The sequence below is a fragment of the Mesoplodon mirus genome (assembly GCF_964341445.2).
Source record: "Mesoplodon mirus genome assembly, contig: SUPER_14_unloc_5, whole genome shotgun sequence".
Lineage (NCBI taxonomy): Eukaryota > Metazoa > Chordata > Mammalia > Artiodactyla > Ziphiidae > Mesoplodon > Mesoplodon mirus.
In genome coordinates, this window is record NW_028295698.1 from 562319 (window position 1) to 706497 (window position 144179).

The window sequence follows — 144179 nt, forward strand, 5'->3', positions numbered from 1 at the left end:
TGTTCTTACAGGGTGAAGAGGGTGAGGAGGAGACACAGTGTGATGGGGGAGCGGTCTCTCCTTCCTGATCCTGGGCTAGGGGTGGTCTAGGCTGGGCAGTGTCTCGATGAAATCTCCGGATTCCTGAAAAAGGAAATTAAAATCATAATAACATGCATGGGCCATGCCGGAAGCTGAGGGAGCAGGTGTGGTAGACGAGAGAGGGACATTGGCACGACATAGCAATGTCGTGAGCTTGGTGTCCGTTGGCCGTAGGACGGAGTGGTGTATTTGGTGTCATCTGTGGGCTTTTCATGTGCGTGGGGGGGTATACTGGAGCGGTGTCTGTATACAGGGGTGTGGAGTATGGTGGTGAGGGCTGTAGTATGTGAGGGATGCGGCTGGATGCGTGTACGATGAGGAGTGTGAGTTTGGGAATATCGGTGGTGCATTCCTTGTGGAATGGGGCTGTGGTGGAGGAGAGTACTGTGGAGCACGTGCTTGGGGTTGATGTGCACTGAGAAGGGCTGTGCCTGGAGGGCGCGTGTATGTGTGAGCTGTGTGCACCTGAGCTGGATGGTCCTGCTCTCAGGCTGGAGGTGTATGATGCAGAACTCTGTCCTTCTCTGGAAGCAAAGGCAAAGACAAAGCCTACATTTTCCTCTGAAGATGCTTAATCTGGTCCCTCTTCCCTCCACCTCAAGCCCAGACCTTTCCGGCCCCTGCTCCTTGACTTCCCCACCATGGTAGTAGCAGTATTCACACACACACCCCCAGACTCAGCTGGCATCCACGCCCTCGGAACAGCTCAGCCATCCTGCCCAGGCTCCTCCACAGAGCCCTCATCACCTCTGATGACCCTGGATTTCGTCTCAGCCTCCCTGGGATCTGTGTGCCTCCTGCTTCACAGCCAAGCACCCCGTCACCTGAGGAGCCCCACGCCCTTACCAGCGTAGCTGAGCTTGCGCAGAGTAGAAGTACAGAAGAAGTATTTAGAGGCAGAGGAGACCTCCACTGCCCCTGGGCTGCAGCCTTGGGCCACCACAGTGGATCCAAGCCGAGGGGGATCCTCTTGTGACTTCGAGATTCCTGAGGGAGGAATGAAAGGCTCAGGGTGGGTTCATCATTCCTCTGTCCACAAATATTTACTGAGTGTGTGACACGTGTCAGGTGCAGTGAATACACACAGTTGAGAGTGTGGTTCCCAGTGGATCCTCCAGGATTTAATTCCAATCAATACTTATTCTCTCACTGTCTAGTTGGTAATGTAGGCCTCGGTGGTGACTGTGAGTGTGTGGGAAGAGTGAGTGATGTGTATCAGTTAAGTCTGTGGTAAGTGTGGGGTTGGCATGGGAAGCACAGTGCAGACGTGTCTATCTGTGTCTGTGGCCTTTGTGTGCATGGTTTCTGTTCACAAGTCAGGAATTCTGGGACATGTAACGTTTCCTCATTACATGGTGTGGCTTGTATTTATGGTGTGTGTTCATTCATTCATTCACCAAGATTCAGTAAGCAGCTACTCCTGTGTATCCGGCACTCTTCCATTGTTGTAGTCTTTGGTAATGCTGCACATTCTAGTAGGGGAAGACACACACTAAACAAAACTACAATAAATATATAATACATCAGCTGGTGGTAAGTATATAAGGGTTGCCAGACTTAGCGAACAAGAATACAAGGCACCCAGTTAAATTTCAGTTTCAGATAAACCCAGAATAATCTTTTAGTGTAAGTATTCCCATGCAGTATGTGGCCTGACTTAGTTTTAGTGTAAGTATAGCCCATACAATATGTGGGACATACGGATACTGAAAAATTACTTGTTGTTTATCTGGAATTCAAATTGAACTGGATAGCCCATATTTTCTCTGGCAATCCTGACATAGGTTACTGAGACTGTGGTTTACTGTGGTTTGTACAAAGCGGGTCTGGCATTACTCAAGAATGTGTTATAAGTGTGGTGTGTATGACACGTGACTGGTTCTTATAGAGGTATTTAGAGATGGCTGAAGTTATTTGTGTTTGTGCAAGAGTTGAGGAGATACATGTATATACTGTGTGTGTGTGTGTGTGTGTGTGTGTCCTATATATATAGTGTGTGTGTCTATATACATATCTCATCTCCAGCGTTTGGTGTTGGAGGAGAGGTTTGTGATACAGGTGGGTTGTATGAGAACGTAGTATAGGAGGGATGCGTGTATATACCTCCATGTGCTGTGTGTGGTTTACTAAGGAAGTTATATGTGGGGTGTGTGATATTTTTGCTGCATCAGAGTGTACATGGGTGTATGAGTTACTGTCTCATAAAACACCCCTAACAAGAATTCTGTATACACTCTTACGTACACCGAGTGTCAGCCAGGTCCAGGCAGGGTGACAAGAACTTTACCACGCAGACTTTATATCTGGTAAGCTCTCTACCCCCATTCATCTCGCTCTTATCTGCACTACCACACACACACACACACACACACACACACACACACACAGGAACATAGGGCAAAATATTCTGAATGGTCAGGGGCAGTCATTGCCTTCCCCAGCCTGTCCCAGCCACTGCCTGGAAATCTGCCTGCTGTCTAGAGCTCCATTCCCAGGGCCCATCCTACAGTCTCCAGGGCCCTGGGCCTGGTAGGAGCTACTGGGCTCTAATCTGGGGCAGAGGCCTCTAGCTGGAGCTCTGGGGTGACCACCCCTCTCCCAGGGCAAGCTACTCGCCTCCATTTAATGCACGCAGGCACCACGTGGCCCGTGGCTCTCAGAGCTCCCCGCAGGACCCTGAGGCCATTTCTCACCCCCGCTCACGCGGTCTCAGTCTCTGGAAAACCCTTCCCTTCCCTTGATCTCCTTTGGGAAATTCTTCCTGTTGAAAGAATAAAACATCCTTGCTTTCAATATGACACCATCCCTAGACAAACAATCTTCTTTCAAAGTACATTCCACTTGTCAAGATATTTTTCAACAGGGCCTTCAACTCATGGGGCTTCTCTTTCCACTTTGGTAAAAGAGGCCAAGCAACTCATGGGTCTCTCTCAGCATCCTTGCATCCTTCACATCCCCCACCTCATGACCCCTAGGAAAGATCCAAGAGCATAAGAGAGAAATCGGGGACTGAGAAAAGCTGCACCTCTAGGTCTGTGCAAGCAGGATGCAGCCTGCTGTGAGTCCGACAAAGCTCCAGGCCCGGCTGCCCCAGGAGAGAGTCCTCAGACCAGCGGAGCTGACCTCCCATCTCCCAGGGGGCATCTGGCCGTTCTGTGCCGTCTCACACCACAGGGACCCTCCGGATAGATACGGCAGCATCAGTGAGACAAGGTCTCTCGCTCCCTGCTTCACAGGTGACACGTTCTCAGTCCCCCGCTTCCTAGAGAAGCTTCAGTTTGGCAGAAACCCATGTGCCCCAGACAAGTTGCCCCCCACATACCTCCTCCGTTCTCGGCAGTTTCCTGGGACTCTTCATTTTCCAGATGTTTCCTCTTTTGTCGCCGTTCCATCGTACCAACTAGAAGTCTCCCTTAGAAGATGCCTCAAGAGATGTCCAACTCCTCCTCTTCCCTACAGGTTGGCCCTTCTTGGCTCTTGGGCAATCCGTTGAAATGATTCAATACAAACAAAAGTAGTCAAGTCTCCTAAATGGCTGAAAAACTTGTACCACTTGGTGAACCAGCAGTAGTGCCTAGTGCTCACCAGGGCTGTTATGTTTGCAAGGTTGCCAGGCTCACAGTGGAATTCTGTGACCTCAGTGATGACATCAGAGCATTCGGTGGACCTAGGTTGAGCACAGTGTCTGCAATAGCACAGGCCCCATTTTCAAGAACAATTCCTTTTTCCCAGCCGAAGCTTTCCCGTGAAAGGGAAAGGTTCCTACCATATCTATTATAAATTGTATCATACCATGTCTATTATAAAATTCACATTTTGATTGGAGATCTTTTAATGTCTTTTCTAGAGAGATTTAATATGAATGTTTTAAATGGTCTCCAGTTTCCCTGTGGATTATTGACATTTTAAACTCTGCACTTCAATTTTCCCTCAATACGTGTAATTTTGTCACGGCTATTTCTGTACTTAAAGATGAGGAACTATATAATTGATTTCTTCATTTTTTCCCCATCTCTTTCCAAGGTACTGCATTTGATTGTGTCTTGTGACTGAGTGAAAAATGCTAGTCCTTGAGTCAGGACATTGGGCCCTTTAGCAAGTAACTCAACCTATCTGGGCTTCAGCTTCTGTATGTGCGATCAAGAGGCTTGGACTAGCTGACTTTTCAAATGCTGTGTTTCTTTGATTCACTCTCACTTACTGATCTGCTCCTTAAGAAGAGGGTCTGTTCTCATAAAGTAACAACAGTCTTTTCCTAACCTTGGGTTGGGCAGAGTTTAACTGTTCGTACTCAGTTTGTTAGTTATATTGCCTTCTATGTATGCTTAGCTCTAAATAATTTATACGGCTCTTGTGACAATTTTTAGATCTTCTTTTTTTCTTATTTTCTTTTATAGTTTCTAATTTGTTATCGCCAGTGTAGAGGAGCCTGATTGGCTTTTAAAATTTATTGATCTTGTATGTGTGTGCCTTGTTGAACCGTCTTATTAGTTCCTGCTAGTTTATCTGTGGGTTCTTTTGGGTCTCCTAGATAAATGAGCATATTAAATGTAAATAATGTGTTCTTTGGATAAAGTTTATTTTCTTGCATCTCTATATATAGAAGCAATATGTTGAATTGATTTAAATATTTTAACACTTACATACCTGTTATCACAATCTAACATTGTTTATCTTATTTTCTTTCAATCAATATTATGTTTTCAAGATTTATCCACGTGAATCCATATAGATCTAGGTCTTTGATTTTTGACTGTTTGATATTATGTGATCACATGCATATAGCATCATTTATATTCCATTCAAGCATTATTGGACAATTGGATTGTTTCCCTCCCTTCTCTAGAACAAACAACATTTCCTAGAATATCCCTGAAGATGTCTGACAGTCGAGAAGGGCCAGGCTGCCCGAAGGATTGCTACTTGCTTTTAGCCACCTTCCAACAGGCCGTCTCCAGCCAGCAATTTGAAGCACAGCTGAAATGAGAACTGCCCCAAATGTGAAGATCTTAGGAGCTTCCTAGAAGGTGGGAGGTTAATGATAGGCATCCTGCTGGGATCCCAGGGGAGTCTGAGCTGGCCTGAAGCTCATCTTCCTCCTCCACCTCTCAAGAGAAATGTGGAGGAAAGAAGACTTCAAAAACTGTGAGCAGGCAGAGGGAGAGATATTGGGGGCCGAAGCTGTAACTGAGGTCTTGGAGTGGGCTGTGAGCACGCAGAGCCTCTCGAGAGCCAGGCTCTGCCTTCTGAGGACTTCTCCCCTAAGGCTGCTCATAATTCACGTGATACCAGCCATATAGAGCCGACTTGGCCCACACTGTCACAGAAAGCCTTATCAGAATCTCTTCTTCTTCATACACTCTTGTGTCTGTTACTTGGTTATTGCCTTTGGTACTCCACTGATGTGAACCACAGTCGCCAGGGGATGGAGGACACTAGTGACCCATCTTGCTCTGTGGCCTCAGTCCACAGCTGGAGGGTAAGGGAAGAGGCCAAATGAAGGTCAAGAAGGAAAGATGGAGTTTGAAGAGAAGACCTGAGTTAAGGGTGTCTTCTCAAGTCTTGATGACTGAAATGTAGCTCCAGTACCTGAAGTCCTGCTTGTTCTCAAGGCTGACCACGGGGCTGGGTGCACTCAGTGAAGGAACCGTATACACTTAGTATTTCCTTGCTTGCTCACACTTGCCCTCCTCTGATACACCCTCTGCAAGACTGATCTTCCCCTGAAACAACTTTCCACCTGCTACTGTCATCTCAGGAACATTTGCTTCACCTTCCTAGTGTCCCCCTAGAATGCCATTGCAGCCAATTCATAATTTGATAATCATGCTGCTTACCATATTCTCAGCAACTTCTGAGAAATTTTATTCACTTTATTCCATAGTCTTCACCCATCAATAATCTTCCTTAACTTCCTAGCTGCAGGTTAACCCATTCGGAATCATTTCTTTTTCCTTCTCTTCTTTGGCAAATCCTTTCTATCTTTTAAGGTCTTTTTCTTGTCTCTCTACCATCTTGCCTTCCTGAACTTCTTTTTTTTTTCGTTTAAGTAACCTTTCAATCTCCTTCCGCAATTTCCTCATAAACATTGAGAGTTTATTCCTCACACGTTAGACAGCGGTTTATGAATGGCCAGGCATAATGGACTCAGAATGAGTTGGCACCCCCGAGGTACCTGTCTTGCTGGGGAGCCACAGGTGAAGGGCTGTCTGCTGGACACATGTTTGCATGGAGTCAGGCTGAGTGGCCTCAGGGTGTTTGCTCTGCACTTGTGTGTGTTTCTCCCTAGTTGGTTTCCTTGTCCAGCCACCTGTGACCTCCCTCCATCCAGCCCAGGGAATCCTTCTCATCACAGGGGTAGGATGTTTGTCTCATTTTCCATCACATCCTTTCCCCAAAGTTTGGTTGTGAGTTGTTCCCATTCCAAAGACCTTTCCTCTTTGAAGAGAAAAGAGAAAATCTTGTCTCTCCTTTCCTCTCACTTCACTTCTGCTCTATTATCTCCTCCGTCCAGAATGACCCACTGACTCACATGGGTGTAGATCCGAAGATGGCAAGAACTGCCAGCAATTCTGAGATAATAATATGGATGGATCAGGAAAACTTGAAAACCTTTATCCCGCCACATTAAAAAAATTTGCACTTCCAGTGTATTCAGAGTCTCAGTGTAGAAACACAAATGATAGAGAAATTGAATTACACTCAAGTTTTTCTTTCCTCCTTTCCTGATTTATTCTAATCCTCCAAGTTAACATGATGAGCTCTTTGTTGTGTAAAGTTTCAGACATTTTCTACCCATGCACACTTTTCTTTTTTTCACATAAGAGTGTGAACTAGGTCACTTTCAACATGCTGTGATTCTGTGATTCACTGTCTCCCACCGAGTCATCCACTGATAAAGTCATCTGTTTCACGGAGAACTATTTCCAATAGCTAATAGCCAATGTCTGTGGAGTGCTTACTCTGTGTCGGTTTCTTGTAACTACTTTACAGATCATTTGTACAGCGTACCCATGGACCAGGTACAATTATGACCCCCAAGTGACAGATAAGTGCAGATAAGTACAAATAAATACAGAGGCCAAGTGACTTGCCCAAGATGCTGGAGCAAATCAAAATCCATGCCTCTGTAATCATTTTGCTCTATTGCCTCTGTCTGGGAGGCTTGATGATTTGGCAACTAAAACCTTAAATATCATGTTCCATTTTTATATCTGTGACACAAGTGTGGGGCTGTGATACGGGGTAACTAACCTGACTACTTTTGAAAACCCTTATGCACCTGGATGAAAGTAAGCCAGGGACTGCAAGCCATAGATTTAAGGTTTCCTACCAACTTTTAAAAATAGCTTCTTGAATGCAATTTATGTAGTGTCAAGTCTAGGATGTAGCCCAAATAGTAACAGAAAAATGGAGATATGTAGGAAAATACTTAAAGTTGACAAGTATTGGGAGTGTAGTATTTTTGGGGCCAGCGTGTAGACCACAGGAAAACTTGCTGTTTCCATCCCAAAGGGAAGAGCCCTACGTTGCAACTGCCAAGGTCCCTGGGGCAGCAAGTGTGCTCACTGCTTAGTAAAGAAGCATCCTCAGTTTGATAGAATCATATGGGAGCCTTACATTTGGTTAGCAGTTCTACATTCTTGATGTAATAATATTTTCAGGGTGTGGGAGGGAATCAAGCTCTGAAAATACCCTTGGAGAGATCTGCTTATTAAGTTTGGCTATTTCAATCTCCCTACTACTTCTTTAATAAACACCAGGCGGTTTCCTTCACTTTTCAGAACCATGTTGTTTTTCCCTTGTCTAATGAACTTTGAAATACTTTTGGATGAGCTATTAAGTTTGGGGAAAAATAAACATCTCTTTAAAATAAGGAAGATAATAACAATGAGAAGTAGAAAAATCTCTAAAACAGAGAATATCCTCCATTCTAGCCAATGACGGAGTGGAAGGTTCGTGCTCGCTGTCCAGGACGTAGAAATAAAAGCTGAGGAGGCTCTGAGGCGTCTCCTGGATCTCTATGAGCCTCCATCATTTCTGCTGAGTAGGGTGGACAGATAAAATATAGGCTGTTTAGTTAAATATGAATGTTTGAAAAACAACGAGTACATTTTGAAGATAAGTATGCCCCAAATAGTTCATAGGATCTACTTATACTAAAAATAATGACTTATTATTCATGTGAAGTTCAAGGTTAACTGGGTATCCTGTATTTTTATGTCCTAAATCTGACAGCCCTACTGATGATCCACAATGGAGGCAGTTGAGGAACGGTACATGCTGGCTCTCGGACAGTCAGAAATGGCTTCAGCAGATCCAGGTACAGTATGAAATTCTTTTTGGATGTAGCTCAGAAGCCATGGCCAGCCCTTGACTGCAAGTACTGCCTCGGGTTTCCCTGAGGTGGGGTAAACCTTCCTCTTAATGGCCTTTTGGTAAGTCTGGAAGACCATATCCAAGGGGAGCCCCAAAGTCAGTTTCATCCTCACAACCATGTTTCCAATTCCTGGAATTGGCTGCATGTGACTCACAAGAGCTGAGGAGGTTTGTGGAAATTGGGAGTGTCATAGCTTGAACCCTTTGTAGGTAAAGTTTTGCTGTTGTGAGAGTTTTATCAGGAGCAATGTGAAAGACTCCATGTCCCCAGGTAGATAGAAATAATCCTGTTCTACCTGTGTGTATGTGACAAGTCTCTAATAGTTCAGAGAGCAAGTATCTGGTCTTAGAAAGACTGATCCAAGCTTGGATGTTTCTGGTGACAAGGCAAGGTCCTGAGTTTCAAGTTCACCTTTTATGGTTGAGGAGACAATAAGGTGGTCAGAAGGGAAATCATGGAGGAGACCTTGGCTTCATCCATCGTGCAGGCTTGTATATGTGGTTCTATGTAGATCGTGTTTCAAAGGTGGAGCTTGTTTACATCTATGAACATTCTCCGATGTGCTTTTTGGACCTTCATTCCCAGAGCGAGAGCAGTGCCGAGGCTCTAGAAATGCCATGGATATTCTGAGCTGTCAGTGGCATTTCCCCGGTACTGTTCCCTTGGTGCCGCTCCTTGAAATGTCCAAAGGGATTATCATGTGTCTTGTGGCGGGTCCTAGCATTGTGAAAGGAAGCTGCTGCACCTGGCTCAGAGGATTTCGGATGTGGTGGGAGGAGGAGTAGTACTACGACTATAAATTGTATCACAGCATATCGATTCCATCTTGAGAGTGGGGTTGGGGGTTTATGAAGGGGGGCTTTTATTGTACTTTTATACATTGTACCCTTGAAACTAATTCAATTTTTTAAAATTAATTTATTTATTTGGGGCTGCATTGGGTCTTTGTTGCTGCTAGCGGGCGTTCTCTAGTTGCAGTGAGCGGGGGCTCCTCTTGGCTGTGGTGCACGGGCTTCTCATTGCAGTGGCTTCTCTTGTTGCGGAGCATGGGCTCTAGGCACGCAGGCTTCCGTAGTTGTGGCACGTGGGCTCGGTAGATGTGGCACGGGCTCTACAGCGCAGGCTCAGTAGTTGTGGCGCGCGGGCTTAATTACTCCGTGGCACGTGGGATCTTCCCAGACCAGGGCTCGAACCCATGTCCCGTGCATTCGCAGGCATATTCTTAACCACTGCTCCACCAGGGAAGCCCGATAATTCAGTTTTTTATAAAGAGAAGATTCCTAATATTATTCCAAAATTTTAAAAATATGTAGTTGGATAACACTATGAAAAATTAACTGATATATTCTTTTATTATTTCTCTTTGCTCCCTGGATCTTTTTCCCCATCCAGTCAGCTAGGCACTCTGAGTTCACTACATTAGGAAGGTAAAGACTCAGCAGAAATGAGGGAGAAAAAAAGAAAATTCTCAGCTTTGGAATGTTCACAACGGAGGCCACAGTAGAACAGGTGAGAATTCTGTGAACCAAAAATAAATGTCGTCTCAAAGCAAAAAAGTATTCTCTGCACTGGGAGGCAGGAGAGGGAGGGAGGGAAGGACTGAAGGAGAGAGATCAGTGTGGCCAGGGACATGGAGACTGTGCTTGAGGACGATATGCCCAGGAAGAGAATCAGAATCTGGAGAAGATTCAGCCTGCACGTGATCATTGCCTCCAGCCAGCACCCTCATCTCAGACGTTGGGAAATTCAGAGAGAGAGTGGGAGTACGTCAGGAGGGCCACGCGCATAGTCTGTGTGGCAGGGGTTGTGGCCGTTCCCTATTTGTGAGGAGTCCCCAGCAATTTGCAGGCCTCTTCTGGAAAATGCTGGCGGACGTCTCTAGTGCTTATGTGAAAGCTTGTTCACAAACCTTGAAAGATACAGATGTAGATGACAGATAGATGCATAGATAGAAAAATGTCCTTAAATAAAAGCTCCAGGAAAGGTTTGGAAAATGCCCTTTATTGCATAGGACGCTTCTATTGTCATATGATGTTAGACTGAGTGCCGGTCCCTTCATCCTCCTTCAGACCACGGCATTCTGTCTGCTACTCTCCCGAGGGTCCTTTCTTCTCCCTGGAAGGGATAAAACAAATGAGGTAGGACAGGAAGAGACAAGAAGCACTCCAAGCTCTGCTGGTCAGGGTTACCCTCCAGCATTGCCTTAATGCTCAGAGCCACACACACCACAGTGAGCTTGGCTCCAGATCAACTACCACGCAACGAAGGTTCTGGAACATTTCCATATCTCGGGGGACCTCATTTCCACGTGACTCTCTTTCATATTCCCCTTTGTCACAGAAGGCTCGGTCCAGTGGTCCGGGTGAGATCTCGGCTCAGGCCCAAGGCTCTCAGACCTCAAAGTTCTGGTCCTGCAAGGGCCCCTGTCCTCTCTTGAGACCACTCCTGGCTCTCTCTGCCGAGAAGGAGCTGCTGGCAGTACGTCCTCTAAGAGTTGAGGTCCATCGTGCAGACCCTGAGAAAACTCCTAGGAAAAGGCTCCACCTTCTTGTTTACGTCAACAGAGGTCAATGCCTTTCTTAGTGCTGGGTGTGTCCCATTTGATGCAACTGCAGAGCCATTAGGTCAACCAGCACATGTGTGCGGCCCCTTCCCTTAGACTCCTCTGGGCCCTCGTGACATAGGCTCAGAAGACTGCCAGCCTCAAGCCTTACCTCTTCCAAGGGACGGCCACACCGTCTTCCAGGATCTTCTGTCCCATGAATCTCAGTTGCTGTTTGGAACTCAAAGGAGAGAAAAGACCCTGCCTGCGGGGTCTCTTTGGGCTGGGGCCTTCCCCCGTGGGCTGCTCTCCCTCATTCTCCTTTTCTTCTTGCTTCTCTTCCTCCTCCTCCTCCTCCTCCTCGTCCTCTTCCTCAGGGGTGCTCTCGGATTCCACATTGCCCATCCACTGGGCCATGTTGAGATGAAAGACACGGCAGCTGAAGCCCTGCAGGATGCCGCCCTTCACGTGCTGCTGGAGGATCTCCAAGGTGGGGAAGACCCGGCAGCAGGCCATGCACCTGAAGCCGGTCTCCATGGTCACCATCCAGTCCGGTGTCTTGGCCCTGGGTCTCTCCTCGACGGCAGGTGACCCTGATGGGCTGCCTGGCTCTGCCCTTTCCTCATACTCTTTCTCCTCCCCAGTGGGCTCACTGTCAGACAGGAGGCTTTCGGTGCACACATCAGAAGAGGGGTCAGTGGCTACTGCGCACACATCCTCAGGAAGGGTCACTTCTTCTATCCTCAGCTGCTTTTCAGGCAACTCCAAGGGTTTCTTTGTCTTCCAGGAGACAGCGACACCCTTGTTCACTTGTACCTGCATGTAGTATATTTTCATGCCCCTTTCCTCTTTGTCTGGGTGCAGATAGTCCTTACAGGGTGAAGAGAGTGAGGAGGAGACACAGTGTGATGGGGGAGCGGTCTCCCCTTCTTCCTGAACCTGGGCTAGGGGTGCTGTAGGCCAGGCAGTGTCTCGAAATCTCTGCATTGCTGAAAAAGGAAATTAAAACCATAATAACATGCATGGGCCGTGCCGGAAGCTGAGGGAGCAGGTGTGGTAGACGAGAGAGGGACATTTGCATGACGTAGCTATGTCGTGAGCTTGGTGTCTGTTGGCCGTAGGATGGAGCGGTGTATCTGGTGTCATCTGTGGGCTTTTCATGTGTGTGGGGGGGATACTGGAGCGGTGTCTGTATACAGGGGTGTGGAGTATGGTGGTGAGGGCTGTGGTATGTGAGGGATGCGGCTGGATGCGTGTATGACAAGGAGTGTGATTTTGGTAATATCGGTGGTGCATTACATGTGGAATGGGGCTGTGGTGCTTGGGGTTTATGTGTGCTGTGAGAAGGGCTGTGCCTGGAGGGCAGATGTATGTGTGAGCTGTGTGGACCTGAGCTGGATGGTCCTGCTCTCAGTCTGGAGGTGTATGATGCAGAACTCTGTCCTTCTCTGGAAGCAAAGGCAAAGACAAAGCCTACATTTTCCTCTGAAGATGCTTAATCTGGTCCCTCTTCCCTCCACCTCAAGCCCAGACATTTCCGGACCCTGCACCTTGACTTCCCCACCATGGTAGTAGCAGTATTCACACCGCCCCCCCAGACTCAGCTGGCATCCACGCCCTCGGAACAGCTCAGCCATCCTGCCCAGGCTCCTCCACAGAGCCCTCATCACCTCTGATGACCCTGGATTTCCTCTCAGCCTCCCTGGGATCTGTGTGCCTCCTGCCTCACAGCCAAGCACCCCCTCACCTGAGGAGCCCCGCGCCCTTACCAGCGTAGCTGAGCTTGCGTGGAGTAGTAGTACAGAAGAAGTATTTAGGGGCAGAGGAGACCTCCACTGCCCCTGGGCTGCAGCCTTGGGCCACCACAGTGGATCCAAGCCGAGGGGGATCCTCTTGTGACTTCGAGATTCCTGAGGGAGGAATGAAAGGCTCAGGGTGGGTTCATCAGTTCTCTGTCCACAAATATTTACTGAGTGTGTGACACGTGTCAGGTGCAGTGAATACACACAGTTGAGAGTGTGATTCCCAGTGTATACTCCAGGATTTAATTCCAATCAGTACTTACTCTGTCACTGTTTTGTTGGTAATGTAGGCCTCGGTGGTGACTGTGAGTATGTGGGAAGAGTGAGTGATGTGTATCTGTTAAGTCTGTGGTAAGTGTGGGGTTAGCATGGGGAGCACGGTGCAGCTGTGTCTTATCTGTGTCTTTTGCCTTTGTGTGCATGGTTTCTGTTCACAAGTCAGGAATTCTGGGACATGTAACTTTTCCTCATTACATGGTGTGGCTTGTATTTATGGTGTTTGTTCATTCATTCATTCACCAAGATTCAGTAAGCAGCTACTCCTGTGTATCTGGCACTCTTGCATTGTTGTAGTCTCTGGTAATGCTGCACATTCTAGTAGTGGAAGACACAGACTAAACAAAACTACAATAAATATATAATACCTGAGCTGGTGGTAAGTATATAAGGGTTTCCAGACTAAGCGAAGAAAAATACAGGGCACCCAGTTAAATTTCAGTTTCAGATAAAGCCAGAATAATTTTTTAGTGTAAGTATTCCCATGCAGTATTTGGTCTTACTTACTTTTAGTGTAAGTATGGCCCGTACAATATTTGGGACATACGGATACTGAAAAATTACTTGTTGCTAATCTGGAATTCAAAATGAACTGGATAGCCCATATTTTCTCTGGCAACCCTGACATGGGTTACTGAGACTGTGGCTTACTCTGGTTTGTACAAAGCGGGTCTGGCATTACTCAAGAATGTGTTATAAGTGTTGTGTGTATGACACGTGACTGGTTCTTATAGAGGTATTTAGCGATGGCTGAAGTTAGCTGTGTTTGTGCGAGAGTTGATCAGATACATATATATATAGTGTGTGTGTGTGTGTGTCCTATATATATAGTGTGTGTGTCTATATACATATTCATCTCCAGCGTTTGGTGTTGGAGGACAGGATTGTGGTACAGATGGGTTGTATGATAACGTAGTACAGGAGGGATGCGTGTATATACCTCCATGTGCTGTGTGTGGTTTACTAAGGAAGTTATATGTGGGGTGTGTGATATTTTTGCTGTATCAGAGTGCACATGGGTGTATGAGTTACTGTCTCATAAAACACCCCTAACAAGAGTTCTGTATACACTCTTACATACAGCGAGTGTCAGCCAGGTCCAGGCAGGGTGACAGGAACTTTACCACGCAGACTTTATATCTGATAAGCACTCTATCCCCATTCATCCTGCTCATCTCTGCACTACAACACACACACACACACAGACACAGTCACACACACACACACACAGGAACATAGAGAAAAATATTCTGAATGGTCAGGGGCAGTCATTGCCTTCCCCAGCCTGTCCCAGCCACTGCCTGAAAATTTACCTGCTGTCTAGACCTCCATTGCCAGGGCCCACCCTACAGTCTCCAGTGTCCTGGGCCTGGTAGGAGCTACTGGGCTCTAATCTGGGGCAGAGACGTCTAGCTGGAACTCTGGGGTGTCCACCCCCGCCCAGGGCAAGCTACTCGCCTACATTTAATGCACGCAGGCACCCCGTGGCCCGTGGCTCTCAGAGCTCCCTGCAGGACCCTGAGGACATTTCTCACCCCCGCCCACGTGGTCTCAGTCTCTGGAAAACCCTTCCCTTCCCTTGATCTCCTTTGGGCAATTCATCCTGTTGAAGGAATAAAACCTCCTTGCTTTCAATATGACACCATCCCTAGACAAACAATCTTCTTTCGAACTGCATTCCACTTGTCAAGATACTTTTCAACAGGGCCTTCAACTCATGGGGCTTCTCTTTCCACCCTGGTAAAAGAGGCCAAGCAACTCATGGGTCTCTCTCAGCATCCTTGCATCCTTCACATCCCCCACCTCATGACCCCAGGGAAAGATCCAAGAGCATAAGAGAGAAATCGGGGACTGAGAAAAGCTGCACCTCTAGGTCTGTGCAAGCAGGATGCAGCCTGCTGTGAGTCCGACAAAGCTCCAGGCCCGGCAGCCCCAGGAGAGAGTCCCCAGACCAGCGGAGCTGACCTCCCATCTCCCAGGGGGCATCTGGCCGTTCTGTGCCATCTCACACCACAGGGACCCTCCGGATGGATACGGCAGCATCAGTGAGACGAGGTCTCTCGCTCCCTGCTTCACAGGTGACACGTTCTCAGTCCCCCACATCCTAGAGAAGGTTTAGTTTGGCAGAAACCCATGTGCCCCAGCAAGTTGCCCCCGACATACCTCCTCCATTCTCGGCAGTTTCCTGGGACTCTTCATTTTCCAGATGTTTCCTCTTTTGTCGCCGTTTCATGGTACCTACTAGAAGTCTCCCTTAGAAGATGCCTCAAGAGATGTCCAACTCCTCCTCTTCCCTACAGGTTGGCCCTTGTTGCCTCTTGGGCAATCTGTTCAAATGATTCAATACAAACAAAAATAGTCAAGTCTCCTAAATGGCTGAAAAACTTGTACCACTTAGTGAACCAGCAGTACTGCCTAGTGCTCACCAGGGCTGTTAAGTTTACAAGGTTGCCAGGCGCACAGCAGGATTCTGTGACCTCAATGATGACATCGGAGCATTCTGTGGACCTAAGTTCAGCACAGTGTCTGCAATAGCACAGGCCCCATTTTCAAGAACAATTCCTGTTTCCCAGCCGAAGCTTTCCCGTGAAAGGGAAAGGTTCATACCATATCTATTATAAGTTGTATGATACCATATCTATTATAAAATGAACATTTTGATTGGAGATCTTTTAATGCCTTTTCTAGAGAGATTTAATATGAATATTTTAAATGGTCTCCAGTTTCCCTGTGGATTATTGACATTTTAATCTCTGCACTTCAATTTTCCCTCAATACGTGTAATTTTGTCACGGCTATTTCTGTACTTAAAGATGAGTAACTATATAATTGATTTCTTCATTTTTTTCCCATCTCTTTCCAAGGTACTGAATTTGATTGTGTCTTACAAATGAGTGAAAAATGCGAGTCCTTGAGTCAGGACATTGGGCCCTTTACCAAGTAACTCAACCTGTCTGGGCTTCAGCTTCTGTCTGTGCGATCGAGAGGCTTGGCCTAGTTGACTTTTCAAATGCTGTGTTTCTTTGATTCACTCTCACGTACTGATCTGCTACTTAGGAAGAGGGCGTGTTCTCATAAAGTAAGAACAGTCGTTTTCTAATCCTTGGGTTGGGCGCAGTTTAAGTGGTCGTACTCAGTTTGTCAGTTTTATTTACTTTTATGTATGCTTAGTTCTAAGTAATTTATATGGCTCTTGTGACAATTTTTAGATCTTCTTTTTTTCTTATTTTCTTTTACAGTTTCTAATTTGCTATCACCAGTATAGAGGAGCGTGAGTGACTTTTAAAATTTATTGATCTTGTATGTGTGTGCTTTGTTGAACCGTCTTATTAGTTCCTGCTAGTTTATCTGTGGGTTATTTTGAGTTTCCTAGATAAATGAACATATTAAATGTAAATAATGTGTTCATTGGATAAAATTTATTTTCTTGCATCTATATATATAGAAGCAACATGTTGAATTGATTTAAATATTTAAATACTTACATACCTGTTATCATAATCTAAGATACTTTATCTTATTTTCTTTCAAACAATATTATGTTTTCAAGATTTAGTGACATCCGTCCATATAGATCTAGGTCTTTGATTTTTGACTGTTTGGTATTATTTCGTCACATTCGTATAGCATCATTTATTTTCCATTCAAGCATTATTGGACAATTGGATTGTTTCCCTCCCTTCTCTAAAACAAGCAATGTTTCCCAGAATATCCCTGAAGATGTCTGACAGTCGAGAAGGGCCAGGCTGCCCAAAGGTTCCTACTTGCTTTTGGCCACCTTTCAACAGGCCATCTCCAGCCAGCAATTTGAAGCACTGATGAAATGAAAACTCCCCCAAGTGTGGAGACCTTAGGAGCTTCCTAGAATGTGGGAGGTTAATGATAGGCATCCTGCTGGGATCCCAGGGGAGTCTGAGCTGGCCTGAAGCTCATCTTCCTCCTCCACCTCTCAAGAGAAATGTGGAGGAAAGAAGACTTCAAAAACTGTGAGTAGGCAGAAGGAGAGAGATTGGGGGCCGAAGCTGCAACTGAGGTCTTGGAGTGGGCTGTGAGGACGCAGAGCCTCTCGAGAGCCAGGCTCTGCCTTCTGAGCACTTCTCCCCTAAGGTTGCTCATCATTCAGGTGATAGCAGGCATATACAGCCAACTCGGCCCACACTGTCACAGAAAGCCTTATCAGAATCTCTTCTTCTTCATACACTCTTGTGTCTGTTACGTGGTTATTGCCTTTGGTACTCCACTGATGTGAAGCACAGTCACCAGGGGATGGAGGACACTAGTGACCCATCTTGCTCTGTGGCCTCAGTCCACAGCTTGAGGGTAAGGGAAGAGGCCAATTGAAGGTCAAGAAGGAAAGATGGAGTTTGAAGAGAAGACCTGAGTTAAGGGTGTCTTCTCAAGTCTTGATGACTGAAATGTAGCTCCAGTACCTGAAGTCCTGCTTGTTCTCAAGGCTGACCACGGGGCTGGGTGCACTCAGTGAAGGAATCGTATACACTTAGTATTTCCTTGCTTGCTCACACTTGCCCTCCTCTGATACACACTCTGCACGTCTGATCTTCCCCTGAAACAACTTTCCACCTGCCACTGTCATCTCATGAACATTTGCTTCCCCTTCCTAGTGTCCCCCTAGAATGCTACTGCAGACAATTCATAATTTGATAATCATGCGTCTTACCATAGTCTCAGAAACTTCTGAGAAATTTTATTCACTTTATTCCATAGTCTTCACCCATCAATAATCTTCCTTAACTTCCTAGCTGCAGGTTAACCCATTCGGAATCATTTCTTTTGCTTTCTCTTCTTTGGCAAATCCTTTCTATCTTTTAAGGTCTTTTTCTTGTCTCTCTACCATCCTGCCTTCCTGAACTTCTTTTTTTTCGTTTAAGTAACCTTTCAATCTCCTTCCCCAACTTCCTCATAAACATTTAGAATTTATTCCTCACAAGTTAGACAGCGGTTTATGAATGGCCAGGCATAATGGACTCAGAATGAGTTGGCACCCCCGAGGTACCTGTCTTGCTGGGGAGCCACAGGTGAAGGGCTGTCTGCTGGACACATGTTTGTATGGAGTCAGGCTGAGTGGCCTCGGGGTGTTTGCTCTGCACTTGTGTGTGTTTCTCCCTAGTTGGTTTCCTTGTCCATCCACCTGTGACCTCCCTCCATCCAGCCCAGGGAATCCTTCTCATCACAGGGGTAGGATGTTTGTCTCATTTTCCATCACATCCTTTCCCCAAAGTTTGGTTGTGAGTTGTTCCCATTCCAAAGACCTTTCCTCTTTGAAGAGAAAAGAGAAAACCTTGTCTGTCCTTTTCTCTCACTTCACTTCTGCTCTATTATCTCCTCCATCCAGAAGGGCCCACTGACTCAAATGGGTGTAGATCTGAAGATGGCAAGAAATGCCAGCAATTCTGAAATAATAATACGGATGGATCAGGAAAACTTGAAAACGTTTATCCCGCCACATTAAAAAAAATTGCACTTCCAGTGTATTCAGAGTCTCTGTGTAGAAACACAAATGATGTAGAAATTGAATTACACTCAAGTTTTGCTTTCCTCCTTTCCTCATTTATTCTAATCCTCAAAGTTAACATGATGTACTATTTGTTATGTAAAGTTTCAGACATTTTCTACCCATGCACACTTTTCTTTTTTTCACATAAGAGTGTGAACTAGGTCACCTTCAACATGCTGTGATTCTGTGATTCACTGTCTCCCACCGGGTCATCCACTGATAAAGTCATCTGTTTCATGGAGAAATATTTCCAATAGCTAATAGCCAATGTCTGTGGAGTGCTTACTCTGTGTCGGTTTCTTCTAACTACGTTACAGTTAATTTGTACAACATACCCATGGACTAGGTACAATGATAACCCCCAAGTGACAGATAAGTGCAGATAAGTACAAATAAATACAGAGGCCAAGTGACTTTCCCAATACACTGGAGCAAATCAAAATCCATGCCTCTGTACTCATTTTGCTCTATTGCCTCTGTCTGGGAAGCTTGATGATTTGGCAACTAAAACCTTAAATATCATGTTCCATTTTCATATCTGTGACACAAGCGTGGGACTGTGATACGGGGTAACTAACCTGAGTACTTTTGAAAACCCTTATGCACCTGGATGAAAGTAAGCCAGGGACTGCAAGCCATAGATTTAAGATTTCCTACCAACTTTTAAAAATAGCTTCTTGAATGCAATGTATGTAATGTCAAGGCTAGGATGTAGTCCAAATAGTAACAGAAAAATGAAGATATGCAGAAAAATACTTAAAGTTGACAAGAATTGGGAGTGTAGTATTTTTGGGGCCAGTGTGAAGACCACAGGAAAACTTGCTGTTTCCATCCCAAAGGGAAGAGCTCTGTGTTGCAACTGCCAAGGTACCTGGGGCAGCACGTGTGCTCACTGCTTAGTAAAGAAGCATCCTCAGTTTGATAGAATCATATGGGAGCCTTACATTTGGTTAGCAGGTTCTACATTCTTGATGTAATAATATTTTCAGGGTGTGGGAGGGTATCAAGCTCTGAAAATACCCTTGGAGAGATTTGCTTATTAAGTTTGGCTTTTTCAATCTCCCTAATACTTCTTTACTAAGCACCAGGCGGCTTCCTTCGCTTGTCAGAATCATGTTGTTTTTCCCTTGTCGAATGAACTTCCAAATACTTTTGGATGAGCTATTAAGTTTGGAAAAAAACATACATCTCTTTAAAATAAGGAAGATAATTACAATGACAAGTAGAAAAGACTCTAAAATGGAGAATATATGCCATTACAGGCAATTAATGGGAGTGGGAAGCTCGTCCTCACTGTCCAGGACATAGAAATAAAAGCTGAGGATGCTCTGAGGCATCTCTTGGATCTCTATAAGCCTCCATCATTTCTGATGAGTAGGGTTGACAGGTAAAATATAAGCTGTTCAGTTAAATATGAATGTCAGAAAAACAACGAGTACATTTTTAAGATAAGTATGCCCCAAATACTACATAGGATCTACTTATACTAAAAGTGATGACTTACTATTCATGTGAAGTTCAAGTTTAACTGGGTATCCTGTATTTTTATTTAGTAAATCTGACAGCCCTACTGATGATCCACAATGGAGGCAGTTCAGGAACGGTACATGCTGGCTCTCGGACAGTCAGAAATGGCTCCAGCATATCCAGGTACAGTATGAATTTCTTTTTGGATGTAGCTCAGAAGCCATGGCCAGCCCTTGACTGCAAGTACTGCCTCGGGTTTCCCTGAGGTGGGGTAAACCTTCCTCTTAATGGCCTTTTGGTAAGTCTGGAAGACCATATCCAAGGGGAGCCCCAAAGTCAGTTTCATCCTCACAACCATGTTTCCAATTCCTGGAATTGGCTGCATGTGACTCACAAGAGCTGAGGAGGTTTGTGGAAATTGGGAGTGTCATAGCTTGAACCCTTTGTAGGTAAAGTTTTGCTGTTGTGAGAGTTTTAACAGGAGCAATGTGAAAGACTCCAGGTCCTCAGGTAGATAGAAATAATCCTCTTATACTTCTGTGTATGTGACAAGTCTCTAGTAGCTCACAGAACAAATATCTGGTCTTGGAAAGACTGATCCAAGCTTAGATGTTTCTGGTGACAAGGCAAGGTCGTGAGTTTGAAGTTCACCTTTTATGGTTGAGGAGACTATAAGGTTGTCAGAAGGGCAATCATGGAGGAGACGTTGGCTTCATCCATTGTGCAGGCTTGTATATTTGGTTCTATCTAGATTGTGTTTCAAAGGTGGAGCTTGTTTACAATTATGAACATTCTCTGAGATGCTTTTTGGACCTTCATTCCTAGAGCGAGAGCAGTGCCGAGGTTCTAGAAATGCCCTGGATATTCTGAGCTGTCAATGGCCTTTCCCAGGTACTGTTCCCTTGGTGCTGCTCCTTGAAATGTGCAAAGGGATTATCATCTGTTTTGTGGTGGGTCCTAGCATTGTGAAAGGAAGCTGCTGCACCTGGCTCAGAGGATTTGGGATGTGGTTGGAGTAGATGGGCCAAATTTGGTAACTGGTGTTACTATAGATAAGGACAACAAATTATTGGAAGTGGCGTTGTCTGGGATGGGAATGATGTTGCAAGTTCACAAATGTTCCAGGACCAAGGAAGACAACCAGAAGTACTGGGATTGTTTTAGGTTGCAGGTAAGAGACAGAGGCATGGACTAGAGATTGAGCTCATACAGCTGGTTAGTGTGTTGTTCATTCGTTCATTCATTCATTTATTCATCCAACACGTATTTACTGAGTTCCTATCATGTGTCAGTTAGTCTGTTAGGTTTTGTGATACGATAGTGAAGGAAACAACTTCTCGGTCTTTAAGGAGTGTATAGTTCAGTCAGAGAGACTGATAAAGAAATAGGTAATTACAACATCGGAAATAAGTCATTTGATAGAGGAAGTAGGTGTTTGTGGGTGTAAACAGGAGGGTAAATTTAACTAAGTCCAGTTGTGGTGGTCGGGAATGGGAGACCCAGAGGGACTTCTTGAACGAAGTGATAGTGGAGATGAGCAGGGTGAGTAGCAATTTTCCAGGACCTTCCCAGGCAAAGATGGAAGGAAGGAAGGAAGTTTCAGGCAGAGGGACCACTCTGTACAAAATCCTTAAGATAAAGAGAATATTGTATGTTCTTCAGCATGGCTGGGGCATGAACTCTGAGAAAGGGGGTTGATAGGAGATATGGCTGGAACGAGAGCCATGGCTCTGTCATTTAGACTTTGTTCTGTAAGCAATGGGGATTCATTGAAGGTGAAGGCAGAGGAGTGCCTCCATCAGACTGTGTCCTAGAAAAGCCACTTAGGTGACTGTGTATAGGGTGGGTTTAACTGAGCACCAGCGTGGACAGTAAGCTCAAATTTTTCTGTGTGGGACCAGTGTCACACATGGGACTATGTAGGGCACCAGATTCAATGGGGCAATGAATGTTTTTTGGTTTTTTCCTCCTTTTTTATATGAGGCTAGGCAGATGATGCCATGCCTTCGTTCCATTAAGAGCAATGTGAAATCAGTGAAATCTCCTAAGATTCTGCAAGGCAGATTTTTCTTTGTATGATTTTAAATTCCCTCAAGACCTGAAAGGGCCATTGCTGTAGAAAAGGGGTCTGGTACATGTAACACCTGGATGGAAATAACAGCTTATGGGAAAACATGGAATTTGAGGAATTCTGGGGCAGGATGCTGGAAGTAGATGACTGCAAAAGGCCTTTCCAAGTCACAGCCTTATAGCTCCTGGTCCTCTTTACCTTCTCCTCTTCCTGACCCCAACCTCATGAGGATGAAAGTGTACTCTAGAGACCTTTGATCAAATCCTGCCCACAACAGTCTGTGGTTTGAAAGTTACAAAATTCCCTGAGAATTGGTAAGCTCTCTATCTTCCTCATTAGTCATTTAGTACCATTTATAATTTCCAAACAGCTACTGTTTATAGAGCCCTTGCTTTCCATGTCTGAGTGTGTTTTATCATTATTCTTTTTGATCTTGGAAATGTAATCTTTAACAAACCACCAATTAACCATGAAATGTCACTGCAGCAAAACATCAGTATTCTCCATGGGGTTTGTTGTACTTGGATTTGACCTTCATTGTTCATTCTTGGACTGTCTTCCTAGTTTGTGGCTTATTTGGATTCGCATTTCTTCTTTTTGTTGATTACTTGAAAGCTTTTGTGTAGAAATTAAGCTGGTAAAATAACATAGAAGGCTTTTCCCCTATGATAGTCCCTTTCTTTTGATACCAGTAATTAAAAGTGTGCTGTGATAGCATTAGAGGACTTAAAGTTTGAAGGTTTTAAGAATGACTTGGAGACTCAGGAGTGAAAAGGGACTAATACAAGTGAGCATGAATTATTATTTTGCTCAAAATACTATTTAAAAGAGATTAGAATTTAGGTTTATTGAAGAAAATGGTTATATTTGAGCTATTTGAAGTTCTAACAGTCAGATATTCTTTGAAAATCTATTTTAAAGTTCTAACTGGTGATCGTAGAATAAAATTGCCACTTGATGGAATGTGGAATGTGAAGAGGTGAAAGAAAAGTCAGACTGGAATGATGCTACAAAAAAAGAAACTTCCCATCATGACCAGGCAGAGCAAATGGAAATCAGGTGGGAAAGGACATAGAAGCAGAGATGGTTTTGTGATTCCTGGAGCCTGCAGCTCTTTGAAAGTGCTAACCACCATGGGGCAGGTGCAGAGCACCAAATGAGAGCCTCTCGTAAAAGTCCACGCGGCAGAGATGACAGGGGCACCAGGTGGGAAGTCTCTCCATGTTTGGTACACAGGCTGGAATTTCCAAGATATGAAGACACAGGTCTTTCTCTGAAAGGGGCGGACTGTGACGTTTTTTAGATAGAATTTCCAGAGCTAATGACATACTCAAGCTAAAGAAAATATATCTGTCCATCTAGGGACGCTGAAAACAGTGGGAGGCAGAAAGAGAAAATATTTTGGCAACTGAGAGACCTGGGCTGGTGTCTGTTACTTCAGTAAATTACTTAATGCCTCTGAGTCCAGCTTCCTCCTCTATAAACTGGTGATGTACTAATAAGATTGTTGTGGGCATTAAATGAGATCATGGACGTTGGGCCATTGGTACAGTACCTGGCACATAAGAACTGTTTAATAAATGGAAACCAGCACTCATTATTCAAATGATAAGAATAGTGCATCTCAGGCTCCTGTTGAGAGAGGTTTCTTATTATCTATTCTAATTGCTAAGATGACTTGTGAAGCCCTCTGAATTTGCATTTGCCGGTTGCCTGCTATTGGCAATTTGTTCAATGTCCCTCCTATATTTCTTAGACCCTACCATTTTGTGCATGTGGCAAACTTTCAATTGCCATTATTTGGCATTTTCCAGCCCAGGAACTTCTGAAGCTGTTGAAGTCTGCTCTGTCTGTGTAGATGGCAGGAAGGAAGTGAGGGGAATTAATAGCTTCCCAGCAGCAGTCCTCAACCAAGGACTGATGGGAGTGGGTATCTAAATGCCCCAGCTCCCTGGCCCTTCAAGTTGGAAGCTTGTGTTTCCCAGAGTTTCTCTGTGGATTACCTCCACTTTTCCACACTCTTACCTGGCTATAACACAGTATTTAATGCTTGCCTTCTCTTCCCTATCTCACTTTCCTATTGGCGTTTCTTCCATTTCTCATATTAACTATTTGAACTGGAATGTTTATGACTGGGTTTGATTCTGGGAGAACCCCTAGGAAGTCATTTTCTTGAGAGAAAACAGTTGTCAAGTTGCCTTCTATGAAAAGATATAAAATAATAGAAAAACTTAAGCTTTCTTTATGGTCGATTGATTTTTCCCTATGCACATTAATTGGCTACAGTATTGTTTAAATAATGATATAATATAGAAGTGATACAAAAAGCAAAAGGACACTGCTGATTTTAGAATATTTGTTTTCATGTTAAGCATCTAAGACACATCAGTTATGTGAAATGAAAACATGATGACCCAAAACCTATGGGATGCAGCAACTGCAGTTCTAAGAGGGAAGTTTATAGCAATACAATCCTACCTCAAGAAACAGGAAAAATCTCAAATAAACAACCTAACCTCACACCTAAAGCAATTAGAGAAAGAAAAACAAAAAAGACCCAAAGTTAGCAAAAGGAAAGAAATCATTAAGATCACATCAGAAATAAACAAAAAAGAAATGAAGGAAACAGTAGCAAAGATCAATAAAACTAAAAGCCGGTTCTTTGAGAAGAGAAGCCAAATTGATAAACCATTAGTCAGACTCATCAGGAAAAAAAGGGAGAAGATGCAAATCAACAGTTAGAAATGAAGAAGAAGTAACAACTGACACTGCAGAAATACAAAGGATCGTGAGAGATGACTACAAGCAACTCTATGCCAATAAAATGGACAACCTGGAAGAAATGGACAAATTATTAGAAAAGCATAACCTTCCGAGACTGAACCAGGAAGGAATAGAAAATATAAACAGACCAATCACAAGTGCTGAAATTGAGACTGTGATTAAAAATCTTCCAAGAAACAAAAGCCCAGGACCAGATGGCTTCACAGGCAAATTCTATCAAACATTTAGAGAAGAGCTAACACGTCTCCTTGTCAAGCTCTCCCAAAATGTAGCAGATGGAGCAACACTTCCAAACTCATTCTACAAGGCCACCATCACCCTGATACCAAAACCAGACAAATATGTCACATTGATAGAAAACTACAGGCCAATATCATTGATGAACAGAGATGAAAAAATCCTCAACAAAATACTAGCAAACAGAATCCAGCAGCACATTAAAAGGATCATACACCACGATCAAGTGGGGTTTATCCCAGGATGCAAGGATTCTTTAATATACGCAAATCAATCATTGTGATAAACCATATTAACAAATTGAAGGAGTAAAACAATATGATCATCTCAAGAGATGCAGAAAAAGCTTTTGACAAAATTCAACACCCATTTATGATAAAAAGCATCCAGAAACTAGGCATAGAGGGAACTTACCTCAGTATAATAAAGGCCATGTATGACAAACCCATAGCTAACATCGTTCTCAATGGTGAGAAACTGAAACCCTTTCCTCTAAGATCAGGAACAAGACAAGGTTGTCCACTCTCACCACTATTATTCAACATAGTTTTGGAAGTTTTAGCCGCAGCAATCAGAGGAGAAAAAGAAATAAAAGGAATCCAAATTGGAAAAGAAGTAAAGCTGTCACTGTTTGCAGATGACATGCTACTTTACATAGAGAATCCTAAAGATGCTACCAGAAAACTACTAGAGCTAATCAATGAATTTGGTAAAGTAGCAGGATACAAAATGGGCAGAAACCTCTTGCATTCCTGTACACTAATGATGAAAAATCTGAAAGAGAAATGAAGGAAACACTCCCATTTACCATGGCAACAAAAAGAATAAAATACCTAGGAATAAACCTACCTAAGGAGACAAAAGACCTGTATGCAGAAAAGTGTAAGACACTGATGAAAGAAATGAAAGATGATTCAAATAGATGGAGAGGAATACCATGTTCTTGGATTGGAAGAATCAACATTGTGAAAATGACTATACGACCCAAAGCAATCTACAGATTCAGTGCAATTCCCATCAAACTAACAATGGCATTTTTCACAGAACTAGAACAAAAATTTTCACAATTTGCATGGAAACACAAAAGACCCTGAATAGCCAAAGCAATGTTGAGAAAGAAAAACGAGCTGGAGGAATCAGGCTCCCAGACTTCATACTATACTACAAAGCTACAGTAATCAAGACAGTATGGTACTGGCACAAAAACAGAAATATAGATCAGTGGAACAGGACAGAAAGCCCGGAGATAAAGCCACGCACATTTGGTCACCTTATTTTTGAGAAAGGAGGCAAGAATACACAATGGAAAGAAGAGAGCCTCTTCTATAAGTGGTGCTGAGAAAACTGGACAGCTACATGTTAAAGAATGAAATTAGAACACTCCCTACACCATACGAAAAAGAAAGTCAAAATGGATTAATGACCTAAATATACAGCCAGACACTATAAAACTCTTCAAGGAAAACATAGGCAGAACAGTCTATGACATAAATCACAGCAAGATCCTTTTTGACCCACCTCCTAGAGAAATGGAAATAAAAATAAACAAATGGGACCTAATGAAACGTAAAAGCTTTTGCACATCAAAAGAAACCCTAAACAAGATGAAAAGACCACCCTCAGAATGGGAGGAAATATTTTCAAACGAAGCAACTGACAAAGGATCAATCTCCAAAATTCACAAACATCTCATGCAACTCAATATCAAAAAAACAAAGAACCCAATCCAAAAATGGGCAGAAGGCCTAAATAGACATTTCTCCAAAGAAGATATAGAGATTGCCCACAAACACATGAAAGAATGCTCAACATCACTAATCATTAGAGAAATGCAAATCAAAGCTACAATGAGGTATCACCTCACACCAGTCAGAATGGCCATCATCAAAAAATCTACAAACCGTAAATGCTGCAGAGGCTGTGGAGAAAAGGGAAGCCTCTTGCACTGTTGTTGGGAATGTAACTTGATACAGCCACTATGGAGGTCAGTATGGAGGTTCCTTAAAAAACTAAAAATAGAGCTACCATACGACTCAGCAATCCCACTACTGGGCATATACCCTGAGAAAACCATAATTCAAAAAGAGTCATGTGCCACAATGTTCATTGCAGCTCTATTTACAACAGCCAGGGTATGGAAGCAACCTATGTGTCCATCGATAGATGAATGGATAAAGAAGATGTGGCACATATATACAATGGAATACTACTCAGCCATAAAAAGAAACAAAATTGAGTTATTTGTAGTGAGGTGAATGGAGCTAGAGACTGCTATACAGAGTGAAGTAAGTCTGAAAGAGAAAAATAAATACCCTATGCTAACACGTATATATGGTATCTAAAAAAAAACAAAGGTTCTGAAGAACCTAGGGGCAGGATAGGAATAAAGACACAGGTGTCGAGAATGGACTTGAGGACACGGGGAGTGGGAAGGGTAAGCTGGGATGAAGTGAGAGAGTGGCATGGACATATATACACTACCAAATGTGAAATAGATAGCTAGTGGGAAGCGGCCGCATAGCACAGGGAGATCAGCTCGGTGCTTTGTTACCACCTAGAGGGGTGGGATAGGGAGAGTGGGAGGGAGACACAAGAGGGAGGAGATATGGTGATATATGTATATATATATAGCTGATTCACTTCTTAATAAAGCATGAACTAACACACCATTTTAAAGTAAGTATAACCCAATAAAGATGTTAAAAAAGAAAAGAAAAGAAAAGATTGAATCGGACCAGAACCCATGTGTAATCACAGCTCGGCATTTAACAACTGGTTTAATTCCTTATCATAAATATACAACCAGGCCAGAGGCATCCAATATTTATAATAAATATCAGTGACATGATAGTATCATCATGAGACCTCTGTGTATTCTTTCTGATTCAGATGAAACCCAAATTTTCTGTCTCCCCACAAAACTTACTTTTTCTATTTTCATGCATTGACTGCATAATTGATTTTGGAGAGCTGTTCCATCTGTGTTTTGAGTTGGGCTGAAGTAAGCAGTCTCCCTCTCAGGGGGTATGCCTACTCATAACTCAGACAAAATACAGCATGGAATACACGTTGGATGTTTTGGTTTTATCTATCAGGTTGATTTACAAATGACGCCAGCGGTTGTGTCGTCAAAATATCAGCTTTCAAACTTTTTTCCCCCCAGTGATTGATTCCTTTTACAAATATAATTTTCTCTAGAACTCCAAAGTATAAACTATATTATGAAAATACTGATTTGACAGGCAGGTAGCTGAAAATGGTAATGGACTGCTGTGTGCTCTCAGGACACTCTGCAGTTATTATTTACCCAGAAACCCATGGGAGGTATAGTAAGAAATCCCATTTCAAAATTGCATCACCAACAATGCCTAACTACTGCTTGTATTTTTTTTTTTTTAATTTTTATATTTTGCGGTACACGGGCCTCTCACTGCTGTGGCCTCTCCCTTTGCGGAGCACAGGCTCTGGACGCGCAGGCTCAGCGGCCATGGCTCACGGGCCTAGCCGCTCTGCGGCATGTGGGATCTTCCCAGACCGGGGCACAAATGCGCATCCCCTGCATCGGCAGGTGGACTCTCAACCACTGCGCCACCAGGGAAGCCCTCGTATTTCTTATCATAAGCATCAAAGTCAGGGAAGAAGCACACAAAACTTCTAATAAGTACTAAAAGATTTATAACTAAGTAATATTAAAACATTATCTGTTAGAAATTAGTTATTGAGTAATTGACTATTATGTGATAAGACTGGGTTCCAGGTAGATGAGTCTGAATTTTACATGGTATAGAAATTGGAGGGGCATGTTATTGTAGAAGTGGGTTACTGATAGGGGAAAACGGAATTCTCTTATTATATAAATCTTAGAGAAGGGACAGTTTACCGTGATAAACTTAGATGATATGTACTTAGCCAATTGTACCAATAGGCCAGTCTGTGCGATGTTCAAGGAACATGGATTTTCCATTCTCTGAGGTCCTATCCAGTTGCATGAAACCCAGAATGGTGTCTCATCTAACCCTTTGGGATCCTGAAAACTGTTTGTCACCCTGAAAATCCAGCATGATTCCCCAACATGATTGCAAAATCTGCCATTAATCAAGCAGCCCTTGTAACCTGGCTCTAGCAGTTTCTCACTATACCACTAGCACCATCTTGCCTCATTGCCCAAAGGTTGCATGCTAAGACTAGGTACTGCACATGCCCAATATGGACTGGTTTAGCATGTAGGCTTTGACAAAGGCTTTCACAGACATGAGGACTTGATTACACATGTTTAGAAATGAGAGCAAAGCAGGTACTGCTGTTTTAAAAAAATGACCAGGGCCAATCTACACACTTACTAATAACTAACATATTTAAAGTAAGGTCATTTATATACACAAATTTGGTAGGAGTCTTACACTGAGATTTGCAGACAAGAATGAGTTAACCAGACATGCCTTGCAAGGGGGTTCACCAAAATGTGTTAAAACCTAATATATATCACTTGTGAGTCAGTGACTCCTAGAATATTCCCACAGTGTTAAAATATACATTAAAAATAAAAAATTTGGACTAAATTATTTGTATGTAACACCTGAAACAACTATGCAGAATTTTAGGGCTTCTAGAAACATAGCTTAAAAATAAATCCTAAAATGAGGTCCCTGGCTTGGAGAATTTGGATTATTGCCATTTTACCAATGGAGAAAAAGCAAACAAATCAAAAAATGACTTAGGCATGATTACATAGTAACTCAATGGCAGGCCTGAAGAGTGGAACTCAGGGTTTCTGTGCTGAAATCCAGGAATCCAATGAGCTAAACTTCCAGGAAGTAGAGTATAGCACTGAAGTTCCAGACGACAGCTATATCATTGAGTTTGGTGTAAAATAAAATTCATTTCATTCAAGTGAGAACTGTTAGTTGCTCAAAAATAATATTGGGATATAACCTCCTATTACTTTGACTTTGCTCCTAATCCATGTCTGATGGCTTGGTAATGATAAAAAATCAAAGTGTAAAGTTATGTGCAGGAATACTCATTAGACTTGGAGGACAGAACCAGTAATGGGAAGGAATTGTAGGCTACTGTCTTAGGCTGTGAAGTCATTCATAATAAGCTTCTTATTAGCTTTTGGGCCACCATGTTGTACTGAATATCAAGCGTTAATCACCTCAGCTTGTAGACTGTAAAGTGTCTATAGGAAACAGAGTGTCATTTGATTTTCCCTAAAGTGATGCTGAAGCACATTGGCAATAGATTAACATTTTAAAGGACCATCATTTAAAGAAATGCTTTTCCTCAAAGAGTGAAATTCAGAACAACCTATTGTAGCCTTAAAGTTCGGATGGCTCTTTGTTTGCATCCAACTTGATTCTGATGGGAAATTTTGGACAGTCCCCTTCCCTCATTGTGGAGAGTCAGGGGGAGCTCAGATAAGGTGCTTGCCTTGAAAATGCATGATGAAGTTTGTGTAGTGAAGGAAGATGTAGGGGTGAGTATTCACTAAAGGCATTTAGTTTTCTCATTCAGAAGATAAGTTCAGATTTTCCCAAAAGGTAGGAAAAGATCTAGAAATGGAAGACAAAGCTGAGAGTAGAAGTAGGACAATGTGAGATCAGGTGGGCATGGAGCATGGAAGGATCTCTTTTTCTCTTTGTTGATTTTCAACTGGTTTATTGGCTTTATTGGTGTATTAGTTTTGGAGAGAAGGTGTGAACGTAGGCTTTGTGTATGTACAATCTTCTCGTTTCCTTTTACTGAGAATCTCTGGTACAGGGTGGGATTAGGATCAGTGATAGCGGGTATGAGTCAGCAGAGGAACAGATCTCAAGAAATAGTTCAATTGAAGAATTTTAATAACGAACTAATAATTTCATAAGAAGATAGGGCATGTTTCAGCCCACAAAGGGAATATTTTATTGAAAAATACACTCTCTCCATAGTATGTGCTTGTACCCACTGGGGTAATTCTGGGAGTTAGATAATGCTTTGAAGTTAGTTGGGTGGTTTGAAGGTTTCTACCACTCTGTTCCTGAAAAGGTGTTTTTCATCTTTCTTTTTGATAATAATGCTTACAGGCTTTGTAGAGTAGATACAATGATGCAGAATAAACTCAATAGATAGAACAAATAGGTAGCTAAAATACCTCTCAATGGAAGGGGACCAAATGCATTGTGAATAACCAAGTGTTCATTTTATTCCAAGGAGGGGGGTGGGTAAATGACCCTGGTTCTGTGCCAGATGTTGTTTCAAAACTGGAGCTAGTGGCGATGGAGTCTTGCTGTGTCACTTCAGAAAGGACGTGTTGACTACCATTGTCAGTCTATCTGGTGGCAGTCTTTGTCGTCATTCGCCACAGCCGAGAAGGCAGGCGTCTCACACAAAGTTGTTGAGTTGACAGATGTTTCTTGCGTGGAAGCTCCGAGTTAGCTACCTTTGTAGAGTTTCCTATCCAGCTCAAGCTGGGACTAGAGGAACCATTCAGCAAATGAACACTGACTCTACCAGCTGTTCCATCTACAGCACACGGAGGCTTTTCAGCTTGTCTGAAGCCTGGTACAATTTGTCTGCACAGGTGCTGCAGGTGGAAAGGTATATTAGACTCTCATTAACGCTGGCATTTCACTAGAGGCATTCAAGCCTCCCAGAGCTGGAAAGGGTTGCACTCTTAAATGTTAGGATTCAAAGGACATTCAGATCTTAAGGACAGAAGCAGGGACATGTAGGCAATGGCCCTCTTTGTTTATAATGTCTCCTTGGTTTCTGAACTCATTCAGTGTTTTGTCCTCCCCTGCCGCTCTGGATGCTGCCGTGCCAGATTCATTAACTGATTAACCCCCCTTTTCATTTTCATGTGAAATGATTCTAACGTTTAAGTAATGAACCCTGGTCTCACTGGTGTGCTGCTGACCTTGGGCTTGTTTTGAATTTGCTAGCTGGCTGCAGTTTACTCTTCAAGCCTTGCCTAAAGTTATCATTCTGTGATGAGATATGAAGAAAATCGGTTAGAAATGGTCCAAAAGACTGAACCAATACAGGAATGGATGATTTTTTTCACCCAAACAGAGACGGAAGAGAGGGAAGTAGGATAACTGCATCTTGGTGGGACATGGCATGTCTGAAGTGAGTGGGAAAGGGAGACGAATATGGAAATTCTTTAGCCCTTGCAGTAGAGACTGGGGGTAGAGGGATAGCTTTAAGTTCCCTTTAGTTTATTTAAGAAATGATTTTATCCTCACATCTGAATGGTCTGAGTACAAATCCAAGTTAATTACAGTGGAACCCGTTGGACTCCTGATGTTATGGTGGGAGTCCTATACCTGCTTTATGAGTTGGCTGCATAAGATGGGTCTTCGATTCTATTCTGTGTTTCTGTTAGAAAGGATGTTAGGATAGTGACGTATCTTAGGGGTATCAGTGCATTGTGCTGTGATACTCCTTCTTTTCTTTCCTTCTCTCCCCACCTTCTTCCTTCTCCTCAGCACATATAGAAGCCAGAAATGTCCTAACCTCTTTTTACCTTCAATTTTTAAAACATTGACCATGCCCCTGGCTCTGTGCCAGGTAATGTTGATTCATTACCCCATTTAATATCCTCAGCAAGCAGCAGAAGTAAGCATTATCAGCACCATGTTACAGACAGAAAATTGAGGCTCAGAGAGGTAACGACACGAATGTCAGGTCATGTAACTAATAAGTGATAAGGCTGAGATTCAGATCCATATCTCACTACAAAAGCCGCCTTTCCCCCACATGACTGATGTGCATTGACTTTCAATCCGTGTTTTCTTTAAAAAACTTTGGAGAGAGACCAAGTCCTTGACTTGGGTTAGAAAGGAGTTTCATAGACCTGAATCTCAAAATGCTTAAATTACTGAAATAACAAACAGTAAGAAGTCCAGACCTTCTCCACATTTGGAATCGTTGTTCTTCCCATAGTCTTGTGTCTGTTTCATCAAATATGAGTTGATTATGTTTCAATAAAAAAGGCCACTGAAACATAAAGCTGGGTGATTTAAAGTCATCTTTCGAGGCTTGACAGTCAGTGAATGTTTTATTCTCCTCTGTTGCTATGTCACAAGGACAAACGTAGATCTGATTATAAAATGCAATTGTGTTCCTCTCCGTATTCTACACAGAAAGTGTTATTAAGCCGTGGTGACCTTTACTCACAAGAAACGTGGTTGGCGAGTCACAGAAAGTGTGAGCAATTGCTCCCCCATGAAGCCCTGCTCCTGTGAATGGAGAGACGTCTTTTGGTAAAATGTAGCCATCTGGGAGGATTTAGGAAGGTTGAATACTGAGAAGTAAAGTGATGTGGGTCTTATGGATGGTTGTTGTGAAGTAGATCATTTGTCTAAATCCCAAACCCTGAAATGGCTATCTCTATGAAATGGAACATAGCTTTTATGATATGAATATTCAGTGACCTGACATCAATAAAAAGAGGAATAAAAAGAAGAAAAGCACATAGGTCAATTACATTTTTCCCACCTGGAGAGGTCTTTGCCGCTGAAGCTTGGCATGTCTCTGGACGCAGAGCATCCTTCTGGTGTGTGCTTCAGGCATTGTGCGCAGGTGTCTGGTTCCCATTGTGCTGCCAGTGGGCTGGGGGGCCACTTGCTGATGGAGCTCATTGGCAGCTCTTTGTGTATCTTCCTGCTCCCACGAAGCATCATGTCTTTATCTTCTTCCTTCACTGCCTACCTCAGGCACAGCAGGGGGATTGGATCCTCTAACACCACCATGAACTTGAGAGCTTTGCCTCTGCTCTTAAATCTTGCCCAAAGCTTAATTGACACGTTTTCTTGAAAATTCTTTTTTACGTTATAACTCAATCTTTTGGAGCTTTTTCCAGGTTCCTTTGTTGGAGTTTTCTCTTACTTGCTGTGAATTTGCTCTTAGTTCTCAATTCGTGGAAGTATCAAATTTGGTCTGTCTTTTATTCATGGTTAATTTTACGTTATTCATTATCCGTTGATATTGTAACTCCTTGAAGCATATTTAATGGTGGTACACGTCATGCCAAACACGTCTGAGTTTCTCAGATCCATCTGAAGCAGAGAGGATGAAAAAAAAAATCAGCATCTTCACTTTTCCAGAGGAAGGGGGGCCAGACCTTCTAATATTGTAAAATGTGTGAAATCATTGCTGTCTCCAACCGCAAGATTGTTTCAGCATCCATGAGGCAAGTTTATGTGTTTTTGGAATGAGATCCTTTAGTTTCTCTCTGTATTACATTTAGTGTCTGATAAACAATCCCTACTGTCTACACTTTTGTCCTGTTAGTAGTCTAAAGACTTCATTCTCACAAACTGTACCAGTTGACTTTTATCTCCCCTGTTATAATAAGTAGTTTGATGTCTGTTATAAGTAGCCTTGCCAGTAATGTTCGAGAATCATCAGGTTCACTAAAATCCCTTTGGGCTGAAATGTTTTCAGTATTCCTGCTCACCTCATTGTGTTCAACCAGCCCTTCTAAGCTTTCTTTAATGTTTCCATTGATTTCCTTCCTAAGTCACAGTCCCTATGACCACTCCTGCCATTGCAGGTGCACTCAGAGTTCACCCTGATGGATCACAGCTTCTCATGTCTATCAAGTGAAGTGGGATGATATTGTAAAGAAGAAATACGTTAAGTCCGTGTGGCTGGCATCTCATGAAACTCACTTGGCATGTGGGCTAACATGCTTTCATGATTTTATAGTCTTTGTTTTTAAAAAATGTTTGAAAACATTGTGGTAAAATATACATAACATGTAATTTACCATTTTAACCATTTTATAAAAAGGTATACACTTCAGTGGCATTCACACTGTTGTGCAACCATCACTACTGTCCACTTCGAGGACTTTTTTCATCTCGTAAGATGGGAACCCGGTACTCATTAAACAATAACTCCTCTTTCCTCCCTTCCCCCAGCCCCTGGCAACTATCATTCTACTTTCTGTCTCTATGAATTTGACTATTCTAGGTATCGTATATAGGTGAGGTAATATACAGTATTTGTCCTTTTGTGACTGGCTTATTTCACTTCACATACTATCTTCAAGGTTCATCCACGTTGTAGCATGTGTCAGAATTTCTTTCCTTTTTAAGGTTGCATAATACTTCACGCTAGGTGTACACCACATTTTCTTTATCCATGCGTGCGTTGATGCACAATTGGGTTGTTTCCTCCTTTGGGCTATTGTGAATACTACTGCTATGAATGTGGGTGGGCAAATATCTTTTCACATCCTTGCTTTCAATTCTTTTGGGTATATATCCAAAAGTGGAATTGTTGGATCAGATAGTAATCCTATTTTTAATTTTTTGAGGAACTGCCATACTACTTTCCACAGTGTTGCACTGTTTTATATTCCCACCAGCAGTGCACAAGAGTTCCGATTTCTCCGCATCTTCACCAATAGTTATTTTCTGTTTTTTGGATAATAACCATTCTGACGAATGGGAAGTGGTGTCTCACTGTGGTTTTGATTTGTATTTCCCTAATATTAGAGATGTAAAGCCATCTCTTCATGCGCTTATTAGATATTTGTATATTTTCTTTGAAGAAATTCCTATTCAAGTCCTTTGCCCATTTTTAAATTGAGTTGTTTGTTTGTTTTGTTGTTGAGTTGTAGGAGTTCTGTTTATATTCTTGATATTAACCCTTTGTCAGACATATAATTTGCAAATATTTTGTTTCATTCCAAGAGCTGCCTTTTCACTTTGTTGATAGTACAAAAGTTGGATGCATAAAAGTTTTAAATTTTGATATAGTCCAATTTACCTATTTTTTTCTTTGGCTGCTTCTGCAGCCTTTGTCTTTTTAGATTCAATCTTTTACAGTGTTTTTATCTTGAAAGAATAATCTTGGTTATTTTACTCTTTCCTCAAGATTCATGTTATAGACCTTTACTTAACCTCACTGCTAAGCATGCTTTTCACTCTCACAGACACTAAAATCTAGCCTGGAGTGTTGCTCCACGCGGAAGGTGAGTGGGCAGGCTGCAAGGGACCTTACATCCCCATGCTTTTACTTAGGCTTTCTCTAGGTTGAAGTTGTGTTATAAACAATAACGTATGATTTGGTTTGTTGGATAGCCTCAGAATTCCACTTTCTTTTCCATCCATGTATTCACTGTTCATTGGTGCTTGTATTTTCTATTTGTGCAGTTACTTTTCTATTAGTGTTATCTGAAAAATTAATGAGTATTCTAGATAGCCTCATCTAGGTCAGGGTTTTTTTAACTTCTTTCTTTAAAGCACTTGAACCCCTTTTCTAACAAAAGCTTAAGTAGAAGCTCAGTACAGTGGGTAAGAGCAGTGGTTACTCAGGAGCAGGGAATGAAGATGTTCAGCTCACTGCTTTCCCTCCTCCAGCCCTTGAACCTTTCCCTTTGAACCTGGATGGAGGCTCTGTGGAGCCGAGTTTGCTCAGGACTGAAAAGCCTGTTGGGCCTCCCTGGTGGCGCAGTGGTTGAGAGTCCGCCTGCCGATGCAGGGGATACGGGTTCGTGCCCCGGTCTGGGAGGATCCCATATGCCGCGGAGCGGCTGGGCCCGTGAGCCATGGCCGCTGGGCCTGCGCGTCCGGAGCCTGTGCTCCGCAACGGGAGAGGCCACAACAGTGAGAGGCCCGCGTACCGCAAAAAGAAAAAAAAAAGAAAAGCCTGTTTATAAGGCAGGAGATGAATTACAGTCATTCACTTCCCACTTCTCCAGTCCTACTTACATGAAAGCAATTCAACTTTTGTATGGTAAGTGTATTTAGGAATCCATGTACTATTCAGCTTAAACTACAGAGTTCTCTCAAACTGGAAATCAAATAAACAAACATCCCCCACCCCCTCAAAAGAACCAGGTTTCTCTGCCTGAAATTGTTGTTCAGAAACCTCCAATCGACTTTACTGACCAAAACGATAACCCACACATGCCAAGGACTTTTAACCATGATACATGATACACTTCTTGGGACACCCCATTATGCATAGTGACCCATTTTATTGATGAGTATTTCACATAGGAAGATTCAAAAGCCAGAGGAGAGTCCCCTGGTAAGGAGGCCACCTACTGAGACACAGGAAACTTAATTTTGATCCACAGACATTGTAAGCTAGAAAGGAACTTGGAGATCGGTAGCCCAAGAGGCAGCAAGAGTGGTGTGTTTGGTTTGCACAGAATTTAAAAAATTAGTTGCCAGCATTAAAAAAAAAAAAAAAAACAGCAGTGTTTATATAAACATTACAAATAAAGATAAAAATCTTGATTTTAGCCTGTCTTGGAAAAATCATAACATGTGACACTAGGCCCATGGTCCTGTATGGCACTGATGAATTACAGGAGGCCTTTAAAAACTCCCAGTGTCGGGCTTCCTTGGTGGCGCAGTGGTTGAGAGTCCGCCTGCCGATGCAGGGGACACGGGTTCGTGCCCCGGTCCGGGAAGATCCCACATGCCATGGAGCGGCTGGGCCCGTGAGCCATGGCCGCTGAGCCTGTGCCTCTGGAGCCTGTGCTCCGCAACGGGAGAGGCCACAACAGCGAGAGGCCCGCGTACCGCAAAAAAAAATTAAAAAAAATAAAATAAAATCCCAGTGTCCAGTCTGCATCCCAGACAAATTAAATGATATTCTCTGTGGTTAGCACTCAGACGTCAGTATATATTTAAAAAATTGTACTAAAAACACATGACAGTGATTATCATCTAAGTCATTTTAAGCATACAGTTTAGTGTTTTAAGTGTATTCACATTGTTGTGCAACAGACTTCTAGAACTTTTTCATCTTGCAGAACTGAAACTCGATACCCATTAAACACTAATTCCCCCACCCTCCTTCTTCCAGCCCTTCCTTGGCAACCACTTTTCTACTTTCTGTTTCTATGATTTTGAGTACTCTACATACTTCATATGAGAGGAATCATACAGTATTTGTCCTTTTGTGACTGGCTTATTTTGCTTAGCATCATGTCCTCAGGATTCATCCATGTTGTAGCATTTGACAGGATTCCCTTCTTTTTTTTAAGGCTGTATAATATTTCATTGTTTGTATGTCCATTCATCTGTGAAGGAATATTTTGTTTGCTTCCACCTCCTGACTATTGTGAATAATGTTGCAGAGTGTGCAGATTTATTTCTGAGATCCTGCTTTGAATTATTTTGCATATAAACCCAGAAGTGGGATTGCTGGATCATATGGTAATTTTATTTTTAATTTTTTGAGGAACTTCTGTACTATTTTCTCTAGTGGCTGCACCATTTCTCATTCCCAGCAAGAGGGCACAGGGTTCTTACCTCTCCGTGTCCTCTCCAACACTTGTTATTTCTGTTCTTTTGACAGTGGCCATCCCAATGGGTGTGAGATAATGTCTCATTGTGGCCTTGATTTGCATTTCTCTTAAGTTTAGTGATGTTGAGCATCTTTTCATGTGCTTGTTGGCCATTTGTATATCTTCACTGGAGACTTGTCTGTTCAAGTTCTTTGCACTTAAAAAATCAGTTATTTGTGGGTTTTTTTGTTGAGTTGTGGAAGTTCCTCAGATATTTTGGATATTAATCCCACATTAGACATAAGATTTTCAAATATTTTTCCCATTCCAATAGGTTGCCTTGTCATTCTGTTGATTGTTTCCTTACCTGCATGGAAGTTTTAAAATTTGATGTAGTCCTATTTGTCTACTTTTGCATTGTTGTATGTGCTTTTAGTATCGTATCCCAGAAATTATTGCCAAATGTAATGTCCTAAAATTTTTACCCTATGCTTGCTTCTAGGAGTTTTATAGTTTTGGTCCTGTACTTCTTTCTTTCTTTTTTTTTTTTTTTTTTTTTTTTGCGGTACGCGGGCCTCTCATTGTTGTGGCCTGTCCTGTTGTGGAGCACAGGCTCCGCACGCGCAGGCTCAGCGGCCATGGCTCACGGGCCTAGCCGCTCCATGGCATGTGGGATCGTCCCGGACCAGGGGAACGAACCCATGTCCCCTGCATCGGCAGGTGGACTCTCAACCACTGCACCACAGGGAACCCCTGTACTTCGTTCTTTAATTTATTCTTTTGCAAGTAGATATCTAGTTTTCCAATATCATTTGTTTAAGAGATTGTGTTTTCCCCATTGTGTATTTTTGGCACCTTTGTCAAATATCGTTTGGCCATATAAGCAAGGGTTAATTTCTAGGCTCTCTACTCTGTTAAACTGGTCTAAATGTTTTTCTACAAGTACCATACCACTTTGATTGCTGTTGCTTTGTACTGTGTTGTGAAATCAGGAAGTGTGAGGCTTCTAACTTTGTTCTTTTACAAGATTGTTATGGCTACTTGAGGCTCCATAAGAATCATAAGATATTTTTCTGCTACTGGGATTTTGATCGGAATTGCATTCAATTTGTAGATTTCTTTGGGTAGCGTGGCCATTTTAACGATATTCCAATCCTTGAGCATGGGATGTCTTTCCATTTATATACAAATACAATCTTCCTTGATATCTTTAAGCAGTGTGTTGTAGTTTTCAATGTACAAGTTCTTCACCTTCTTGGCTAATTTTATACCTAAGCATTTTCTCCTTCTTGATGCTGCTGTAAGTGAGATTATTTTCTTAATTCTCTTTCAGATTGATCATTGTTAATGTATAAAAATGAAACTGCATTGTGTTTGTTAATTTTGTATTCTGCAACTTTGCTAAAATTATTTCTTGGGTTCAGCAGGTTTGTTTGTGTGTGTGTGTGTGTGTGTGTGTGTAATCTTTAGGAATTTTTGTGCCTAATATGTCATCTGTAAACAGAGATCATTTTACTTCTTCCTTTCAAATTTGGATGCCTTTTATTTTATTTTTATGTGTGTCTGATTTCTCTGGCTAGGACATTTAGTACTATGTTGAATAGTAGTGATGAGAGTGGATAGTGTCATAGCTTGAACCCTTTGTAGGTAAAGTTTTGCTGTTGTGAGAGTTTTAACAGGAGCAATGTGAAAGACTCCAAGTCCCCAGGTAGATAGAAATAATCCTGTTCTACCTGTGTGTATGTGACAAGTCTCTAATAGTTCAGAGAGCAAGTATCTGGTCTTAGAAAGACTGATCCAAGCTTGGATGTTTCTGGTGACAAGGCAAGGTCCTGAGTTTCAAGTTCACCTTTTATGGTTGAGGAGACAATAAGGTGGTCAGAAGGGAAATCATGGAGGAGACCTTGGCTTCATCCATCGTGCAGGCTTGTATATGTGGTTCTATGTAGATTGTGTTTCAAAGGTGGAGCTTGTTTACAACTATGAACATTCTCCGATGTGCTTTTTGGACCTTCATTCCCAGAGCGAGAGCAGTGCCGAGGCTCTAGAAATGCCATGGATATTCTGAGCTGTCAGTGGCATTTCCCCGGTACTGTTCCCTTGGTGCCGCTCCTTGAAATGTCCAAAGGGATTATCATGTGTCTTGTGGCGGGTCCTAGCATTGTGAAAGGAAGCTGCTGCACCTGGCTCAGAGGATTTCGGATGTGGTGGGAGGAGGAGTAGTACTACGACTCTAAATTGTATCACAGCATATCGATTCCATCTTGAGAGTGGGGTTGGGGGGTTATGAAGGGGGGCTTTTATTGTACTTTTATACATTGTACCCTTGAAACTAATTCAATTTTTTAAAATTAATTAATTTATTTGGGGCTGCATTGGGTCTTTGTTGCTGCTAGCGGGCGTTCTCTAGTTGCAGTGAGCGGGGGCTCCTCTTGGCTGTGGTGCACGGGCTTCTCATTGCAGTGGCTTCTCTTGTTGCGGAGCATGGTCTCTAGGCACGCAGGCTTCCGTAGTTGTGGCACGTGGGCTCGGTTGATGTGGCACACGGGCTCTAGAGCGCAGGCTCAGTAGTTGTGGCGCGCGGGCTTAGTTACTCCGTGGCACGTGGGATCTTCCCAGACCAGGGCTCGAACACATGACCCCTGCATTCGCAGGCATATTCTTAACCACTGCTCCACCAGGGAAGCCCGATAATTCAGTTTTTTATAAAGAGAAGATTCCTAATATTATTCCAAAATTTTAAAAATATGTAGTTGGATAACACTATGAAAAATTAACTGATATATTCTTTTATTATTTCTCTTTGCTCCCTGGATCTTTTTCCCCGTCCAGTCAGCTAGGCACTGTGAGTTCACTGCATTAGGAAGGTAAAGACTCAGCAGAAATGAGGGAGAAAAACAGAAAAGTCTCAGCTTTGGAATGTTCACAACGGAGGCCACAGTAGAACAGGTGAGAATTCTGTGAACCAAAAATAAATGTCGTCTCAAATGCAAAAAAGTATTCTCTGCACTGGGAGGCAGGAGAGGGAGGGAGGGAAGGACTGAAGGAGAGAGATCAGTGTGGCCAGGGACATGGAGACTGTGCTTAAGGACGATATGCCCAGGAAGAGAATCAGAATCTGGAGAAGATTCAGCCTGCACGTGATCATTGCCTCCAGCCAGCACCCTCATCTCAGACGTTGGGAAATTCAGAGAGAGAGTGGGAGTACGTCAGGAGGGCCACGCGCATAGTCTGTGTGGCAGGGGTTGTGGCCGTTCCCTATTTGTGAGGAGTCCCCAGCAATTTGCAGGCCTCTTCTGGAAAATGCTGGCAGACGTCTCTAGTGCTTATGTGAAAGCTTGTTCACAAACCTTGAAAGATACAGATGTAGATGACAGATAGATGCATAGATAGAAAAATGTCATTAAATAAAAGCTCCAGGAAAGGTTTGGAAAATGGCCTTTATTGCATAGGACGCTTCTATTGTCATATGTTATTAGACTGAGTGCCGGTCCCTTCATCCTCCTTCAGACCACGGCATTCTGTCTGCTACTCTCCCGAGGGTCCTTTCTTCTCCCTGGAAGGGATAAAACAAATGAGGTAGAACAGGAAGAGACAAGAAACACTCCAAGCTCTGCTGGTCAGGGTTACCCTCCAGCATTGCCTTAATGCTCAGAGCCACACACACCACAGTGAGCTTGGCTCCAGATCAACTACCACGCAACGAAGGTTCTGGAACATTTCCATATCTCGGGGGACCTCATTTCCACGTGACTCTCTTTCATATTCCCCTTTGTCACAGAAGGCTAGGTCCAGTGGTCCGGGTGAGATCTCGGCTCAGGCCCAAGGCTCTCAGACCTCAAAGTTCTGGTCCTGCAAGGGCCCCTGTCCTCTCTTGAGACCACTCCTGGCTCTCTCTGCCGAGAAGGAGCTGCTGGCAGTACGTCCTCTAAGAGTTGAGGTCCATCGTGCAGACCCTGAGAAAACTCCTAGGAAAAGGCTCCACCTTCTTGTTTACGTCAACAGAGGTCAATGCCTTTCTTAGTGCTGGGTGTGTCCCATTTGATGCAACTGCAGAGCCATTAGGTCAACCAGCACATGTGTGCGGCCCCTTCCCTTAGACTCCTCTGGGCCCTCGTGACATAGGCTCAGAAGACTGCCAGCCTCAAGCCTTACCTCTTCCAAGGGACGGCCACACCGTCTTCCAGGATCTTCTGTCCCATGAATCTCAGTTGCTGTTTGGAACTCAAAGGAGAGAAAAGACCCTGCCTGCGGGGTCTCTTTGGGCTGGGGCCTTCCCCCGTGGGCTGCTCTCCCTCATTCTCCTTTTCTTCTTGCTTCTCTACCTCCTTCTCCTCCTCCTCCTCCTCCTCCTCCTCCTCCTCCTCGTTCTCCTCCTCCTCCTACTCGTCCTCTTCCTCAGGGGTGCTCTCGGATTCCACATTGCCCATCCGCTGGGCCAGGGTGAGATGAAAGGCACGGCAGCTGAAGCCCTGCAGGACGCCGCCCTTCACGTGCTGCTGGAGGATCTCCAAGGTGGGGAAGACCCGGCAGCAGGCCATGCACCTGAAGCCGGTCTCCATGGTCAGCATCCAGTCCGCTGTCTTGGCGCTGGGTCTCTCCTCGACGGCAGGTGGCCCTGATGGGCTGCCTGGCTCTGCCCTTTCCTCATACTCTTTCTCCTCCCCAGTGGGCTCACTGTCAGACAGGAGGCTTTCGGTGCACACATCAGAAGAGGGGTCAGTGGCTACTGCGCACACATCCTCAGGAAGGGTCACTTCTTCTATCCTCAGCTGCTTTTCAGGCAACTCCAAGGGTTTCTTTGTCTTCCAGGAGACAGCGACACCCTTGTTCAGTTGTACCTGCATGTAGTGTATTTTCATGCCCCTTTCCTCTTTGTCTGGGTGCAGATAGTTCTTACAGGGTGAAGAGGGTGAGGAGGAGACACAGTGTGATGGGGAAGCGGTCTCTCCTTCTTCCTGATCCTGGGCTAGGGGTGGTCTAGGCTGGGCAGTGTCTCGATGAAATCTCCGGATTCCTGAAAAAGGAAATTAAAATCATAATAACATGCATGGGCCATGCCGGAAGCTGAGGGAGCAGGTGTGGTAGACGAGAGAGGGACATTGGCACGACATAGCAATGTCGTGAGCTTGGTGTCCGTTGGCCGTAGGACGGAGTGGTGTATGTGGTGTCATCTGTGGGCTTTTCATGTGCGTGGGGGGGTATACTGGAGCGGTGTCTGTATACAGGGGTGTGGAGTATGGTGGTGAGGGCTGTAGTATGTGAGGGATGCGGCTGGATGCGTGTACGATGAGGAGTGTGAGTTTGGGAATATCGGTGGTGCATTCCTTGTGGAATGGGGCTGTGGTGCAGGAGAGTACTGTGGAGCACGTGCTTGGGGTTGATGTGCACTGAGAAGGGCTGTGCCTGGAGGGCGCGTGTATGTGTGAGCTGTGTGCACCTGAGCTGGATGGTCCTGCTCTCAGGCTGGAGGTGTATGATGCAGAACTCTGTCCTTCTCTGGAAGCAAAGGCAAAGACAAAGCCTACATTTTCCTCTGAAGATGCTTAATCTGGTCCCTCTTCCCTCCACCTCAAGCCCAGACCTTTCCGGCCCCTGCTCCTTGACTTCCCCACCATGGTAGTAGCAGTATTCACACACACACCCCCAGACTCAGCTGGCATCCACGCCCTAGGTACAGCTCAGCCATCCTGCCCAGGCTCCTCCACAGAGCCCTCATCACCTCTGATGACCCTGGATTTCCTCTCAGCCTCCCTGGGATCTGTGTGCCTCCTGCTTCACAGCCAAGCACCCCGTCACCTGAGGAGCCCCACGCCCTTACCAGCGTAGCTGAGCTTGCGCAGAGTAGAAGTACAGAAGAAGTATTTAGAGGCAGAGGAGACCTCCACTGCCCCTGGGCTGCAGCCTTGGGCCACCACAGTGGATCCAAGCCGAGGGGGATCCTCTTGTGACTTCGAGATTCCTGAGGGAGGAATGAAAGGCTCAGGGTGGGTTCATCAGTCCTCTGTCCACAAATATTTACTGAGTGTGTGACACGTGTCAGGTGCAGTGAATACACACATTTGAGAGTGTGGTTCCCAGTGGATCCTCCAGGATTTAATTCCAATCAATACTTATTCTCTCACTGTCTAGTTGGTAATGTAGGCCTCGGTGGTGACTGTGAGTGTGTGGGAAGAGTGAGTGATGTGTATCAGTTAAGTCTGTGGTAAGTGTGGGGTTGGCATGGGGAGCACAGTGCAGACGTGTCTATCTGTGTCTGTGGCCTTTGTGTGCATGGTTTCTGTTCACAAGTCAGGAATTCTGGGACATGTAACGTTTCCTCATTACATGGTGTGGCTTGTATTTATGGTGTGTGTTCATTCATTCATTCACCAAGATTCAGTAAGCAGCTACTCCTGTGTATCCGGCACTCTTCCATTGTTGTAGTCTTTGGTAACGCTGCACATTCTAGTAGGGGAAGACACACACTAAACAAAACTACAATAAATATATAATACATCAGCTGGTGGTAAGTATATAAGGGTTGCCAGACTTAGCGAACAAGAATACAAGGCACCCAGTTAAATTTCAGTTTCAGATAAACCCAGAATAATCTTTTAGTGTAAGTATTCCCATGCAGTATTTGGCCTGACTTAGTTTTAGTGTAAGTATAGCCCATACAATATGTGGGACATACGGATACTGAAAAATTACTTGTTGTTTATCTGGAATTCAAATTGAACTGGATAGCCCATATTTTCTCTGGCAATCCTGACATGGGTTACTGAGACTGTGGTTTACTGTGGTTTGTACAAAGCGGGTCTGGCATTACTCAAGAATGTGTTATAAGTGTGGTGTGTATGACACGTGACTGGTTCTTATAGAGGTATTTAGAGATGGCTGAAGTTAGTTGTGTTTGTGCAAGAGTTGAGGAGATACATGTATATAGTGTGTGTGTGTGTGTGTGTGTGTGTGTCCTATATATATAGTGTGTGTGTCTATATACATATCTCATCTCCAGCGTTTGGTGTTGGAGGAGAGGATTGTGATACAGGTGGGTTGTATGAGAACGTAGTATAGGAGGGATGCGTGTATATACCTCCATGTGCTGTGTGTGGTTTACTAAGGAAGTTATATGTGGGGTGTGTGATATTTTTGCTGCATCAGAGTGTACATGGGTGTATGAGTTACTGTCTCATAAAACACCCCTAACAAGAATTCTGTATACACTCTTACGTACACCGAGTGTCAGCCAGGTCCAGGCAGGGTGACAAGAACTTTACCACGCAGACTTTATATCTGGTAAGCACTCTACCCCCATTCATCTCGCTCTTCTCTGCACTACCACACACACACACACACACACACACACACACCCACACACTCACACACACACACACAGGAACATAGGGCAAAATATTCTGAATGGTCAGGGGCAGTCATTGCCTTCCCCAGCCTGTCCCAGCCACTGCCTGGAAATCTGCCTGCTGTCTAGAGCTCCATTCCCAGGGCCCATCCTACAGTCTCCAGGGCCCTGGGCCTGGTAGGAGCTACTGGGCTCTAATCTGGGGCAGAGGCCTCTAGCTGGAGCTCTGGGGTGACCACCCCTCTCCCAGGGCAAGCTACTCGCCTCCATTTAATGCACGCAGGCACCACGTGGCCCGTGGCTCTCAGAGCTCCCCGCAGGACCCTGAGGCCATTTCTCACCCCCGCTCACGCGGTCTCAGTCTCTGGAAAACCCTTCCCTTCCCTTGATCTCCTTTGGGAAATTCTTCCTGTTGAAAGAATAAAACATCCTTGCTTTCAATATGACACCATCCCTAGACAAACAATCTTCTTTCAAAGTGCATTCCACTTGTCAAGATATTTTTCAACAGGGCCTTCAACTCATGGGGCTTCTCTTTCCACTTTGGTAAAAGAGGCCAAGCAACTCATGGGTCTCTCTCAGCATCCTTGCATCCTTCACATCCCCCACCTCATGACCCCTAGGAAAGATCCAAGAGCATAAGAGAGAAATCGGGGACTGAGAAAAGCTGCACCTCTAGGTCTGTGCAAGCAGGATGCAGCCTGCTGTGAGTCCGACAAAGCTCCAGGCCCGGCTGCCCCAGGAGAGAGTCCTCAGACCAGCGGAGCTGACCTCCCATCTCCCAGGGGGCATCTGGCCGTTCTGTGCCGTCTCACACCACAGGGACCCTCCGGATAGATACGGCAGCATCAGTGAGACAAGGTCTCTCGCTCCCTGCTTCACAGGTGACACGTTCTCAGTCCCCCGCTTCCTAGAGAAGCTTCAGTTTGGCAGAAACCCATGTGTCCCAGACAAGTTGCCCCCCACATACCTCCTCCGTTCTCGGCAGTTTCCTGGGACTCTTCATTTTCCAGATGTTTCCTCTTTTGTCGCCGTTCCATCGTACCAACTAGAAGTCTCCCTTAGAAGATGCCTCAAGAGATGTCCAACTCCTCCTCTTCCCTACAGGTTGGCCCTTCTTGGCTCTTGGGCAATCCGTTGAAATGATTCAATACAAACAAAAATAGTCAAGTCTCCTAAATGGCTGAAAAACTTGTACCACTTGGTGAACCAGCAGTAGTGCCTAGTGCTCACCAGGGCTGTTATGTTTGCAAGGTTGCCAGGCTCACAGTGGAATTCTGTGACCTCAGTGATGACATCAGAGCATTCGGTGGACCTAGGTTGAGCACAGTGTCTGCAATAGCACAGGCCCCATTTTCAAGAACAATTCCTTTTTCCCAGCCGAAGCTTTCCCGTGAAAGGGAAAGGTTCCTACCATATCTATTATAAATTGTATCATACCATGTCTATTATACAATTCACATTTTGATTGGAGATCTTTTAATGTCTTTTCTAGAGAGATTTAATATGAATGTTTTAAATGGTCTCCAGTTTCCCTGTGGATTATTGACATTTTAAACTCTGCACTTCAATTTTCCCTCAATACGTGTAATTTTGTCACGGCTATTTCTGTACTTAAAGATGAGGAACTATATAATTGATTTCTTCATTTTTTCCCCATCTCTTTCCAAGGTACTGCATTTGATTGTGTCTTGCGACTGAGTGAAAAATGCTAGTCCTTGAGTCAGGACATTGGGCCCTTTAGCAAGTAACTCAACCTATCTGGGCTACAGCTTCTGTATGTGCGATCAAGAGGCTTGGACTAGCTGACTTTTCAAATGCTGTGTTTCTTTGATTCACTCTCACTTACTGATCTGCTCCTTAAGAAGAGGGTCTGTTCTCATAAAGTAACAACAGTCTTTTCCTAACCTTGGGTTGGGCAGAGTTTAACTGTTCGTACTCAGTTTGTTAGTTATATTGCCTTCTATGTATGCTTAGCTCTAAATAATTTATACGGCTCTTGTGACAATTTTTAGATCTTCTTTTTTTCTTATTTTCTTTTATAGTTTCTAATTTGTTATCGCCAGTGTAGAGGAGCCTGATTGGCTTTTAAAATTTATTGATCTTGTATGTGTGTGCCTTGTTGAACCATCTTATTAGTTCCTGCTAGTTTATCTGTGGGTTCTTTTGGGTCTCCTAGATAAATGAGCATATTAAATGTAAATAATGTGTTCTTTGGATAAAGTTTATTTTCTTGCATCTCTATATATAGAAGCAATATGTTGAATTGATTTAAATATTTTAACACTTACATACCTGTTATCACAATCTAACATTCTTTATCTTATTTTCTTTCAATCAATATTATGTTTTCAAGATTTATCCACGTGAATCCATAGAGATCTAGGTCTTTGATTTTTGACTGTTTGATATTATGTGATCACATGCATATAGCATCATTTATATTCCATTCAAGCATTATTGGACAATTGGATTGTTTCCCTCCCTTCTCTAGAACAAACAACATTTCCTAGAATATCCCTGAAGATGTCTGACAGTCGAGAAGGGCCAGGCTGCCCGAAGGATTGCTACTTGCTTTTAGCCACCTTCCAACAGGCCGTCTCCAGCCAGCAATTTGAAGCACAGCTGAAATGAGAACTGCCCCAAATGTGAAGATCTTAGGAGCTTCCTAGAAGGTGGGAGGTTAATGATAGGCATCCTGCTGGGATCCCAGGGGAGTCTGAGCTGGCCTGAAGCTCATCTTCCTCCTCCACCTCTCAAGAGAAATGTGGAGGAAAGAAGACTTCAAAAACTGTGAGCAGGCAGAGGGAGAGATATTGGGGGCCGAAGCTGTAACTGAGGTCTTGGAGTGGGCTGTGAGCACGCAGAGCCTCTCGAGAGCCAGGCTCTGCCTTCTGAGGACTTCTCCCCTAAGGCTGCTCATAATTCACGTGATACCAGCCATATAGAGCCGACTTGGCCCACACTGTCACAGAAAGCCTTATCAGAATCTCTTCTTCTTCATACACTCTTGTGTCTGTTACTTGGTTATTGCCTTTGGTACTCCACTGATGTGAACCACAGTCGCCAGGGGATGGAGGACACTAGTGACCCATCTTGCTCTGTGGCCTCAGTCCACAGCTGGAGGGTAAGGGAAGAGGCCAAATGAAGGTCAAGAAGGAAAGATGGAGTTTGAAGAGAAGACCTGAGTTAAGGGTGTCTTCTCAAGTCTTGATGACTGAAATGTAGCTCCAGTACCTGAAGTCCTGCTTGTTCTCAAGGCTGACCACGGGGCTGGGTGCACTCAGTGAAGGAACCGTATACACTTAGTATTTCCTTGCTTGCTCACACTTGCCCTCCTCTGATACACCCTCTGCAAGACTGATCTTCCCCTGAAACAACTTTCCACCTGCTACTGTCATCTCAGGAACATTTGCTTCACCTTCCTAGTGTCCCCCTAGAATGCCATTGCAGCCAATTCATAATTTGATAATCATGCTGCTTACCATATTCTCAGCAACTTCTGAGAAATTTTATTCACTTTATTTCATAGTCTTCACCCATCAATAATCTTCCTTAACTTCCTAGCTGCAGGTTAACCCATTCGGAATCATTTCTTTTTCCTTCTCTTCTTTGGCAAATCCTTTCTATCTTTTAAGGTCTTTTTCTTGTCTCTCTACCATCTTGCCTTCCTGAACTTCTTTTTTTTTTCGTTTAAGTAACCTTTCAATCTCCTTCCCCAATTTCCTCATAAACATTGAGAGTTTATTCCTCACACGTTAGACAGCGGTTTATGAATGGCCAGGCATAATGGACTCAGAATGAGTTGGCACCCCCGAGGTACCTGTCTTGCTGGGGAGCCACAGGTGAAGGGCTGTCTGCTGGACACATGTTTGCATGGAGTCAGGCTGAGTGGCCTCAGGGTGTTTGCTCTGCACTTGTGTGTGTTTCTCCCTAGTTGGTTTCCTTGTCCAGCCACCTGTGACCTCCCTCCATCCAGCCCAGGGAATCCTTCTCATCACAGGGGTAGGATGTTTGTCTCATTTTCCATCACATCCTTTCCCCAAAGTTTGGTTGTGAGTTGTTCCCATTCCAAAGACCTTTCCTCTTTGAAGAGAAAAGAGAAAATCTTGTCTCTCCTTTCCTCTCACTTCACTTCTGCTCTATTATCTCCTCCGTCCAGAATGGCCCACTGACTCACATGGGTGTAGATCCGAAGATGGCAAGAACTGCCAGCAATTCTGAGATAATAATATGGATGGATCAGGAAAACTTGAAAACCTTTATCCCGCCACATTAAAAAAATTTGCACTTCCAGTGTATTCAGAGTCTCAGTGTAGAAACACAAATGATAGAGAAATTGAATTACACTCAAGTTTTTCTTTCCTCCTTTCCTGATTTATTCTAATCCTCCAAGTTAACATGATGAGCTCTTTGTTGTGTAAAGTTTCAGACATTTTCTACCCATGCACACTTTTCTTTTTTTCACATAAGAGTGTGAACTAGGTCACTTTCAACATGCTGTGATTCTGTGATTCACTGTCTCCCACCGAGTCATCCACTGATAAAGTCATCTGTTTCACGGAGAACTATTTCCAATAGCTAATAGCCAATGTCTGTGGAGTGCTTACTCTGTGTCGGTTTCTTGTAACTACTTTACAGATCATTTGTACAGCGTACCCATGGACCAGGTACAATTATGACCCCCAAGTGACAGATAAGTGCAGATAAGTACAAATAAATACAGAGGCCAAGTGACTTGCCCAAGATGCTGGAGCAAATCAAAATCCATGCCTCTGTAATCATTTTGCTCTATTGCCTCTGTCTGGGAGGCTTGATGATTTGGCAACTAAAACCTTAAATATCATGTTCCATTTTTATATCTGTGACACAAGCGTGGGGCTGTGATACGGGGTAACTAACCTGACTACTTTTGAAAACCCTTATGCACCTGGATGAAAGTAAGCCAGGGACTGCAAGCCATAGATTTAAGGTTTCCTACCAACTTTTAAAAATAGCTTCTTGAATGCAATTTATGTAGTGTCAAGTCTAGGATGTAGCCCAAATAGTAACAGAAAAATGGAGATATGTAGGAAAATACTTAAAGTTGACAAGTATTGGGAGTGTAGTATTTTTGGGGCCAGCGTGTAGACCACAGGAAAACTTGCTGTTTCCATCCCAAAGGGAAGAGCCCTACGTTGCAACTGCCAAGGTCCCTGGGGCAGCAAGTGTGCTCACTGCTTAGTAAAGAAGCATCCTCAGTTTGATAGAATCATATGGGAGCCTTACATTTGGTTAGCAGTTCTACATTCTTGATGTAATAATATTTTCAGGGTGTGGGAGGGTATCAAGCTCTGAAAATACCCTTGGAGAGATCTGCTTATTAAGTTTGGCTATTTCAATCTCCCTACTACTTCTTTAATAAACACCAGGCGGTTTCCTTCACTTTTCAGAACCATGTTGTTTTTCCCTTGTCTAATGAACTTTGAAATACTTTTGGATGAGCTATTAAGTTTGGGGAAAAATAAACATCTCTTTAAAATAAGGAAGATAATAACAATGACAAGTAGAAAAAGCTCTAAAACAGAGAATATCCTCCATTCTAGCCAATGACGGAGTGGAAGGTTCGTGCTCGCTGTCCAGGACGTAGAAATAAAAGCTGAGGAGGCTCTGAGGCGTCTCCTGGATCTCTATGAGCCTCCATCATTTCTGCTGAGTAGGGTGGACAGATAAAATATAGGCTGTTTAGTTAAATATGAATGTTTGAAAAACAACGAGTACATTTTGAAGATAAGTATGCCCCAAATAGTTCATAGGATCTACTTATACTAAAAATAATGACTTATTATTCATGTGAAGTTCAAGGTTAACTGGGTATCCTGTATTTTTATGTACTAAATCTGACAGCCCTACTGATGATCCACAATGAAGGCTGTTGAGGAGCGGTACATGCTGGCTCTCGGACAGTCAGAAATGGCTTCAGCAGATCCAGGTACAGTATGAAATTCTTTTTGGATGTAGCTCAGAAGCCATGGCCAGCCCTTGACTGCAAGTACTGCCTCGGGTTTCCCTGAGGTGGGGTAAACCTTCCTCTTAATGGCCTTTTGGTAAGTCTGGAAGACCATATCCAAGGGGAGCCCCAAAGTCAGTTTCATCCTCACAACCATGTTTCCAATTCCTGGAATTGGCTGCATGTGACTCACAAGAGCTGAGGAGGTTTGTGGAAATTGGGAGTGTCATAGCTTGAACCCTTTGTAGGTAAAGTTTTGCTGTTGTGAGAGTTTTATCAGGAGCAATGTGAAAGACTCCATGTCCCCAGGTAGATAGAAATAATCCTGTTCTACCTGTGTGTATGTGACAAGTCTCTAATAGTTCAGAGAGCAAGTATCTGGTCTTAGAAAGACTGATACAAGCTTGGATGTTTCTGGTGACAAGGCAAGGTCCTGAGTTTCAAGTTCACCTTTTATGGTTGAGGAGACAATAAGGTGGTCAGAAGGGAAATCATGGAGGAGACCTTGGCTTCATCCATCGTGCAGGCTTGTATATGTGGTTCTATGTAGATCGTGTTTCAAAGGTGGAGCTTGTTTACATCTATGAACATTCTCCGATGTGCTTTTTGGACCTTCATTCCCAGAGCGAGAGCAGTGCCGAGGCTCTAGAAATGCCATGGATATTCTGAGCTGTCAGTGGCATTTCCCCGGTACTGTTCCCTTGGTGCCGCTCCTTGAAATGTCCAAAGGGATTATCATGTGTCTTGTGGCGGGTCCTAGCATTGTGAAAGGAAGCTGCTGCACCTGGCTCAGAGGATTTCGGATGTGGTGGGAGGAGGAGTAGTACTACGACTATAAATTGTATCACAGCATATCGATTCCATCTTGAGAGTGGGGTTGGGGGTTTATGAAGGGGGGCTTTTATTGTACTTTTATACATTGTACCCTTGAAACTAATTCAATTTTTTAAAATTAATTTATTTATTTGGGGCTGCATTGGGTCTTTGTTGCTGCTAGCGGGCGTTCTCTAGTTGCAGTGAGCGGGGGCTCCTCTTGGCTGTGGTGCACGGGCTTCTCATTGCAGTGGCTTCTCTTGTTGCGGAGCATGGGCTCTAGGCACGCAGGCTTCCGTAGTTGTGGCACGTGGGCTCGGTAGATGTGGCACGGGCTCTAGAGCACAGGCTCAGTAGTTGTGGCACGCGGGCTTAGTTACTCCGTGGCACGTGGGATCTTCCCAGACCAGGGCTCGAACCCATGTCCCGTGCATTCGCAGGCATATTCTTAACCACTGCTCCACCAGGGAAGCCCGATAATTCAGTTTTTTATAAAGAGAAGATTCCTAATATTATTCCAAAATTTTAAAAATATGTAGTTGGATAACACTATGAAAAATTAACTGATATATTCTTTTATTATTTCTCTTTGCTCCCTGGATCTTTTTCCCCATCCAGTCAGCTAGGCACTCTGAGTTCACTACATTAGGAAGGTAAAGACTCAGCAGAAATGAGGGAGAAAAAAAGAAAATTCTCAGCTTTGGAATGTTCACAACGGAGGCCACAGTAGAACAGGTGAGAATTCTGTGAACCAAAAATAAATGTCGTCTCAAATGCAAAAAAGTATTCTCTGCACTGGGAGGCAGGAGAGGGAGGGAGGGAAGGACTGAAGGAGAGAGATCAGTGTGGCCAGGGACATGGAGACTGTGCTTGAGGACGATATGCCCAGGAAGAGAATCAGAATCTGGAGAAGATTCAGCCTGCACGTGATCATTGCCTCCAGCCAGCACCCTCATCTCAGACGTTGGGAAATTCAGAGAGAGAGTGGGAGTACGTCAGGAGGGCCACGCGCATAGTCTGTGTGGCAGGGGTTGTGGCCGTTCCCTATTTGTGAGGAGTCCCCAGCAATTTGCAGGCCTCTTCTGGAAAATGCTGGCGGACGTCTCTAGTGCTTATGTGAAAGCTTGTTCACAAACCTTGAAAGATACAGATGTAGATGACAGATAGATGCATAGATAGAAAAATGTCATTAAATAAAAGCTCCATGAAAGGTTTGGAAAATGCCCTTTATTGCATAGGACGCTTCTATTGTCATATGATGTTAGACTGAGTGCCGGTCCCTTCATCCTCCTTCAGACCACGGCATTCTGTCTGCTACTCTCCCGAGGGTCCTTTCTTCTCCCTGGAAGGGATAAAACAAATGAGGTAGGACAGGAAGAGACAAGAAGCACTCCAAGCTCTGCTGGTCAGGGTTACCCTCCAGCATTGCCTTAATGCTCAGAGCCACACACACCACAGTGAGCTTGGCTCCAGATCAACTACCACGCAACGAAGGTTCTGGAACATTTCCATATCTCGGGGGACCTCATTTCCACGTGACTCTCTTTCATATTCCCCTTTGTCACAGAAGGCTCGGTCCAGTGGTCCGGGTGAGATCTCGGCTCAGGCCCAAGGCTCTCAGACCTCAAAGTTCTGGTCCTGCAAGGGCCCCTGTCCTCTCTTGAGACCACTCCTGGCTCTCTCTGCCGAGAAGGAGCTGCTGGCAGTACGTCCTCTAAGAGTTGAGGTCCATCGTGCAGACCCTGAGAAAACTCCTAGGAAAAGGCTCCACCTTCTTGTTTACGTCAACAGAGGTCAATGCCTTTGTTAGTGCTGGGTGTGTCCCATTTGATGCAACTGCAGAGCCATTAGGTAAACCAGCACATGTGTGCGGCCCCTTCCCTTAGACTCCTCTGGGCCCTCGTGACATAGGCTCAGAAGACTGCCAGCCTCAAGCCTTACCTCTTCCAAGGGACGGCCACACCGTCTTCCAGGATCTTCTGTCCCATGAATCTCAGTTGCTGTTTGGAACTCAAAGGAGAGAAAAGACCCTGCCTGCGGGGTCTCTTTGGGCTGGGGCCTTCCCCCGTGGGCTGCTCTCCCTCATTCTCCTTTTCTTCTTGCTTCTCTTCCTCCTCCTCCTCCTCCTCCTCGTCCTCTTCCTCAGGGGTGCTCTCGGATTCCACATTGCCCATCCACTGGGCCATGTTGAGATGAAAGACACGGCAGCTGAAGCCCTGCAGGATGCCGCCCTTCACGTGCTGCTGGAGGATCTCCAAGGTGGGGAAGACCCGGCAGCAGGCCATGCACCTGAAGCCGGTCTCCATGGTCACCATCCAGTCCGGTGTCTTGGCCCTGGGTCTCTCCTCGACGGCAGGTGACCCTGATGGGCTGCCTGGCTCTGCCCTTTCCTCATACTCTTTCTCCTCCCCAGTGGGCTCACTGTCAGACAGGAGGCTTTCGGTGCACACATCAGAAGAGGGGTCAGTGGCTACTGCGCACACATCCTCAGGAAGGGTCACTTCTTCTATCCTCAGCTGCTTTTCAGGCAACTCCAAGGGTTTCTTTGTCTTCCAGGAGACAGCGACACCCTTGTTCACTTGTACCTGCATGTAGTATATTTTCATGCCCCTTTCCTCTTTGTCTGGGTGCAGATAGTCCTTACAGGGTGAAGAGAGTGAGGAGGAGACACAGTGTGATGGGGGAGCGGTCTCCCCTTCTTCCTGAACCTGGGCTAGGGGTGCTGTAGGCCAGGCAGTGTCTCGAAATCTCCGCATTGCTGAAAAAGGAAATTAAAACCATAATAACATGCATGGGCCGTGCCGGAAGCTGAGGGAGCAGGTGTGGTAGACGAGAGAGGGACATTTGCATGACGTAGCTATGTCGTGAGCTTGGTGTCTGTTGGCCGTAGGATGGAGCGGTGTATCTGGTGTCATCTGTGGGCTTTTCATGTGTGTGGGGGGGATACTGGAGCGGTGTCTGTATACAGGGGTGTGGAGTATGGTGGTGAGGGCTGTGGTATGTGAGGGATGCGGCTGGATGCGTGTATGACAAGGAGTGTGATTTTGGTAATATCGGTGGTGCATTACATGTGGAATGGGGCTGTGGTGCTTGGGGTTTATGTGTGCTCTGAGAAGGGCTGTGCCTGGAGGGCAGATGTATGTGTGAGCTGTGTGGACCTGAGCTGGATGGTCCTGCTCTCAGTCTGGAGGTGTATGATGCAGAACTCTGTCCTTCTCTGGAAGCAAAGGCAAAGACAAAGCCTACATTTTCCTCTGAAGATGCTTAATCTGGTCCCTCTTCCCTCCACCTCAAGCCCAGACATTTCCGGACCCTGCACCTTGACTTCCCCACCATGGTAGTAGCAGTATTCACACCGCCCCCCCAGACTCAGCTGGCATCCACGCCCTCGGAACAGCTCAGCCATCCTGCCCAGGCTCCTCCACAGAGCCCTCATCACCTCTGATGACCCTGGATTTCCTCTCAGCCTCCCTGGGATCTGTGTGCCTCCTGCCTCACAGCCAAGCACACCCTCACCTGAGGAGCCCCGCGCCCTTACCAGCGTAGCTGAGCTTGCGTGGAGTAGAAGTACAGAAGAAGTATTTAGGGGCAGAGGAGACCTCCACTGCCCCTGGGCTGCAGCCTTGGGCCACCACAGTGGATCCAAGCCGAGGGGGATCCTCTTGTGACTTCGAGATTCCTGAGGGAGGAATGAAAGGCTCAGGGTGGGTTCATCAGTTCTCTGTCCACAAATATTTACTGAGTGTGTGACACGTGTCAGGTGCAGTGAATACACACAGTTGAGAGTGTGATTCCCAGTGTATACTCCAGGATTTAATTCCAATCAGTACTTACTCTGTCACTGTTTTGTTGGTAATGTAGGCCTCGGTGGTGACTGTGAGTATGTGGGAAGAGTGAGTGATGTGTATCTGTTAAGTCTGTGGTAAGTGTGGGGTTAGCATGGGGAGCACGGTGCAGCTGTGTCTTATCTGTGTCTTTTGCCTTTGTGTGCATGGTTTTTGTTCACAAGTCAGGAATTCTGGGACATGTAACTTTTCCTCATTACATGGTGTGGCTTGTATTTATGGTGTTTGTTCATTCATTCATTCACCAAGATTCAGTAAGCAGCTACTCCTGTGTATCTGGCACTCTTGCATTGTTGTAGTCTCTGGTAATGCTGCACATTCTAGTAGTGGAAGACACAGACTAAACAAAACTACAATAAATATATAATACCTGAGCTGGTGGTAAGTATATAAGGGTTTCCAGACTAAGCGAAGAAAAATACAGGGCACCCAGTTAAATTTCAGTTTCAGATAAAGCCAGAATAATTTTTTAGTGTAAGTATTCCCATGCAGTATTTGGTCTTACTTACTTTTAGTGTAAGTATGGCCCGTACAATATTTGGGACATACGGATACTGAAAAATTACTTGTTGCTAATCTGGAATTCAAAATGAACTGGATAGCCCATATTTTCTCTGGCAACCCTGACATGGGTTACTGAGACTGTGGCTTACTCTGGTTTGTACAAAGCGGGTCTGGCATTACTCAAGAATGTGTTATAAGTGTTGTGTGTATGACACGTGACTGGTTCTTATAGAGGTATTTAGCGATGGCTGAAGTTAGCTGTGTTTGTGCGAGAGTTGATCAGATACATATATATATAGTGTGTGTGTGTGTGTGTCCTATATATATAGTGTGTGTGTCTATATACATATTCATCTCCAGCGTTTGGTGTTGGAGGACAGGATTGTGGTACAGATGGGTTGTATGATAACGTAGTACAGGAGGGATGCGTGTATATACCTCCATGTGCTGTGTGTGGTTTACTAAGGAAGTTATATGTGGGGTGTGTGATATTTTTGCTGTATCAGAGTGCACATGGGTGTATGAGTTACTGTCTCATAAAACACCCCTAACAAGAGTTCTGTATACACTCTTACATACAGCGAGTGTCAGCCAGGTCCAGGCAGGGTGACAGGAACTTTACCACGCAGACTTTATATCTGATAAGCACTCTATCCCCATTCATCCTGCTCATCTCTGCACTACAACACACACACACACACAGACACAGTCACACACACACACACACAGGAACATAGAGAAAAATATTCTGAATGGTCAGGGGCAGTCATTGCCTTCCCCAGCCTGTCCCAGCCACTGCCTGAAAATTTACCTGCTGTCTAGACCTCCATTGCCAGGGCCCACCCTACAGTCTCCAGTGTCCTGGGCCTGGTAGGAGCTACTGGGCTCTAATCTGGGGCAGAGACGTCTAGCTGGAACTCTGGGGTGTCCACCCCCGCCCAGGGCAAGCTACTCGCCTACATTTAATGCACGTAGGCACCCCGTGGCCCGTGGCTCTCAGAGCTCCCTGCAGGACCCTGAGGACATTTCTCACCCCCGCCCACGTGGTCTCAGTCTCTGGAAAACCCTTCCCTTCCCTTGATCTCCTTTGGGCAATTCATCCTGTTGAAGGAATAAAACCTCCTTGCTTTCAATATGACACCATCCCTAGACAAACAATCTTCTTTCGAACTGCATTCCACTTGTCAAGATACTTTTCAACAGGGCCTTCAACTCATGGGGCTTCTCTTTCCACTTTGGTAAAAGAGGCCAAGCAACTCATGGGTCTCTCTCAGCATCCTTGCATCCTTCACATCCCCCACCTCATGACCCCAGGGAAAGATCCAAGAGCATAAGAGAGAAATCGGGGACTGAGAAAAGCTGCACCTCTAGGTCTGTGCAAGCAGGATGCAGCCTGCTGTGAGTCCGACAAAGCTCCAGGCCCGGCAGCCCCAGGAGAGAGTCCCCAGACCAGCGGAGCTGACCTCCCATCTCCCAGGGGGCATCTGGCCGTTCTGTGCCATCTCACACCACAGGGACCCTCCGGATGGATACGGCAGCATCAGTGAGACGAGGTCTCTCGCTCCCTGCTTCACAGGTGACACGTTCTCAGTCCCCCACATCCTAGAGAAGGTTTAGTTTGGCAGAAACCCATGTGCCCCAGCAAGTTGCCCCCGACATACCTCCTCCATTCTCGGCAGTTTCCTGGGACTCTTCATTTTCCAGATGTTTCCTCTTTTGTCGCCGTTTCATGGTACCTACTAGAAGTCTCCCTTAGAAGATGCCTCAAGAGATGTCCAACTCCTCCTCTTCCCTACAGGTTGGCCCTTGTTGCCTCTTGGGCAATCTGTTCAAATGATTCAATACAAACAAAAATAGTCAAGTCTCCTAAATGGCTGAAAAACTTGTACCACTTAGTGAACCAGCAGTACTGCCTAGTGCTCACCAGGGCTGTTAAGTTTACAAGGTTGCCAGGCGCACAGCAGGATTCTGTGACCTCAATGATGACATCGGAGCATTCTGTGGACCTAAGTTCAGCACAGTGTCTGCAATAGCACAGGCCCCATTTTCAAGAACAATTCCTGTTTCCCAGCCGAAGCTTTCCCGTGAAAGGGAAAGGTTCATACCATATCTATTATAAGTTGTATGATACCATATCTATTATAAAATGAACATTTTGATTGGAGATCTTTTAATGCCTTTTCTAGAGAGATTTAATATGAATATTTTAAATGGTCTCCAGTTTCCCTGTGGATTATTGACATTTTAATCTCTGCACTTCAATTTTCCCTCAATACGTGTAATTTTGTCACGGCTATTTCTGTACTTAAAGATGAGTAACTATATAATTGATTTCTTCATTTTTTTCCCATCTCTTTCCAAGGTACTGAATTTGATTGTGTCTTACAAATGAGTGAAAAATGCGAGTCCTTGAGTCAGGACATTGGGCCCTTTACCAAGTAACTCAACCTGTCTGGGCTTCAGCTTCTGTCTGTGCGATCGAGAGGCTTGGCCTAGTTGACTTTTCAAATGCTGTGTTTCTTTGATTCACTCTCACGTACTGATCTGCTACTTAGGAAGAGGGCGTGTTCTCATAAAGTAAGAACAGTCGTTTTCTAATCCTTGGGTTGGGCGCAGTTTAAGTGGTCGTACTCAGTTTGTCAGTTTTATTTACTTTTATGTATGCTTAGTTCTAAGTAATTTATATGGCTCTTGTGACAATTTTTAGATCTTCTTTTTTTCTTATTTTCTTTTACAGTTTCTAATTTGCTATCACCAGTATAGAGGAGCGTGAGTGACTTTTAAAATTTATTGATCTTGTATGTGTGTGCTTTGTTGAACCGTCTTATTAGTTCCTGCTAGTTTATCTGTGGGTTATTTTGAGTTTCCTAGATAAATGAACATATTAAATGTAAATAATGTGTTCATTGGATAAAATTTATTTTCTTGCATCTATATATATAGAAGCAACATGTTGAATTGATTTAAATATTTAAATACTTACATACCTGTTATCATAATCTAAGATTCTTTATCTTATTTTCTTTCAAACAATATTATGTTTTCAAGATTTAGTGACATCCGTCCATATAGATCTAGGTCTTTGATTTTTGACTGTTTGGTATTATTTCGTCACATTCGTATAGCATCATTTATTTTCCATTCAAGCATTATTGGACAATTGGATTGTTTCCCTCCCTTCTCTAAAACAAGCAATGTTTCCCAGAATATCCCTGAAGATGTCTGACAGTCGAGAAGGGCCAGGCTGCCCAAAGGTTCCTACTTGCTTTTGGCCACCTTTCAACAGGCCATCTCCAGCCAGCAATTTGAAGCACTGATGAAATGAAAACTCCCCCAAGTGTGGAGACCTTAGGAGCTTCCTAGAATGTGGGAGGTTAATGATAGGCATCCTGCTGGGATCCCAGGGGAGTCTGAGCTGGCCTGAAGCTCATCTTCCTCCTCCACCTCTCAAGAGAAATGTGGAGGAAAGAAGACTTCAAAAACTGTGAGTAGGCAGAAGGAGAGAGATTGAGGGCCGAAGCTGCAACTGAGGTCTTGGAGTGGGCTGTGAGGACGCAGAGCCTCTCGAGAGCCAGGCTCTGCCTTCTGAGCACTTCTCCCCTAAGGTTGCTCATCATTCAGGTGATAGCAGGCATATACAGCCAACTCGGCCCACACTGTCACAGAAAGCCTTATCAGAATCTCTTCTTCTTCATACACTCTTGTGTCTGTTACGTGGTTATTGCCTTTGGTACTCCACTGATGTGAAGCACAGTCACCAGGGGATGGAGGACACTAGTGACCCATCTTGCTCTGTGGCCTCAGTCCACAGCTTGAGGGTAAGGGAAGAGGCCAATTGAAGGTCAAGAAGGAAAGATGGAGTTTGAAGAGAAGACCTGAGTTAAGGGTGTCTTCTCAAGTCTTGATGACTGAAATGTAGCTCCAGTACCTGAAGTCCTGCTTGTTCTCAAGGCTGACCACGGGGCTGGGTGCACTCAGTGAAGGAATCGTATACACTTAGTATTTCCTTGCTTGCTCACACTTGCCCTCCTCTGATACACACTCTGCACGTCTGATCTTCCCCTGAAACAACTTTCCACCTGCCACTGTCATCTCATGAACATTTGCTTCCCCTTCCTAGTGTCCCCCTAGAATGCTACTGCAGACAATTCATAATTTGATAATCATGCGTCTTACCATAGTCTCAGAAACTTCTGAGAAATTTTATTCACTTTATTCCATAGTCTTCACCCATCAATAATCTTCCTTAACTTCCTAGCTGCAGGTTAACCCATTCGGAATCATTTCTTTTGCTTTCTCTTCTTTGGCAAATCCTTTCTATCTTTTAAGGTCTTTTTCTTGTCTCTCTACCATCCTGCCTTCCTGAACTTCTTTTTTTTCGTTTAAGTAACCTTTCAATCTCCTTCCCCAACTTCCTCATAAACATTTAGAATTTATTCCTCACAAGTTAGACAGCGGTTTATGAATGGCCAGGCATAATGGACTCAGAATGAGTTGGCACCCCCGAGGTACCTGTCTTGCTGGGGAGCCACAGGTGAAGGGCTGTCTGCTGGACACATGTTTGTATGGAGTCAGGCTGAGTGGCCTCGGGGTGTTTGCTCTGCACTTGTGTGTGTTTCTCCCTAGTTGGTTTCCTTGTCCAGCCACCTGTGACCTCCCTCCATCCAGCCCAGGGAATCCTTCTCATCACAGGGGTAGGATGTTTGTCTCATTTTCCATCACATCCTTTCCCCAAAGTTTGGTTGTGAGTTGTTCCCATTCCAAAGACCTTTCCTCTTTGAAGAGAAAAGAGAAAACCTTGTCTGTCCTTTTCTCTCACTTCACTTCTGCTCTATTATCTCCTCCATCCAGAAGGGCCCACTGACTCAAATGGGTGTAGATCTGAAGATGGCAAGAAATGCCAGCAATTCTGAAATAATAATACGGATGGATCAGGAAAACTTGAAAACCTTTATCCCGCCACATTAAAAAAAATTGCACTTCCAGTGTATTCAGAGTCTCTGTGTAGAAACACAAATGATGTAGAAATTGAATTACACTCAAGTTTTGCTTTCCTCCTTTCCTCATTTATTCTAATCCTCAAAGTTAACATGATGTACTATTTGTTATGTAAAGTTTCAGACATTTTCTACCCATGCACACTTTTCTTTTTTTCACATAAGAGTGTGAACTAGGTCACCTTCAACATGCTGTGATTCTGTGATTCACTGTCTCCCACCGGGTCATCCACTGATAAAGTCATCTGTTTCATGGAGAAATATTTCCAATAGCTAATAGCCAATGTCTGTGGAGTGCTTACTCTGTGTCGGTTTCTTCTAACTACGTTACAGTTAATTTGTACAACATACCCATGGACTAGGTACAATGATAACCCCCAAGTGACAGATAAGTGCAGATAAGTACAAATAAATACAGAGGCCAAGTGACTTTCCCAATACACTGGAGCAAATCAAAATCCATGCCTCTGTACTCATTTTGCTCTATTGCCTCTGTCTGGGAAGCTTGATGATTTGGCAACTAAAACCTTAAATATCATGTTCCATTTTCATATCTGTGACACAAGCGTGGGACTGTGATACGGGGTAACTAACCTGAGTACTTTTGAAAACCCTTATGCACCTGGATGAAAGTAAGCCAGGGACTGCAAGCCATAGATTTAAGATTTCCTACCAACTTTTAAAAATAGCTTCTTGAATGCAATGTATGTAATGTCAAGGCTAGGATGTAGTCCAAATAGTAACAGAAAAATGAAGATATGCAGAAAAATACTTAAAGTTGACAAGAATTGGGAGTGTAGTATTTTTGGGGCCAGTGTGAAGACCACAGGAAAACTTGCTGTTTCCATCCCAAAGGGAAGAGCTCTGTGTTGCAACTGCCAAGGTACCTGGGGCAGCACGTGTGCTCACTGCTTAGTAAAGAAGCATCCTCAGTTTGATAGAATCATATGGGAGCCTTACATTTGGTTAGCAGGTTCTACATTCTTGATGTAATAATATTTTCAGGGTGTGGGAGGGTATCAAGCTCTGAAAATACCCTTGGAGAGATTTGCTTATTAAGTTTGGCTTTTTCAATCTCCCTAATACTTCTTTACTAAGCACCAGGCGGCTTCCTTCGCTTGTCAGAATCATGTTGTTTTTCCCTTGTCGAATGAACTTCCAAATACTTTTGGATGAGCTATTAAGTTTGGAAAAAAACATACATCTCTTTAAAATAAGGAAGATAATTACAATGACAAGTAGAAAAGACTCTAAAATGGAGAATATATGCCATTACAGGCAATTAATGGGAGTGGGAAGCTCGTCCTCACTGTCCAGGACATAGAAATAAAAGCTGAGGATGCTCTGAGGCATCTCTTGGATCTCTATAAGCCTCCATCATTTCTGATGAGTAGGGTTGACAGGTAAAATATAAGCTGTTCAGTTAAATATGAATGTCAGAAAAACAACGAGTACATTTTTAAGATAAGTATGCCCCAAATACTACATAGGATCTACTTATACTAAAAGTGATGACTTACTATTCATGTGAAGTTCAAGTTTAACTGGGTATCCTGTATTTTTATTTAGTAAATCTGACAGCCCTACTGATGATCCACAATGGAGGCAGTTCAGGAACGGTACATGCTGGCTCTCGGACAGTCAGAAATGGCTCCAGCATATCCAGGTACAGTATGAATTTCTTTTTGGATGTAGCTCAGAAGCCATGGCCAGCCCTTGACTGCAAGTACTGCCTCGGGTTTCCCTGAGGTGGGGTAAACCTTCCTCTTAATGGCCTTTTGGTAAGTCTGGAAGACCATATCCAAGGGGAGCCCCAAAGTCAGTTTCATCCTCACAACCATGTTTCCAATTCCTGGAATTGGCTGCATGTGACTCACAAGAGCTGAGGAGGTTTGTGGAAATTGGGAGTGTCATAGCTTGAACCCTTTGTAGGTAAAGTTTTGCTGTTGTGAGAGTTTTAACAGGAGCAATGTGAAAGACTCCAGGTCCTCAGGTAGATAGAAATAATCCTCTTATACTTCTGTGTATGTGACAAGTCTCTAGTAGCTCACAGAACAAATATCTGGTCTTGGAAAGACTGATCCAAGCTTAGATGTTTCTGGTGACAAGGCAAGGTCGTGAGTTTGAAGTTCACCTTTTATGGTTGAGGAGACTATAAGGTTGTCAGAAGGGCAATCATGGAGGAGACGTTGGCTTCATCCATTGTGCAGGCTTGTATATTTGGTTCTATCTAGATTGTGTTTCAAAGGTGGAGCTTGTTTACAATTATGAACATTCTCTGAGATGCTTTTTGGACCTTCATTCCTAGAGCGAGAGCAGTGCCGAGGTTCTAGAAATGCCCTGGATATTCTGAGCTGTCAATGGCCTTTCCCAGGTACTGTTCCCTTGGTGCTGCTCCTTGAAATGTGCAAAGGGATTATCATCTGTTTTGTGGTGGGTCCTAGCATTGTGAAAGGAAGCTGCTGCACCTGGCTCAGAGGATTTGGGATGTGGTTGGAGTAGATGGGCCAAATTTGGTAACTGGTGTTACTATAGATAAGGACAACAAATTATTGGAAGTGGCGTTGTCTGGGATGGGAATGATGTTGCAAGTTCACAAATGTTCCAGGACCAAGGAAGACAACCAGAAGTACTGGGATTGTTTTAGGTTGCAGGTAAGAGACAGAGGCATGGACTAGAGATTGAGCTCATACAGCTGGTTAGTGTGTTGTTCATTCGTTCATTCATTCATTTATTCATCCAACACGTATTTACTGAGTTCCTATCATGTGTCAGTTAGTCTGTTAGGTTTTGTGATACGATAGTGAAGGAAACAACTTCTCGGTCTTTAAGGAGTGTATAGTTCAGTCAGAGAGACTGATAAAGAAATAGGTAATTACAACATCGGAAATAAGTCATTTGATAGAGGAAGTAGGTGTTTGTGGGTGTAAACAGGAGGGTAAATTTAACTAAGTCCAGTTGTGGTGGTCGGGAATGGGAGACCCAGAGGGACTTCTTGAACGAAGTGATAGTGGAGATGATCAGGGTGAGTAGCAATTTTCCAGGACCTTCCCAGGCAAAGATGGAAGGAAGGAAGGAAGTTTCAGGCAGAGGGACCACTCTGTACAAAATCCTTAAGATAAAGAGAATATTGTATGTTCTTCAGCATGGCTGGGGCATGAACTCTGAGAAAGGGGGTTGATAGGAGATATGGCTGGAACGAGAGCCATGGCTCTGTCATTTAGACTTTGTTCTGTAAGCAATGGGGATTCATTGAAGGTGAAGGCAGAGGAGTGCCTCCATCAGACTGTGTCCTAGAAAAGCCACTTAGGTGACTGTGTATAGGGTGGGTTTAACTGAGCACCAGCGTGGACAGTAAGCTCAAATTTTTCTGTGTGGGACCAGTGTCACACATGGGACTATGTAGGGCACCAGATTCAATGGGGCAATGAATGTTTTTTGGTTTTTTCCTCCTTTTTTATATGAGGCTAGGCAGATGATGCCATGCCTTCGTTCCATTAAGAGCCATGTGAAATCAGTGAAATCTCCTAAGATTCTGCAAGGCAGATTTTTCTTTGTATGATTTTAAATTCCCTCAAGACCTGAAAGGGCCATTGCTGTAGAAAAGGGGTCTGGTACATGTAACACCTGGATGGAAATAACAGCTTATGGGAAAACATGGAATTTGAGGAATTCTGGGGCAGGATGCTGGAAGTAGATGACTGCAAAAGGCCTTTCCAAGTCACAGCCTTATAGCTCCTGGTCCTCTTTACCTTCTCCTCTTCCTGACCCCAACCTCATGAGGATGAAAGTGTACTCTAGAGACCTTTGATCAAATCCTGCCCACAACAGTCTGTGGTTTGAAAGTTACAAAATTCCCTGAGAATTGGTAAGCTCTCTATCTTCCTCATTAGTCATTTAGTACCATTTATAATTTCCAAACAGCTACTGTTTATAGAGCCCTTGCTTTCCATGTCTGAGTGTGTTTTATCATTATTCTTTTTGATCTTGGAAATGTAATCTTTAACAAACCACCAATTAACCATGAAATGTCACTGCAGCAAAACATCAGTATTCTCCATGGGGTTTGTTGTACTTGGATTTGACCTTCATTGTTCATTCTTGGACTGTCTTCCTAGTTTGTGGCTTATTTGGATTCGCATTTCTTCTTTTTGTTGATTACTTGAAAGCTTTTGTGTAGAAATTAAGCTGGTAAAATAACATAGAAGGCTTTTCCCCTATGATAGTCCCTTTCTTTTGATACCAGTAATTAAAAGTGTGCTGTGATAGCATTAGAGGACTTAAAGTTTGAAGGTTTTAAGAATGACTTGGAGACTCAGGAGTGAAAAGGGACTAATACAAGTGAGCATGAATTATTATTTTGCTCAAAATACTATTTAAAAGAGATTAGAATTTAGGTTTATTGAAGAAAATGGTTATATTTGAGCTATTTGAAGTTCTAACAGTCAGATATTCTTTGAAAATCTATTTTAAAGTTCTAACTGGTGATCGTAGAATAAAATTGCCACTTGATGGAATGTGGAATGTGAAGAGGTGAAAGAAAAGTCAGACTGGAATGATGCTACAAAAAAAGAAACTTCCCATCATGACCAGGCAGAGCAAATGGAAATCAGGTGGGAAAGGACATAGAAGCAGAGATGGTTTTGTGATTCCTGGAGCCTGCAGCTCTTTGAAAGTGCTAACCACCATGGGGCAGGTGCAGAGCACCAAATGAGAGCCTCTCGTAAAAGTCCACGCGGCAGAGATGACAGGGGCACCAGGTGGGAAGTCTCTCCATGTTTGGTACACAGGCTGGAATTTCCAAGATATGAAGACACAGGTCTTTCTCTGAAAGGGGCGGACTGTGACGTTTTTTAGATAGAATTTCCAGAGCTAATGACATACTCAAGCTAAAGAAAATATATCTGTCCATCTAGGGACGCTGAAAACAGTGGGAGGCAGAAAGAGAAAATATTTTGGCAACTGAGAGACCTGGGCTGGTGTCTGTTACTTCAGTAAATTACTTAATGCCTCTGAGTCCAGCTTCCTCCTCTATAAACTGGTGATGTACTAATAAGATTGTTGTGGGCATTAAATGAGATCATGGACGTTGGGCCATTGGTACAGTACCTGGCACATAAGAACTGTTTAATAAATGGAAACCAGCACTCATTATTCAAATGATAAGAATAGTGCATCTCAGGCTCCTGTTGAGAGAGGTTTCTTATTATCTATTCTAATTGCTAAGATGACTTGTGAAGCCCTCTGAATTTGCATTTGCCGGTTGCCTGCTATTGGCAATTTGTTCAATGTCCCTCCTATATTTCTTAGACCCTACCATTTTGTGCATGTGGCAAACTTTCAATTGCCATTATTTGGCATTTTCCAGCCCAGGAACTTCTGAAGCTGTTGAAGTCTGCTCTGTCTGTGTAGATGGCAGGAAGGAAGTGAGGGGAATTAATAGCTTCCCAGCAGCAGTCCTCAACCAAGGACTGATGGGAGTGGGTATCTAAATGCCCCAGCTCCCTGGCCCTTCAAGTTGGAAGCTTGTGTTTCCCAGAGTTTCTCTGTGGATTACCTCCACTTTTCCACACTCTTACCTGGCTATAACACAGTATTTAATGCTTGCCTTCTCTTCCCTATCTCACTTTCCTATTGGCGTTTCTTCCATTTCTCATATTAACTATTTGAACTGGAATGTTTATGACTGGGTTTGATTCTGGGAGAACCCCTAGGAAGTCATTTTCTTGAGAGAAAACAGTTGTCAAGTTGCCTTCTATGAAAAGATATAAAATAATAGAAAAACTTAAGCTTTCTTTATGGTCGATTGATTTTTCCCTATGCACATTAATTGGCTACAGTATTGTTTAAATAATGATATAATATAGAAGTGATACAAAAAGCAAAAGGACACTGCTGATTTTAGAATATTTGTTTTCATGTTAAGCATCTAAGACACATCAGTTATGTGAAATGAAAACATGATGACCCAAAACCTATGGGATGCAGCAACTGCAGTTCTAAGAGGGAAGTTTATAGCAATACAATCCTACCTCAAGAAACAGGAAAAATCTCAAATAAACAACCTAACCTCACACCTAAAGCAATTAGAGAAAGAAAAACAAAAAAGACCCAAAGTTAGCAAAAGGAAAGAAATCATTAAGATCACATCAGAAATAAACAAAAAAGAAATGAAGGAAACAGTAGCAAAGATCAATAAAACTAAAAGCCGGTTCTTTGAGAAGAGAAGCCAAATTGATAAACCATTAGTCAGACTCATCAGGAAAAAAAGGGAGAAGATGCAAATCAACAGTTAGAAATGAAGAAGAAGTAACAACTGACACTGCAGAAATACAAAGGATCGTGAGAGATGACTACAAGCAACTCTATGCCAATAAAATGGACAACCTGGAAGAAATGGACAAATTATTAGAAAAGCATAACCTTCCGAGACTGAACCAGGAAGGAATAGAAAATATAAACAGACCAATCACAAGTGCTGAAATTGAGACTGTGATTAAAAATCTTCCAAGAAACAAAAGCCCAGGACCAGATGGCTTCACAGGCAAATTCTATCAAACATTTACAGAAGAGCTAACACGTCTCCTTGTCAAGCTCTCCCAAAATGTAGCAGATGGAGCAACACTTCCAAACTCATTCTACAAGGCCACCATCACCCTGATACCAAAGCCAGACAAATATGTCACATTGATAGAAAACTACAGGCCAATATCATTGATGAACAGAGATGAAAAAATCCTCAACAAAATACTAGCAAACAGAATCCAGCAGCACATTAAAAGGATCATACACCACGATCAAGTGGGGTTTATCCCAGGATGCAAGGATTCTTTAATATATGCAAATCAATCATTGTGATAAACCATATTAACAAATTGAAGGAGTAAAACAATATGATCATCTCAAGAGATGCAGAAAAAGCTTTTGACAAAATTCAACACCCATTTATGATAAAAAGCATCCAGAAACTAGGCATAGAGGGAACTTACCTCAGTATAATAAAGGCCATGTATGACAAACCCATAGCTAACATCGTTCTCAATGGTGAGAAACTGAAACCCTTTCCTCTAAGATCAGGAACAAGACAAGGTTGTCCACTCTCACCACTATTATTCAACATAGTTTTGGAAGTTTTAGCCGCAGCAATCAGAGGAGAAAAAGAAATAAAAGGAATCCAAATTGGAAAAGAAGTAAAGCTGTCACTGTTTGCAGATGACATGCTACTTTACATAGAGAATCCTAAAGATGCTACCAGAAAACTACTAGAGCTAATCAATGAATTTGGTAAAGTAGCAGGATACAAAATGGGCAGAAACCTCTTGCATTCCTGTACACTAATGATGAAAAATCTGAAAGAGAAATGAAGGAAACACTCCCATTTACCATGGCAACAAAAAGAATAAAATACCTAGGAATAAACCTACCTAAGGAGACAAAAGACCTGTATGCAGAAAAGTGTAAGACACTGATGAAAGAAATGAAAGATGATTCAAATAGATGGAGAGGAATACCATGTTCTTGGATTGGAAGAATCAACATTGTGAAAATGACTATACGACCCAAAGCAATCTACAGATTCAGTGCAATTCCCATCAAACTAACAATGGCATTTTTCACAGAACTAGAACAAAAATTTTCACAATTTGCATGGAAACACAAAAGACCCTGAATAGCCAAAGCAATGTTGAGAAAGAAAAACGAGCTGGAGGAATCAGGCTCCCAGACTTCATACTATACTACAAAGCTACAGTAATCAAGACAGTATGGTACTGGCACAAAAACAGAAATATAGATCAGTGGAACAGGACAGAAAGCCCGGAGGTAAAGCCACGCACATTTGGTCACCTTATTTTTGAGAAAGGAGGCAAGAATACACAATGGAAAGAAGAGAGCCTCTTCTATAAGTGGTGCTGAGAAAACTGGACAGCTACATGTTAAAGAATGAAATTAGAACACTCCCTACACCATACGAAAAAGAAAGTCAAAATGGATTAATGACCTAAATATACAGCCAGACACTATAAAACTCTTCAAGGAAAACATAGGCAGAACAGTCTATGACATAAATCACAGCAAGATCCTTTTTGACCCACCTCCTAGAGAAATGGAAATAAAAATAAACAAATGGGACCTAATGAAACGTAAAAGCTTTTGCACATCAAAAGAAACCCTAAACAAGATGAAAAGACCACCCTCAGAATGGGAGGAAATATTTTCAAACGAAGCAACTGACAAAGGATCAATCTCCAAAATTCACAAACATCTCATGCAACTCAATATCAAAAAAACAAAGAACCCAATCCAAAAATGGGCAGAAGGCCTAAATAGACATTTCTCCAAAGAAGATATAGAGATTGCCCACAAACACATGAAAGAATGCTCAACATCACTAATCATTAGAGAAATGCAAATCAAAGCTACAATGAGGTATCACCTCACACCAGTCAGAATGGCCATCATCAAAAAATCTACAAACCGTAAATGCTGCAGAGGCTGTGGAGAAAAGGGAAGCCTCTTGCACTGTTGTTGGGAATGTAACTTGATACAGCCACTATGGAGGTCAGTATGGAGGTTCCTTAAAAAACTAAAAATAGAGCTACCATACGACTCAGCAATCCCACTACTGGGCATATACCCTGAGAAAACCATAATTCAAAAAGAGTCATGTGCCACAATGTTCATTGCAGCTCTATTTACAACAGCCAGGGTATGGAAGCAACCTATGTGTCCATCGATAGATGAATGGATAAAGAAGATGTGGCACATATATACAATGGAATACTACTCAGCCATAAAAAGAAACAAAATTGAGTTATTTGTAGTGAGGTGAATGGAGCTAGAGACTGCTATACAGAGTGAAGTAAGTCTGAAAGAGAAAAATAAATACCCTATGCTAACACGTATATATGGTATCTAAAAAAAAACAAAGGTTCTGAAGAACCTAGGGGCAGGATAGGAATAAAGACACAGGTGTCGAGAATGGACTTGAGGACACGGGGAGTGGGAAGGGTAAGCTGGGATGAAGTGAGAGAGTGGCATGGACATATATACACTACCAAATGTGAAATAGATAGCTAGTGGGAAGCGGCCGCATAGCACAGGGAGATCAGCTCGGTGCTTTGTTACCACCTAGAGGGGTGGGATAGGGAGAGTGGGAGGGAGACACAAGAGGGAGGAGATATGGTGATATATGTATATATATATAGCTGATTCACTTCTTAATAAAGCATGAACTAACACACCATTTTAAAGTAAGTATAACCCAATAAAGATGTTAAAAAAGAAAAGAAAAGAAAAGATTGAATCTGACCAGAACCCATGTGTAATCACAGCTCGGCATTTAACAACTGGTTTAATTCCTTATCATAAATATACAACCAGGCCAGAGGCATCCAATATTTATAATAAATATCAGTGACATGATAGTATCATCATGAGACCTCTGTGTATTCTTTCTGATTCAGATGAAACCCAAATTTTCTGTCTCCCCACAAAACTTACTTTTTCTATTTTCATGCATTGACTGCATAATTGATTTTGGAGAGCTGTTCCATCTGTGTTTTGAGTTGGGCTGAAGTAAGCAGTCTCCCTCTCAGGGGGTATGCCTACTCATAACTCAGACAAAATACAGCATGGAATACACGTTGGATGTTTTGGTTTTATCTATCAGGTTGATTTACAAATGACGCCAGCGGTTGTGTCGTCAAAATATCAGCTTTCAAACTTTTTTCCCCCCAGTGATTGATTCCTTTTACAAATATAATTTTCTCTAGAACTCCAAAGTATAAACTATATTATGAAAATACTGATTTGACAGGCAGGTAGCTGAAAATGGTAATGGACTGCTGTGTGCTCTCAGGACACTCTGCAGTTATTATTTACCCAGAAACCCATGGGAGGTATAGTAAGAAATCCCATTTCAAAATTGCATCACCAACAATGCCTAACTACTGCTTGTATTTTTTTTTTTTTAATTTTTATATTTTGCGGTACACGGGCCTCTCACTGCTGTGGCCTCTCCCTTTGCGGAGCACAGGCTCTGGACGCGCAGGCTCAGCGGCCATGGCTCACGGGCCTAGCCGCTCTGCGGCATGTGGGATCTTCCCAGACCGGGGCACAAATGCGCATCCCCTGCATCGGCAGGTGGACTCTCAACCACTGCGCCACCAGGGAAGCCCTCGTATTTCTTATCATAAGCATCAAAGTCAGGGAAGAAGCACACAAAACTTCTAATAAGTACTAAAAGATTTATAACTAAGTAATATTAAAACATTATCTGTTAGAAATTAGTTATTGAGTAATTGACTATTATGTGATAAGACTGGGTTCCAGGTAGATGAGTCTGAATTTTACATGGTATAGAAATTGGAGGGGCATGTTATTGTAGAAGTGGGTTACTGATAGGGGAAAACGGAATTCTCTTATTATATAAATCTTAGAGAAGGGACAGTTTACCGTGATAAACTTAGATGATATGTACTTAGCCAATTGTACCAATAGGCCAGTCTGTGCGATGTTCAAGGAACATGGATTTTCCATTCTCTGAGGTCCTATCCAGTTGCATGAAACCCAGAATGGTGTCTCATCTAACCCTTTGGGATCCTGAAAACTGTTTGTCACCCTGAAAATCCAGCATGATTCCCCAACATGATTGCAAAATCTGCCATTAATCAAGCAGCCCTTGTAACCTGGCTCTAGCAGTTTCTCACTATACCACTAGCACCATCTTGCCTCATTGCCCAAAGGTTGCATGCTAAGACTAGGTACTGCACATGCCCAATATGGACTGGTTTAGCATGTAGGCTTTGACAAAGGCTTTCACAGACATGAGGACTTGATTACACATGTTTAGAAATGAGAGCAAAGCAGGTACTGCTGTTTTAAAAAAATGACCAGGGCCAATCTACACACTTACTAATAACTAACATATTTAAAGTAAGGTCATTTATATACACAAATTTGGTAGGAGTCTTACACTGAGATTTGCAGACAAGAATGAGTTAACCAGACATGCCTTGCAAGGGGGTTCACCAAAATGTGTTAAAACCTAATATATATCACTTGTGAGTCAGTGACTCCTAGAATATTCCCACAGTGTTAAAATATACATTAAAAATAAAAAATTTGGACTAAATTATTTGTATGTAACACCTGAAACAACTATGCAGAATTTTAGGGCTTCTAGAAACATAGCTTAAAAATAAATCCTAAAATGAGGTCCCTGGCTTGGAGAATTTGGATTATTGCCATTTTACCAATGGAGAAAAAGCAAACAAATCAAAAAATGACTTAGGCATGATTACATAGTAACTCAATGGCAGGCCTGAAGAGTGGAACTCAGGGTTTCTGTGCTGAAATCCAGGAATCCAATGAGCTAAACTTCCAGGAAGTAGAGTATAGCACTGAAGTTCCAGACGACAGCTATATCATTGAGTTTGGTGTAAAATAAAATTCATTTCATTCAAGTGAGAACTGTTAGTTGCTCAAAAATAATATTGGGATATAACCTCCTATTACTTTGACTTTGCTCCTAATCCATGTCTGATGGCTTGGTAATGATAAAAAATCAAAGTGTAAAGTTATGTGCAGGAATACTCATTAGACTTGGAGGACAGAACCAGTAATGGGAAGGAATTGTAGGCTACTGTCTTAGGCTGTGAAGTCATTCATAATAAGCTTCTTATTAGCTTTTGGGCCACCATGTTGTACTGAATATCAAGCGTTAATCACCTCAGCTTGTAGACTGTAAAGTGTCTATAGGAAACAGAGTGTCATTTGATTTTCCCTAAAGTGATGCTGAAGCACATTGGCAATAGATTAACATTTTAAAGGACCATCATTTAAAGAAATGCTTTTCCTCAAAGAGTGAAATTCAGAACAACCTATTGTAGCCTTAAAGTTCGGATGGCTCTTTGTTTGCATCCAACTTCATTCTGATGGGAAATTTTGGACAGTCCCCTTCCCTCATTGTGGAGAGTCAGGGGGAGCTCAGATAAGGTGCTTGCCTTGAAAATGCATGATGAAGTTTGTGTAGTGAAGGAAGATGTAGGGGTGAGTATTCACTAAAGGCATTTAGTTTTCTCATTCAGAAGATAAGTTCAGATTTTCCCAAAAGGTAGGAAAAGATCTAGAAATGGAAGACAAAGCTGAGAGTAGAAGTAGGACAATGTGAGATCAGGTGGGCATGGAGCATGGAAGGATCTCTTTTTCTCTTTGTTGATTTTCAACTGGTTTATTGGCTTTATTGGTGTATTAGTTTTGGAGAGAAGGTGTGAACGTAGGCTTTGTGTATGTACAATCTTCTCGTTTCCTTTTACTGAGAATCTCTGGTACAGGGTGGGATTAGGATCAGTGATAGCGGGTATGAGTCAGCAGAGGAACAGATCTCAAGAAATAGTTCAATTGAAGAATTTTAATAACGAACTAATAATTTCATAAGAAGATAGGGCATGTTTCAGCCCACAAAGGGAATATTTTATTGAAAAATACACTCTCTCCATAGTATGTGCTTGTACCCACTGGGGTAATTCTGGGAGTTAGATAATGCTTTGAAGTTAGTTGGGTGGTTTGAAGGTTTCTACCACTCTGTTCCTGAAAAGGTGTTTTTCATCTTTCTTTTTGATAATAATGCTTACAGGCTTTGTAGAGTAGATACAATGATGCAGAATAAACTCAATAGATAGAACAAATAGGTAGCTAAAATACCTCTCAATGGAAGGGGACCAAATGCATTGTGAATAACCAAGTGTTCATTTTATTCCAAGGAGGGGGGTGGGTAAATGACCCTGGTTCTGTGCCAGATGTTGTTTCAAAACTGGAGCTAGTGGCGATGGAGTCTTGCTGTGTCACTTCAGAAAGGACGTGTTGACTACCATTGTCAGTCTATCTGGTGGCAGTCTTTGTCGTCATTCGCCACAGCCGAGAAGGCAGGCGTCTCACACAAAGTTGTTGAGTTGACAGATGTTTCTTGCGTGGAAGCTCCGAGTTAGCTACCTTTGTAGAGTTTCCTATCCAGCTCAAGCTGGGACTAGAGGAACCATTCAGCAAATGAACACTGACTCTACCAGCTGTTCCATCTACAGCACACGGAGGCTTTTCAGCTTGTCTGAAGCCTGGTACAATTTGTCTGCACAGGTGCTGCAGGTGGAAAGGTATATTAGACTCTCATTAACGCTGGCATTTCACTAGAGGCATTCAAGCCTCCCAGAGCTGGAAAGGGTTGCACTCTTAAATGTTAGGATTCAAAGGACATTCAGATCTTAAGGACAGAAGCAGGGACATGTAGGCAATGGCCCTCTTTGTTTATAATGTCTCCTTGGTTTCTGAACTCATTCAGTGTTTTGTCCTCCCCTGCCGCTCTGGATGCTGCCGTGCCAGATTCATTAACTGATTAACCCCCCTTTTCATTTTCATGTGAAATGATTCTAACGTTTAAGTAATGAACCCTGGTCTCACTGGTGTGCTGCTGACCTTGGGCTTGTTTTGAATTTGCTAGCTGGCTGCAGTTTACTCTTCAAGCCTTGCCTAAAGTTATCATTCTGTGATGAGATATGAAGAAAATCGGTTAGAAATGGTCCAAAAGACTGAACCAATACAGGAATGGATGATTTTTTTCACCCAAACAGAGACGGAAGAGAGGGAAGTAGGATAACTGCATCTTGGTGGGACATGGCATGTCTGAAGTGAGTGGGAAAGGGAGACGAATATGGAAATTCTTTAGCCCTTGCAGTAGAGACTGGGGGTAGAGGGATAGCTTTAAGTTCCCTTTAGTTTATTTAAGAAATGATTTTATCCTCACATCTGAATGGTCTGAGTACAAATCCAAGTTAATTACAGTGGAACCCGTTGGACTCCTGATGTTATGGTGGGAGTCCTATACCTGCTTTATGAGTTGGCTGCATAAGATGGGTCTTCGATTCTATTCTGTGTTTCTGTTAGAAAGGATGTTAGGATAGTGACGTATCTTAGGGGTATCAGTGCATTGTGCTGTGATACTCCTTCTTTTCTTTCCTTCTCTCCCCACCTTCTTCCTTCTCCTCAGCACATATAGAAGCCAGAAATGTCCTAACCTCTTTTTACCTTCAATTTTTAAAACATTGACCATGCCCCTGGCTCTGTGCCAGGTAATGTTGATTCATTACCCCATTTAATATCCTCAGCAAGCAGCAGAAGTAAGCATTATCAGCACCATGTTACAGACAGAAAATTGAGGCTCAGAGAGGTAACGACACGAATGTCAGGTCATGTAACTAATAAGTGATAAGGCTGAGATTCAGATCCATATCTCACTACAAAAGCCGCCTTTCCCCCACATGACTGATGTGCATTGACTTTCAATCCGTGTTTTCTTTAAAAAACTTTGGAGAGAGACCAAGTCCTTGACTTGGGTTAGAAAGGAGTTTCATAGACCTGAATCTCAAAATGCTTAAATTACTGAAATAACAAACAGTAAGAAGTCCAGACCTTCTCCACATTTGGAATCGTTGTTCTTCCCATAGTCTTGTGTCTGTTTCATCAAATATGAGTTGATTATGTTTCAATAAAAAAGGCCACTGAAACATAAAGCTGGGTGATTTAAAGTCATCTTTCGAGGCTTGACAGTCAGTGAATGTTTTATTCTCCTCTGTTGCTATGTCACAAGGACAAACGTAGATCTGATTATAAAATGCAATTGTGTTCCTCTCCGTATTCTACACAGAAAGTGTTATTAAGCCGTGGTGACCTTTACTCACAAGAAACGTGGTTGGCGAGTCACAGAAAGTGTGAGCAATTGCTCCCCCATGAAGCCCTGCTCCTGTGAATGGAGAGACGTCTTTTGGTAAAATGTAGCCATCTGGGAGGATTTAGGAAGGTTGAATACTGAGAAGTAAAGTGATGTGGGTCTTATGGATGGTTGTTGTGAAGTAGATCATTTGTCTAAATCCCAAACCCTGAAATGGCTATCTCTATGAAATGGAACATAGCTTTTATGATATGAATATTCAGTGACCTGACATCAATAAAAAGAGGAATAAAAAGAAGAAAAGCACATAGGTCAATTACATTTTTCCCACCTGGAGAGGTCTTTGCCGCTGAAGCTTGGCATGTCTCTGGACGCAGAGCATCCTTCTGGTGTGTGCTTCAGGCATTGTGCGCAGGTGTCTGGTTCCCATTGTGCTGCCAGTGGGCTGGGGGGCCACTTGCTGATGGAGCTCATTGGCAGCTCTTTGTGTATCTTCCTGCTCCCACGAAGCATCATGTCTTTATCTTCTTCCTTCACTGCCTACCTCAGGCACAGCAGGGGGATTGGATCCTCTAACACCACCATGAACTTGAGAGCTTTGCCTCTGCTCTTAAATCTTGCCAAAAGCTTAATTGACACGTTTTCTTGAAAATTCTTTTTTACGTTATAACTCAATCTTTTGGAGCTTTTTCCAGGTTCCTTTGTTGGAGTTTTCTCTTACTTGCTGTGAATTTGCTCTTAGTTCTCAATTCGTGGAAGTATCAAATTTGGTCTGTCTTTTACTCATGGTTAATTTTACGTTATTCATTATCCGTTGATATTGTAACTCCTTGAAGCATATTTAATGGTGGTACACGTCATGCCAAACACGTCTGAGTTTCTCAGATCCATCTGAAGCAGAGAGGATGAAAAAAAAAATCAGCATCTTCACTTTTCCAGAGGAAGGGGGGCCAGACCTTCTAATATTGTAAAATGTGTGAAATCATTGCTGTCTCCAACCGCAAGATTGTTTCAGCATCCATGAGGCAAGTTTATGTGTTTTTGGAATGAGATCCTTTAGTTTCTCTCTGTATTACATTTAGTGTCTGATAAACAATCCCTACTGTCTACACTTTTGTCCTGTTAGTAGTCTAAAGACTTCATTCTCACAAACTGTACCAGTTGACTTTTATCTCCCCTGTTATAATAAGTAGTTTGATGTCTGTTATAAGTAGCCTTGCCAGTAATGTTCGAGAATCATCAGGTTCACTAAAATCCCTTTGGGCTGAAATGTTTTCAGTATTCCTGCTCACCTCATTGTGTTCAACCAGCCCTTCTAAGCTTTCTTTAATGTTTCCATTGATTTCCTTCCTAAGTCACAGTCCCTATGACCAGTCCTGCCATTGCAGGTGCACTCAGAGTTCACCCTGATGGATCACAGCTTCTCATGTCTATCAAGTGAAGTGGGATGATATTGTAAAGAAGAAATACGTTAAGTCCGTGTGGCTGGCATCTCATGAAACTCACTTGGCATGTGGGCTAACATGCTTTCATGATTTTATAGTCTTTGTTTTTAAAAAATGTTTGAAAACATTGTGGTAAAATATACATAACATGTAATTTACCATTTTAACCATTTTATAAAAAGGTATACACTTCAGTGGCATTCACACTGTTGTGCAACCATCACTACTGTCCACTTCGAGGACTTTTTTCATCTCGTAAGATGGGAACCCGGTACTCATTAAACAATAACTCCTCTTTCCTCCCTTCCCCCAGCCCCTGGCAACTATCATTCTACTTTCTGTCTCTATGAATTTGACTATTCTAGGTATCGTATATAGGTGAGGTAATATACAGTATTTGTCCTTTTGTGACTGGCTTATTTCACTTCACATACTATCTTCAAGGTTCATCCACGTTGTAGCATGTGTCAGAATTTCTTTCCTTTTTAAGGTTGCATAATACTTCACGCTAGGTGTACACCACATTTTCTTTATCCATGCGTGCGTTGATGCACAATTGGGTTGTTTCCTCCTTTGGGCTATTGTGAATACTACTGCTATGAATGTGGGTGGGCAAATATCTTTTCACATCCTTGCTTTCAATTCTTTTGGGTATATATCCAAAAGTGGAATTGTTGGATCAGATAGTAATCCTATTTTTAATTTTTTGAGGAACTGCCATACTACTTTCCACAGTGTTGCACTGTTTTATATTCCCACCAGCAGCGCACAAGAGTTCCGATTTCTCCGCATCTTCACCAATAGTTATTTTCTGTTTTTTGGATAATAACCATTCTGACGAATGGGAAGTGGTGTCTCACTGTGGTTTTGATTTGTATTTCCCTAATATTAGAGATGTAAAGCCATCTCTTCATGCGCTTATTAGATATTTGTATATTTTCTTTGAAGAAATTCCTATTCAAGTCCTTTGCCCATTTTTAAATTGAGTTGTTTGTTTGTTTTGTTGTTGAGTTGTAGGAGTTCTGTTTATATTCTTGATATTAACCCTTTGTCAGACATATAATTTGCAAATATTTTGTTTCATTCCAAGAGCTGCCTTTTCACTTTGTTGATAGTACAAAAGTTGGATGCATAAAAGTTTTAAATTTTGATATAGTCCAATTTACCTATTTTTTTCTTTGGCTGCTTCTGCAGCCTTTGTCTTTTTAGATTCAATCTTTTACAGTGTTTTTATCTTGAAAGAATAATCTTGGTTATTTTACTCTTTCCTCAAGATTCATGTTATAGACCTTTACTTAACCTCACTGCTAAGCATGCTTTTCACTCTCACAGACACTAAAATCTAGCCTGGAGTGTTGCTCCACGCGGAAGGTGAGTGGGCAGGCTGCAAGGGACCTTACATCCCCATGCTTTTACTTAGGCTTTCTCTAGGTTGAAGTTGTGTTATAAACAATAACGTATGATTTGGTTTGTTGGATAGCCTCAGAATTCCACTTTCTTTTCCATCCATGTATTCACTGTTCATTGGTGCTTGTATTTTCTATTTGTGCAGTTACTTTTCTATTAGTGTTATCTGAAAAATTAATGAGTATTCTAGATAGCCTCATCTAGGTCAGGGTTTTTTTAACTTCTTTCTTTAAAGCACTTGAACCCCTTTTCTAACAAAAGCTTAAGTAGAAGCTCAGTACAGTGGGTAAGAGCAGTGGTTACTCAGGAGCAGGGAATGAAGATGTTCAGCTCACTGCTTTCCCTCCTCCAGCCCTTGAACCTTTCCCTTTGAACCTGGATGGAGGCTCTGTGGAGCCGAGTTTGCTCAGGACAGAAAAGCCTGTTGGGCCTCCCTGGTGGCGCAGTGGTTGAGAGTCCGCCTGCCGATGCAGGGGATACGGGTTCGTGCCCCGGTCTGGGAGGATCCCATATGCCGCGGAGCGGCTGGGCCCGTGAGCCATGGCCGCTGGGCCTGCGCGTCCGGAGCCTGTGCTCCGCAACGGGAGAGGCCACAACAGTGAGAGGCCCGCGTACCGCAAAAAGAAAAAAAAAAAAAAAAAAAGAAAAGCCTGTTTATAAGGCAGGAGATGAATTACAGTCATTCACTTCCCACTTCTCCAGTCCTACTTACATGAAAGCAATTCAACTTTTGTATGGTAAGTGTATTTAGGAATCCATGTACTATTCAGCTTAAACTACAGGGTTCTCTCAAACTGGAAATCAAATAAACAAACATCCCCCCACCCCCTCAAAAGAACCAGGTTTCTCTGCCTGAAATTGTTGTTCAGAAACCTCCAATCGACTTTACTGACCAAAACGATAACCCACACATGCCAAGGACTTTTAACCATGATACATGATACACTTCTTGGGACACCCCATTATGCATAGTGACCCATTTTATTGATGAGTATTTCACATAGGAAGATTCAAAAGCCAGAGGAGAGTCCCCTGGTAAGGAGGCCACCTACTGAGACACAGGAAACTTAATTTTGATCCACAGACATTGTAAGCTAGAAAGGAACTTGGAGATCGGTAGCCCAAGAGGCAGCAAGAGTGGTGTGTTTGGTTTGCACAGAATTTAAAAAATTAGTTGCCAGCATTAAAAAAAAAAAAAAAAAAACAGCAGTGTTTATATAAACATTACAAATAAAGATAAAAATCTTGATTTTAGCCTGTCTTGGAAAAATCATAACATGTGACACTAGGCCCATGTTCCTGTATGGCACTGATGAATTACAGGAGGCCTTTAAAAACTCCCAGTGTCGGGCTTCCTTGGTGGCGCAGTGGTTGAGAGTCCGCCTGCCGATGCAGGGGACACGGGTTCGTGCCCCGGTCCGGGAAGATCCCACATGCCATGGAGCGGCTGGGCCCGTGAGCCATGGCCGCTGAGCCTGTGCCTCTGGAGCCTGTGCTCCGCAACGGGAGAGGCCACAACAGCGAGAGGCCCGCGTACCGCAAAAAAAAATTAAAAAAAATAAAATAAAATCCCAGTGTCCAGTCTGCATCCCAGACAAATTAAATGATATTCTCTGTGGTTAGCACTCAGACGTCAGTATATATTTAAAAAATTGTACTAAAAACACATGACAGTGATTATCATCTAAGTCATTTTAAGCATACAGTTTAGTGTTTTAAGTGTATTCACATTGTTGTGCAACAGACTTCTAGAACTTTTTCATCTTGCAGAACTGAAACTCGATACCCATTAAACACTAATTCCCCCACCCTCCTTCTTCCAGCCCTTCCTTGGCAACCACTTTTCTACTTTCTGTTTCTATGATTTTGAGTACTCTACATACTTCATATGAGAGGAATCATACAGTATTTGTCCTTTTGTGACTGGCTTATTTTGCTTAGCATCATGTCCTCAGGATTCATCCATGTTGTAGCATTTGACAGGATTCCCTTCTTTTTTTTAAGGCTGTATAATATTTCATTGTTTGTATGTCCATTCATCTGTGAAGGAATATTTTGTTTGCTTCCACCTCCTGACTATTGTGAATAATGTTGCAGAGTGTGCAGATTTATTTCTGAGATCCTGCTTTGAATTATTTTGCATATAAACCCAGAAGTGGGATTGCTGGATCATATGGTAATTTTATTTTTAATTTTTTGAGGAACTTCTGTACTATTTTCTCTAGTGGCTGCACCATTTCTCATTCCCAGCAAGAGGGCACAGGGTTCTTACCTCTCCGTGTCCTCTCCAACACTTGTTATTTCTGTTCTTTTGACAGTGGCCATCCCAATGGGTGTGAGATAATGTCTCATTGTGGCCTTGATTTGCATTTCTCTTAAGTTTAGTGATGTTGAGCATCTTTTCATGTGCTTGTTGGCCATTTGTATATCTTCACTGGAGACTTGTCTGTTCAAGTTCTTTGCACTTAAAAAATCAGTTATTTGTGGGTTTTTTTGTTGAGTTGTGGAAGTTCCTCAGATATTTTGGATATTAATCCCACATTAGACATAAGATTTTCAAATATTTTTCCCATTCCAATAGGTTGCCTTGTCATTCTGTTGATTGTTTCCTTACCTGCATGGAAGTTTTAAAATTTGATGTAGTCCTATTTGTCTACTTTTGCATTGTTGTATGTGCTTTTAGTATCGTATCCCAGAAATTATTGCCAAATGTAATGTCCTAAAATTTTTACCCTATGCTTGCTTCTAGGAGTTTTATAGTTTTGGTCCTGTACTTCTTTCTTTCTTTTTTTTTTTTTTTTTTTTTTGCGGTACGCGGGCCTCTCATTGTTGTGGCCTGTCCTGTTGTGGAGCACAGGCTCCGCACGCGCAGGCTCAGCGGCCATGGCTCACGGGCCTAGCCGCTCCGTGGCATGTGGGATCGTCCCGGACCAGGGGAACGAACCCATGTCCCCTGCATCGGCAGGTGGACTCTCAACCACTGCACCACAGGGAACCCCTGTACTTCGTTCTTTAATTTATTCTTTTGCAAGTAGATATCCAGTTTTCCAATATCATTTGTTTAAGAGATTGTGTTTTCCCCATTGTGTATTTTTGGCACCTTTGTCAAATATCGTTTGGCCATATAAGCAAGGGTTAATTTCTAGGCTCTCTACTCTGTTAAACTGGTCTAAATGTTTTTCTACAAGTACCATACCACTTTGATTGCTGTTGCTTTGTACTGTGTTGTGAAATCAGGAAGTGTGAGGCTTCTAACTTTGTTCTTTTACAAGATTGTTATGGCTACTTGAGGCTCCATAAGAATCATAAGATATTTTTCTGCTACTGGGATTTTGATCGGAATTGCATTCAATTTGTAGATTTCTTTGGGTAGCGTGGCCATTTTAACGATATTCCAATCCTTGAGCATGGGATGTCTTTCCATTTATATACAAATACAATCTTCCTTGATATCTTTAAGCAGTGTGTTGTAGTTTTCAATGTACAAGTTCTTCACCTTCTTGGCTAATTTTATACCTAAGCATTTTCTCCTTCTTGATGCTGCTGTAAGTGAGATTATTTTCTTAATTCTCTTTCAGATTGATCATTGTTAATGTATAAAAATGAAACTGCATTGTGTTTGTTAATTTTGTATTCTGCAACTTTGCTAAAATTATTTCTTGGGTTCAGCAGGTTTGTTTGTGTGTGTGTGTGTGTGTGTGTGTGTAATCTTTAGGAATTTTTGTGCCTAATATGTCATCTGTAAACAGAGATCATTTTACTTCTTCCTTTCAAATTTGGATGCCTTTTATTTTATTTTTATGTGTGTCTGATTTCTCTGGCTAGGACATTTAGTACTATGTTGAATAGTAGTGATGAGAGTGGATAGTGTCATAGCTTGAACCCTTTGTAGGTAAAGTTTTGCTGTTGTGAGAGTTTTAACAGGAGCAATGTGAAAGACTCCAAGTCCCCAGGTAGATAGAAATAATCCTGTTCTACCTGTGTGTATGTGACAAGTCTCTAATAGTTCAGAGAGCAAGTATCTGGTCTTAGAAAGACTGATCCAAGCTTGGATGTTTCTGGTGACAAGGCAAGGTCCTGAGTTTCAAGTTCACCTTTTATGGTTGAGGAGACAATAAGGTGGTCAGAAGGGAAATCATGGAGGAGACCTTGGCTTCATCCATCGTGCAGGCTTGTATATGTGGTTCTATGTAGATTGTGTTTCAAAGGTGGAGCTTGTTTACAACTATGAACATTCTCCGATGTGCTTTTTGGACCTTCATTCCCAGAGCGAGAGCAGTGCCGAGGCTCTAGAAATGCCATGGATATTCTGAGCTGTCAGTGGCATTTCCCCGGTACTGTTCCCTTGGTGCCGCTCCTTGAAATGTCCAAAGGGATTATCATGTGTCTTGTGGCGGGTCCTAGCATTGTGAAAGGAAGCTGCTGCACCTGGCTCAGAGGATTTCGGATGTGGTGGGAGGAGGAGTAGTACTACGACTATAAATTGTATCACAGCATATCGATTCCATCTTGAGAGTGGGGTTGGGGGGTTATGAAGGGGGGCTTTTATTGTACTTTTATACATTGTACCCTTGAAACTAATTCAATTTTTAAAAATTAATTAATTTATTTGGGGCTGCATTGGGTCTTTGTTGCTGCTAGCGGGCGTTCTCTAGTTGCAGTGAGCGGGGGCTCCTCTTGGCTGTGGTGCACGGGCTTCTCATTGCAGTGGCTTCTCTTGTTGCGGAGCATGGTCTCTAGGCACGCAGGCTTCCGTAGTTGTGGCACGTGGGCTCGGTTGATGTGGCACACGGGCTCTAGAGCGCAGGCTCAGTAGTTGTGGCACGCGGGCTTAGTTACTCCGTGGCACGTGGGATCTTCCCAGACCAGGGCTCGAACCCATGACCCCTGCATTCGCAGGCATATTCTTAACCACTGCTCCACCAGGGAAGCCCGATAATTCAGTTTTTTATAAAGAGAAGATTCCTAATATTATTCCAAAATTTTAAAAATATGTAGTTGGATAACACTATGAAAAATTAACTGATATATTCTTTTATTATTTCTCTTTGCTCCCTGGATCTTTTTCCCCGTCCAGTCAGCTAGGCACTGTGAGTTCACTGCATTAGGAAGGTAAAGACTCAGCAGAAATGAGGGAGAAAAACAGAAAAGTCTCAGCTTTGGAATGTTCACAACGGAGGCCACAGTAGAACAGGTGAGAATTCTGTGAACCAAAAATAAATGTCGTTTCAAATGCAAAAAAGTATTCTCTGCACTGGGAGGCAGGAGAGGGAGGGAGGGAAGGACTGAAGGAGAGAGATCAGTGTGGCCAGGGACATGGAGACTGTGCTTAAGGACGATATGCCCAGGAAGAGAATCAGAATCTGGAGAAGATTCAGCCTGCACGTGATCATTGCCTCCAGCCAGCACCCTCATCTCAGACGTTGGGAAATTCAGAGAGAGAGTGGGAGTACGTCAGGAGGGCCACGCGCATAGTCTGTGTGGCAGGGGTTGTGGCCGTTCCCTATTTGTGAGGAGTCCCCAGCAATTTGCAGGCCTCTTCTGGAAAATGCTGGCGGACGTCTCTAGTGCTTATGTGAAAGCTTGTTCACAAACCTTGAAAGATACAGATGTAGATGACAGATAGATGCATAGATAGAAAAATGTCATTAAATAAAAGCTCCAGGAAAGGTTTGGAAAATGGCCTTTATTGCATAGGACGCTTCTATTGTCATATGTTATTAGACTGAGTGCCGGTCCCTTCATCCTCCTTCAGACCACGGCATTCTGTCTGCTACTCTCCCGAGGGTCCTTTCTTCTCCCTGGAAGGGATAAAACAAATGAGGTAGAACAGGAAGAGACAAGAAACACTCCAAGCTCTGCTGGTCAGGGTTACCCTCCAGCATTGCCTTAATGCTCAGAGCCACACACACCACAGTGAGCTTGGCTCCAGATCAACTACCACGCAACGAAGGTTCTGGAACATTTCCATATCTCGGGGGACCTCATTTCCACGTGACTCTCTTTCATATTCCCCTTTGTCACAGAAGGCTCGGTCCAGTGGTCCGGGTGAGATCTCGGCTCAGGCCCAAGGCTCTCAGACCTCAAAGTTCTGGTCCTGCAAGGGCCCCTGTCCTCTCTTGAGACCACTCCTGGCTCTCTCTGCCGAGAAGGAGCTGCTGGCAGTACGTCCTCTAAGAGTTGAGGTCCATCGTGCAGACCCTGAGAAAACTCCTAGGAAAAGGCTCCACCTTCTTGTTTACGTCAACAGAGGTCAATGCCTTTCTTAGTGCTGGGTGTGTCCCATTTGATGCAACTGCAGAGCCATTAGGTAAACCAGCACATGTGTGCGGCCCCTTCCCTTAGACTCCTCTGGGCCCTCGTGACATAGGCTCAGAAGACTGCCAGCCTCAAGCCTTACCTCTTCCAAGGGACGGCCACACCGTCTTCCAGGATCTTCTGTCCCATGAATCTCAGTTGCTGTTTGGAACTCAAAGGAGAGAAAAGACCCTGCCTGCGGGGTCTCTTTGGGCTGGGGCCTTCCCCCGTGGGCTGCTCTCCCTCATTCTCCTTTTCTTCTTGCTTCTCTACCTCCTTCTCCTCCTCCTCCTCCTCCTCCTCCTCCTCGTTCTCCTCCTCCTCCTCCTCGTCCTCTTCCTCAGGGGTGCTCTCGGATTCCACATTGCCCATCCGCTGGGCCAGGGTGAGATGAAAGGCACGGCAGCTGAAGCCCTGCAGGACGCCGCCCTTCACGTGCTGCTGGAGGATCTCCAAGGTGGGGAAGACCCGGCAGCAGGCCATGCACCTGAAGCCGGTCTCCATGGTCAGCATCCAGTCCGCTGTCTTGGCGCTGGGTCTCTCCTCAACGGCAGGTGGCCCTGATGGGCTGCCTGGCTCTGCCCTTTTCTCATACTCTTTCTCCTCCCCAGTGGGCTCACTGTCAGACAGGAGGCTTTCGGTGCACACATCAGAAGAGGGGTCAGTGGCTACTGCGCACACATCCTCAGGAAGGGTCACTTCTTCTATCGTCAGCTGCTTTTCAGGCAACTCCAAGGGTTTCTTTGTCTTCCAGGAGACAGCGACACCCTTGTTCACTTGTACCTGCATGTAGTGTATTTTCATGCCCCTTTCCTCTTTGTCTGGGTGCAGATAGTTCTTACAGGGTGAAGAGGGTGAGGAGGAGACACAGTGTGATGGGGAAGCGGTCTCTCCTTCTTCCTGATCCTGGGCTAGGGGTGGTCTAGGCTGGGCAGTGTCTCGATGAAATCTCCGGATTCCTGAAAAAGGAAATTAAAATCATAATAACATGCATGGGCCATGCCGGAAGCTGAGGGAGCAGGTGTGGTAGACGAGAGAGGGACATTGGCACGACATAGCAATGTCGTGAGCTTGGTGTCCGTTGGCCGTAGGACGGAGTGGTGTATGTGGTGTCATCTGTGGGCTTTTCATGTGCGTGGGGGGGTATACTGGAGCGGTGTCTGTATACAGGGGTGTGGAGTATGGTGGTGAGGGCTGTAGTATGTGAGGGATGCGGCTGGATGCGTGTACGATGAGGAGTGTGAGTTTGGGAATATCGGTGGTGCATTCCTTGTGGAATGGGGCTGTGGTGCAGGAGAGTACTGTGGAGCACGTGCTTGGGGTTGATGTGCACTGAGAAGGGCTGTGCCTGGAGGGCGCGTGTATGTGTGAGCTGTGTGCACCTGAGCTGGATGGTCCTGCTCTCAGGCTGGAGGTGTATGATGCAGAACTCTGTCCTTCTCTGGAAGCAAAGGCAAAGACAAAGCCTACATTTTCCTCTGAAGATGCTTAATCTGGTCCCTCTTCCCTCCACCTCAAGCCCAGACCTTTCCGGCCCCTGCTCCTTGACTTCCCCACCATGGTAGTAGCAGTATTCACACACACACCCCCAGACTCAGCTGGCATCCACGCCCTCGGAACAGCTCAGCCATCCTGCCCAGGCTCCTCCACAGAGCCCTCATCACCTCTGATGACCCTGGATTTCCTCTCAGCCTCCCTGGGATCTGTGTGCCTCCTGCTTCACAGCCAAGCACCCCGTCACCTGAGGAGCCCCACGCCCTTACCAGCGTAGCTGAGCTTGCGCAGAGTAGAAGTACAGAAGAAGTATTTAGAGGCAGAGGAGACCTCCACTGCCCCTGGGCTGCAGCCTTGGGCCACCACAGTGGATCCAAGCCGAGGGGGATCCTCTTGTGACTTCGAGATTCCTGAGGGAGGAATGAAAGGCTCAGGGTGGGTTCATCAGTCCTCTGTCCACAAATATTTACTGAGTGTGTGACACGTGTCAGGTGCAGTGAATACACACAGCTGAGAGTGTGGTTCCCAGTGGATCCTCCAGGATTTAATTCCAATCAATACTTATTCTCTCACTGTCTAGTTGGTAATGTAGGCCTCGGTGGTGACTGTGAGTGTGTGGGAAGAGTGAGTGATGTGTATCAGTTAAGTCTGTGGTAAGTGTGGGGTTGGCATGGGGAGCACAGTGCAGACGTGTCTATCTGTGTCTGTGGCCTTTGTGTGCATGGTTTCTGTTCACAAGTCAGGAATTCTGGGACATGTAACGTTTCCTCATTACATGGTGTGGCTTGTATTTATGGTGTGTGTTCATTCATTCATTCACCAAGATTCAGTAAGCAGCTACTCCTGTGTATCCGGCACTCTTCCATTGTTGTAGTCTTTGGTAACGCTGCACATTCTAGTAGGGGAAGACACACACTAAACAAAACTACAATAAATATATAATACATCAGCTGGTGGTAAGTATATAAGGGTTGCCAGACTTAGCGAACAAGAATACAAGGCACCCAGTTAAATTTCAGTTTCAGATAAACCCAGAATAATCTTTTAGTGTAAGTATTCCCATGCAGTATTTGGCCTGACTTAGTTTTAGTGTAAGTATAGCCCATACAATATGTGGGACATACGGATACTGAAAAATTACTTGTTGTTTATCTGGAATTCAAATTGAACTGGATAGCCCATATTTTCTCTGGCAATCCTGACATGGGTTACTGAGACTGTGGTTTACTGTGGTTTGTACAAAGCGGGTCTGGCATTACTCAAGAATGTGTTATAAGTGTGGTGTGTATGACACGTGACTGGTTCTTATAGAGGTATTTAGAGATGGCTGAAGTTAGTTGTGTTTGTGCAAGAGTTGAGGAGATACATGTATATAGTGTGTGTGTGTGTGTGTGTGTGTGTCCTATATATATAGTGTGTGTGTCTATATACATATCTCATCTCCAGCGTTTGGTGTTGGAGGAGAGGATTGTGATACAGGTGGGTTGTATGAGAACGTAGTATAGGAGGGATGCGTGTATATACCTCCATGTGCTGTGTGTGGTTTACTAAGGAAGTTATATGTGGGGTGTGTGATATTTTTGCTGCATCAGAGTGTACATGGGTGTATGAGTTACTGTCTCATAAAACACCCCTAACAAGAATTCTGTATACACTCTTACGTACACCGAGTGTCAGCCAGGTCCAGGCAGGGTGACAAGAACTTTACCACGCAGACTTTATATCTGGTAAGCACTCTACCCCCATTCATCTCGCTCTTCTCTGCACTACCACACACACACACACACACACACACACACACACACACACACACACTCACACACACACACACAGGAACATAGGGCAAAATATTCTGAATGGTCAGGGGCTGTCATTGCCTTCCCCAGCCTGTCCCAGCCACTGCCTGGAAATCTGCCTGCTGTCTAGAGCTCCATTCCCAGGGCCCATCCTACAGTCTCCAGGGCCCTGGGCCTGGTAGGAGCTACTGGGCTCTAATCTGGGGCAGAGGCCTCTAGCTGGAGCTCTGGGGTGACCACCCCTCTCCCAGGGCAAGCTACTCGCCTCCATTTAATGCAGGCAGGCACCACGTGGCCCGTGGCTCTCAGAGCTCCCTGCAGGACCCTGAGGCCATTTCTCACCCCCGCTCACGCGGTCTCAGTCTCTGGAAAACCCTTCCCTTCCCTTGATCTCCTTTGGGAAATTCTTCCTGTTGAAGGAATAAAACCTCCTTGCTTTCAATATGACACCATCCCTAGACAAACAATCTTCTTTCAAAGTGCATTCCACTTGTCAAGATATTTTTCAACAGGGCCTTCAACTCATGGGGCTTCTCTTTCCACTTTGGTAAAAGAGGCCAAGCAACTCATGGGTCTCTCTCAGCATCCTTGCATCCTTCACATCCCCCACCTCATGACCCCTAGGAAAGATCCAAGAGCATAAGAGAGAAATCGGGGACTGAGAAAAGCTGCACCTCTAGGTCTGTGCAAGCAGGATGCAGCCTGCTGTGAGTCCGACAAAGCTCCAGGCCCGGCTGCCCCAGGAGAGAGTCCTCAGACCAGCGGAGCTGACCTCCCATCTCCCAGGGGGCATCTGGCCGTTCTGTGCCGTCTCACACCACAGGGACCCTCCGGATAGATACGGCAGCATCAGTGAGACAAGGTCTCTCGCTCCCTGCTTCACAGGTGAAACGTTCTCAGTCCCCCGCTTCCTAGAGAAGCTTCAGTTTGGCAGAAACCCATGTGCCCCAGACAAGTTGCCCCCCACATACCTCCTCCGTTCTCGGCAGTTTCCTGGGACTCTTCATTTTCCAGATGTTTCCTCTTTTGTCGCCGTTCCATCGTACCAACTAGAAGTCTCCCTTAGAAGATGCCTCAAGAGATGTCCAACTCCTCCTCTTCCCTACAGGTTGGCCCTTCTTGGCTCTTGGGCAATCCGTTGAAATGATTCAATACAAACAAAAGTAGTCAAGTCTCCTAAATGGCTGAAAAACTTGTACCACTTGGTGAACCAGCAGTAGTGCCTAGTGCTCACCAGGGCTGTTATGTTTGCAAGGTTGCCAGGCTCACAGTGGAATTCTGTGACCTCAGTGATGACATCAGAGCATTCGGTGGACCTAGGTTGAGCACAGTGTCTGCAATAGCACAGGCCCCATTTTCAAGAACAATTCCTTTTTCCCAGCCGAAGCTTTCCCGTGAAAGGGAAAGGTTCCTACCATATCTATTATAAATTGTATCATACCATGTCTATTATAAAATTCACATTTTGATTGGAGATCTTTTCATGTCTTTTCTAGAGAGATTTAATATGAATGTTTTAAATGGTCTCCAGTTTCCCTGTGGATTATTGACATTTTAAACTCTGCACTTCAATTTTCCCTCAATACGTGTAATTTTGTCACGGCTATTTCTGTACTTAAAGATGAGGAACTATATAATTGATTTCTTCATTTTTTCCCCATCTCTTTCCAAGGTACTGCATTTGATTGTGTCTTGCGACTGAGTGAAAAATGCTAGTCCTTGAGTCAGGACATTGGGCCCTTTAGCAAGTAACTCAACCTATCTGGGCTTCAGCTTCTGTATGTGCGATCAAGAGGCTTGGACTAGCTGACTTTTCAAATGCTGTGTTTCTTTGATTCACTCTCACTTACTGATCTGCTCCTTAAGAAGAGGGTCTGTTCTCATAAAGTAACAACAGTCTTTTCCTAACCTTGGGTTGGGCAGAGTTTAACTGTTCGTACTCAGTTTGTTAGTTATATTGCCTTCTATGTATGCTTAGCTCTAAATAATTTATACGGCTCTTGTGACAATTTTTAGATCTTCTTTTTTTCTTATTTTCTTTTATAGTTTCTAATTTGTTATCGCCAGTGTAGAGGAGCCTGATTGGCTTTTAAAATTTATTGATCTTGTATGTGTGTGCCTTGTTGAACCGTCTTATTAGTTCCTGCTAGTTTATCTGTGGGTTCTTTTGGGTCTCCTAGATAAATGAGCATATTAAATGTAAATAATGTGTTCTTTGGATAAAGTTTATTTTCTTGCATCTCTATATATAGAAGCAATATGTTGAATTGATTTAAATATTTTAACACTTACATACCTGTTATCACAATCTAACATTCTTTATCTTATTTTCTTTCAATCAATATTATGTTTTCAAGATTTATCCACGTGAATCCATATAGATCTAGGTCTTTGATTTTTGACTGTTTGATATTATGTGATCACATGCATATAGCATCATTTATATTCCATTCAAGCATTATTGGACAATTGGATTGTTTCCCTCCCTTCTCTAGAACAAACAACATTTCCTAGAATATCCCTGAAGATGTCTGACAGTCGAGAAGGGCCAGGCTGCCCGAAGGATTGCTACTTGCTTTTAGCCACCTTCCAACAGGCCGTCTCCAGCCAGCAATTTGAAGCACAGCTGAAATGAGAACTGCCCCAAATGTGAAGATCTTAGGAGCTTCCTAGAAGGTGGGAGGTTAATGGTAGGCATCCTGCTGGGATCCCAGGGGAGTCTGAGCTGGCCTGAAGCTTATCTTCCTCCTCCACCTCTCAAGAGAAATGTGGAGGAAAGAAGACTTCAAAAACTGTGAGCAGGCAGAGGGAGAGATATTGGGGGCCGAAGCTGTAACTGAGGTCTTGGAGTGGGCTGTGAGCACGCAGAGCCTCTCGAGAGCCAGGCTCTGCCTTCTGAGCACTTCTCCCCTAAGGCTGCTCATAATTCACGTGATACCAGCCATATAGAGCCGACTTGGCCCACACTGTCACAGAAAGCCTTATCAGAATCTCTTCTTCTTCATACACTCTTGTGTCTGTTACTTGGTTATTGCCTTTGGTACTCCACTGATGTGAACCACAGTCGCCAGGGGATGGAGGACACTAGTGACCCATCTTGCTCTGTGGCCTCAGTCCACAGCTGGAGGGTAAGGGAAGAGGCCAAATGAAGGTCAAGAAGGAAAGATGGAGTTTGAAGAGAAGACCTGAGTTAAGGGTGTCTTCTCAAGTCTTGATGACTGAAATGTAGCTCCAGTACCTGAAGTCCTGCTTGTTCTCAAGGCTGACCACGGGGCTGGGTGCACTCAGTGAAGGAACCGTATACACTTAGTATTTCCTTGCTTGCTCACACTTGCCCTCCTCTGATACACCCTCTGAAAGACTGATCTTCCCCTGAAACAACTTTCCACCTGCTACTGTCATCTCAGGAACATTTGCTTCACCTTCCTAGTGTCCCCCTAGAATGCCATTGCAGCCAATTCATAATTTGATAATCATGCTGCTTACCATATTCTCAGCAACTTCTGAGAAATTTTATTCACTTTATTCCATAGTCTTCACCCATCAATAATCTTCCTTAACTTCCTAGCTGCAGGTTAACCCATTCGGAATCATTTCTTTTTCCTTCTCTTCTTTGGCAAATCCTTTCTATCTTTTAAGGTCTTTTTCTTGTCTCTCTACCATCTTGCCTTCCTGAACTTTTTTTTTTTTCGTTTAAGTAACCTTTCAATCTCCTTCCGCAATTTCCTCATAAACATTGAGAGTTTATTCCTCACACGTTAGACAGCGGTTTATGAATGGCCAGGCATAATGGACTCAGAATGAGTTGGCACCCCCGAGGTACCTGTCTTGCTGGGGAGCCACAGGTGAAGGGCTGTCTGCTGGACACATGTTTGCATGGAGTCAGGCTGAGTGGCCTCAGGGTGTTTGCTCTGCACTTGTGTGTGTTTCTCCCTAGTTGGTTTCCTTGTCCAGCCACCTGTGACCTCCCTCCATCCAGCCCAGGGAATCCTTCTCATCACAGGGGTAGGATGTTTGTCTCATTTTCCATCACATCCTTTCCCCAAAGTTTGGTTGTGAGTTGTTCCCATTCCAAAGACCTTTCCTCTTTGAAGAGAAAAGAGAAAATCTTGTCTCTCCTTTCCTCTCACTTCACTTCTGCTCTATTATCTCCTCCGTCCAGAATGGCCCACTGACTCACATGGGTGTAGATCCGAAGATGGCAAGAACTGCCAGCAATTCTGAGATAATAATATGGATGGATCAGGAAAACTTGAAAACCTTTATCCCGCCACATTAAAAAAATTTGCACTTCCAGTGTATTCAGAGTCTCAGTGTAGAAACACAAATGATAGAGAAATTGAATTACACTCAAGTTTTTCTTTCCTCCTTTCCTGATTTATTCTAATCCTCCAAGTTAACATGATGAGCTCTTTGTTGTGTAAAGTTTCAGACATTTTCTACCCATGCACACTTTTCTTTTTTTCACATAAGAGTGTGAACTAGGTCACTTTCAACATGCTGTGATTCTGTGATTCACTGTCTCCCACCGAGTCATCCACTGATAAAGTCATCTGTTTCACGGAGAACTATTTCCAATAGCTAATAGCCAATGTCTGTGGAGTGCTTACTCTGTGTCGGTTTCTTGTAACTACTTTACAGATCATTTGTACAGCGTACCCATGGACCAGGTACAATTATGACCCCCAAGTGACAGATAAGTGCAGATAAGTACAAATAAATACAGAGGCCAAGTGACTTGCCCAAGATGCTGGAGCAAATCAAAATCCATGCCTCTGTAATCATTTTGCTCTATTGCCTCTGTCTGGGAGGCTTGATGATTTGGCAACTAAAACCTTAAATATCATGTTCCATTTTTATATCTGTGACACAAGCGTGGGGCTGTGATACGGGGTAACTAACCTGACTACTTTTGAAAACCCTTATGCACCTGGATGAAAGTAAGCCAGGGACTGCAAGCCATAGATTTAAGGTTTCCTACCAACTTTTAAAAATAGCTTCTTGAATGCAATTTATGTAGTGTCAAGTCTAGGATGTAGCCCAAATAGTAACAGAAAAATGGAGATATGTAGGAAAATACTTAAAGTTGACAAGTATTGGGAGTGTAGTATTTTTGGGGCCAGCGTGTAGACCACAGGAAAACTTGCTGTTTCCATCCCAAAGGGAAGAGCCCTACGTTGCAACTGCCAAGGTCCCTGGGGCAGCAAGTGTGCTCACTGCTTAGTAAAGAAGCATCCTCAGTTTGATAGAATCATATGGGAGCCTTACATTTGGTTAGCAGTTCTACATTCTTGATGTAATAATATTTTCAGGGTGTGGGAGCATATCAAGCTCTGAAAATACCCTTGGAGAGATCTGCTTATTAAGTTTGGCTATTTCAGTCTCCCTACTACTTCTTTAATAAACACCAGGCGGTTTCCTTCACTTTTCAGAACCATGTTGTTTTTCCCTTGTCTAATGAACTTTGAAATACTTTTGGATGAGCTATTAAGTTTGGGGAAAAATAAACATCTCTTTAAAATAAGGAAGATAATAACAATGAGAAGTAGAAAAATCTCTAAAACAGAGAATATCCTCCATTCTAGCCAATGACGGAGTGGAAGGTTCGTGCTCGCTGTCCAGGACGTAGAAATAAAAGCTGAGGAGGCTCTGAGGCGTCTCCTGGATCTCTATGAGCCTCCATCATTTCTGCTGAGTAGGGTGGACAGATAAAATATAGGCTGTTTAGTTAAATATGAATGTTTGAAAAACAACGAGTACATTTTGAAGATAAGTATGCCCCAAATAGTTCATAGGATCTACTTATACTAAAAATAATGACTTATTATTCATGTGAAGTTCAAGGTTAACTGGGTATCCTGTATTTTTATGTACTAAATCTGACAGCCCTACTGATGATCCACAATGGAGGCAGTTGAGGAACGGTACATGCTGGCTCTCGGACAGTCAGAAATGGCTTCAGCAGATCCAGGTACAGTATGAAATTCTTTTTGGATGTAGCTCAGAAGCCATGGCCAGCCCTTGACTGCAAGTACTGCCTCGGGTTTCCCTGAGGTGGGGTAAACCTTCCTCTTAATGGCCTTTTGGTAAGTCTGGAAGACCATATCCAAGGGGAGCCCCAAAGTCAGTTTCATCCTCACAACCATGTTTCCAATTCCTGGAATTGGCTGCATGTGACTCACAAGAGCTGAGGAGGTTTGTGGAAATTGGGAGTGTCATAGCTTGAACCCTTTGTAGGTAAAGTTTTGCTGTTGTGAGAGTTTTATCAGGAGCAATGTGAAAGACTCCATGTCCCCAGGTAGATAGAAATAATCCTGTTCTACCTGTGTGTATGTGACAAGTCTCTAATAGTTCAGAGAGCAAGTATCTGGTCTTAGAAAGACTGATCCAAGCTTGGATGTTTCTGGTGACAAGGCAAGGTCCTGAGTTTCAAGTTCACCTTTTATGGTTGAGGAGACAATAAGGTGGTCAGAAGGGAAATCATGGAGGAGACCTTGGCTTCATCCATCGTGCAGGCTTGTATATGTGGTTCTATGTAGATCGTGTTTCAAAGGTGGAGCTTGTTTACATCTATGAACATTCTCCGATGTGCTTTTTGGACCTTCATTCCCAGAGCGAGAGCAGTGCCGAGGCTCTAGAAATGCCATGGATATTCTGAGCTGTCAGTGGCATTTCCCCGGTACTGTTCCCTTGGTGCCGCTCCTTGAAATGTCCAAAGGGATTATCATGTGTCTTGTGGCGGGTCCTAGCATTGTGAAAGGAAGCTGCTGCACCTGGCTCAGAGGATTTCGGATGTGGTGGGAGGAGGAGTAGTACTACGACTATAAATTGTATCACAGCATATCGATTCCATCTTGAGAGTGGGGTTGGGGGTTTATGAAGGGGGGCTTTTATTGTACTTTTATACATTGTACCCTTGAAACTAATTCAATTTTTTAAAATTAATTTATTTATTTGGGGCTGCATTGGGTCTTTGTTGCTGCTAGCGGGCGTTCTCTAGTTGCAGTGAGCGGGGGCTCCTCTTGGCTGTGGTGCACGGGCTTCTCATTGCAGTGGCTTCTCTTGTTGCGGAGCATGGGCTCTAGGCACGCAGGCTTCCGTAGTTGTGGCACGTGGGCTCGGTAGATGTGGCACGGGCTCTAGAGCACAGGCTCAGTAGTTGTGGCACGCGGGCTTAGTTACTCCGTGGCACGTGGGATCTTCCCAGACCAGGGCTCGAACCCATGTCCCGTGCATTCGCAGGCATATTCTTAACCACTGCTCCACCAGGGAAGCCCGATAATTCAGTTTTTTATAAAGAGAAGATTCCTAATATTATTCCAAAATTTTAAAAATATGTAGTTGGATAACACTATGAAAAATTAACTGATATATTCTTTTATTATTTCTCTTTGCTCCCTGGATCTTTTTCCCCATCCAGTCAGCTAGGCACTCTGAGTTCACTACATTAGGAAGGTAAAGACTCAGCAGAAATGAGGGAGAAAAAAAGAAAATTCTCAGCTTTGGAATGTTCACAACGGAGGCCACAGTAGAACAGGTGAGAATTCTGTGAACCAAAAATAAATGTCGTCTCAAATGCAAAAAAGTATTCTCTGCACTGGGAGGCAGGAGAGGGAGGGAGGGAAGGACTGAAGGAGAGAGATCAGTGTGGCCAGGGACATGGAGACTGTGCTTGAGGACGATATGCCCAGGAAGAGAATCAGAATCTGGAGAAGATTCAGCCTGCACGTGATCATTGCCTCCAGCCAGCACCCTCATCTCAGACGTTGGGAAATTCAGAGAGAGAGTGGGAGTACGTCAGGAGGGCCACGCGCATAGTCTGTGTGGCAGGGGTTGTGGCCGTTCCCTATTTGTGAGGAGTCCCCAGCAATTTGCAGGCCTCTTCTGGAAAATGCTGGCGGACGTCTCTAGTGCTTATGTGAAAGCTTGTTCACAAACCTTGAAAGATACAGATGTAGATGACAGATAGATGCATAGATAGAAAAATGTCCTTAAATAAAAGCTCCAGGAAAGGTTTGGAAAATGCCCTTTATTGCATAGGACGCTTCTATTGTCATATGATGTTAGACTGAGTGCCGGTCCCTTCATCCTCCTTCAGACCACGGCATTCTGTCTGCTACTCTCCCGAGGGTCCTTTCTTCTCCCTGGAAGGGATAAAACAAATGAGGTAGGACAGGAAGAGACAAGAAGCACTCCAAGCTCTGCTGGTCAGGGTTACCCTCCAGCATTGCCTTAATGCTCAGAGCCACACACACCACAGTGAGCTTGGCTCCAGATCAACTACCACGCAACGAAGGTTCTGGAACATTTCCATATCTCGGGGGACCTCATTTCCACGTGACTCTCTTTCATATTCCCCTTTGTCACAGAAGGCTCGGTCCAGTGGTCCGGGTGAGATCTCGGCTCAGGCCCAAGGCTCTCAGACCTCAAAGTTCTGGTCCTGCAAGGGCCCCTGTCCTCTCTTGAGACCACTCCTGGCTCTCTCTGCCGAGAAGGAGCTGCTGGCAGTACGTCCTCTAAGAGTTGAGGTCCATCGTGCAGACCCTGAGAAAACTCCTAGGAAAAGGCTCCACCTTCTTGTTTACGTCAACAGAGGTCAATGCCTTTCTTAGTGCTGGGTGTGTCCCATTTGATGCAACTGCAGAGCCATTAGGTAAACCAGCACATGTGTGCGGCCCCTTCCCTTAGACTCCTCTGGGCCCTCGTGACATAGGCTCAGAAGACTGCCAGCCTCAAGCCTTACCTCTTCCAAGGGACGGCCACACCGTCTTCCAGGATCTTCTGTCCCATGAATCTCAGTTGCTGTTTGGAACTCAAAGGAGAGAAAAGACCCTGCCTGCGGGGTCTCTTTGGGCTGGGGCCTTCCCCCGTGGGCTGCTCTCCCTCATTCTCCTTTTCTTCTTGCTTCTCTTCCTCCTCCTCCTCCTCCTCCTCGTCCTCTTCCTCAGGGGTGCTCTCGGATTCCACATTGCCCATCCACTGGGCCATGTTGAGATGAAAGACACGGCAGCTGAAGCCCTGCAGGACGCCGCCCTTCACGTGCTGCTGGAGGATCTCCAAGGTGGGGAAGACCCGGCAGCAGGCCATGCACCTGAAGCCGGTCTCCATGGTCACCATCCAGTCCGGTGTCTTGGCCCTGGGTCTCTCCTCGATGGCAGGTGACCCTGATGGGCTGCCTGGCTCTGCCCTTTCCTCATACTCTTTCTCCTCCCCAGTGGGCTCACTGTCAGACAGGAGGCTTTCGGTGAACACATCAGAGGGGCAAGTGCCTACTGTGCACACATCCTCAGGAAGGGTCACTTCTTCTATCGTCAGCTGCTTTTCAGGCAACTCCAAGGGTTTCTTTGTCTTCCAGGAGACAGCGACACCCTTGTTCACTTGTACCTGCATGTAGTATATTTTCATTCCCCTTTCCTCTTTGTCTGGGTGCAGATAGTCCTTACAGGGTGAAGAGAGTGAGGAGGAGACACAGTGTGATGGGGGAGCGGTCTCCCCTTCTTCCTGAACCTGGGCTAGGGGTGCTGTAGGCCAGGCAGTGTCTCGAAATCTCCGCATTGCTGAAAAAGGAAATTAAAACCATAATAACATGCATGGGCCGTGCCGGAAGCTGAGGGAGCAGGTGTGGTAGACGAGAGAGGGACATTTGCATGACGTAGCTATGTCGTGAGCTTGGTGTCTGTTGGCCGTAGGATGGAGCGGTGTATCTGGTGTCATCTGTGGGCTTTTCATGTGTGTGGGGGGGATACTGGAGCGGTGTCTGTATACAGGGGTGTGGAGTATGGTGGTGAGGGCTGTGGTATGTGAGGGATGCGGCTGGATGCGTGTATGACAAGGAGTGTGATTTTGGTAATATCGGTGGTGCATTACATGTGGAATGGGGCTGTGGTGCTTGGGGTTTATGTGTGCTCTGAGAAGGGCTGTGCCTGGAGGGCAGATGTATGTGTGAGCTGTGTGGACCTGAGCTGGATGGTCCTGCTCTCAGTCTGGAGGTGTATGATGCAGAACTCTGTCCTTCTCTGGAAGCAAAGGCAAAGACAAAGCCTACATTTTCCTCTGAAGATGCTTAATCTGGTCCCTCTTCCCTCCACCTCAAGCCCAGACATTTCCGGACCCTGCACCTTGACTTCCCCACCATGGTAGTAGCAGTATTCACACCGCCCCCCCAGACTCAGCTGGCATCCACGCCCTCGGAACAGCTCAGCCATCCTGCCCAGGCTCCTCCACAGAGCCCTCATCACCTCTGATGACCCTGGATTTCCTCTCAGCCTCCCTGGGATCTGTGTGCCTCCTGCCTCACAGCCAAGGACCCCCTCACCTGAGGAGCCCCGCGCCCTTACCAGCGTAGCTGAGCTTGCGTGGAGTAGAAGTACAGAAGAAGTATTTAGGGGCAGAGGAGACCTCCACTGCCCCTGGGCTGCAGCCTTGGGCCACCACAGTGGATCCAAGCCGAGGGGGATCCTCTTGTGACTTCGAGATTCCTGAGGGAGGAATGAAAGGCTCAGGGTGGGTTCATCAGTTCTCTGTCCACAAATATTTACTGAGTGTGTGACACGTGTCAGGTGCAGTGAATACACACAGTTGAGAGTGTGATTCCCAGTGTATACTCCAGGATTTAATTCCAATCAGTACTTACTCTGTCACTGTTTTGTTGGTAATGTAGGCCTCGGTGGTGACTGTGAGTATGTGGGAAGAGTGAGTGATGTGTATCTGTTAAGTCTGTGGTAAGTGTGGGTTAGCATGGGGAGCACGGTGCAGCTGTGTCTTATCTGTGTCTTTTGCCTTTGTGTGCATGGTTTTTGTTCACAAGTCAGGAATTCTGGGACATGTAACTTTTCCTCATTACATGGTGTGGCTTGTATTTATGGTGTTTGTTCATTCATTCATTCACCAAGATTCAGTAAGCAGCTACTCCTGTGTATCTGGCACTCTTGCATTGTTGTAGTCTCTGGTAATGCTGCACATTCTAGTAGTGGAAGACACAGACTAAACAAAACTACAATAAATATATAATACCTGAGCTGGTGGTAAGTATATAAGGGTTTCCAGACTAAGCGAAGAAAAATACAGGGCACCCAGTTAAATTTCAGTTTCAGATAAAGCCAGAATAATTTTTTAGTGTAAGTATTCCCATGCAGTATTTGGTCTTACTTACTTTTAGTGTAAGTATGGCCCGTACAATATTTGGGACATACGGATACTGAAAAATTACTTGTTGCTAATCTGGAATTCAAAATGAACTGGATAGCCCATATTTTCTCTGGCAACCCTGACATGGGTTACTGAGACTGTGGCTTACTCTGGTTTGTACAAAGCGGGTCTGGCATTACTCAAGAATGTGTTATAAGTGTTGTGTGTATGACACGTGACTGGTTCTTATAGAGGTATTTAGAGATGGCTGAAGTTAGCTGTGTTTGTGCGAGAGTTGATCAGATACATATATATATAGTGTGTGTGTGTGTGTGTCCTATATATATAGTGTGTGTGTCTATATACATATTCATCTCCAGCGTTTGGTGTTGGAGGACAGGATTGTGGTACAGATGGGTTGTATGATAACGTAGTACAGGAGGGATGCGTGTATATACCTCCATGTGCTGTGTGTGGTTTACTAAGGAAGTTATATGTGGGGTGTGTGATATTTTTGCTGTATCAGAGTGCACATGGGTGTATGAGTTACTGTCTCATAAAACACCCCTAACAAGAGTTCTGTATACACTCTTACATACAGCGAGTGTCAGCCAGGTCCAGGCAGGGTGACAGGAACTTTACCACGCAGACTTTATATCTGATAAGCACTCTATCCCCATTCATCCTGCTCATCTCTGCACTACAACACACACACACACACAGACACAGTCACACACACACACACACAGGAACATAGAGAAAAATATTCTGAATGGTCAGGGGCAGTCATTGCCTTCCCCAGCCTGTCCCAGCCACTGCCTGAAAATTTACCTGCTGTCTAGACCTCCATTGCCAGGGCCCACCCTACAGTCTCCAGTGTCCTGGGCCTGGTAGGAGCTACTGGGCTCTAATCTGGGGCAGAGACGTCTAGCTGGAACTCTGGGGTGTCCACCCCCGCCCAGGGCAAGCTACTCGCCTACATTTAATGCACGCAGGCACCCCGTGGCCCGTGGCTCTCAGAGCTCCCTGCAGGACCCTGAGGACATTTCTCACCCCCGCCCACGTGGTCTCAGTCTCTGGAAAACCCTTCCCTTCCCTTGATCTCCTTTGGGCAATTCATCCTGTTGAAGGAATAAAACCTCCTTGCTTTCAATATGACACCATCCCTAGACAAACAATCTTCTTTCGAACTGCATTCCACTTGTCAAGATACTTTTCAACAGGGCCTTCAACTCATGGGGCTTCTCTTTCCACTTTGGTAAAAGAGGCCAAGCAACTCATGGGTCTCTCTCAGCATCCTTGCATCCTTCACATCCCCCACCTCATGACCCCAGGGAAAGATCCAAGAGCATAAGAGAGAAATCGGGGACTGAGAAAAGCTGCACCTCTAGGTCTGTGCAAGCAGGATGCAGCCTGCTGTGAGTCCGACAAAGCTCCAGGCCCGGCAGCTCCAGGAGAGAGTCCCCAGACCAGCGGAGCTGACCTCCCATCTCCCAGGGGGCATCTGGCCGTTCTGTGCCATCTCACACCACAGGGACCCTCCGGATGGATACGTCAGCATCAGTGAGACGAGGTCTCTCGCTCCCTGCTTCACAGGTGACACGTTCTCAGTCCCCCACATCCTAGAGAAGGTTTAGTTTGGCAGAAACCCATGTGCCCCAGCAAGTTGCCCCCGACATACCTCCTCCATTCTCGGCAGTTTCCTGGGACTCTTCATTTTCCAGATGTTTCCTCTTTTGTCGCCGTTTCATGGTACCTACTAGAAGTCTCCCTTAGAAGATGCCTCAAGAGATGTCCAACTCCTCCTCTTCCCTACAGGTTGGCCCTTGTTGCCTCTTGGGCAATCTGTTCAAATGATTCAATACAAACAAAAATAGTCAAGTCTCCTAAATGGCTGAAAAACTTGTACCACTTAGTGAACCAGCAGTACTGCCTAGTGCTCACCAGGGCTGTTAAGTTTACAAGGTTGCCAGGCGCACAGCAGGATTCTGTGACCTCAATGATGACATCGGAGCATTCTGTGGACCTAAGTTCAGCACAGTGTCTGCAATAGCACAGGCCCCATTTTCAAGAACAATTCCTGTTTCCCAGCCGAAGCTTTCCCGTGAAAGGGAAAGGTTCATACCATATCTATTATAAGTTGTATGATACCATATCTATTATAAAATGAACATTTTGATTGGAGATCTTTTAATGCCTTTTCTAGAGAGATTTAATATGAATATTTTAAATGGTCTCCAGTTTCCCTGTGGATTATTGACATTTTAATCTCTGCACTTCAATTTTCCCTCAATACGTGTAATTTTGTCACGGCTATTTCTGTACTTAAAGATGAGTAACTATATAATTGATTTCTTCATTTTTTTCCCATCTCTTTCCAAGGTACTGAATTTGATTGTGTCTTACAAATGAGTGAAAAATGCGAGTCCTTGAGTCAGGACATTGGGCCCTTTACCAAGTAACTCAACCTGTCTGGGCTTCAGCTTCTGTCTGTGCGATCGAGAGGCTTGGCCTAGTTGACTTTTCAAATGCTGTGTTTCTTTGATTCACTCTCACGTACTGATCTGCTACTTAGGAAGAGGGCGTGTTCTCATAAAGTAAGAACAGTCGTTTTCTAATCCTTGGGTTGGGCGCAGTTTAAGTGGTCGTACTCAGTTTGTCAGTTTTATTTACTTTTATGTATGCTTAGTTCTAAGTAATTTATATGGCTCTTGTGACAATTTTTAGATCTTCTTTTTTTCTTATTTTCTTTTACAGTTTCTAATTTGCTATCACCAGTATAGAGGAGCGTGAGTGACTTTTAAAATTTATTGATCTTGTATGTGTGTGCTTTGTTGAACCGTCTTATTAGTTCCTGCTAGTTTATCTGTGGGTTATTTTGAGTTTCCTAGATAAATGAACATATTAAATGTAAATAATGTGTTCATTGGATAAAATTTATTTTCTTGCATCTATATATATAGAAGCAACATGTTGAATTGATTTAAATATTTAAATACTTACATACCTGTTATCATAATCTAAGATTCTTTATCTTATTTTCTTTCAAACAATATTATGTTTTCAAGATTTAGTGACATCCGTCCATATAGATCTAGGTCTTTGATTTTTGACTGTTTGGTATTATTTCGTCACATTCGTATAGCATCATTTATTTTCCATTCAAGCATTATTGGACAATTGGATTGTTTCCCTCCCTTCTCTAAAACAAGCAATGTTTCCCAGAATATCCCTGAAGATGTCTGACAGTCGAGAAGGGCCAGGCTGCCCAAAGGTTCCTACTTGCTTTTGGCCACCTTTCAACAGGCCATCTCCAGCCAGCAATTTGAAGCACTGATGAAATGAAAACTCCCCCAAGTGTGGAGACCTTAGGAGCTTCCTAGAATGTGGGAGGTTAATGATAGGCATCCTGCTGGGATCCCAGGGGAGTCTGAGCTGGCCTGAAGCTCATCTTCCTCCTCCACCTCTCAAGAGAAATGTGGAGGAAAGAAGACTTCAAAAACTGTGAGTAGGCAGAAGGAGAGAGATTGGGGGCCGAAGCTGCAACTGAGGTCTTGGAGTGGGCTGTGAGGACGCAGAGCCTCTCGAGAGCCAGGCTCTGCCTTCTGAGCACTTCTCCCCTAAGGTTGCTCATCATTCAGGTGATAGCAGGCATATACAGCCAACTCGGCCCACACTGTCACAGAAAGCCTTATCAGAATCTCTTCTTCTTCATACACTCTTGTGTCTGTTACGTGGTTATTGCCTTTGGTACTCCACTGATGTGAAGCACAGTCACCAGGGGATGGAGGACACTAGTGACCCATCTTGCTCTGTGGCCTCAGTCCACAGCTTGAGGGTAAGGGAAGAGGCCAATTGAAGGTCAAGAAGGAAAGATGGAGTTTGAAGAGAAGACCTGAGTTAAGGGTGTCTTCTCAAGTCTTGATGACTGAAATGTAGCTCCAGTACCTGAAGTCCTGCTTGTTCTCAAGGCTGACCACGGGGCTGGGTGCACTCAGTGAAGGAATCGTATACACTTAGTATTTCCTTGCTTGCTCACACTTGCCCTCCTCTGATACACACTCTGCACGTCTGATCTTCCCCTGAAACAACTTTCCACCTGCCACTGTCATCTCATGAACATTTGCTTCCCCTTCCTAGTGTCCCCCTAGAATGCTACTGCAGACAATTCATAATTTGATAATCATGCGTCTTACCATAGTCTCAGAAACTTCTGAGAAATTTTATTCACTTTATTCCATAGTCTTCACCCATCAATAATCTTCCTTAACTTCCTAGCTGCAGGTTAACCCATTCGGAATCATTTCTTTTGCTTTCTCTTCTTTGGCAAATCCTTTCTATCTTTTAAGGTCTTTTTCTTGTCTCTCTACCATCCTGCCTTCCTGAACTTCTTTTTTTTCGTTTAAGTAACCTTTCAATCTCCTTCCCCAACTTCCTCATAAACATTTAGAATTTATTCCTCACAAGTTAGACAGCGGTTTATGAATGGCCAGGCATAATGGACTCAGAATGAGTTGGCACCCCCGAGGTACCTGTCTTGCTGGGGAGCCACAGGTGAAGGGCTGTCTGCTGGACACATGTTTGTATGGAGTCAGGCTGAGTGGCCTCGGGGTGTTTGCTCTGCACTTGTGTGTGTTTCTCCCTAGTTGGTTTCCTTGTCCAGCCACCTGTGACCTCCCTCCATCCAGCCCAGGGAATCCTTCTCATCACAGGGGTAGGATGTTTGTCTCATTTTCCATCACATCCTTTCCCCAAAGTTTGGTTGTGAGTTGTTCCCATTCCAAAGACCTTTCCTCTTTGAAGAGAAAAGAGAAAACCTTGTCTGTCCTTTTCTCTCACTTCACTTCTGCTCTATTATCTCCTCCATCCAGAAGGGCCCACTGACTCAAATGGGTGTAGATCTGAAGATGGCAAGAAATGCCAGCAATTCTGAAATAATAATACGGATGGATCAGGAAAACTTGAAAACCTTTATCCCGCCACATTAAAAAAAATTGCACTTCCAGTGTATTCAGAGTCTCAGTGTAGAAACACAAATGATGTAGAAATTGAATTACACTCAAGTTTTGCTTTCCTCCTTTCCTCATTTATTCTAATCCTCAAAGTTAACATGATGTACTATTTGTTATGTAAAGTTTCAGACATTTTCTACCCATGCACACTTTTCTTTTTTTCACATAAGAGTGTGAACTAGGTCACCTTCAACATGCTGTGATTCTGTGATTCACTGTCTCCCACCGGGTCATCCACTGATAAAGTCATCTGTTTCATGGAGAAATATTTCCAATAGCTAATAGCCAATGTCTGTGGAGTGCTTACTCTGTGTCGGTTTCTTCTAACTACGTTACAGTTAATTTGTACAACATACCCATGGACTAGGTACAATGATAACCCCCAAGTGACAGATAAGTGCAGATAAGTACAAATAAATACAGAGGCCAAGTGACTTTCCCAATACACTGGAGCAAATCAAAATCCATGCCTCTGTACTCATTTTGCTCTATTGCCTCTGTCTGGGAAGCTTGATGATTTGGCAACTAAAACCTTAAATATCATGTTCCATTTTCATATCTGTGACACAAGCGTGGGACTGTGATACGGGGTAACTAACCTGAGTACTTTTGAAAACCCTTATGCACCTGGATGAAAGTAAGCCAGGGACTGCAAGCCATAGATTTAAGATTTCCTACCAACTTTTAAAAATAGCTTCTTGAATGCAATGTATGTAATGTCAAGGCTAGGATGTAGTCCAAATAGTAACAGAAAAATGAAGATATGCAGAAAAATACTTAAAGTTGACAAGAATTGGGAGTGTAGTATTTTTGGGGCCAGTGTGAAGACCACAGGAAAACTTGCTGTTTCCATCCCAAAGGGAAGAGCTCTGTGTTGCAACTGCCAAGGTACCTGGGGCAGCACGTGTGCTCACTGCTTAGTAAAGAAGCATCCTCAGTTTGATAGAATCATATGGGAGCCTTACATTTGGTTAGCAGGTTCTACATTCTTGATGTAATAATATTTTCAGGGTGTGGGAGGGTATCAAGCTCTGAAAATACCCTTGGAGAGATTTGCTTATTAAGTTTGGCTTTTTCAATCTCCCTAATACTTCTTTACTAAGCACCAGGCGGCTTCCTTCGCTTGTCAGAATCATGTTGTTTTTCCCTTGTCGAATGAACTTCCAAATACTTTTGGATGAGCTATTAAGTTTGGAAAAAAACATACATCTCTTTAAAATAAGGAAGATAATTACAATGACAAGTAGAAAAGACTCTAAAATGGAGAATATATGCCATTACAGGCAATTAATGGGAGTGGGAAGCTCGTCCTCACTGTCCAGGACATAGAAATAAAAGCTGAGGATGCTCTGAGGCATCTCTTGGATCTCTATAAGCCTCCATCATTTCTGATGAGTAGGGTTGACAGGTAAAATATAAGCTGTTCAGTTAAATATGAATGTCAGAAAAACAACGAGTACATTTTTAAGATAAGTATGCCCCAAATACTACATAGGATCTACTTATACTAAAAGTGATGACTTACTATTCATGTGAAGTTCAAGTTTAACTGGGTATCCTGTATTTTTATTTAGTAAATCTGACAGCCCTACTGATGATCCACAATGGAGGCAGTTCAGGAACGGTACATGCTGGCTCTCGGACAGTCAGAAATGGCTCCAGCATATCCAGGTACAGTATGAATTTCTTTTTGGATGTAGCTCAGAAGCCATGGCCAGCCCTTGACTGCAAGTACTGCCTCGGGTTTCCCTGAGGTGGGGTAAACCTTCCTCTTAATGGCCTTTTGGTAAGTCTGGAAGACCATATCCAAGGGGAGCCCCAAAGTCAGTTTCATCCTCACAACCATGTTTCCAATTCCTGGAATTGGCTGCATGTGACTCACAAGAGCTGAGGAGGTTTGTGGAAATTGGGAGTGTCATAGCTTGAACCCTTTGTAGGTAAAGTTTTGCTGTTGTGAGAGTTTTAACAGGAGCAATGTGAAAGACTCCAGGTCCTCAGGTAGATAGAAATAATCCTCTTATACTTCTGTGTATGTGACAAGTCTCTAGTAGCTCACAGAACAAATATCTGGTCTTGGAAAGACTGATCCAAGCTTAGATGTTTCTGGTGACAAGGCAAGGTCGTGAGTTTGAAGTTCACCTTTTATGGTTGAGGAGACTATAAGGTTGTCAGAAGGGCAATCATGGAGGAGACGTTGGCTTCATCCATTGTGCAGGCTTGTATATTTGGTTCTATCTAGATTGTGTTTCAAAGGTGGAGCTTGTTTACAATTATGAACATTCTCTGAGATGCTTTTTGGACCTTCATTCCTAGAGCGAGAGCAGTGCCGAGGTTCTAGAAATGCCCTGGATATTCTGAGCTGTCAATGGCCTTTCCCAGGTACTGTTCCCTTGGTGCTGCTCCTTGAAATGTGCAAAGGGATTATCATCTGTTTTGTGGTGGGTCCTAGCATTGTGAAAGGAAGCTGCTGCACCTGGCTCAGAGGATTTGGGATGTGGTTGGAGTAGATGGGCCAAATTTGGTAACTGGTGTTACTATAGATAAGGACAACAAATTATTGGAAGTGGCGTTGTCTGGGATGGGAATGATGTTGCAAGTTCACAAATGTTCCAGGACCAAGGAAGACAACCAGAAGTACTGGGATTGTTTTAGGTTGCAGGTAAGAGACAGAGGCATGGACTAGAGATTGAGCTCATACAGCTGGTTAGTGTGTTGTTCATTCGTTCATTCATTCATTTATTCATCCAACACGTATTTACTGAGTTCCTATCATGTGTCAGTTAGTCTGTTAGGTTTTGTGATACGATAGTGAAGGAAACAACTTCTCGGTCTTTAAGGAGTGTATAGTTCAGTCAGAGAGACTGATAAAGAAATAGGTAATTACAACATCGGAAATAAGTCATTTGATAGAGGAAGTAGGTGTTTGTGGGTGTAAACAGGAGGGTAAATTTAACTAAGTCCAGTTGTGGTGGTCGGGAATGGGAGACCCAGAGGGACTTCTTGAACGAAGTGATAGTGGAGATGAGCAGGGTGAGTAGCAATTTTCCAGGACCTTCCCAGGCAAAGATGGAAGGAAGGAAGGAAGTTTCAGGCAGAGGGACCACTCTGTACAAAATCCTTAAGATAAAGAGAATATTGTATGTTCTTCAGCATGGCTGGGGCATGAACTCTGAGAAAGGGGGTTGATAGGAGATATGGCTGGAACGAGAGCCATGGCTCTGTCATTTAGACTTTGTTCTGTAAGCAATGGGGATTCATTGAAGGTGAAGGCAGAGGAGTGCCTCCATCAGACTGTGTCCTAGAAAAGCCACTTAGGTGACTGTGTATAGGGTGGGTTTAACTGAGCACCAGCGTGGACAGTAAGCTCAAATTTTTCTGTGTGGGACCAGTGTCACACATGGGACTATGTAGGGCACCAGATTCAATGGGGCAATGAATGTTTTTTGGTTTTTTCCTCCTTTTTTATATGAGGCTAGGCAGATGATGCCATGCCTTCGTTCCATTAAGAGCAATGTGAAATCAGTGAAATCTCCTAAGATTCTGCAAGGCAGATTTTTCTTTGTATGATTTTAAATTCCCTCAAGACCTGAAAGGGCCATTGCTGTAGAAAAGGGGTCTGGTACATGTAACACCTGGATGGAAATAACAGCTTATGGGAAAACATGGAATTTGAGGAATTCTGGGGCAGGATGCTGGAAGTAGATGACTGCAAAAGGCCTTTCCAAGTCACAGCCTTATAGCTCCTGGTCCTCTTTACCTTCTCCTCTTCCTGACCCCAACCTCATGAGGATGAAAGTGTACTCTAGAGACCTTTGATCAAATCCTGCCCACAACAGTCTGTGGTTTGAAAGTTACAAAATTCCCTGAGAATTGGTAAGCTCTCTATCTTCCTCATTAGTCATTTAGTACCATTTATAATTTCCAAACAGCTACTGTTTATAGAGCCCTTGCTTTCCATGTCTGAGTGTGTTTTATCATTATTCTTTTTGATCTTGGAAATGTAATCTTTAACAAACCACCAATTAACCATGAAATGTCACTGCAGCAAAACATCAGTATTCTCCATGGGGTTTGTTGTACTTGGATTTGACCTTCATTGTTCATTCTTGGACTGTCTTCCTAGTTTGTGGCTTATTTGGATTCGCATTTCTTCTTTTTGTTGATTACTTGAAAGCTTTTGTGTAGAAATTAAGCTGGTAAAATAACATAGAAGGCTTTTCCCCTATGATAGTCCCTTTCTTTTGATACCAGTAATTAAAAGTGTGCTGTGATAGCATTAGAGGACTTAAAGTTTGAAGGTTTTAAGAATGACTTGGAGACTCAGGAGTGAAAAGGGACTAATACAAGTGAGCATGAATTATTATTTTGCTCAAAATACTATTTAAAAGAGATTACAATTTAGGTTTATTGAAGAAAATGGTTATATTTGAGCTATTTGAAGTTCTAACAGTCAGATATTCTTTGAAAATCTATTTTAAAGTTCTAACTGGTGATCGTAGAATAAAATTGCCACTTGATGGAATGTGGAATGTGAAGAGGTGAAAGAAAAGTCAGACTGGAATGATGCTACAAAAAAAGAAACTTCCCATCATGACCAGGCAGAGCAAATGGAAATCAGGTGGGAAAGGACATAGAAGCAGAGATGGTTTTGTGATTCCTGGAGCCTGCAGCTCTTTGAAAGTGCTAACCACCATGGGGCAGGTGCAGAGCACCAAATGAGAGCCTCTCGTAAAAGTCCACGTGGCAGAGATGACAGGGGCACCAGGTGGGAAGTCTCTCCATGTTTGGTACACAGGCTGGAATTTCCAAGATATGAAGACACAGGTCTTTCTCTGAAAGGGGCGGACTGTGACGTTTTTTAGATAGAATTTCCAGAGCTAATGACATACTCAAGCTAAAGAAAATATATCTGTCCATCTAGGGACGCTGAAAACAGTGGGAGGCAGAAAGAGAAAATATTTTGGCAACTGAGAGACCTGGGCTGGTGTCTGTTACTTCAGTAAATTACTTAATGCCTCTGAGTCCAGCTTCCTCCTCTATAAACTGGTGATGTACTAATAAGATTGTTGTGGTCATTAAATGAGATCATGGACGTTGGGCCATTGGTACAGTACCTGGCACATAAGAACTGTTTAATAAATGGAAACCAGCACTCATTATTCAAATGATAAGAATAGTGCATCTCAGGCTCCTGTTGAGAGAGGTTTCTTATTATCTATTCTAATTGCTAAGATGACTTGTGAAGCCCTCTGAATTTGCATTTGCCGGTTGCCTGCTATTGGCAATTTGTTCAATGTCCCTCCTATATTTCTTAGACCCTACCATTTTGTGCATGTGGCAAACTTTCAATTGCCATTATTTGGCATTTTCCAGCCCAGGAACTTCTGAAGCTGTTGAAGTCTGCTCTGTCTGTGTAGATGGCAGGAAGGAAGTGAGGGGAATTAATAGCTTCCCAGCAGCAGTCCTCAACCAAGGACTGATGGGAGTGGGTATCTAAATGCCCCAGCTCCCTGGCCCTTCAAGTTGGAAGCTTGTGTTTCCCAGAGTTTCTCTGTGGATTACCTCCACTTTTCCACACTCTTACCTGGCTATAACACAGTATTTAATGCTTGCCTTCTCTTCCCTATCTCACTTTCCTATTGGCGTTTCTTCCATTTCTCATATTAACTATTTGAACTGGAATGTTTATGACTGGGTTTGATTCTGGGAGAACCCCTAGGAAGTCATTTTCTTGAGAGAAAACAGTTGTCAAGTTGCCTTCTATGAAAAGATATAAAATAATAGAAAAACTTAAGCTTTCTTTATGGTCGATTGATTTTTCCCTATGCACATTAATTGGCTACAGTATTGTTTAAATAATGATATAATATAGAAGTGATACAAAAAGCAAAAGGACACTGCTGATTTTAGAATATTTGTTTTCATGTTAAGCATCTAAGACACATCAGTTATGTGAAATGAAAACATGATGACCCAAAACCTATGGGATGCAGCAACTGCAGTTCTAAGAGGGAAGTTTATAGCAATACAATCCTACCTCAAGAAACAGGAAAAATCTCAAATAAACAACCTAACCTCACACCTAAAGCAATTAGAGAAAGAAAAACAAAAAAGACCCAAAGTTAGCAAAAGGAAAGAAATCATTAAGATCACATCAGAAATAAACAAAAAAGAAATGAAGGAAACAGTAGCAAAGATCAATAAAACTAAAAGCCGGTTCTTTGAGAAGAGAAGCCAAATTGATAAACCATTAGTCAGACTCATCAGGAAAAAAAGGGAGAAGATGCAAATCAACAGTTAGAAATGAAGAAGAAGTAACAACTGACACTGCAGAAATACAAAGGATCGTGAGAGATGACTACAAGCAACTCTATGCCAATAAAATGGACAACCTGGAAGAAATGGACAAATTATTAGAAAAGCATAACCTTCCGAGACTGAACCAGGAAGGAATAGAAAATATAAACAGACCAATCACAAGTGCTGAAATTGAGACTGTGATTAAAAATCTTCCAAGAAACAAAAGCCCAGGACCAGATGGCTTCACAGGCAAATTCTATCAAACATTTAGAGAAGAGCTAACACGTCTCCTTGTCAAGCTCTCCCAAAATGTAGCAGATGGAGCAACACTTCCAAACTCATTCTACAAGGCCACCATCACCCTGATACCAAAACCAGACAAATATGTCACATTGATAGAAAACTACAGGCCAATATCATTGATGAACAGAGATGAAAAAATCCTCAACAAAATACTAGCAAACAGAATCCAGCAGCACATTAAAAGGATCATACACCACGATCAAGTGGGGTTTATCCCAGGATGCAAGGATTCTTTAATATACGCAAATCAATCATTGTGATAAACCATATTAACAAATTGAAGGAGTAAAACAATATGATCATCTCAAGAGATGCAGAAAAAGCTTTTGACAAAATTCAACACCCATTTATGATAAAAAGCATCCAGAAACTAGGCATAGAGGGAACTTACCTCAGTATAATAAAGGCCATGTATGACAAACCCATAGCTAACATCGTTCTCAATGGTGAGAAACTGAAACCCTTTCCTCTAAGATCAGGAACAAGACAAGGTTGTCCACTCTCACCACTATTATTCAACATAGTTTTGGAAGTTTTAGCCGCAGCAATCAGAGGAGAAAAAGAAATAAAAGGAATCCAAATTGGAAAAGAAGTAAAGCTGTCACTGTTTGCAGATGACATGCTACTTTACATAGAGAATCCTAAAGATGCTACCAGAAAACTACTAGAGCTAATCAATGAATTTGGTAAAGTAGCAGGATACAAAATGGGCAGAAACCTCTTGCATTCCTGTACACTAATGATGAAAAATCTGAAAGAGAAATGAAGGAAACACTCCCATTTACCATGGCAACAAAAAGAATAAAATACCTAGGAATAAACCTACCTAAGGAGACAAAAGACCTGTATGCAGAAAAGTGTAAGACACTGATGAAAGAAATGAAAGATGATTCAAATAGATGGAGAGGAATACCATGTTCTTGGATTGGAAGAATCAACATTGTGAAAATGACTATACGACCCAAAGCAATCTACAGATTCAGTGCAATTCCCATCAAACTAACAATGGCATTTTTCACAGAACTAGAACAAAAATTTTCACAATTTGCATGGAAACACAAAAGACCCTGAATAGCCAAAGCAATGTTGAGAAAGAAAAACGAGCTGGAGGAATCAGGCTCCCAGACTTCATACTATACTACAAAGCTACAGTAATCAAGACAGTATGGTACTGGCACAAAAACAGAAATATAGATCAGTGGAACAGGACAGAAAGCCCGGAGGTAAAGCCACGCACATTTGGTCACCTTATTTTTGAGAAAGGAGGCAAGAATACACAATGGAAAGAAGAGAGCCTCTTCTATAAGTGGTGCTGAGAAAACTGGACAGCTACATGTTAAAGAATGAAATTAGAACACTCCCTACACCATACGAAAAAGAAAGTCAAAATGGATTAATGACCTAAATATACAGCCAGACACTATAAAACTCTTCAAGGAAAACATAGGCAGAACAGTCTATGACATAAATCACAGCAAGATCCTTTTTGACCCACCTCCTAGAGAAATGGAAATAAAAATAAACAAATGGGACCTAATGAAACGTAAAAGCTTTTGCACATCAAAAGAAACCCTAAACAAGATGAAAAGACCACCCTCAGAATGGGAGGAAATATTTTCAAACGAAGCAACTGACAAAGGATCAATCTCCAAAATTCACAAACATCTCATGCAACTCAATATCAAAAAAACAAAGAACCCAATCCAAAAATGGGCAGAAGGCCTAAATAGACATTTCTCCAAAGAAGATATAGAGATTGCCCACAAACACATGAAAGAATGCTCAACATCACTAATCATTAGAGAAATGCAAATCAAAGCTACAATGAGGTATCACCTCACACCAGTCAGAATGGCCATCATCAAAAAATCTACAAACCGTAAATGCTGCAGAGGCTGTGGAGAAAAGGGAAGCCTCTTGCACTGTTGTTGGGAATGTAACTTGATACAGCCACTATGGAGGTCAGTATGGAGGTTCCTTAAAAAACTAAAAATAGAGCTACCATACGACTCAGCAATCCCACTACTGGGCATATACCCTGAGAAAACCATAATTCAAAAAGAGTCATGTGCCACAATGTTCATTGCAGCTCTATTTACAACAGCCAGGGTATGGAAGCAACCTATGTGTCCATCGATAGATGAATGGATAAAGAAGATGTGGCACATATATACAATGGAATACTACTCAGCCATAAAAAGAAACAAAATTGAGTTATTTGTAGTGAGGTGAATGGAGCTAGAGACTGCTATACAGAGTGAAGTAAGTCTGAAAGAGAAAAATAAATACCCTATGCTAACACGTATATATGGTATCTAAAAAAAAACAAAGGTTCTGAAGAACCTAGGGGCAGGATAGGAATAAAGACACAGGTGTCGAGAATGGACTTGAGGACACGGGGAGTGGGAAGGGTAAGCTGGGATGAAGTGAGAGAGTGGCATGGACATATATACACTACCAAATGTGAAATAGATAGCTAGTGGGAAGCGGCCGCATAGCACAGGGAGATCAGCTCGGTGCTTTGTTACCACCTAGAGGGGTGGGATAGGGAGAGTGGGAGGGAGACACAAGAGGGAGGAGATATGGTGATATATGTATATATATATAGCTGATTCACTTCTTAATAAAGCATGAACTAACACACCATTTTAAAGTAAGTATAACCCAATAAAGATGTTAAAAAAGAAAAGAAAAGAAAAGATTGAATCTGACCAGAACCCATGTGTAATCACAGCTCGGCATTTAACAACTGGTTTAATTCCTTATCATAAATATACAACCAGGCCAGAGGCATCCAATATTTATAATAAATATCAGTGACATGATAGTATCATCATGAGACCTCTGTGTATTCTTTCTGATTCAGATGAAACCCAAATTTTCTGTCTCCCCACAAAACTTACTTTTTCTATTTTCATGCATTGACTGCATAATTGATTTTGGAGAGCTGTTCCATCTGTGTTTTGAGTTGGGCTGAAGTAAGCAGTCTCCCTCTCAGGGGGTATGCCTACTCATAACTCAGACAAAATACAGCATGGAATACACGTTGGATGTTTTGGTTTTATCTATCAGGTTGATTTACAAATGACGCCAGCGGTTGTGTCGTCAAAATATCAGCTTTCAAACTTTTTTCCCCCCAGTGATTGATTCCTTTTACAAATATAATTTTCTCTAGAACTCCAAAGTATAAACTATATTATGAAAATACTGATTTGACAGGCAGGTAGCTGAAAATGGTAATGGACTGCTGTGTGCTCTCAGGACACTCTGCAGTTATTATTTACCCAGAAACCCATGGGAGGTATAGTAAGAAATCCCATTTCAAAATTGCATCACCAACAATGCCTAACTACTGCTTGTATTTTTTTTTTTTAATTTTTATATTTTGCGGTACACGGGCCTCTCACTGCTGTGGCCTCTCCCTTTGCGGAGCACAGGCTCTGGACGCGCAGGCTCAGCGGCCATGGCTCACGGGCCTAGCCGCTCTGCGGCATGTGGGATCTTCCCAGACCGGGGCACAAATGCGCATCCCCTGCATCGGCAGGTGGACTCTCAACCACTGCGCCACCAGGGAAGCCCTCGTATTTCTTATCATAAGCATCAAAGTCAGGGAAGAAGCACACAAAACTTCTAATAAGTACTAAAAGATTTATAACTAAGTAATATTAAAACATTATCTGTTAGAAATTAGTTATTGAGTAATTGACTATTATGTGATAAGACTGGGTTCCAGGTAGATGAGTCTGAATTTTACATGGTATAGAAATTGGAGGGGCATGTTATTGTAGAAGTGGGTTACTGATAGGGGAAAACGGAATTCTCTTATTATATAAATCTTAGAGAAGGGACAGTTTACCGTGATAAACTTAGATGATATGTACTTAGCCAATTGTACCAATAGGCCAGTCTGTGCGATGTTCAAGGAACATGGATTTTCCATTCTCTGAGGTCCTATCCAGTTGCATGAAACCCAGAATGGTGTCTCATCTAACCCTTTGGGATCCTGAAAACTGTTTGTCACCCTGAAAATCCAGCATGATTCCCCAACATGATTGCAAAATCTGCCATTAATCAAGCAGCCCTTGTAACCTGGCTCTAGCAGTTTCTCACTATACCACTAGCACCATCTTGCCTCATTGCCCAAAGGTTGCATGCTAAGACTAGGTACTGCACATGCCCAATATGGACTGGTTTAGCATGTAGGCTTTGACAAAGGCTTTCACAGACATGAGGACTTGATTACACATGTTTAGAAATGAGAGCAAAGCAGGTACTGCTGTTTTAAAAAAATGACCAGGGCCAATCTACACACTTACTAATAACTAACATATTTAAAGTAAGGTCATTTATATACACAAATTTGGTAGGAGTCTTACACTGAGATTTGCAGACAAGAATGAGTTAACCAGACATGCCTTGCAAGGGGGTTCACCAAAATGTGTTAAAACCTAATATATATCACTTGTGAGTCAGTGACTCCTAGAATATTCCCACAGTGTTAAAATATACATTAAAAATAAAAAATTTGGACTAAATTATTTGTATGTAACACCTGAAACAACTATGCAGAATTTTAGGGCTTCTAGAAACATAGCTTAAAAATAAATCCTAAAATGAGGTCCCTGGCTTGGAGAATTTGGATTATTGCCATTTTACCAATGGAGAAAAAGCAAACAAATCAAAAAATGACTTAGGCATGATTACATAGTAACTCAATGGCAGGCCTGAAGAGTGGAACTCAGGGTTTCTGTGCTGAAATCCAGGAATCCAATGAGCTAAACTTCCAGGAAGTAGAGTATAGCACTGAAGTTCCAGACGACAGCTATATCATTGAGTTTGGTGTAAAATAAAATTCATTTCATTCAAGTGAGAACTGTTAGTTGCTCAAAAATAATATTGGGATATAACCTCCTATTACTTTGACTTTGCTCCTAATCCATGTCTGATGGCTTGGTAATGATAAAAAATCAAAGTGTAAAGTTATGTGCAGGAATACTCATTAGACTTGGAGGACAGAACCAGTAATGGGAAGGAATTGTAGGCTACTGTCTTAGGCTGTGAAGTCATTCATAATAAGCTTCTTATTAGCTTTTGGGCCACCATGTTGTACTGAATATCAAGCGTTAATCACCTCAGCTTGTAGACTGTAAAGTGTCTATAGGAAACAGAGTGTCATTTGATTTTCCCTAAAGTGATGCTGAAGCACATTGGCAATAGATTAACATTTTAAAGGACCATCATTTAAAGAAATGCTTTTCCTCAAAGAGTGAAATTCAGAACAACCTATTGTAGCCTTAAAGTTCGGATGGCTCTTTGTTTGCATCCAACTTCATTCTGATGGGAAATTTTGGACAGTCCCCTTCCCTCATTGTGGAGAGTCAGGGGGAGCTCAGATAAGGTGCTTGCCTTGAAAATGCATGATGAAGTTTGTGTAGTGAAGGAAGATGTAGGGGTGAGTATTCACTAAAGGCATTTAGTTTTCTCATTCAGAAGATAAGTTCAGATTTTCCCAAAAGGTAGGAAAAGATCTAGAAATGGAAGACAAAGCTGAGAGTAGAAGTAGGACAATGTGAGATCAGGTGGGCATGGAGCATGGAAGGATCTCTTTTTCTCTTTGTTGATTTTCAACTGGTTTATTGGCTTTATTGGTGTATTAGTTTTGGAGAGAAGGTGTGAACGTAGGCTTTGTGTATGTACAATCTTCTCGTTTCCTTTTACTGAGAATCTCTGGTACAGGGTGGGATTAGGATCAGTGATAGCGGGTATGAGTCAGCAGAGGAACAGATCTCAAGAAATAGTTCAATTGAAGAATTTTAATAACGAACTAATAATTTCATAAGAAGATAGGGCATGTTTCAGCCCACAAAGGGAATATTTTATTGAAAAATACACTCTCTCCATAGTATGTGCTTGTACCCACTGGGGTAATTCTGGGAGTTAGATAATGCTTTGAAGTTAGTTGGGTGGTTTGAAGGTTTCTACCACTCTGTTCCTGAAAAGGTGTTTTTCATCTTTCTTTTTGATAATAATGCTTACAGGCTTTGTAGAGTAGATACAATGATGCAGAATAAACTCAATAGATAGAACAAATAGGTAGCTAAAATACCTCTCAATGGAAGGGGACCAAATGCATTGTGAATAACCAAGTGTTCATTTTATTCCAAGGAGAGGGGTGGGTAAATGACCCTGGTTCTGTGCCAGATGTTGTTTCAAAACTGGAGCTAGTGGCGATGGAGTCTTGCTGTGTCATTTCAGAAAGGACGTGTTGACTACCATTGTCAGTCTATCTGGTGGCAGTCTTTGTCGTCATTCGCCACAGCCGAGAAGGCAGGCGTCTCACACAAAGTTGTTGAGTTGACAGATGTTTCTTGCGTGGAAGCTCCGAGTTAGCTACCTTTGTAGAGTTTCCTATCCAGCTCAAGCTGGGACTACAGGAACCATTCAGCAAATGAACACTGACTCTACCAGCTGTTCCATCTACAGCACACGGAGGCTTTTCAGCTTGTCTGAAGCCTGGTACAATTTGTCTGCACAGGTGCTGCAGGTGGAAAGGTATATTAGACTCTCATTAACGCTGGCATTTCACTAGAGGCATTCAAGCCTCCCAGAGCTGGAAAGGGTTGCACTCTTAAATGTTAGGATTCAAAGGACATTCAGATCTTAAGGAGAGAAGCAGGGACATGTAGGCAATGGCCCTCTTTGTTTATAATGTCTCCTTGGTTTCTGAACTCATTCAGTGTTTTGTCCTCCCCTGCTGCTCTGGATGCTGCTGTGCCAGATTCATTAACTGATTAACCCCCCTTTTCATTTTCATGTGAAATGATTCTAACGTTTAAGTAATGAACCCTGGTCTCACTGGTGTGCTGCTGACCTTGGGCTTGTTTTGAATTTGCTAGCTGGCTGCAGTTTACTCTTCAAGCCTTGCCTAAAGTTATCATTCTGTGATGAGATATGAAGAAAATCGGTTAGAAATGGTCCAAAAGACTGAACCAATACAGGAATGGATGATTTTTTTCACCCAAACAGAGATGGAAGAGAGGGAAGTAGGATAACTGCATCTTGGTGGGACATGGCATGTCTGAAGTGAGTGGGAAAGGGAGACGAATATGGAAATTCTTTAGCCCTTGCAGTAGAGACTGGGGGTAGAGGGATAGCTTTAAGTTCCCTTTAGTTTATTTAAGAAATGATTTTATCCTCACATCTGAATGGTCTGAGTACAAATCCAAGTTAATTACAGTGGAACCCGTTGGACTCCTGATGTTATGGTGGGAGTCCTATACCTGCTTTATGAGTTGGCTGCATAAGATGGGTCTTCGATTCTATTCTGTGTTTCTGTTAGAAAGGATGTTAGGATAGTGACGTATCTTAGGGGTATCAGTGCATTGTGCTGTGATACTCCTTCTTTTCTTTCCTTCTCTCCCCACCTTCTTCCTTCTCCTCAGCACATATAGAAGCCAGAAATGTCCTAACCTCTTTTTACCTTCAATTTTTAAAACATTGACCATGTCCCTGGCTCTGTGCCAGGTAATGTTGATTCATTACCCCATTTAATATCCTCAGCAAGCAGCAGAAGTAAGCATTATCAGCACCATGTTACAGACAGAAAATTGAGGCTCAGAGAGGTAACGACACGAATGTCAGGTCATGTAACTAATAAGTGATAAGGCTGAGATTCAGATCCATATCTCACTACAAAAGCCGCCTTTCCCCCACATGACTGATGTGCATTGACTTTCAATCCGTGTTTTCTTTAAAAAACTTTGGAGAGAGACCAAGTCCTTGACTTGGGTTAGAAAGGAGTTTCATAGACCTGAATCTCAAAATGCTTAAATTACTGAAATAACAAACAGTAAGAAGTCCAGACCTTCTCCACATTTGGAATCGTTGTTCTTCCCATAGTCTTGTGTCTGTTTCATCAAATATGAGTTGATTATGTTTCAATAAAAAAGGCCACTGAAACATAAAGCTGGGTGATTTAAAGTCATCTTTCGAGGCTTGACAGTCAGTGAATGTTTTATTCTCCTCTGTTGCTATGTCACAAGGACAAACGTAGATCTGATTATAAAATGCAATTGTGTTCCTCTCTGTATTCTACACAGAAAGTGTTATTAAGCCGTGGTGACCTTTACTCACAAGAAACGTGGTTGGCGAGTCACAGAAAGTGTGAGCAATTGCTCCCCCATGAAGCCCTGCTCCTGTGAATGGAGAGACGTCTTTTGGTAAAATGTAGCCATCTGGGAGGATTTAGGAAGGTTGAATACTGAGAAGTAAAGTGATGTGGGTCTTATGGATGGTTGTTGTGAAGTAGATCATTTGTCTAAATCCCAAACCCTGAAATGGCTATCTCTATGAAATGGAACATAGCTTTTATGATATGAATATTCAGTGACCTGACATCAATAAAAAGAGGAATAAAAAGAAGAAAAGCACATAGGTCAATTACATTTTTCCCACCTGGAGAGGTCTTTGCCGCTGAAGCTTGGCATGTCTCTGGACGCAGAGCATCCTTCTGGTGTGTGCTTCAGGCATTGTACGCAGGTGTCTGGTTCCCATTGTGCTGCCAGTGGGCTGGGGGGCCACTTGCTGATGGAGCTCATTGGCAGCTCTTTGTGTATCTTCCTGCTCCCACGAAGCATCATGTCTTTATCTTCTTCCTTCACTGCCTACCTCAGGCACAGCAGGGGGATTGGATCCTCTAACACCACCATGAACTTGAGAGCTTTGCCTCTGCTCTTAAATCTTGCCAAAAGCTTAATTGACACGTTTTCTTGAAAATTCTTTTTTACGTTATAACTCAATCTTTTGGAGCTTTTTCCAGGTTCCTTTGTTGGAGTTTTCTCTTACTTGCTGTGAATTTGCTCTTAGTTCTCAATTCGTGGAAGTATCAAATTTGGTCTGTCTTTTACTCATGGTTAATTTTACGTTATTCATTATCCGTTGATATTGTAACTCCTTGAAGCATATTTAATGGTGGTACACGTCATGCCAAACACGTCTGAGTTTCTCAGATCCATCTGAAGCAGAGAGGATGAAAAAAAAAATCAGCATCTTCACTTTTCCAGAGGAAGGGGGGCCAGACCTTCTAATATTGTAAAATGTGTGAAATCATTGCTGTCTCCAACCGCAAGATTGTTTCAGCATCCATGAGGCAAGTTTATGTGTTTTTGGAATGAGATCCTTTAGTTTCTCTCTGTATTACATTTAGTGTCTGATAAACAATCCCTACTGTCTACACTTTTGTCCTGTTAGTAGTCTAAAGACTTCATTCTCACAAACTGTACCAGTTGACTTTTATCTCCCCTGTTATAATAAGTAGTTTGATGTCTGTTATAAGTAGCCTTGCCAGTAATGTTCGAGAATCATCAGGTTCACTAAAATCCCTTTGGGCTGAAATGTTTTCAGTATTCCTGCTCACCTCATTGTGTTCAACCAGCCCTTCTAAGCTTTCTTTAATGTTTCCATTGATTTCCTTCCTAAGTCACAGTCCCTATGACCAGTCCTGCCATTGCAGGTGCACTCAGAGTTCACCCTGATGGATCACAGCTTCTCATGTCTATCAAGTGAAGTGGGATGATATTGTAAAGAAGAAATACGTTAAGTCCGTGTGGCTGGCATCTCATGAAACTCACTTGGCATGTGGGCTAACATGCTTTCATGATTTTATAGTCTTTGTTTTTAAAAAATGTTTGAAAACATTGTGGTAAAATATACATAACATGTAATTTACCATTTTAACCATTTTATAAAAAGGTATACACTTCAGTGGCATTCACACTGTTGTGCAACCATCACTACTGTCCACTTCGAGGACTTTTTTCATCTCGTAAGATGGGAACCCGGTACTCATTAAACAATAACTCCTCTTTCCTCCCTTCCCCCAGCCCCTGGCAACTATCATTCTACTTTCTGTCTCTATGAATTTGACTATTCTAGGTATCGTATATAGGTGAGGTAATATACAGTATTTGTCCTTTTGTGACTGGCTTATTTCACTTCACATACTATCTTCAAGGTTCATCCACGTTGTAGCATGTGTCAGAATTTCTTTCCTTTTTAAGGTTGCATAATACTTCACGCTAGGTGTACACCACATTTTCTTTATCCATGCGTGCGTTGATGCACAATTGGGTTGTTTCCTCCTTTGGGCTATTGTGAATACTACTGCTATGAATGTGGGTGGGCAAATATCTTTTCACATCCTTGCTTTCAATTCTTTTGGGTATATATCCAAAAGTGGAATTGTTGGATCAGATAGTAATCCTATTTTTAATTTTTTGAGGAACTGCCATACTACTTTCCACAGTGTTGCACTGTTTTATATTCCCACCAGCAGCGCACAAGAGTTCCGATTTCTCCGCATCTTCACCAATAGTTATTTTCTGTTTTTTGGATAATAACCATTCTGACGAATGGGAAGTGGTGTCTCACTGTGGTTTTGATTTGTATTTCCCTAATATTAGAGATGTAAAGCCATCTCTTCATGCGCTTATTAGATATTTGTATATTTTCTTTGAAGAAATTCCTATTCAAGTCCTTTGCCCATTTTTAAATTGAGTTGTTTGTTTGTTTTGTTGTTGAGTTGTAGGAGTTCTGTTTATATTCTTGATATTAACCCTTTGTCAGACATATAATTTGCAAATATTTTGTTTCATTCCAAGAGCTGCCTTTTCACTTTGTTGATAGTACAAAAGTTGGATGCATAAAAGTTTTAAATTTTGATATAGTCCAATTTACCTATTTTTTTCTTTGGCTGCTTCTGCAGCCTTTGTCTTTTTAGATTCAATCTTTTACAGTGTTTTTATCTTGAAAGAATAATCTTGGTTATTTTACTCTTTCCTCAAGATTCATGTTATAGACCTTTACTTAACCTCACTGCTAAGCATGCTTTTCACTCTCACAGACACTAAAATCTAGCCTGGAGTGTTGCTCCACGCGGAAGGTGAGTGGGCAGGCTGCAAGGGACCTTACATCCCCATGCTTTTACTTAGGCTTTCTCTAGGTTGAAGTTGTGTTATAAACAATAACGTATGATTTGGTTTGTTGGATAGCCTCAGAATTCCACTTTCTTTTCCATCCATGTATTCACTGTTCATTGGTGCTTGTATTTTCTATTTGTGCAGTTACTTTTCTATTAGTGTTATCTGAAAAATTAATGAGTATTCTAGATAGCCTCATCTAGGTCAGGGTTTTTTTAACTTCTTTCTTTAAAGCACTTGAACCCCTTTTCTAACAAAAGCTTAAGTAGAAGCTCAGTACAGTGGGTAAGAGCAGTGGTTACTCAGGAGCAGGGAATGAAGATGTTCAGCTCACTGCTTTCCCTCCTCCAGCCCTTGAACCTTTCCCTTTGAACCTGGATGGAGGCTCTGTGGAGCCGAGTTTGCTCAGGACAGAAAAGCCTGTTGGGCCTCCCTGGTGGCGCAGTGGTTGAGAGTCCGCCTGCCGATGCAGGGGATACGGGTTCGTGCCCCGGTCTGGGAGGATCCCATATGCCGCGGAGCGGCTGGGCCCGTGAGCCATGGCCGCTGGGCCTGCGCGTCCGGAGCCTGTGCTCCGCAACGGGAGAGGCCACAACAGTGAGAGGCCCGCGTACCGCAAAAAGAAAAAAAAAAAAAAAAAAGAAAAGCCTGTTTATAAGGCAGGAGATGAATTACAGTCATTCACTTCCCACTTCTCCAGTCCTACTTACATGAAAGCAATTCAACTTTTGTATGGTAAGTGTATTTAGGAATCCATGTACTATTCAGCTTAAACTACAGGGTTCTCTCAAACTGGAAATCAAATAAACAAACATCCCCCCACCCCCTCAAAAGAACCAGGTTTCTCTGCCTGAAATTGTTGTTCAGAAACCTCCAATCGACTTTACTGACCAAAACGATAACCCACACATGCCAAGGACTTTTAACCATGATACATGATACACTTCTTGGGACACCCCATTATGCATAGTGACCCATTTTATTGATGAGTATTTCACATAGGAAGATTCAAAAGCCAGAGGAGAGTCCCCTGGTAAGGAGGCCACCTACTGAGACACAGGAAACTTAATTTTGATCCACAGACATTGTAAGCTAGAAAGGAACTTGGAGATCGGTAGCCCAAGAGGCAGCAAGAGTGGTGTGTTTGGTTTGCACAGAATTTAAAAAATTAGTTGCCAGCATTAAAAAAAAAAAAAAAAAAACAGCAGTGTTTATATAAACATTACAAATAAAGATAAAAATCTTGATTTTAGCCTGTCTTGGAAAAATCATAACATGTGACACTAGGCCCATGTTCCTGTATGGCACTGATGAATTACAGGAGGCCTTTAAAAACTCCCAGTGTCGGGCTTCCTTGGTGGCGCAGTGGTTGAGAGTCCGCCTGCCGATGCAGGGGACACGGGTTCGTGCCCCGGTCCGGGAAGATCCCACATGCCATGGAGCGGCTGGGCCCGTGAGCCATGGCCGCTGAGCCTGTGCCTCTGGAGCCTGTGCTCCGCAACGGGAGAGGCCACAACAGCGAGAGGCCCGCGTACCGCAAAAAAAAATTAAAAAAAATAAAATAAAATCCCAGTGTCCAGTCTGCATCCCAGACAAATTAAATGATATTCTCTGTGGTTAGCACTCAGACGTCAGTATATATTTAAAAAATTGTACTAAAAACACATGACAGTGATTATCATCTAAGTCATTTTAAGCATACAGTTTAGTGTTTTAAGTGTATTCACATTGTTGTGCAACAGACTTCTAGAACTTTTTCATCTTGCAGAACTGAAACTCGATACCCATTAAACACTAATTCCCCCACCCTCCTTCTTCCAGCCCTTCCTTGGCAACCACTTTTCTACTTTCTGTTTCTATGATTTTGAGTACTCTACATACTTCATATGAGAGGAATCATACAGTATTTGTCCTTTTGTGACTGGCTTATTTTGCTTAGCATCATGTCCTCAGGATTCATCCATGTTGTAGCATTTGACAGGATTCCCTTCTTTTTTTTAAGGCTGTATAATATTTCATTGTTTGTATGTCCATTCATCTGTGAAGGAATATTTTGTTTGCTTCCACCTCCTGACTATTGTGAATAATGTTGCAGAGTGTGCAGATTTATTTCTGAGATCCTGCTTTGAATTATTTTGCATATAAACCCAGAAGTGGGATTGCTGGATCATATGGTAATTTTATTTTTAATTTTTTGAGGAACTTCTGTACTATTTTCTCTAGTGGCTGCACCATTTCTCATTCCCAGCAAGAGGGCACAGGGTTCTTACCTCTCCGTGTCCTCTCCAACACTTGTTATTTCTGTTCTTTTGACAGTGGCCATCCCAATGGGTGTGAGATAATGTCTCATTGTGGCCTTGATTTGCATTTCTCTTAAGTTTAGTGATGTTGAGCATCTTTTCATGTGCTTGTTGGCCATTTGTATATCTTCACTGGAGACTTGTCTGTTCAAGTTCTTTGCACTTAAAAAATCAGTTATTTGTGGGTTTTTTTGTTGAGTTGTGGAAGTTCCTCAGATATTTTGGATATTAATCCCACATTAGACATAAGATTTTCAAATATTTTTCCCATTCCAATAGGTTGCCTTGTCATTCTGTTGATTGTTTCCTTACCTGCATGGAAGTTTTAAAATTTGATGTAGTCCTATTTGTCTACTTTTGCATTGTTGTATGTGCTTTTAGTATCGTATCCCAGAAATTATTGCCAAATGTAATGTCCTAAAATTTTTACCCTATGCTTGCTTCTAGGAGTTTTATAGTTTTGGTCCTGTACTTCTTTCTTTCTTTTTTTTTTTTTTTTTTTTTGCGGTACGCGGGCCTCTCATTGTTGTGGCCTGTCCTGTTGTGGAGCACAGGCTCCGCACGCGCAGGCTCAGCGGCCATGGCTCACGGGCCTAGCCGCTCCGTGGCATGTGGGATCGTCCCGGACCAGGGGAACGAACCCATGTCCCCTGCATCGGCAGGTGGACTCTCAACCACTGCACCACAGGGAACCCCTGTACTTCGTTCTTTAATTTATTCTTTTGCAAGTAGATATCCAGTTTTCCAATATCATTTGTTTAAGAGATTGTGTTTTCCCCATTGTGTATTTTTGGCACCTTTGTCAAATATCGTTTGGCCATATAAGCAAGGGTTAATTTCTAGGCTCTCTACTCTGTTAAACTGGTCTAAATGTTTTTCTACAAGTACCATACCACTTTGATTGCTGTTGCTTTGTACTGTGTTGTGAAATCAGGAAGTGTGAGGCTTCTAACTTTGTTCTTTTACAAGATTGTTATGGCTACTTGAGGCTCCATAAGAATCATAAGATATTTTTCTGCTACTGGGATTTTGATCGGAATTGCATTCAATTTGTAGATTTCTTTGGGTAGCGTGGCCATTTTAACGATATTCCAATCCTTGAGCATGGGATGTCTTTCCATTTATATACAAATACAATCTTCCTTGATATCTTTAAGCAGTGTGTTGTAGTTTTCAATGTACAAGTTCTTCACCTTCTTGGCTAATTTTATACCTAAGCATTTTCTCCTTCTTGATGCTGCTGTAAGTGAGATTATTTTCTTAATTCTCTTTCAGATTGATCATTGTTAATGTATAAAAATGAAACTGCATTGTGTTTGTTAATTTTGTATTCTGCAACTTTGCTAAAATTATTTCTTGGGTTCAGCAGGTTTGTTTGTGTGTGTGTGTGTGTGTGTGTGTGTAATCTTTAGGAATTTTTGTGCCTAATATGTCATCTGTAAACAGAGATCATTTTACTTCTTCCTTTCAAATTTGGATGCCTTTTATTTTATTTTTATGTGTGTCTGATTTCTCTGGCTAGGACATTTAGTACTATGTTGAATAGTAGTGATGAGAGTGGATAGTGTCATAGCTTGAACCCTTTGTAGGTAAAGTTTTGCTGTTGTGAGAGTTTTAACAGGAGCAATGTGAAAGACTCCAAGTCCCCAGGTAGATAGAAATAATCCTGTTCTACCTGTGTGTATGTGACAAGTCTCTAATAGTTCAGAGAGCAAGTATCTGGTCTTAGAAAGACTGATCCAAGCTTGGATGTTTCTGGTGACAAGGCAAGGTCCTGAGTTTCAAGTTCACCTTTTATGGTTGAGGAGACAATAAGGTGGTCAGAAGGGAAATCATGGAGGAGACCTTGGCTTCATCCATCGTGCAGGCTTGTATATGTGGTTCTATGTAGATTGTGTTTCAAAGGTGGAGCTTGTTTACAACTATGAACATTCTCCGATGTGCTTTTTGGACCTTCATTCCCAGAGCGAGAGCAGTGCCGAGGCTCTAGAAATGCCATGGATATTCTGAGCTGTCAGTGGCATTTCCCCGGTACTGTTCCCTTGGTGCCGCTCCTTGAAATGTCCAAAGGGATTATCATGTGTCTTGTGGCGGGTCCTAGCATTGTGAAAGGAAGCTGCTGCACCTGGCTCAGAGGATTTCGGATGTGGTGGGAGGAGGAGTAGTACTACGACTATAAATTGTATCACAGCATATCGATTCCATCTTGAGAGTGGGGTTGGGGGGTTATGAAGGGGGGCTTTTATTGTACTTTTATACATTGTACCCTTGAAACTAATTCAATTTTTAAAAATTAATTAATTTATTTGGGGCTGCATTGGGTCTTTGTTGCTGCTAGCGGGCGTTCTCTAGTTGCAGTGAGCGGGGGCTCCTCTTGGCTGTGGTGCACGGGCTTCTCATTGCAGTGGCTTCTCTTGTTGCGGAGCATGGTCTCTAGGCACGCAGGCTTCCGTAGTTGTGGCACGTGGGCTCGGTTGATGTGGCACACGGGCTCTAGAGCGCAGGCTCAGTAGTTGTGGCGCGCGGGCTTAGTTACTCCGTGGCACGTGGGATCTTCCCAGACCAGGGCTCGAACCCATGACCCCTGCATTCGCAGGCATATTCTTAACCACTGCTCCACCAGGGAAGCCCGATAATTCAGTTTTTTATAAAGAGAAGATTCCTAATATTATTCCAAAATTTTAAAAATATGTAGTTGGATAACACTATGAAAAATTAACTGATATATTCTTTTATTATTTCTCTTTGCTCCCTGGATCTTTTTCCCCGTCCAGTCAGCTAGGCACTGTGAGTTCACTGCATTAGGAAGGTAAAGACTCAGCAGAAATGAGGGAGAAAAACAGAAAAGTCTCAGCTTTGGAATGTTCACAACGGAGGCCACAGTAGAACAGGTGAGAATTCTGTGAACCAAAAATAAATGTCGTTTCAAATGCAAAAAAGTATTCTCTGCACTGGGAGGCAGGAGAGGGAGGGAGGGAAGGACTGAAGGAGAGAGATCAGTGTGGCCAGGGACATGGAGACTGTGCTTAAGGACGATATGCCCAGGAAGAGAATCAGAATCTGGAGAAGATTCAGCCTGCACGTGATCATTGCCTCCAGCCAGCACCCTCATCTCAGACGTTGGGAAATTCAGAGAGAGAGTGGGAGTACGTCAGGAGGGCCACGCGCATAGTCTGTGTGGCAGGGGTTGTGGCCGTTCCCTATTTGTGAGGAGTCCCCAGCAATTTGCAGGCCTCTTCTGGAAAATGCTGGCGGACGTCTCTAGTGCTTATGTGAAAGCTTGTTCACAAACCTTGAAAGATACAGATGTAGATGACAGATAGATGCATAGATAGAAAAATGTCCTTAAATAAAAGCTCCAGGAAAGGTTTGGAAAATGCCCTTTATTGCATAGGACGCTTCTATTGTCATATGATGTTAGACTGAGTGCCGGTCCCTTCATCCTCCTTCAGACCACGGCATTCTGTCTGCTACTCTCCCGAGGGTCCTTTCTTCTCCCTGGAAGGGATAAAACAAATGAGGTAGGCCAGGAAGAGACAAGAAGCACTCCAAGCTCTGCTGGTCAGGGTTACCCTCCAGCATTGCCTTAATGCTCAGAGCCACACACACCACAGTGAGCTTGGCTCCAGATCAACTACCACGCAACGAAGGTTCTGGAACATTTCCATATCTCGGGGGACCTCATTTCCACGTGACTCTCTTTCATATTCCCCTTTGTCACAGAAGGCTAGGTCCAGTGGTCCGGGTGAGATCTCGGCTCAGGCCCAAGGCTCTCAGACCTCAAAGTTCTGGTCCTGCAAGGGCCCCTGTCCTCTCTTGAGACCACTCCTGGCTCTCTCTGCCGAGAAGGAGCTGCTGGCAGTACGTCCTCTAAGAGTTGAGGTCCATCGTGCAGACCCTGAGAAAACTCCTAGGAAAAGGCTCCACCTTCTTGTTTACGTCAACAGAGGTCAATGCCTTTCTTAGTGCTGGGTGTGTCCCATTTGATGCAACTGCAGAGCCATTAGGTAAACCAGCACATGTGTGCGGCCCCTTCCCTTAGACTCCTCTGGGCCCTCGTGACATAGGCTCAGAAGACTGCCAGCCTCAAGCCTTACCTCTTCCAAGGGACGGCCACACCGTCTTCCAGGATCTTCTGTCCCATGAATCTCAGTTGCTGTTTGGAACTCAAAGGAGAGAAAAGACCCTGCCTGCGGGGTCTCTTTGGGCTGGGGCCTTCCCCCGTGGGCTGCTCTCCCTCATTCTCCTTTTCTTCTTGCTTCTCTACCTCCTTCTCCTCCTCCTCCTCCTCCTCCTCCTCCTCCTCCTCGTTCTCCTCCTCCTCCTCCTCGTCCTCTTCCTCAGGGGTGCTCTCGGATTCCACATTGCCCATCCGCTGGGCCAGGGTGAGATGAAAGGCACGGCAGCTGAAGCCCTGCAGGACGCCGCCCTTCACGTGCTGCTGGAGGATCTCCAAGGTGGGGAAGACCCGGCAGCAGGCCATGCACCTGAAGCCGGTCTCCATGGTCAGCATCCAGTCCGCTGTCTTGGCGCTGGGTCTCTCCTCGACGGCAGGTGGCCCTGATGGGCTGCCTGGCTCTGCCCTTTCCTCATACTCTTTCTCCTCCCCAGTGGGCTCACTGTCAGGCAGGAGGCTTTCGGTGGACACATCAGAAGAGGGGTCAGTGGCTACTGCGCACACATCCTCAGGAAGGGTCACTTCTTCTATCCTCAGCTGCTTTTCAGGCAACTCCAAGGGTTTCTTTGTCTTCCAGGAGACAGCGACACCCTTGTTCACTTGTACCTGCATGTAGTATATTTTCATGCCCCTTTCCTCTTTGTCTGGGTGCAGATAGTTCTTACAGGGTGAAGAGGGTGAGGAGGAGACACAGTGTGATGGGGAAGCGGTCTCTCCTTCTTCCTGATCCTGGGCTAGGGGTGGTCTAGGCTGGGCAGTGTCTCGATGAAATCTCCGGATTCCTGAAAAAGGAAATTAAAATCATAATAACATGCATGGGCCATGCCGGAAGCTGAGGGAGCAGGTGTGGTAGATGAGAGAGGGACATTGGCACGACATAGCAATGTCGTGAGCTTGGTGTCCGTTGGCCGTAGGACGGAGTGGTGTATGTGGTGTCATCTGTGGGCTTTTCATGTGCGTGGGGGGGTATACTGGAGCGGTGTCTGTATACAGGGGTGTGGAGTATGGTGGTGAGGGCTGTAGTATGTGAGGGATGCGGCTGGATGCGTGTACGATGAGGAGTGTGAGTTTGGGAATATCGGTGGTGCATTCCTTGTGGAATGGGGCTGTGGTGCAGGAGAGTACTGTGGAGCACGTGCTTGGGGTTGATGTGCACTGAGAAGGGCTGTGCCTGGAGGGCGCGTGTATGTGTGAGCTGTGTGCACCTGAGCTGGATGGTCCTGCTCTCAGGCTGGAGGTGTATGATGCAGAACTCTGTCCTTCTCTGGAAGCAAAGGCAAAGACAAAGCCTACATTTTCCTCTGAAGATGCTTAATCTGGTCCCTCTTCCCTCCACCTCAAGCCCAGACCTTTCCGGCCCCTGCTCCTTGACTTCCCCACCATGGAAGTAGCAGTATTCACAAACACACCCCCAGACTCAGCTGGCATCCACGCCCTCGGAACAGCTCAGCCATCCTGCCCAGGCTCCTCCACAGAGCCCTCATCACCTCTGATGACCCTGGATTTCCTCTCAGCCTCCCTGGGATCTGTGTGCCTCCTGCTTCACAGCCAAGCACCCCGTCACCTGAGGAGCCCCACGCCCTTACCAGCGTAGCTGAGCTTGCGCAGAGTAGAAGTACAGAAGAAGTATTTAGAGGCAGAGGAGACCTCCACTGCCCCTGGGCTGCAGCCTTGGGCCACCACAGTGGATCCAAGCCGAGGGGGATCCTCTTGTGACTTCGAGATTCCTGAGGGAGGAATGAAAGGCTCAGGGTGGGTTCATCAGTCCTCTGTCCACAAATATTTACTGAGTGTGTGACACGTGTCAGGTGCAGTGAATACACACAGTTGAGAGTGTGGTTCCCAGTGGATCCTCCAGGATTTAATTCCAATCAATACTTATTCTCTCACTGTCTAGTTGGTAATGTAGGCCTCGGTGGTGACTGTGAGTGTGTGGGAAGAGTGAGTGATGTGTATCAGTTAAGTCTGTGGTAAGTGTGGGGTTGGCATGGGGAGCACAGTGCAGACGTGTCTATCTGTGTCTGTGGCCTTTGTGTGCATGGTTTCTGTTCACAAGTCAGGAATTCTGGGACATGTAACGTTTCCTCATTACATGGTGTGGCTTGTATTTATGGTGTGTGTTCATTCATTCATTCACCAAGATTCAGTAAGCAGCTACTCCTGTGTATCCGGCACTCTTCCATTGTTGTAGTCTTTGGTAATGCTGCACATTCTAGTAGGGGAATACACACACTATACAAAACTACAATAAATATATAATACATCAGCTGGTGGTAAGTATATAAGGGTTGCCAGACTTAGCAAACAAGAATACAAGGCACCCAGTTAAATTTCAGTTTCAGATAAACCCAGAATAATCTTTTAGTGTAAGTATTCCCATGCAGTATTTGGCCTGACTTAGTTTTAGTGTAAGTATAGCCCATACAATATGTGGGACATACGGATACTGAAAAATTACTTGTTGTTTATCTGGAATTCAAATTGAACTGGATAGCCCATATTTTCTCTGGCAATCCTGACATGGGTTACTGAGACTGTGGTTTACTGTGGTTTGTACAAAGCGGGTCTGGCATTACTCAAGAATGTGTTATAAGTGTGGTGTGTATGACACGTGACTGGTTCTTATAGAGGTATTTAGAGATGGCTGAAGTTAGTTGTGTTTGTGCAAGAGTTGAGGAGATACATGTATATAGTGTGTGTGTGTGTGTGTGTGTGTGTCCTATATATATAGTGTGTGTGTCTATATACATATCTCATCTCAAGCGTTTGGTGTTGGAGGAGAGGATTGTGATACAGGTGGGTTGTATGAGAACGTAGTATAGGAGGGATGCGTGTATATACCTCCATGTGCTGTGTGTGGTTTACTAAGGAAGTTATATGTGGGGTGTGTGATATTTTTGCTGCATCAGAGTGTACATGGGTGTATGAGTTACTGTCTCATAAAACACCGTAAAAGAATTCTGTATACACTCTTACGTACACCGATTGTCAGCCAGGTCCAGGCAGGGTGACAAGAACTTTACCACGCAGACGTTATATCTGGTAAGCACTCTACCCCCATTCATCTCGCTCTTCTCTGCACTACCACACACACACACACACACACACACACACACACACACACTCACACACACACACACAGGAACATAGGGCAAAATATTCTGAATGGTCAGGGGCAGTCATTGCCTTCCCCAGCCTGTCCCAGCCACTGCCTGGAAATCTGCCTGCTGTCTAGAGCTCCATTCCCAGGGCCCATCCTACAGTCTCCAGGGCCCTGGGCCTGGTAGGAGCTACTGGGCTCTAATCTGGGGCAGAGGCCTCTAGCTGGAGCTCTGGGGTGACCACCCCTCTCCCAGGGCAAGCTACTCGCCTACATTTAATGCACGCAGGCACCACGTGGCCCATGGCTCTCAGAGCTCCCCGCAGGACCATGAGGCCATTTCTCACCCCCGCTCACGCGGTCTCAGTTTCTGGAAAACCCTTCCCTTCCCTTGATCTCCTTTGGGAAATTCTTCCTGTTGAAGGAATAAAACCTCCTTGCTTTCAATATGACACCATCCCTAGACAAACAATCTTCTTTCAAAGTGCATTCCACTTGTCAAGATATTTTTCAACAGGGCCTTCAACTCATGGGGCTTCTCTTTCCACTTTGGTAAAAGAGGCCAAGCAACTCATGGGTCTCTCTCAGCATCCTTGCATCCTTCACATCCCCCACCTCATGACCCCTAGGAAAGATCCAAGAGCATAAGAGAGAAATCGGGGACTGAGAAAAGCTGCACCTCTAGGTCTGTGCAAGCAGGATGCAGCCTGCTGTGAGTCCGACAAAGCTCCAGGCCCGGCTGCCCCAGGAGAGAGTCCTCAGACCAGCGGAGCTGACCTCCCATCTCCCAGGGGGCATCTGGCCGTTCTGTGCCGTCTCACACCACAGGGACCCTCCGGATAGATACGGCAGCATCAGTGAGACAAGGTCTCTCGCTCCCTGCTTCACAGGTGACACGTTCTCAGTCCCCCGCTTCCTAGAGAAGCTTCAGTTTGGCAGAAACCCATGTGCCCCAGACAAGTTGCCCCCCACATACCTCCTCCGTTCTCGGCAGTTTCCTGGGACTCTTCATTTTCCAGATGTTTCCTCTTTTGTCGCCGTTCCATCGTACCAACTAGAAGTCTCCCTTAGAAGATGCCTCAAGAGATGTCCAACTCCTCCTCTTCCCTACAGGTTGGCCCTTCTTGGCTCTTGGGCAATCCGTTGAAATGATTCAATACAAACAAAAATAGTCAAGTCTCCTAAATGGCTGAAAAACTTGTACCACTTGGTGAACCAGCAGTAGTGCCTAGTGCTCACCAGGGCTGTTATGTTTGCAAGGTTGCCAGGCTCACAGTGGAATTCTGTGACCTCAGTGATGACATCAGAGCATTCGGTGGACCTAGGTTGAGCACAGTGTCTGCAATAGCACAGGCCCCATTTTCAAGAACAATTCCTTTTTCCCAGCCGAAGCTTTCCCGTGAAAGGGAAAGCTTCCTACCATATCTATTATAAATTGTATCATACCATGTCTATTATAAAATTCACATTTTGATTGGAGATCTTTTAATGTCTTTTCTAGAGAGATTTAATATGAATGTTTTAAATGGTCTCCAGTTTCCCTGTGGATTATTGACATTTTAAACTCTGCACTTCAATTTTCCCTCAATACGTGTAATTTTGTCACGGCTATTTCTGTACTTAAAGATGAGGAACTATATAATTGATTTCTTCATTTTTTCCCCATCTCTTTCCAAGGTACTGCATTTGATTGTGTCTTGCGACTGAGTGAAAAATGCTAGTCCTTGAGTCAGGACATTGGGCCCTTTAGCAAGTAACTCAACCTATCTGGGCTTCAGCTTCTGTATGTGCGATCAAGAGGCTTGGACTAGCTGACTTTTCAAATGCTGTGTTTCTTTGATTCACTCTCACTTACTGATCTGCTCCTTAAGAAGAGGGTCTGTTCTCATAAAGTAACAACAGTCTCTTCCTAACCTTGGGTTGGGCGGAGTTTAACTGTTCGTACTCAGTTCGTTAGTTATATTGCCTTCTACGTATGCTTAGCTCTAAATAATTTATACGGCTCTTGTGACAATTTTTAGATCTTCTTTTTTTCTTATTTTCTTTTATAGTTTCTAATTTGTTATCGCCAGTGTAGAGGAGCCTGATTGACTTTTAAAATTTATTGATCTTGTATGTGTGTGCCTTGTTGAACCGTCTTATTAGTTCCTGCTAGTTTATCTGTGGGTTCTTTTGGGTCTCCTAGATAAATGAGCATATTAAATGTAAATAATGTGTTCTTTGGATAAAGTTTATTTTCTTGCATCTCTATATATAGAAGCAATATGTTGAATTGATTTAAATATTTAAACACTTACATACCTGTTATCACAATCTAACATTGTTTATCTTATTTTCTTTCAATCAATATTATGTTTTCAAGATTTATCCACGTGAATCCATATAGATCTAGGTCTTTGATTTTTGACTGTTTGATATTATGTGATCACATGCATATAGCATCATTTATTTTCCATTCAAGCATTATTGGACAATTGGATTGTTTCCCTCCCTTCTCTAGAACAAACAACATTTCCTAGAATATCCCTGAAGATGACTGACAGTCGAGAAGGGCCAGGCTGCCCGAAGGATTGCTACTTGCTTTTAGCCACCTTCCAACAGGCCGTCTCCAGCCAGCAATTTGAAGCACAGCTGAAATGAGAACTGCCCCAAATGTGAAGATCTTAGGAGCTTCCTAGAAGGTGGGAGGTTAATGATAGGCATCCTGCTGGGATCCCAGGGGAGTCTGAGCTGGCCTGAAGCTCATCTTCCTCCTCCACCTCTCAAGAGAAATGTGGAGGAAAGAAGACTTCAAAAACTGTGAGCAGGCAGAGGGAGAGATATTGGGGGCCGAAGCTGTAACTGAGGTCTTGGAGTGGGCTGTGAGCACGCAGAGCCTCTCGAGAGCCAGGCTCTGCCTTCTGAGGACTTCTCCCCTAAGGCTGCTCATAATTCACGTGATACCAGCCATATAGAGCCGACTTGGCCCACACTGTCACAGAAAGCCTTATCAGAATCTCTTCTTCTTCATACACTCTTGTGTCTGTTACTTGGTTATTGCCTTTGGTACTCCACTGATGTGAACCACAGTCGCCAGGGGATGGAGGACACTAGTGACCCATCTTGCTCTGTGGCCTCAGTCCACAGCTGGAGGGTAAGGGAAGAGGCCAAATGAAGGTCAAGAAGGAAAGATGGAGTTTGAAGAGAAGACCTGAGTTAAGGGTGTCTTCTCAAGTCTTGATGACTGAAATGTAGCTCCAGTACCTGAAGTCCTGCTTGTTCTCAAGGCTGACCGCGGGGCTGGGTGCACTCAGTGAAGGAACCGTATACACTTAGTATTTCCTTGCTTGCTCACACTTGCCCTCCTCTGATACACACTCTGCAAGACTGATCTTCCCCTGAAACAACTTTCCACCTGCTACTGTCATCTCAGGAACATTTGCTTCACCTTCCTAGTGTCCCCCTAGAATCCCATTGCAGCCAATTCATAATTTGATAATCATGCTGCTTACCATATTCTCAGCAACTTCTGAGAAATTTTATTCGCTTTATTCCATAGTCTTCACCCATCAATAATCTTCCTTAACTTCCTAGCTGCAGGTTAACCCATTCGGAATCATTTCTTTTGCTTTCTCTTCTTTGGCAAATCCTTTCTATCTTTTAAGGTCTTTTTCTTGTCTCTCTACCATCTTGCCTTCCTGAACTTCTTTTTTTTTCGTTTAAGTAACCTTTCAATCTCCTTCCCCAATTTCCTCATAAACATTGAGAGTTTATTCCTCACACGTTAGACAGCGGTTTATGAATGGCCAGGCATAATGGACTCAGAATGAGTTGGCACCCCCGAGGTACCTGTCTTGCTGGGGAGCCACAGGTGAAGGGCTGTCTGCTGGACACATGTTTGCATGGAGTCAGGCTGAGTGGCCTCAGGGTGTTTGCTCTGCACTTGTGTGTGTTTCTCCCTAGTTGGTTTCCTTGTCCAGCCACCTGTGACCTCCCTCCATCCAGCCCAGGGAATCCTTCTCATCACAGGGGTAGGATGTTTGTCTCATTTTCCATCACATCCTTTCCCCAAAGTTTGGTTGTGAGTTGTTCCCATTCCAAAGACCTTTCCTCTTTGAAGAGAAAAGAGAAAATCTTGTCTCTCCTTTTCTCTCACTTCACTTCTGCTCTATTATCTCCTCCGTCCAGAATGGCCCACTGACTCACATGGGTGTAGATCCAAAGATGGCAAGAAATGCCAGCAATTCTGAGATAATAATACGGATGGATCAGGAAAACTTGAAAACCTTTATCCCGCCACATTAAAAAAAATTGCACTTCCAGTGTATTCAGAGTCTCAGTGTAGAAACACAAATGATAGAGAAATTGAATGACACTCAAGTTTTTCTTTCCTCCTTTCCTGATTTATTCTAATCCTCCAAGTTAACATGATGAACTCTTTGTTGTGTAAAGTTTCAGACATTTTCTACCCATGCACACTTTTCTTCTTTTCACATTAGAGTGTGAACTAGGTCACTTTCAACATGCTGTGATTCTGTGATTCACTGTCTCCCACCGAGTCATCCACGGATAATGTCATCTGTTTCACGGAGAACTATTTCCAATAGCTAATAGCCAATGTCTGTGGAGTGCTTACTCTGTGTCGGTTTCTTGTAACTACTTTACAGATCATTTGTACAGCGTACCCATGGACCAGGTACAATTATGACCCCCAAGTGACAGATAAGTGCAGATAAGTACAAATAAATACAGAGGCCAAGTGACTTGCCCAAGACACTGGAGCAAATCAAAATCCATGCCTCTGTAATCATTTTGCTCTATTGCCTCTGTCTGGGAGGCTTGATGATTTGGCAACTAAAACCTTAAATATCATGTTCCATTTTTATATCTGTGACACAAGCGTGGGGCTGTGATACAGGGTAACTAACCTGACTACTTTTGAAAACCCTTATGCACCTGGATGAAAGTAAGCCAGGGACTGCAAGCCATAGATTTAAGGTTTCCTACCAACTTTTAAAAATAGCTTCTTGAATGCAATTTATGTAGTGTCAAGTCTAGGATGTAGTCCAAATAGTAACAGAAAAATGGAGATATGTAGAAAAATACTTAAAGTTGACAAGTATTGGGAGTGTAGTATTTTTGGGGCCAGCGTGTAGACCACAGGAAAACTTGCTGTTTCCATCCCAAAGGGAAGAGCCCTACGTTGCAACTGCCAAGGTCCCTGGGACAGCAAGTGTGCTCACTGCTTAGTAAAGAAGCATCCTCAGTTTGATAGAATCATATGGGAGCCTTACATTTGGTTAGCAGTTCTACATTCTTGATGTAATAATATTTTCAGGGTGTGGGAGGGTATCAAGCTCTGAAAATACCCTTGGAGAGATCTGCTTATTAAGTTTGGCTTTTTCAGTCTCCCTACTACTTCTTTACTAAACACCAGGCGGTTTCCTTCACTTTTCAGAACCATATTGTTTTTCCCTTCTCTAATGAACTTTGAAATACTTTTGGATGAGCTATTAAGATTGGGAAAAAATAAACATCTCTTTAAAATAAGGAAGATAATAACAATGACAAGTAGAAAAAGCTCTAAAACAGAGAATATCCTCCATTCTAGCCACTGACTGGGAGTGGAAGGTTCGTGCTCGCTGTCCAGGACGTAGAAATAAAAGCTGAGGAGGTGCTGAGGCGTCTCCTGGATCTCTATGAGCCTCCATCATTTCTGCTGAGTAGGGTTGACAGATAAAATATAGACTGTTTAGTTAAATATGAATGTTTGAAAAACAACGAGTACATTTTGAAGATAAGTATGCCCCAAATAGTTCATAGGATCTACTTATACTAAAAATAATGACATTATTCATGTGAAGTTCAAGTTTAACTGGGTATCCTGTATTTTTATGTCCTAAATCTGACAGCCCTACTGATGATCCACAATGGAGGCAGTTGAGGAGTGGTACATGCTGGCTCTCGGACAGTCAGAAATGGCTTCAGCAGATCCAGGTACAGTATGAAATTCTTTTTGGATGTAGCTCAGAAGCCATGGCCAGCCCTTGACTGCAAGTACTGCCTCGGGTTTCCCTGAGGTGGGGTAAACCTTCCTCTTAATGGCCTTTTGGTAAGTCTGGAAGACCATATCCAAGGGGAGCCCCAAAGTCAGTTTCATCCTCACAACCATGTTTCCAATTCCTGGAATTGGCTGCATGTGACTCACCAGAGCTGAGGAGGTTTGTGGAAGTTGGGAGTGTCATAGCTTGAACCCTTTGTAGGTAAAGTTTTGCTGTTGTGAGAGTTTTAACAGGAGCAATGTGAAAGACTCCAAGTCCCCAGGTAGATAGAAATAATCCTGTTCTACCTGTGTGTATGTGACAAGTCTCTAATAGTTCAGAGAGCAAGTATCTGGTCTTAGAAAGACTGATCCAAGCTTGGATGTTTCTGGTGACAAGGCAAGGTCCTGAGTTTCAAGTTCACCTTTTATGGTTGAGGAGACAATAAGGTGGTCAGAAGGGAAATCATGGAGGAGACCTTGGCTTCATCCATCGTGCAGGCTTGTATATGTGGTTCTATGTAGATTGTGTTTCAAAGGTGGAGCTTGTTTACAACTATGAACATTCTCCGATGTGCTTTTTGGACCTTCATTCCCAGAGCGAGAGCAGTGCCGAGGCTCTAGAAATGCCATGGATATTCTGAGCTGTCAGTGGCATTTCCCCGGTACTGTTCCCTTGGTGCCGCTCCTTGAAATGTCCAAAGGGATTATCATGTGTCTTGTGGCGGGTCCTAGCATTGTGAAAGGAAGCTGCTGCACCTGGCTCAGAGGATTTCGGATGTGGTGGGAGGAGGAGTAGTACTACGACTATAAATTGTATCACAGCATATCGATTCCATCTTGAGAGTGGGGTTGGGGGGTTATGAAGGGGGGCTTTTATTGTACTTTTATACATTGTACCCTTGAAACTAATTCAATTTTTAAAAATTAATTAATTTATTTGGGGCTGCATTGGGTCTTTGTTGCTGCTAGCGGGTGTTCTCTAGTTGCAGTGAGCGGGGGCTCCTCTTGGCTGTGGTGCACGGGCTTCTCATTGCAGTGGCTTCTCTTGTTGCGGAGCATGGTCTCTAGGCACGCAGGCTTCCGTAGTTGTGGCACGTGGGCTCGGTTGATGTGGCACACGGGCTCTAGAGCGCAGGCTCAGTAGTTGTGGCACGCGGGCTTAGTTACTCCGTGGCACGTGGGATCTTCCCAGACCAGGGCTCGAACACATGACCCCTGCATTCGCAGGCATATTCTTAACCACTGCTCCACCAGGGAAGCCCGATAATTCAGTTTTTTATAAAGAGAAGATTCCTAATATTATTCCAAAATTTAAAAATATGTAGTTGGATAACACTATGAAAAAATAACTGATATATTCTTTTATTATTTCTCTTTGCTCCCTGGATTTTTTTCCCCATCCAGTCAGCTAGGCACTGTGAGTTCACTGCATTAGGAAGGTAAAGACTCAGCAGAAATGAGGGAGAAAAACAGAAAAGTCTCAGCTTTGGAATGTTCACAACGGAGGCCACAGTAGAACAGGTGAGAATTCTGTGAACCAAAAATAAATGTCGTCTCAAATGCAAAAAAGTATTCTCTGCACTGGGAGGCAGGAGAGGGAGGGAGGGAAGGACTGAAGGAGAGAGATCAGTGTGGCCAGGGACATGGAGACTGTGCTTAAGGACGATATGACCAGGAAGAGAATCAGAATCTGGAGAAGATTCAGCCTGCACGTGATCATTGCCTCCAGTCAGCACCCTCATCTCAGACGTTGGGAAATTCAGAGAGAGAGTGGGAGTACGTCAGGAGGGCCACGCGCATAGTCTGTGTGGCAGGGGTTGTGGCCGTTCCCTATTTGTGAGGAGTCCCCAGCAATTTGCAGGCCTCTTCTGGAAAATGCTGGCGGACGTCTCTAGTGCTTATGTGAAAGCTTGTTCACAAACCTTGAAAGATACAGATGTAGATGACAGATAGATGCATAGATAGAAAAATGTCCTTAAATAAAAGCTCCAGGAAAGGTTTGGAAAATGCCCTTTATTGCATAGGACGCTTCTATTGTCATATGATGTTAGACTGAGTGCCGGTCCCTTCATCCTCCTTCAGACCACGGCATTCTGTCTGCTACTCTCCCGAGGGTCCTTTCTTCTCCCTGGAAGGGATAAAACAAATGAGGTAGGACAGGAAGAGACAAGAAGCACTCCAAGCTCTGCTGGTCAGGGTTACCCTCCAGCATTGCCTTAATGCTCAGAGCCACACACACCACAGTGAGCTTGGCTCCAGATCAACTACCACGCAACGAAGGTTCTGGAACATTTCCAGATCTCGGGGGACCTCATTTCCACGTGACTCTCTTTCATATTCCCCTTTGTCACAGAAGGCTAGGTCCAGTGGTCCGGGTGAGATCTCGGCTCAGGCCCAAGGCTCTCAGACCTCAAAGTTCTGGTCCTGCAAGGGCCCCTGTCCTCTCTTGAGACCACTCCTGGCTCTCTCTGCCGAGAAGGAGCTGCTGGCAGTACGTCCTCTAAGAGTTGAGGTCCATCGTGCAGACCCTGAGAAAACTCCTAGGAAAAGGCTCCACCTTCTTGTTTACGTCAACAGAGGTCAATGCCTTTCTTAGTGCTGGGTGTGTCCCATTTGATGCAACTGCAGAGCCATTAGGTAAACCAGCACATGTGTGCGGCCCCTTCCCTTAGACTCCTCTGGGCCCTCGTGACATAGGCTCAGAAGACTGCCAGCCTCAAGCCTTACCTCTTCCAAGGGACGGCCACACCGTCTTCCAGGATCTTCTGTCCCATGAATCTCAGTTGCTGTTTGGAACTCAAAGGAGAGAAAAGACCCTGCCTGCGGGGTCTCTTTGGGCTGGGGCCTTCCCCCGTGGGCTGCTCTCCCTCATTCTCCTTTTCTTCCTGCTTCTCTACCTCCTTCTCCTCCTCCTCCTCCTCCTCCTCCTCCTCCTCCTCGTTCTCCTCCTCCTCCTCCTCGTCCTCTTCCTCAGGGGTGCTCTCGGATTCCACATTGCCCATCCGCTGGGCCATGGTGAGATGAAAGGCACGGCAGCTGAAGCCCTGCAGGACGCCGCCCTTCACGTGCTGCTGGAGGATCTCCAAGGTGGGGAAGACCTGGCAGCAGGTCATGCACCTGAAGCCGGTCTCCATGGTCAGCATCCAGTCCGCTGTCTTGGCGCTGGGTCTCTCCTCGACGGCAGGTGGCCCTGATGGGCTGCCTGGCTCTGCCCTTTCCTCATACTCTTTCTCCTCCCCAGTGGGCTCACTGTCAGACAGGAGGCTTTCGGTGCACACATCAGAAGAGGGGTCAGTGGCTACTGCGCACACATCCTCAGGAAGGGTCACTTCTTCTATCGTCAGCTGCTTTTCAGGCAACTCCAAGGGTTTCTTTGTCTTCCAGGAGACAGCGACACCCTTGTTCACTTGTACCTGCGTGTAGTGTATTTTCATGCCCCTTTCCTCTTTGTCTGGGTGCAGATAGTTCTTACAGGGTGAAGAGGGTGAGGAGGAGACACAGTGTGATGGGGAAGCGGTCTCTCCTTCTTCCTGATCCTGGGCTAGGGGTGGTCTAGGCTGGGCAGTGTCTCGATGAAATCTCCGGATTCCTGAAAAAGGAAATTAAAATCATAATAACATGCATGGGCCATGCCGGAAGCTGAGGGAGCAGGTGTGGTAGACGAGAGAGGGACATTGGCACGACATAGCAATGTCGTGAGCTTGGTGTCCGTTGGCCGTAGGATGGAGTGGTGTATGTGGTGTCATCTGTGGGCTTTTCATGTGCGTGGGGGGGTATACTGGAGCGGTGTCTGTATACAGGGGTGTGGAGTATGGTGGTGAGGGCTGTAGTATGTGAGGGATGCGGCTGGATGCGTGTACGATGAGGAGTGTGAGTTTGGGAATATCGGTGGTGCATTCCTTGTGGAATGGGGCTGTGGTGCAGGAGAGTACTGTGGAGCACGTGCTTGGGGTTGATGTGCACTGAGAAGGGCTGTGCCTGGAGGGCGCGTGTATGTGTGAGCTGTGTGCACCTGAGCTGGATGGTCCTGCTCTCAGGCTGGAGGTGTATGATGCAGAACTCTGTCCTTCTCTGGAAGCAAAGGCAAAGACAAAGCCTACATTTTCCTCTGAAGATGCTTAATCTGGTCCCTCTTCCCTCCACCTCAAGCCCAGACCTTTCCGGCCCCTGCTCCTTGACTTCCCCACCATGGTAGTAGCAGTATTCACACACACACCCCCAGACTCAGCTGGCATCCACGCCCTCGGAACAGCTCAGCCATCCTGCCCAGGCTCCTCCACAGAGCCCTCATCACCTCTGATGACCCTGGATTTCCTCTCAGCCTCCCTGGGATCTGTGTGCCTCCTGCTTCACAGCCAAGCACCCCGTCACCTGAGGAGCCCCACGCCCTTACCAGCGTAGCTGAGCTTGCGCAGAGTAGAAGTACAGAAGAAGTATTTAGAGGCAGAGGAGACCTCCACTGCCCCTGGGCTGCAGCCTTGGGCCACCACAGTGGATCCAAGCCGAGGGGGATCCTCTTGTGACTTCGAGATTCCTGAGGGAGGAATGAAAGGCTCAGGGTGGGTTCATCAGTCCTCTGTCCACAAATATTTACTGAGTGTGTGACACGTGTCAGGTGCAGTGAATACACACAGCTGAGAGTGTGGTTCCCAGTGGATCCTCCAGGATTTAATTCCAATCAATACTTATTCTCTCACTGTCTAGTTGGTAATGTAGGCCTCGGTGGTGACTGTGAGTGTGTGGGAAGAGTGAGTGATGTGTATCAGTTAAGTCTGTGGTAAGTGTGGGGTTGGCATGGGGAGCACAGTGCAGACGTGTCTATCTGTGTCTGTGGCCTTTGTGTGCATGGTTTCTGTTCACAAGTCAGGAATTCTGGGACATGTAACGTTTCCTCATTACATGGTGTGGCTTGTATTTATGGTGTGTGTTCATTCATTCATTCACCAAGATTCAGTAAGCAGCTACTCCTGTGTATCCGGCACTCTTCCATTGTTGTAGTCTTTGGTAACGCTGCACATTCTAGTAGGGGAAGACACACACTAAACAAAACTACAATAAATATATAATACATCAGCTGGTGGTAAGTATATAAGGGTTGCCAGACTTAGCGAACAAGAATACAAGGCACCCAGTTAAATTTCAGTTTCAGATAAACCCAGAATAATCTTTTAGTGTAAGTATTCCCATGCAGTATTTGGCCTGACTTAGTTTTAGTGTAAGTATAGCCCATACAATATGTGGGACATACGGATACTGAAAAATTACTTGTTGTTTATCTGGAATTCAAATTGAACTGGATAGCCCATATTTTCTCTGGCAATCCTGACATGGGTTACTGAGACTGTGGTTTACTGTGGTTTGTACAAAGCGGGTCTGGCATTACTCAAGAATGTGTTATAAGTGTGGTGTGTATGACACGTGACTGGTTCTTATAGAGGTATTTAGAGATGGCTGAAGTTAGTTGTGTTTGTGCAAGAGTTGAGGAGATACATGTATATAGTGTGTGTGTGTGTGTGTGTGTGTGTCCTATATATATAGTGTGTGTGTCTATATACATATCTCATCTCCAGCGTTTGGTGTTGGAGGAGAGGATTGTGATACAGGTGGGTTGTATGAGAACGTAGTATAGGAGGGATGCGTGTATATACCTCCATGTGCTGTGTGTGGTTTACTAAGGAAGTTATATGTGGGGTGTGTGATATTTTTGCTGCATCAGAGTGTACATGGGTGTATGAGTTACTGTCTCATAAAACACCCCTAACAAGAATTCTGTATACACTCTTACGTACACCGAGTGTCAGCCAGGTCCAGGCAGGGTG

General features: G+C 43.7%; 2 protein-coding genes across 2 annotated transcripts in view; both read right to left on the reverse strand.

The window, feature by feature from the left end:
- Positions 1 to 3473, reverse strand: part of LOC309816160 (protein FAM170A-like) — a gene marked incomplete at both ends in the record, with an annotated part of 9610 nt that extends 6137 nt beyond the window's left edge. The window contains 2 exons of the mRNA XM_082646815.1: positions 1 to 123; positions 3404 to 3473. The exon at positions 1 to 123 is cut by the window's left edge and continues 640 nt beyond it. Coding sequence (XP_082502941.1) covers positions 1 to 123; positions 3404 to 3473 — 193 coding nt within the window. The remainder of the gene's footprint in view (positions 124 to 3403) is intronic.
- Positions 3474 to 34716: 31243 nt separating this feature from the next.
- On the reverse strand, positions 34717 to 106318 carry LOC309816164 (uncharacterized protein; the record flags this gene model as incomplete). Its single annotated transcript, XM_082646819.1, has 4 exons — positions 34717 to 34732; positions 54571 to 55159; positions 97905 to 98465; positions 106282 to 106318. 4 exons carry the CDS (start codon positions 106316 to 106318, stop codon positions 34717 to 34719), a joined length of 1203 nt encoding a protein of 400 aa, XP_082502945.1.
- Positions 106319 to 144179: the final 37861 nt, after the last annotated feature.